Here is a 144,179-nt window from a genome sequence, read left to right on the forward strand (position 1 = left end):
CCTGTCGAAATGAGAAGCAAAGTAATCTGCAAAGTAAGGAATGCTATGAAGGGATAAAGAACTGGAGAACCTTGAGTTATCCATTGACATTACAGATTATGTGCTTGGGAGTTTAAGGATTTCTTGGTGATGCACATTTCCCAGCTATAATTGATTGCCTGGAATACTTTCCTCCATTAGCACCTTTGATATACTGATTGAATCAATATTGATTGACAGCAGTGAAATGAATATTCCCATGTGCCTTAGAGAACAGTATTATCAGTTGTACTTCTTTTTTTTAAGATTTATTTTATTTATTTGAAAGACAGAGTTACAGAGAGAGGTAGAGACAGAGAGAGAGGTCTTCCATCCTCTGGTTCACTCCTCAGATGGCCACAGTAGCTAGAGCTGCGCCGATCCGAAGTCAAGAGCCAGGAGCTTCTTCCGGGTCTCCCAGGTGGGTGCAGGGGCCCAAGCACTTGGGCCATCCTCCACTGCCTTCCCAGGCCATAGTAGAGAGCTGGACCAGAAGAGAAGCAGCTGGGCCTCAAACTGGAGCCCACATGGGATGCTGATGCTTCAGGCCAGGGCGTTAACCCACTGCGCCACAGTGCCAGCCCTGAGTTGTACTTTTTTGAAACAATATTTTTAAAGTCATGAACATTTTACCAAATTCATAATGATTCAGAAACATTTATTTTCTTACACAATAATATGAGATTTTAGTGCACACATACATGATAGAATATGCAAGGAGGTATTTATGACTTCAATGTAAAAAGTTTATAAATCTATATATAATTCTAATGTCTGAGCTTTGAAGTGCACACATGCATTCAAACACATGAAGTCAAATTGTTTATTCCAGTAGTTCCTAAGCTTTGGGATTTCATGCGCTAGTAAAATACAAATAGGAGGAACAGTACAGACCTACCAGTTTTTCATTTGACAAATAAAATAGTTAAACAAATTATCATCATTTCAAAAAAAACATTTTAGCAGTAAATGATGTTAGTCTTTAGAAACAATACAAAGTTGCAGTATTAGAAGAAAAGTCTTTTAACTGAATAGGTTGAGTTTTTAAAATATTTATGACATTGTTCTTAAATATGGAAATTATAGCATGGAGATACTGCTGTATGGGACTGTGTTTGAAGTTATTAGATTATACCCATGCGTCTGGGGTCCCGCTTGGACAGCCATGAAGCCACTGTATTTTATGAGAAATGCTATAATCTAAATTACAAGGCTCCAAATTACATCTGTTCAGCTTTAAATACTTGGATATTAATCACTATGCTACAAGTCTGCCCTTAAATATTCTCATTTTTAGCAAATAGGGATTACCAGAAAAATGACCATGAGCAGATAAGAACAGTAGTCAAAATCAAGTATACTTTGAAATAACTAGATATCTCATTTTGAGGGTAGAAATCACAAAGTCCAGGATAGCAAAAACAAGTGATCGTGTGAACATACCTACAGAAACACTTCAATAACCCAATAGCCACCCCCCAAAATTATCCATGGGGCCAGCACTGTGGTGTAGTGGGTAAAGCCACTGCCTAAAGTGCCAGAATCCCATATGGGCGAAAGTTCGAGTCCCAGATGCTCTACTTCCAATCCAGCTCTCTGCTATGGCATGGGAAAGCAATAGAAGATGGCCAAAGTGTCTTTACCCATGTGGGAGACCCAGAAAAAGCTCCTGGCTCCTGGTTTTGGATCGGCTCAGTTCCAGCTGTTGCAGCCATCTGGGGAGTGAACCAGAGGATGGAAGACCTTTCTCTGCCCCTGCCTCTCTGTAACTCTGCCTTTCAAATAAATACATAAGTCTTGAAAAGCAACAACAACAACAAAATCTTCTCCCCAAAGATACACTCATCTCTATCTGTACCTATATCTATCTCCTCACACATGTATGTGCATTAAGTTCATTTTCCTTTGAGCCCATTCAAGAGTGAGTTACAGACACATACTTAGTGTGCATTTTCTAAGAAAAAAAGAAATGTTTGGGGCCCGTGCTGTGGTGCAGTGGGTTAATGCCCTGGCTTGAAGCGCCGGCATCCCATGTGGGTGCGGTTTGAGGCCCAGCTGCTCCACTTCCGATCCAGCTCTCTGCTATGGTCTGGGAAAGCAGTTGAAGATGGCCCATGTGATTGGACCCCTGCACCCACCTGGGAGACTTGGAAGAAGCTTCTGGCTCCTGGCTTCGGATCAGCGCAGCTCCGGAAGTTGTAGCCAATTGGGGAGTGAACCATCAGATGGGAGACCTCTCTCTCTCTGCCTCTCCTCTGTGTAACTCTGATTTTAAAATAAATAAATCTTTTTTTTTTTTTTTTTCAAAAAAAGAGAAATGTTCTATTTTTAGGTAATAGCCACACTGGCCTTCACAAAATTAGCAAAGTCAACACTTATATTTCTAATAACTAATTGATAGTTTATATTCAAATGTATCCATTTTTTCCAATAATATTCTTTATCACTATTATTTTCCCAGTCTGGTGTCTGCTCCAGAATTATACATTATGTTTAGCTGTAAGAGCTCTTCAATCAGTTGCTCTGCATTTGTTTTTCATGACATGGACAAGAAGCGATACATTGAGGTCATGCATATTTCTCAGCAAATGTTCACAAATGAGTTTTAGCATTCAACAGTGATGCATGAATCAATTGTCATGATGGTTGCAAAATGCTGGTTTTCTAACTCTGTTATTTCTCTGTTTGCTAGTTAACATTTTTCATTTTCCTTATTTATATGTTTGTAGATTCTCATTTTATTCAATGAGTTACCTTCTGCTCCTACCATGTTTTAGTTTGATGCTCAAATGTCCCAGATTTAGCCACTAGGAAGCCTCTTCTGGTTGTTTTCTGTGTCCTATTGTCATGACCTTATCATTTTTTGAAGCATGAATTACTTTTGGAATAGCAAATATTACATAAAGCAATGCCAAGGTAAACATGGAGATTTATATGATTCTGTTTCACCAGTTCTTGTCTCTGTATTTGAAAAGATGCCAGCGAAAATGGTGTGGATGCATGGTATAAAAATATGTAGGCTTAATCCTATAGTCTTTATTTACTATGGTTGGAAATGGAAATTCTTTTCAGCCACTGATAACTCAGAATTAGTTGTGTTGTTTTAGAGTGATGATGTTGTGAAGAGATGAGGTTCGTACATTATAGAATGCAGAAAAGCACTGTGCATTACTGTTTCTTTTCTGGTCAGGGCCATGTTTCCCTTTATGCCTTCACTACTGAGATAGTGCAACCCCGTGAACAAGTGAAGGCAGTTCTTCTCTCAGAAATGTAGATAAAGTTATTTAGACTGCTAATGTTACTGTGTAGATCAGTACAGTAATCTTTCCATGATCTTTTTCAGTTCTGCATTTGGCTTCCTGGTTGTTTCCTCTGAAATTGTTTATCTACCAAAGCCAGTTAGATTAAGCTTCCAACCGAACTAAAAGAAAATATTTGCCATTTGCTCACTTTCACAATCTATTTAACAACTTTGTATAAGCCAGAGAAGAGACAGATGGCATGTTAGAATGAGGCTTGGAGGAAATTTTCATGAAGGGACCATTTATCAAGGTTAGGGGTAAGCTTAGGTCAGCAAGGTTAGGGGAAAGCCACAAGGTTTGGCAAAACAACTCTGGTTCAGAAACAGGCCTAGTGTGGCAAGGAGATGAGTGATTACTAAACCATAGAGAAAGTAGCTCTAGTTTGGAGGAGGCCATCTCACTGGAAGCACAACTTTGGAGGAACACAACCAGGAATAACCAGGTTATTCTCCAGTAGGCCCGTGTGTGTGTGTGTGTGTATCTCCCATTCTCCCCCAATTTGTAGGATAAAAATGCCTCTATTTTGTTATAAAACACTTAATAAAAAGTAACTGGGCAAACAATAAAATAAAAACATAATCTTTATTAGTTTTGCACATTTTTAATGTTGATTAGCATCATTTAGGGTAATAGTAGCATTTTCCAGCATGCAGTTCACAAGTACAGTTTACCTAAGTAATTTTAAGAAAAAAGAAGAGCCTACAGTTCGCTTCTATAAGAAACACAAAATTTCCTAATGTAATTGACTATGTAAGTTCACTGCTCGATTCTTGTGGGAAAAAAAAAAAATGTGAATCCCCCATTATAGTTAGAACAATCTAGAGCAGCATGACTACAAAGAAATAAAAACACAAACTAGAAAACAAGACAAAAATGAAAAATAAACACTATCCTTAATTAATTAGTACAGGCACTACCAGAAATGTAAGTAAAACTTTATACCCTTTTTCAATTGCAAAGCATAATTTGGATGTGAGTTGTGAACCTATTTTGCCCCTTAACATTAAGAAATAATCTAAAATTTGCAAATATAATAAAAAAGCAGAAATGTACAACTACCCAGTCTTGTTTTCATTTCTTGTTTAGCAAATTTCTTTCATGAAAAAGTACTATGGACAGAAAGTAAGAAAAGTGATTGTGATATCAACCTGAAGATAATTTCCTCTTCATATGTATGTACATAATGCTGAAAAATAAAATAAAATGACTTTTTACAGTATTTATATTTGCTTATAAAATTCTAAACACATTTTAACAGGTTAAGTGGTATTTTTTTAAACATGTCTGTACAATCTGGCTATACACCATATGTTATCCAATTAAAATTTAAAAATAACTAAAAAGCTGTTAAAGTGCTGCAAACTATTGCTTAATGACTTAAAGAAATGAAATGTGTTGAACAGTTTCCTTTACTTTACCACTGACATATGGTATCTCATAAATGAGATAGTGAGCAGTGGGAGAAACCAGGTACAGCCGCATGGTAATAGAAACATGCATTGATAGCATCCAGACTATCTATAATGGTACAGAATACATTATATTACCTGTATAAAGCTTGCACTCTACATTTCTTGTGGTACATATTTGATGCACTAAATACTGTGCTTAGGTCATTATTTGTTGGCTCAAACGTGCACCACAGGATAAAATGACTATTTACATAATAAATAGCATTTCATTAACATATACAGTGTCACCCTTGCTGAGAGCTGAAGATTGCTAAACAAAGTGCAGTATTAAGCAGAAATTTATAAAGGGTTCTTTTGGTCATTTCAGTCTTCTGATGGTGGGGTGTAGGGGAATAATATTCATTATTCAGGATTTTTAATACAGTGAACGGAAACATAACACTATGACACCAGACATTTGAATGAAGTTTGCACCTACTAAAATTTAATGGCTGACTCAAAAACGATCTACTTGGTCTAGCGACTGGGTTTGACAAAACAAGATCAGCAAAGCAACTCCAATTCTCTCCCAATCACCCCTCCCAGAAACATGGATGGAATTTAGGAACTATCATTGTTTTCCTTGTGACGTTTTCTCATGCATGATCTCTAAGTGCAGCATGCCCTCATGCAAAACACATCTTTGTGCAGATGGGAGGGCCGTATGTTTGCCATAACCCTTAGGTGACATCCTTGTTAAAGAGGTCCTTTAATCTGTTTCCCAACAGAAATCCCATTTACAAAAATAGTCACATATAATAAACAACATATGGATTAAAAAAAAGATGAATTCACTAACAGATTTCATATAAATGTGACAAATGTGGCAGTTGAAATGCAAACAGTGGATACAGTTACTACATTAAAGTGTTTCATGTTAAACAACCCCTAAATTACAGGTTTGCAACCCCTTTCACTGGTCCCTACAGTCTGAGCAGCCAATTTGTCTCGTCTTCAGCAGTGTCAGCTGGTAGTGAGGACAGTAACCTCCTGTCAAGGTCAAGGTCATCTCCCCTTACTATAGTCACACAGTTTGCTGACAAGGGGTCACTGTCTTATTGTAGGCACTGACCTTAAGTAGATTTGTGTAAAAACAGTCAGTTTGGCATTGACCTCCTAATGGAGTCCTGTTGACAAAAACACATCACCTTCACAGGCTGTAAACAATTTGTCACTCAATGATTTAATTTTATTTCCCTTTGGCTTTTTCGTCTTTACCTTCTTGCTCGTGTTTCTCCACAATTGGCTTTGTCACCCGATCGTAGGAGGGTGGACAAGCTGCTGTGGACATGGTCAGATCAGTTTTCTCTGTGATAGAGTTTTCATTTATTCTGTCAATTATCATGTCTTCTTTCACAAGAAGATTAGCCCCACTTTTGATTTTATTTTTGTTGTATGTAAATGAAGCTTGTTTTACTGTTCGCTTTAAAAGGTGCCGTCTGTAAGCACGCTGAATAATAACAGCAGATACTTCCTCTTGTTTGCGTTTTAAAGTAGTAGTGATTGGTTGATAAGAGACCTTGGAAGGATTAGAAGCCATGAACCGCTCTTCCATCTGTATTCGTAGTGCATCCATCTCTCCACTTTCCCCTAGGACCCTCTTTGTAAAAGCAAATAAGATGTCAAGACAGTGGATTCTGTCACCGCTCACCATTGGCAAATCCATAGCAATGAGCTGCAGTTTGTTTGGTTGTGGCAAATTGAGAGGAGGTTCAAGAGCTGCTGCAAACTGAGATAGTTTTTCAAATTCCATGAACTGGGTTGCATCAGGGTCAAACTTCTCCCACACCTCGTAGAACATCTCAAAGTCATCCTCACTCAGGGGCTCTGCACTTTCCTCCGTAGCAACACTGAAGTTCTCCAGGATGACAGCGATGTACATGTTCACTACCACCAGGAAGGAGATGATGATGTAACTGACGAAAAAGAAAATCCCAACAGATGGGTTCCCACAATCTCCCTTAACTGAGCTTCCGGGGTTAACTTTATTAGGGTCACAGTCAGGTGGTTTACTATTGAGAATTGGTGCTAACAGTCCATCCCACCCAGCAGAGGTGGTAATCTGGAACAGGCAGATCATGCTGTTGCCAAAAGTCTCAAAGTTAAACATGTCATCAATTCCAACTTCCCTCTTAACATAGGCAAAGTTGGACATCCCAAAAATGGCGTAGATGAACATGACCAGGAAGAGCAGGAGGCCGATGTTAAACAATGCAGGAAGGGACATCATCAAAGCAAACAGCAGTGTGCGGATCCCCTTTGCTCCTTTGATCAGACGAAGGATTCGGCCAATCCTGGCGAGGCGGATCACACGGAACAGGGTAGGTGACACAAAATATTTCTCTATTAACTCAGCAAGAAACATGCCTATGAATAAACAGTGAAAATATCAAGCAATGAAAATGTTATCCATTAAATTAATACTTAAATTTCTTTTCTATTAGGTCTCCACAGTAAAACTGTACTAAAATTCAGTTACATAATCTTAAATATGACATATATATGTAATTTATGCAATGCTCATAAATATTATAAACAAATCTTAAATTTAGCATTCAGTACTAAATTCAATAGAGATTATAGTACTTCTTGTCTTTTACTGTGTTGATAAACCATTTTTAACTTACATAAAATCTTGTCAGAACCTATAAAATAAAGTTAAAAATTCCCAAGGCTGGCTGAACAGCAGTGTCTCACAATATAAGTACAAATTTATGTTAATATAATTTTTTTCTGTACTTGCCAAATCCTTTATCCTCCCTTAACTCCTTCCCCATCTAAAAGTATCTATACTTTTTGATGCTATTTTCATCTATGAACTTAATGCTTCCACTTTAGTATTCTTATATAGTCGTATATACATATTTTAGTGCATTTCTGAAATAATCTAAGATAGATGCTGTTTGATCTCCTGTATTCTGACATTAGTATCTCAATCCTCTTTTAAATTCTTTCTCCACTTGCCTTTTAAATAAAGACTAAACTTGGGGCTGGCATTGTGATACAGAAGATTAAACCACCACTTCCAGTTAATAGGCCTGGGAAACAGTGGAAGATGGTCCAAGTACTTAGGCCCATATCATCCGTAAGAGATACCTGGCTGGAGTTCCAGGCTCCTGGCTTCAGCCTGGCCTAGCCATGGGTGTTGATGTCATTTGGGGACTGAACCAGAGATGGAAGATCTTTCTATCTATGTGTCTTTGCTCTCTGTAACTTTGCCTTTCTAAATAAACCTTTATTTTTAAAAAGACTAGATTTAAGAAGAGTTCAAGGAAGCAAATACCTTTGAGTTGAAATGCCTCATTTTGTAAAGAATAAGTCTGTGTGTGTGTGTGTGTGTGTGTTGGGGGGAAATACAACTTTTCTTCCTTAACCACACTGGTTTGTATGTGAATCAAAGACTATGTAATGTATGAGTTGGGTACAATGCCAGTTTCTTCAGATAAGGCAGTAGCATGAATATCTTCCCAATAAAGGTACCCCATATGGGATGATAAAATATTGTCCAAGTCCTATCACCTGGTATAGGAAAGAGTGAATACTTCAAGCCCCCAGATATAGACTTCTTCACTTCACTGGAGCTTTCATTTTATATTTAAAGAGATGAGCTACTACTTGAGAGTCCATCTATATATTACAGACATCAAGGCATATGACTGATGAAATGATGTTCTGTGCCACTTCATTTCTCTTGTGCATCATTACTATAAACTCACTTAGAAGGTAATCTAGTAGATCTCTACATGCCACCTATAAATAATCTACCATTTGCATTTGCTAACATTTAGTCCTTGTCTGCAGTCTTTTTGTTCTGTGCTTTTCCTTGTTTTGTAACTGGGTTCCACTTCTGTTTACATGCTGGTGACTCTGTATCTCTAATGCAGTGACTTTCCTGATCACAGACTGCACTTCTAATTTTCTCCTCAACAGAACCATCTAGATATTGTGTGGGCTGTGAAATCTCAGCATGTTGAGCATTTTATGTTAATGAAACAAGTTTTATGTTAATAGCACAGTTCTGGCTAAAATGAATGGGATTTTACTACAAGGACAAATAGTATATTGAGGGTCTAGAATGTATGTAATAGGATACAGTAGTCCTACTAAATATGAGTTTTGTTTTGTAAGAAAAACAAACACACCTGGATCAAATGCATCAAAATATTCACAGTGGTTATCTCTGAATGCTAGGATCCTTTCATTTAAACTCGATTGTTACAAACTTCACTTTTATTGAGCTGAATTTAAGAGACTATAAGTATTTCTTACCTACAATAGAAAGAATTACAACCACAAAATCAAATATATTCCAGCCAATGGTGAAATAATAATGACGCAGGGAGATAAGCTTCAGCACACACTCTCCAGTGAACAGCACAATGAACACCAGATTGATGCGTGACAAAATGTTAGTCACATTTTCACTCTGGTCATCTGTTTCCACCATCATTGTGACCATGTTAAGACAGATGAGAATCATGATGCTTATGTCAAAAACTTGTCTAGTTACGAAGTCAAAGACCATTCCTTGAAATTTGTTCTGCAAAAAAACAGAAGTACTTTTAGCAACAGAGGAGACTTCCTGTGCATATTAGTAGGTACATAAATACCTTCTGAACTGACTTTCTTGAAGTGTACATAGTAGTCTTTGGCACTTATGTTTGTTATAGATGAATTATAACATACTAATTTAAAAAATTTAGTTATTTAAATTGTTTTTTATCAGTGAGTATTTCAAGAAATTGACCATAGAGGGTTTCTAATAAGAAATACTGCACATTACACTTTTCTCAGAGGTACACAATGCACATAAGAGTTTGAAATTTTCAGATTATGAGAGGTTAAGAAACCTGTTTTATTTTGTTTTACCAGACTTTCTCACGATCTTTTGGACCATGTAATCATTTAAAAATGAGTCTATATTAATGTTCTGTTTATCTCGTTTCAAAGAATTGTTAAAGAGAAATTGAGGTATCTGTCTCACATCTACAACAATATTCATTTGCATCCCACATATAACAATACTGATGTTTTCCCACCAAATAGCCTTGTCTCACTTTGTCAAATACAGAATGCTGATTTTTAACAAGGATAACAACAGTGTGACATTGCTTATGTTTTGATATTAAAAAATTCATGTTGTTTGTCACTTATCTGCCATTCTCCTCCCCAGATTTGCCATTGACAGGCACTGTAGGCCATCAGATGCTTATTTCTGTGGGCCACTGAGGAATTCTAAGGATATTTATCATCTTAGATTTTTCTTGCACATAATAGACTCTTTTCTACTAAGAAACTCTAAGCTAAATCTTAACAGAGGGAAGTATACATTTCTCATTCTTTTAAGAATGCATTCGGCTGGCACAATATGAATATTCACTAGTATTTTATTCTATCATGAACCCCAAGAATTATTTTAAGCTTAAAGAGCATCATCATCAAAATCATTACAGTGTTGAGGAAAGCCTCTCCATTTTACAACAATCTATTAGGTTCACTATGGACATGCAGAATTATTATTTATCATAATGCATTGTGATTACTGGCCATGATTTCAGCATGAATTATTAATTTCTAACTTTGTGGCTATAAGTATGAATAGTTGATCATGGGATTATTTCTTCTCGAAAGCACTCAGTACCTCTAATAAAAAATAAAGTGGGAATAAAGTGTGATTTCACTTAACACTGTTAGTTTCTTTGTCTAATAGAAAACTACATGAACTTTAGGCTTATCTAAAAGTTTATTCTTTCCCCTGACATTACTTGGCTACTATCCTTAAGTTACACAGTCAACTCTGTCTTGTGCACATCACATTGCCTATGTGCCCTTTGGCCTTTTGGTTTGTATTCTACTTGTGCAAATCCAAATCCCTTAAAGACAGGGAACATTTTCTATTTCTTCTTATTCATTGTAGGTTTCTAAAAACATTTTTTTACCATTACCATGAAAGGCAGGAAATAATGATGCTTTAAAAGTGAAATAAATTTTTGCTGCTGAAAATATTAGTTGATTTCTCTTCTGTGAGAAAACCCATTAAAGTTTTTGCTTTTTTCTATCTCCCACTCCCCACCAACACTTGAGTAGTATTTCTTACTCCTGGTCGAGGTATAGGCTTTTGTGGCTTTTTTGATCCTAATTTTTTCATTGCATTGTAGTATTTTTTCTGTTCTTCTGTCATAAAGATGTCTTGACCTCCAAAGTATAGAAAAGAAAAATAAAAACTGATTAAAACTGTGTCCCTTATAGAAGTGAAGTTGACAACTTTGAGATGTGATGACTTTGAAGAGCCTCTGTCTCAACTGAGGAACAGTTTGTTTTTTTTTAAAACTATTTGTTGAACTCTTTACTTAGTGTAGGATTAATCTTATGTGTATAAAGTTAACTGAAAATAGATCTTAGTAAAAAACAACACTGGGAATAGGAGAGGGAGGTGGAAGAAGGGTGGGAGTCGGGGTGGGAGGGAGTGTGGGGTGAGAAGAATCAATGTGTTCCTAAATTTGTATATATGAAATGTATGAAATTTGTATACTTAAATAAAAGGTTTTTAGGTTAAAAAATGCAGTCCCTCTGTATGTTGTTTTTCAATGTTAAACTAGGAAAAGTATAGTTAAAAAAGGAAATGTAAAATTCAACTGATAGCATAGTGGTGCCTGGGATTTTAAATTTGAGAAGTACAAAGTACATTTCTGATACTATAATCTTATATAATTTCATAATTGTTCATATTTTACATTACTATTATTATTGTTATTATGTTGTGAAGAAAAAGCCCAGGATTATGAGAGGTTAAGCATTTTACTCAAGACCATATATATATTCATTGAGTGGTAAAATTTGATTCACTAAGATACTGAATCCTGAGCTCCTTATATTACAATACTACCTTTTCTGAAGTTAGAGGTATTAACTTTTCTTGTTCAAATATGGTAGAGTTAAAGAGCAGCTGTAATACAACATAGATTGGAGTTACTCATAGAAATCCACTTCAACTCTGTGAAGAATTGGAGCAAAGGGATGAAAAGAAAAGTGGACTGGTTAGTAGATGAATTAGAGGATAAGCCAGAGGCCATAGGCATGGCAGGTGTGGGACAGGAAACATATGATGGATTGAAATACAGGCTGATAAGTGAAATGGAGTAGCCTGGTGATGACTATAGAGTACCATTAACAAGAAGAAAAGGGGATAGAGGTAGGAATTTGCTTTAGTGAGATTAAGTAATTATATAATAGAAAAACATACTAAGCAAGTATGATGAAACAATTTCACATAAAGGAAGAAATTTACAAATGGCTAAAAAGCAGCTACAAACATGTTCAAATCAGGTGGTAATAAAATACATAAGAATTAAAATTAAAAGCAGTTTTTATCTATCAAATACTAGGCATTTAAAAACAATGACATGGTACTCATATATACCATACTGATATACACACATGTATGCCATCACTGGCATATATACATATACCATATATACCATATACCTTCACTGGAAGTCTAAATGAATGGACATGATACTTTGGGGGAGTAAAATACTTCACTCTGGAAATTTATGCTGAAGAAATTTTAAAGAATCATTTTTTGTTCCAACAACTTACCTCTAGATTAGAAAAAGATTAAATTACTGACCTTTTTGGGAGTGGCTAAACACATTATAATGAGGTATATTCAAAGACCTTGTAAAAACTTGGAAAATACTTATGTTAAGTAAAAAGAGTTTATAACTATCAATTATTAATTTTAACAAGAATATGCACATAGACAATTTGAACAGAAAAACATAATGTGAACAGTGGTTACACCCAAGCAATGATATTTGTTTAGTTTCCATACTTTCTGTAATGAACATAGAATTGTTACAATAAAAATGGCTTTATATATGATAATACAGGTGGGCATTTTTGGTGTATCAGTTGTCGCAGTTCGGGGATGTCCACATCTTGTCAGAGTGTCAGGTTTAAGTTCTAGTTATGCTCTCAATTCCAGCTTCTTACTTCTGTGCACCCTGAGGGGCAGTAAGTGATAGCTCAAGTACTTGTGCCCTTGCTACCCATGCTGGAGACCTGGATTAAGTTCCAGGACCCTGTTTTCAGCCTGGTTCAGTCCCAGCTGTAGCAGGACTTTGGGAAGCAAGCCAATGAACAGAAGATACTTCTTTATCTGACTGTCTTTCATATAAGATGAATACATAAAAATTTAAAAATAATTATTGTAGATGATGATACATAAAGAGTTGTCCAATTTAAGATTAGAAGTGATAAATGTTTGGGAGAATGTTGTGAGAAGAAACACTAGAAGAAGCTATCATCTGGTGCCTAACTTCTTGTAGATTCTAAGCATTTCAGTTGGAAAATACACATATATTTTAATGGGAAAAAAGGAGTTGTAGTTACAAAATAAGTTTGTTTTGGAAGAGGGGCTTATGCTTGGAATCTTTGTTCATTCATTTCTAATTTTCTTTTTCTAAAGACAGAAAACATGATTTGTTAATTTTGTTAAAAAACAGGGAGAGAAGTTGTGAATCTATCCACAGCAGTGTGGGAAAAAGACATCCTTAGCTATCTATTGCCTGAAAGAAATGGATATTGGATAGCAGAGGGGAAAGGGGCAAAAACAGATTTTAATATAAAATGCTGTTTGGTTTCTGAATTCATATTCCTTTGGTGGAGAAAACACTTCATATAGCAATTTTTCCTATCTTAGTGGGAGAGAAAGTATTAGAAATACTTATCTTCTTTTTCTGCTGGTTGAAATTATCTATGATGACACCAATAAACAGGTTCAGGGTGAAGAAGGACCCAAAGATGATGAAAATAACAAAGTAAAGATACATATACAGACTTTCCTCATACTTAGGCTGGAGTTCCACCTACCAAAGGAGAATATTTTATAAAATATGACAACACATTGTAATGCTAGGAATGTCAATGTTACTTTTCGTGAGAATACCAAGTAATATTCTTAGAAATACTTTAACAGTTTTTAATAAATAAATTACCTGTAATAAAATCTCTGAAATTAGCCTCTAGGGATATTTTCATGTGAAAAATATGGCTATTATGACACTCTAGTATGTGGCTTTTTTGTACAGCTAACATTTTGCTATTTGGACAGTAATGTTCTAAATTGCCAAGTTTTCAAGGTACTGATTTTTGTTCATTTTAAAATTATTAGTAAAAAACATACTTCTAAACATTCATAGAAAAACGATTTTAAAAGATTTATTTTGACACAAGCATTTTTTCATAACTCACATTTTCCATGAGCTACTTGAGGGCCCCTTTTGTGGTACGAATATGTTTAGAAACAATCATTTTTATATGCATGAATTTAAGTAACAAACAAGAATTGACTTATTTATTTAGATGTTCAACATCATACCCTACTTTTTAAACATCATTCGTTTTTTTCAGATTGAGTAGACATAAATGTACAGTTTTTATTTTACATACCCATTTTGTAAACCACAATTGATAATTTATTCCCTAGATTGTGTTCGTAACAAGCAGGCATTGAGCTGTTACTTACAACTTAACAAAGAAATAAGAGAATCAGTATAGATAATTCCCTAATAAATTCATGTCTTTCTAAGAACATAGACTTAAAATTCACCCAAGCATCCACAAAAAAATATGTTAACAGTGAAATAAAACAACTCTGGAGTTTACCAAGAAGGGAATCAACATCAAACTAAAGCCTCTTACAGGAACTCTACTTCAAGAAAGATAAAACCAAACTCTGTGAGACTCAAGATTACAGAAATGGAAGTCTATCTCTGTATTGACAGACTAAGCAGATGGGACTTCAGAATGGAAAGGTGAAAGCTGAGAGAAAATACTAAATTTTACAGATTTTTGAAGAGCAAAGTTGGAAAGACCATAGATTTCATTTCACAACTTGGAGCCTGAAAGAGTATTATTAAATCAAGTAGATATTTGGTGATACACACTTAAAGGAAACTGTTGGTCCACACGTGATAATGGCACTGTTAAAGGCTCCAGAACATTTATGGATACTGAAATTACATAAATGAATGGATTTTAAAGGGAGCATTAAAGAAACGTAAAGCACCAGGACAACATCTGTAACTCCAGGCTATCTTCTGTGGAGGAAATAATTGTTCATTTCAGCTGTTGATGGCAATCATATATTTCTTCACATTGCTCCTGCACATCAAAACTACTACAGATTACATAATGTGTGGTTAAAAAGGACACAAAATAGAAAAATATTACAAAAGAAGTTTTTTAGTGTTGAACATATGAATTTGTGTTACTTTTGTTTGACTTTCAATTTAATTTATGTTTTATCTTAAAAAGGTCTTTCTGATACACAGTGTTATACTTAAATATTTACTTGTCATATTTTCCTGAATACTTTTCATTGACAAAAAATTTCATTTGGATTTTTATGTTTTTTGAGTTAATTTAAGCATCTGCTCAATAGGATATAAATACTCACATTTCTAGAATCAACTGCTGCATACATTATATCCATCCATCCCTTGAAAGTTGCCTGTTGAAAAGGACATGCATATTTTACTTTGGAGTAAAAATAATTCAGACCCAAAGTTTGATATTATTTTTACTAACATATTTTAAAAGGCACATTTTGGAAATATATTTTAAAACAATGTTACATGAATTTTGGATCAAGACACATAATAAACAAAAGGATCATTTGATGTATCCTCCTGCTTGCTAATCAACTCATAAATGTGTCTTAATTTTTTAGCATTAATGGAGTCCGATAACTTAAAATGCTGTGAAGATCAGGTGGAACACTTTTAGAAAGGCTTACAAATGCATTTGTTAATATTTGAAGCAGCCAAGTGACTGCAACATAGATGTGAGAATTACCTGCTGAAATCTCTCTGTGAGGTGATCCAAGTGACAGAACATTTAAGATTTCTCTTTACTGTAACACTCTAAGAATTATACAGGTATGTATACATTCAGAGGTGCAATGATTCTTTTAAGAAACTTGAAACCCAACATTCAGAAACAATTCTATATTCCAATTTTTACTCAGTAAATCTTAAAGAGAATGAGTTAATTTTGTTAAAAGTGGTGAATGGTATTGTAGGTACTTGGCATTTGCAGGTTGAGGAAGAATTCTAAGTCTAATCACTTGTAGTAATTTATTACTTGTCCTAGGACATGAATTTTGAACCTTCTGTATCTGGGAGGATTATTTATTAAAGAGGGATCCTACCACAGCTTTCAGCATTAGTGTCACAACCTGACTTTGTTTCTGTAACACTAACACTTGGGAAGTGGCAGGTGTCATGAGATATGAGAAGAAAGTCAAGTGAACACATGTGTGAAAACAAAGTAATGGGTGCTGGCACTGTGGTGTAGAGAGTAAAGCTGCCTCCTGCGATGCCTGCATCCCATATGGGCACCCAGTCAAGACTCTGCTGCTCTACTTCTGATCCACCTTCCTGCTAAATGTGCCCATGTGGGAGACCAGGAAGAGGCTCCTGGCTCCTGGCTTTGGACTGGCCAAGCCCAGGCCATTGTGGCCATTTGGGGAGAGAATCAGTGGATAGAAGATTCTCTTTCTCTTCCTCTTCCTCTCCCTCTCTCTCTGTAAAGTCTGCCTTTCAAAGATATAAATAAATCTTCTAAAAAAGGTAATGATTCTTAGCTAGACAATGATACAAGCCCACTATACCCACTTGGTATAGGAACAGAAAAAAGTGACTCAAGGAATCATTTCAATTAACTGTTAATTAATGGAAAGGTGGTAATGTATAAAACCAAATATAAAGCAGTATTTTAGAGGTTTTTTTTTTTTGTTAGCAAACTTTATTGAATGACTGTGTAAGACCATCACTCTACATTATTAGAATCTTCTAGGATTTTTAAGAATAGTTTAAAATGTTCATTTTTACTTGGCTCAGTTTTATAGATGAAGTGATATTCTTTCATGGTATTTACAAGTGTGGTTTAGTTAAGGGTTAGGATAAATGAACAAGGGAATATCATTATGTATCTACTACGATATTTAGGGAGAATTTTCTTGTCAGATATATTCAGAAGAGAAATAAGAATTTCAAAAAAAAGTGAAAAAAATTTGTAATGTAATTGTAATATAGATGCCTTTGAAGCGGCTATAAGAGGACTTTGCTTAGACTCTTGGTTGAACATTTGAAAATATACTTTAGTAAGCAAAAACAGCCTTGCAGAGTCTGTAGAACCAAATGGTTCTACAGCTTTGCTTAAGCTGTTTTCAGAAGCCAAAATAGAGCAGTATTTTTATTATCTTTTCAAACAATCTGAACTCTGTTTTCCTTCCCTGCTTAGGTGAGATGCCACTGTAGTTAAAAATGGCATTGAATAAAAATGTTTAATGGGTGACCACCTTTTGTGTTTTTATATATTATGAATATTTTTTTCCCCTGGAGTCCCAGTCTGAGGGACTCAGTAGTAGAAACATAAATGTTTAGGATAAAATAGTCTTAAGTAATGGAGTTGAAAGGTCACTGAAAGACAACTGCTTGTGTTTCATTTCTGTGTCCAGGTGCTCCCAGATGGTATTTCCGTTTCACTACAAGGATCTAGTCTTAAAACAAACAAATATCATTTTCTAATCTTATGTTTAAATGCTATAAATAATCAGCAATTACTTCCTACCACTAGTTACAGCCCAAACAAATGTTTTTAAGTGTGTGTGTTTTGGGGGAATGATTACATCAATGAAACAAGATTTTTAGTTACAATAGAAAATATAATGGCAGTTATTGATTTACTACTCAGCTTGTTCATATGGGAAGAGAAATAGTGAACAAAAGGAAAATGATGGCAAAAAAAAAAATGGTCTTCGGAAAGAACTAAATACCTGGCTACTACTGACTATATCTACACGTGTAATGAAAGTTCCACCCATCTGCGTTCATAAACTTGTAAAACTAAATGGAAATTAGGGGGAAAAAAGAACTAGAAACTTTCTTCTTAGTAACCCAAATAGGAGTATGCCATTATTTTGTTATTATTTCAAACTGTAAACAATTTCAGAGAAAAAGGTATGCACTTACAACTTGCAGCAAAGAGAGATACCCAAATCCTACATTATCAAAGTTTACTTTCACATTTTTCCATCGAGCGGTCTCATTTCTTTCTATTAGTTTTAGGCAATCAGAATGATTATTCACTTCGGTGATTTCAAACATGTCACCAGTTGTGGTGTTAATACAGTGGTAGAATTTGCCAGCAAACAAATTTACGCCCATGATGCTGAAAATTAGCCAGAATATAAGACAAACCAGAAGCACATTCATGATGGATGGAATTGCTCCTAAAAGGGCATTCACAACCACCTAATACACAAATGGAAAAAAAGAAAAGTCAGAATTCTTATTGGTTAAAAAGAAAAGACATTCTCCTACTAATATTAAGTATTTCTGTTTTATTTTTGTATCAAAATTATTAACTCTAAAAAGAAAAGTAAAAAAAAAATCCCAAAAATGAAATCCATTCTTTCTTAAGTAATACACTCAGGGAAACATAAATAGGCAATATGATAAAGAAGTGGGAAAAGAAAATTAAGAAAAATGGGAAGGAAAAGTACTGAAAGTTCGAAGGAATAGCAAAACCAGAGGAACTTGCTGCTAGATGAAGTCAGATAATATATTGTTTCTTAGAAAAAAGTAGGTAATCCTATACAGAAGATTAACTCATTTGAAAAAGGCAATTTATTAAAAAATTAAAACATTGGGGCATGATTTTATTTGACCAACATTTAAAAAATAAATTAAAAATTCATAAGTATAACTAGAAAATATTATTGAATATCTAATATCATTTTGTCCTTAATAATTCATGCATTGCTATGACTAATAATTTTTGCATAAGAAGCAAGACAATTTAGCAGTATGTATTTCATTAGATCATCACATCGTTTATTTCAAGCTCCAGTCATATCAGTTGTTTCATTTACTGAGTTTAATTAAATAAACTTATCTTAAATGAAACATGATAGAAATCAGCTTCTTGGGAAAATAAGAAAAGGAGGGATGCCACATATATTTTCACAATCTGATGTGGTTACATCAAGTTCTGTACTAACTTACAGCTACTTCTTTTTTTCCCTGTGGAAGCATACTTCTTTCACCCCCACATATTTATTTATGGGCTACAAATTAAATCTGAATTTTCATATTTGGCAACACAGTAGGGATGACTATCCTTGCTTTCTCCTGTATAATTCCCATGAAAGCTGCACATTAGAAGCCAGGATGGAAAATAAAACATGACCTAAAATGCATGTTTTAGACATGGTAGATGATGCCTCAGAATTGAATACTAATAGCTAAATTTAATCCTACCCATGCACCTCTATTCTTGTCAATCAGATTCAAAGTAAGCATTAAAGTATTTTCTGTTTGCCTGTGGATGCCACTGTATTTTTAAAACAAAGTTTTTCACTGCTTATCTGAACCAAGAATTGCATGTGCCAATTCCTTACACTTCTGAGCCCTGTTTAAAATCTGTAAAGAGCTCTACATCCTCTGGGAATACAAGAGTGTGATAAGTAGGCCAAAGGAAATAGAAAAACCATTCATGACAAAGGTTGGGGAATGAACATGAAAGAATTCATTCAGGCTGATTTACCCAAGCAGCACCAGGTGATGAGGCCTGCTCAGTTTACCATGCTGATGCGTAGTATCTTATTTGGATGTCTGAGTTAACAAAATTGACTGAATAAAACCCTTAGTTTACACTTCATTTTAAATTTATGCTAAAAATAGATTTCTTTCAGATTTGAAACTCAAAAACTGAAATCAAGTTCTTAGTTATTTCCCTCCTTTTCTGAATATTTGGTCCACCACCCAGATTAAAATGCTCTTCCATTATGGATACACAAAGTACATATTAAATGCATATTTTTAACTTTAACACCCATTTAAAGTAGAAGTAGAACACTGGATTACTTATGCTTGATTCTTAAATTCCTTTATCAGTCTGTAGGTCTCACACATTTTTCTTCAAAATCCTTCTCACCTTAGTTGCTTCTCTTCTATTCTCACGGTTGCCATCCTAGTTTTGCTCCCTGCTACTTCATACCTGCATAATTGTCAGACTCTCCTAACTTTTGCCTTCCTTTAGTCCATCTGAGATAAATTAAATCTTTCCTAAGTTCAGTGTTAAAATTATTTAATAGTGCCCCAGTGGTTATCAAAGATTTTTCCTTACCTTGATATTTATATCACTCCACAATCTACATTTCTAGTTTTAACTTCTCTGGCCATCTGGACTTCAGCTACTCCAAGTCATACTCAGGAATTACCATATGAAATACAATTGCCAGAGAACTGACGCACCATTTGCTTTGAAATTCCTTGACCCTGTCTCTTCTGAAGTACCCTCAAAGACATTAGTTCAAATAGCACTTTCATGGAACCTACCATCACCCTCCCAATTAAGCCTCCTAAATACAGATGAGAATTTTCTGCTTTGAATTAAAGAATCAGAATTATGGTGCTTGATAGAACTGTAGAGATAATTTAGTATTGTGTCCTCATTTGTCAAATGAGAAAAATGAAATTAAAACAAGTTCAGAAAGCAGACTAGAAGTAGCATCTAATGCCCTCTTGTCTACCTCATTAGTTTTCCCTGGAGTTGCTCCCACTTATCTGTACTTTCAAGGCTGTGTACTAGAATATATATTCCTAAAATCCTGATGGATTACATAATTTTTTTTAAATTTAAGATGCTAAAATATATTTGTAGATCTTACAAGGCCTTGAATGTCTTGAGCACAGGAATATGAGATAGTTTTGAGCATAGGAATATAGAAGAAGTTGATTGGATGAAGAATAATGACTTAAAGTTTACTTAGCATTTATTGGAAAAAAAATGGCATAATACTGGGGAATTTGGTTTACCAAGATGCATTAATTTTAAAGATGTCATTAAATTAGATGTTAAGGATAATAGAAAGAACTTTTTTTTTTCCCCAGGAGCCCTGAGCCATTCCTTGATTCAGCAAAGAGGGAGGTGCAATAACTCTGTATCTTGGGATCTGTATTAATTGGTTCCCATGTAGGGCAGGCAGTTGGCAGAGCTGGTTTGAATAAATTGGAAACAGCAGATTGAGGTTTCAGGATGCATACAAGAAGATACATAAGAAAGGAATTATCTTAATGAATTGATACTAGAGATTGTTTTGCTTATGTTTTTCAAAACATCAAATAGAATTTCTCTATTGTAGCACAATCAGTTCTTGTAAAAACTCTTTCTGTCTCTTGATCATTATCTGCACTTTTAAATTAGGTCAATACTAAATGAGGAATTCATTTAATTCAATTAATTATGAAATTACATATTGTTGGGAATTTTCATACATGTAAAAATGTACTCTTGTTTGAATGAATTGTCTTTGGATTTGAAGTCAGTACTATCTGTGTATTTGAATTCTTTCCTAACGAAAATACAGAAAAACTATATGAATAAAAATCAAATGATGCAAAGTTGAAATTATACATGTTTGAATATAGAAAAGAGTAATGGGATTTTTTTTTTTAAAAAAAGATGGCTCAATTTCTGTTAGGTTTAGTGAAGGCAATTATTTTTGAAAGATACATATCAATTATTCAAGTATTCCGCTTTTCCTATCTCTCAAAATAAAAGCTCTCCTTTTTTGTACAATACTACAAGCCTTTAAGAGAAAAGAGCATGTAGATTCTTTTTTTTTTTTTTTTTTTTTTTTTTTTTTTTTTGTACCTTCTCTATGATATCTTATAAGATCCTAGGAATGTAGTTGGGAGTGACATTCTAAAATGTGAGTTCATACATTTAACTTTATCTTAATACTCATGGCAAGATGTTTTTGTTTTATTTCTGGGTGGGTGTTCTAGTCTGCATAATTTAAATAAGTAGAATATTTTATATTAACTCTTTTTCCATTTAAAACACAAATTATGTGTGCTTGACTCTTTCTTAATATATTTTTGCTTTGTTATACTTTGAAAATAATGCCCATGAACTTACACTTAGTAAAAATGAGAATGGTCATACAGTGAATCCCAGTCTTATAAAAATCTACAACATTCTATCCTAGCATCTCTTATACATATCAACAATCAACTGACAGTTTCTAGCTGGCAATTTTCAGGACCTAGGCCAAAGTCCTAAATGGCAAGGGTTGTATGCTTAAAATATGTCATCATTTTAATGAATTAACCTTTCTTCACACAATCATCCTACACCCAGTTCCACCACCCTCATCAATCAAATAATCTCCCCAGGATTGGATAACTCAGTGTACACATAGCTAAATCATATTCAGTGACATTTAACAAAGATTTCAGTCATTGGTGTTAAAATCCACAAAGGATAATGCACAATGTCTTTTTTTTTTTTCTGAAAAGAAATTTAAGACAAATGAAAATAGGGGATTAGATTGTAAATACTATATGGTCCCTACTGTGGTGCAATAGTACCCTTCCCAATCCCTCCCTCATCCCACTACACATAAGTCACAGTGCAAGGATTAAAGGTAGCAAAAGGGGTAATACAGTACCCATAATAAAGGGCTGAGGGGGAGGAACCAGCGCTCCACCCCATCCAAGTTGGAGCAAGATTATCCTATATAAAATAGAAATATATAGTTTGTTATTAGTTAGAAATCTGTTATGACAGAACATTTGGTGTTACTTTTTGTATATGATGCTCTCTGTCTGTTTCCCTATCAAGACTTGAGTTCTTTTGAAAAAGAATGTATTTAAGATTTCCTAGACTAGGAAATTAAAAAAATACAAATTTAAATACAAATTTTATTTTACCCTAGACATTCATGACACCAATTCACTCATTTAAATTTTACAAGTTGAAAAATTTGGACTGGAAATTTGAAATACAATAAATGTTTAAAAGCTGTCAGCCAGAAATGTGCATAAAACATGCAAAACACAAAGTGCAACGTGATGATATTTATTTATACTTCTAACTTCTTATCAAGCACTGAACAACATGCTTTAGTCAATAATGTTGCATAAAAGCACATGCTTTGGAAAAGTAACAAAACAAAATAAAATGAGTGCCTAATTTATGCTTTGACACAGCAATTGCAATTTTATGCTGCTAGGGAAAAAAATTAAATGAGAGTTTCTGAATCTATTCCAATCTTCTCAATCATAATCATCATTATTTTCTCCAACTTAACTATCATTCATGATTATATTTTTATAAGAAAAATTCAAATTTACAAACAAAAAAGATAGCAATAAGTCATATGGTGATTTTGACTCTACAATGCCAAACAGGTGTTGAAAAGAACAGTGATTTTTGCTGTCTCCATATTGTCATTATGATATAAGGATCCCCATTCATAATTAAATGACCAATCTTATCACGTCAGCATTTATAAGGAGTTTATGTTTTTAAAACTTCAAATTTCAAAAACTGAATTCTTCCTATAACATAAAAATCACTATTGATAAATAATTATAGATAAAATTATTTCTGTAAATATCAAAATTAGGCCAATAAATCCAACTTGATTTTGGAAATAAGTGTGTACTATGTGGAAATATCTGAGCATTTGACTCATGGATCTCATAAACTTCCAAAAAGTCACATTCAAAATATTTGAAGCAGCTACAAATGTTTAGCATTGTTCAAATTTCAGTAGACTTTAAAGATGTATTATTTTGATTCAAGCAACAAATTTTCAAACAGAATGTATGAAAATGATGTTTTTCTCTGGAGCTGAAACTGCCCCTCTGAAACAAAGGAAAGTGTGACAAATTAATTGGAAAATAAACTTAATTTTTACATACCCTGGGGAGAATTTCTGATAACATCTTAGTGAAAATGTGAGGATCTCTGTGAGAAATAAAAGATACTATTTTTATTATATTGTGTTGAGTTGTTTCTAATGAGGAAAAAGTTTCCACATAGATTAGGGAAATTGAAGACATGTCTCAAGTTCTTAAAAAGTAACATTTATAATAAATTTTAATTTAGAAGAGAATGCAAGCTACAGATGAACTATAAAAGGAAGTCTGCAATATATATAGAAGTCTGCAATACCAGTACAGCTTAGTTTCTAAAAACCTTAGGCAACAAAAGAATGTTTTCTGTTGGAATCACACAATTTAATAGCTTTGTTTTGATAAGAGAAATTTTGAAATTTTAAAACATAGCACTTTTTCATACATCTTATGTGAATTAATACTTCATGATTTTTTAAAAAGGCATGAAAAGTAAAGTTAAAAATGACAAAATTTCTAATCTGTTATGAATCATGGGGGAATAGTTGAATGTTTCTTTAAAAGTGGCAACATAAAATTTTGTGTGATGATAATGAATGAGATTTAAGCTAAGGTTAATGTTAATAGTAAAAATATCTTTGTTCATTATGAGAGAATGTTTTGTCTTTATTGTTACAAAAAAAGTGTAGATTTATATATGATCTTTCAGTTAGTGCTACTATTTACAAAAATTATGATAAGTAAAGTTATACATTGAAATTATCTTAAACAAGTGTTTTAAAAGTTTAAAATACATTCAATGTTTAATAACTATAGCTAAATATATTTAAATAATGCAAATTTTGGCATTATACAGACAAAAATTTTGACAATTGTACTTGTTTTTTCCTTTACTCTTACTTAGGCATGTGTGTGATTCATATTCTTTTCAATAAAACTCATAGATAGGACTTCACATAGTACAAGTACATGATACAGAATTTACTTTATTCTTAGTAGATCATTACACAGAGTTTTTAAGGAAACTCCCAAGGTGGATTAGGAAATAAAGTCATTTTAATGAGCACAGCAGATAAATGATATATATCATTTCAAGAGAAGCCTAAGTTCTCTTGCATATCACCTAGAAGTAAATATGCAACAGATAAAAAGATAAAGTAGCAATTTTGCAAGAATTTGCCATTCCTTTTGCATGCATGTCCTTTCCTTTTTCTAAGTTCAATTTAATTTAATTTTGACTATATGTACTATTCTGGGTTCTTTCCTTTTCCTTACCCTCATCCCTTCAAATCGTGATAAGGCTCTTAAGGGTCTCAGAGCTCTTAGCGTCCTGAGAGATTTGATGGCACCAAGTTCTGAGTAACCCAAGGCATTTGCAGTTAAACTGACCAATGAAACCTGCACACAGACAGATAATAGCAATAAATGAAATTGTTGTCTCATTCAATATGTACTTTATGATACAAAAATACAAATTTTCCCTGTAATTATTCAGTAGTTGAATGCTTAAGTATTTTGATTCAACCTCTTAAAAATTTAAGCAGATATTTTTGTTTCATCAATTAAAAGATAGTTGAACAAAACATATTAAAGGCCATGCAACTTATAAATTTCTCTAATAATTTTTTAAATAGAAAAGTGATATAAAATTAATAAAATAAAGGAAAAAACAGGTACAAGAAAACATCATTGGTTTTTCCTCCTTTATTTCATTAAGTTGCTGCCGAATTTAGATTGTTGCCTATGCTTAGTTACAAAATCCAAATATAGTATATTTTTCTGTAGAAAAAAACAGAAGAAATGATTTTGAATGTTTTCATCATAAAGAAATGTTAACTGGGAGATAGGCTTACACTTTTTAGTTAGTACATGATGTATACATATGTGAAAAATCGCATAATATCCCACAAGTATATATAATATTTTAAAATCTTAGGTATATAATTCTCCAAGTATTTACAAAAACTTCATATCCAAGCAGGATTGTAATTTCTTTGGTATAAAAATGGCTAGAATTGGACAATTCCACACATATTGGACATTATTTTTGAAAATTTTCTTTTTTAGACTATTATTCAGGAAATAATTAAAATAGAATATTGAAATAAATATTGGCTGGCGCCATGGCTCACTTGGCTAATCCTCCGCCTGTGGCGTCGGCACCCCGGGTTCTAGTCCTGGTTGGGGCGCTGGGTACTGGTCCTGGTTGCTCCTGTTCCAGTCCAGCTCTCTGCTGTGGCCCGGGAGGGCAGCGGAGGATGGCCCAAGTTCTTGGGTCCCTGCACGCGCATGGGAGACCAGGAGCAAGCACCTATCTCCTGGCTTTGGATCAGTGCAGCGCCGGCCGTGGCGGCCATTAGGGGAGTGAACCAACAGAAGGAAGACCTTTCTCTCTGTCTCTCTCTCACTATCTCTCTCTCTCTGTCTCTCTCTCTTACTATCTAACTCTGCCTGGCAAAAAATTTAAAAAATATAAAAAGAAATTGTATAGCTATAAAATTCTCTATAGAATTATCTTTGTAAGATATATCAGAATATTAAAAACCATTTTGTAATAATAATATAATGATCTACTCTACCTTTCAAATAAATAAATAATACTGAAAAAAAAAAAAGAAAGATGACATTTAGTTTTCAAGTTGACACTTCTGGAAGTCAGCCACTTTGCCTTAAGATAAATGGAGCCATAATCATTGGGTGTCCAAATTCTATGAAAGGCTATTTGGTATAATACCAGCTAGCTATGAATCCCACCTATGTTCTAGGAAAACTATTGTGTCTTTTCCTGTATCCTGAACAACTTACTTCCCATAATAAGTTATAATCAACTTAATCTGCCCTTTATTTATATTAAGTAAGTAATTAGTGTTTTATGCATTTAATATTGTAGAAATAGTATCAACAGTTGACAGAGACATGGACTAAGCAACTTATTTAGTGGTATAAAGCCAATAAATAGTGGGATGGGACACAAACTTGAGTCTGTCTGATTCAGAGATTAAGGAACATAAACAACAACCCCCATGAAGTCCCCTATTCCATCTCTTTGCCTGCAAGCTGCTGATGTGTTCTTTTTCTTAAATAGCCTTTTATTCTAGTTAACCATCTTACAGCCCATCCACGCAATGCTATTTTAAAATAGTACTAAATTGGCCAGCACCGTGCTCACTTGGCTAATCCTCCGCCTGCGGCACCAGCACCCTGGGTTCTAATCCCAGTTGGGGTGCTGGGTACCAGTCCCAGTTGCTCCTCTTCCAGTCCAGCTCTCTGCTGTGGCCCGGGAGGGCAGTTGTGGATGGCCCAAGTGCTTGGGTCCCTGCACCTGCATGGGAGACTGGAAGCACCCAGCTCCTGGCTTCAGATTGGTGCAGCCGGCCACAGCAGCCATTAGGGGAGTGAACCAACAGAAGATCTTTCTCTCTGTCTCTCTCTCACTATCTATAACTCTCTCTCTGTCTCTCTCTCTCACTGTCTAACTCTGCCTAGCAAAAATAAATAAATAAATAAATAAAATAAAATAGTACTAAATTAAACCATGTCTTCCAAAGATTTCATTGTCATTTCATGGATGAGTTTATTGGTTAAGTAGCAGATCTTGTTACCAAAAGAGTAGCCAGATATTCACTATTGTAGAATTAGAATATAATTAAGACAAACTATCTTGACAAAAGATAAAGAGATCAAGGATACCTACATCAACAATTAAGAAATCCAGCCAACACCAGGCATTGGTGAAGTATGTTTGATAGCCATATGCCACCCATTTTAGAAGCATTTCCAGAATGAAAATGTAAGTGAAAACTTTATCAGCATATTCTAACATAGTCTTAATTGTCTTTCGCTGATCAATATATATATCTTCAAACGCCTATAAAGCAAAAAAAAATTTCACATTCCAGTTAACTTTCCACTGATATTATAAGACAGAGAAAAAGGTCAATTCCAATTCTAATTATTTAGTTTTATTTGTTTAGGACACATTTTTTAATATTTTATATTTGTTTCCTCCGCTCCCCAAATCTATTGCTTGATTGTCCCTAAAGTCATAGAATGAATTCATAAAAATACCATTTTAATACACATTTCATGTATTTCATATATATAAATTCAAGTACAAAATTCTTGATGTCATATTCGTTTAGGACATTGTTCATGATGTTATATTTGAATGCACTCACCCTAACTCAAAGTTATATATTATTTTTGTTTCATTTTGGTTTCTTTCTTCTGCTTTTTTTCTTTTTACATAGAAAGGAGGTTGAAGAAATAAATAAAAAAGAAACCTTATGCTATTATAAAGCAGAAACATGATTGATCAGCACATAGCCCAATTTTACTAAATAATTGACTTTATTTCCTTCCTTTTTCTTTCTTCTTTTGACTAATAAGTTATATTTTTCTGTGGAAATACAGTATGACAATGAGGACATTATTTTTTCAGGTAAATCCTAATATGTCCTCTTCTAATATGAACTTCTGTTAATACTATATATATTTCAATGGTGAAATATTATTTCTTCTCTAACAAGAGCATGTGAAGATTTATAGTATCACAGAAATCTGCAGGAAACTACAAGCCTATATTAGAACTAAGAACTGAAGTTGAAGAAACTTTAAGTAATCATAAGATATATTATCTCCATCCCTCTATGAATCTCTGTATCTATCTTATAGCTTAAGTACTCCCTTTGTGTCGTTGCTATTTAATATGTTGTATTTTTATAAATGATTTTTTATATAAATATAAATTGATTCTGATGAAATGAACACCTTCTTATAAAGGGAAACCAGTCTTTAAATGAATCACTTAGGCATGCTGCCCAATATTTATTGTTACCAACATTAATTTTTTTCCTGAGTAGCACAGGAATAGTAAACATAATTGCAAAGAGACAGAGGAGTGATCCCAAAGGACTTATTGACGATCCATAAACAGATAAACATAATAATGCCATTTGGAAACAAATTTCATCAGAATTCAGATACTATATATTCCCATAGGACTTCCATTAGCTACATTGTAGTTCCCGGGATTATTTTCTTATAAAGCTATAAGTAATTGAATATTTGTATTTTTTGTTTATGAATAAGGTACAGGGCCAAAATTTCTGGACTACTTGGTAATTAACAAAAATAGTAATGTATTATAAATTCATATTTGGATAGTGAAAGTGAGTCCAGAAGCACATAGTTATACAGTCTACAGTCTAGAAAATGTAAAGTGGAATAATTAAGCAGGTGTTGGGTATCAATACAATGAAGCAGAACAAATTAATAAGTCAAACATATTACAAGATTCTAAAATTTAATATTATAGAACTTTGCTTAATATTCACTCACCAGAGCACCACTACTAAGGAGAATCATGAACACAATGAAGGTCTCAAACCAGTTATGTTCAACTATTCGGAAACATGTTCTTCTCAGGTTCCACCACTGTTTTCCTCTCCCTTCTTCCACACTTATTTGACAACACTTGAATCTTTGTACACAGCCTGAAAGTATAATATAAAAAGGAGTAGATAAAATAATTCTTCTGCCCTCATGGCATCCCTTGGCATGTCCCTGTTTCACCTCTTTTTGACTATGGTCATCTCCAGCATGCTAGAAAAACTCCAAGCCTGGACTACTCACAGCACATTCATTAGCTGTGTCATTATGAAAATTACTCTACCTCTTTAAATGGTTCCCTAGCTAATATTTGCCTTTTCTGCCTCACAGTATTATTGCCCCTCAAGAGTTAATTAATTACAAATAAAGTAGCTTTGCCTTGTACAGGATTATCCTATCACACTCTGTTGAACTTGCTCTATAAAGGATTTCAAAATGGAAATGAATAATAATAAACAAAAAGCTGTCCTTTTAAAGAGGACTTATAATAAAAACATCCCTAATGTCCAACAATGCTCTGTTTGTTACCATTTAGGTATCAATGGTGTTCTTATAGTGTTCTTAAAGGGTTTATATCATTTTTGAAATTTAGTCTTCTCAATTGTGGTTTATCACAGTTTTGTCATTGACTTTCTCACACTGCTTTCACTTACTCTAACATCAGAATTAAGTGAACAGATATCTCTGCGGCCTTTAACAGCACCATGGAGGATAGCTAAATAAATAAATAAATAGTATAAAATACAAATTTGCCCCCAAGAACTTGACATTATAATTCTCAAGAGTGCGGCGCCGGCACACCGGGTTCTAGTCCCGGTTGGGGCGCCGGATTCTATCCCAGTTGCCCCTCTTCCAGGCCAGCTCTCTGCTATTTCCCGGGAAGGCAGTGGAGGATGGCCCAAGTCCTTGCGCCCTGCACCCGCATGGGAGACCAGGAGAAGCACCTGGATCCTGGCTTCGGATCAGCACAATGCGCCAGCCTCAGTGGCCATTGGAGGGTGAACCAACGGCAAAAAGGAAGACCTTTCTCTCTGTCTCTCTCTCTCACTATCCACTCTGCCTGTCAAAAATAAAAAATAATAATAATAATTCTCAAGAGAAGATGTATTAAAAAAAGAATCCTTTCCCAAGGCAAAAAGGAAAGGTGTCTTGGAAGAAAAATGAGAACAAGTAAGAAATGGAAGCAATGGAAAAAGGAAGGGAGGTAGGAAGGAAGGGACAGATGGAAGGAGGAAGAAAAGAAAAAAACAGAAGGATCTAAGGAAAAAAGAATAAAAAAATTTTTTTCATTTCCAGTATTTTATTTGTGAACTGTAATATGAGAATTGACTGCAAATTTTCTCCCCAAACTGTACTCTATATGTTGTGTGTGTGCATGGGTGCAAATTGTTGAAGTCTATGCTTAGCATGGAGCTGGTCTTCTGTATATAAAGTCAAACTAAAAATGAACCATAATGAAGAAGGAGATGGGCCAGGGAGAGGCACGTGGGATGGGAGCGGGGTGGGGGGAGTAGTGGGAAAGAACCGCTATATTCCTAAAGTTTTATCTATGAAAAAATGCATTAATTAAATAAAAACTAAAAAAAAATTATAAAATAAGAATAACAGAGAGGGAAAAGGAAGATAGTAAAGAAAACTGTAAAAGTATAAAAGTGAAACAATTTTATAAGATAACATGAGATTCATTACCACCTGAATTAAATGGATATATTTCTTACAATTGTCCAGGGGAATAAAAATTTTTTCCATCATGATCAGAGGACAAAGCAGTTTTTAGTCATTTGTATATTTATATTGGGAACAGAGGAAGACTAAAGATGTTTTAGGACTTTTAGGAAAAGAATGCCAAATAGGAAATCTGCAAATATATATTTATCTATCTTCAAAACTCAAAACCCAAGGAAGTCAGAACATGGAAATATTAGTTATGGAATAAAACAAATCTCTTATATCTATTGGCTATATTACATCAGGCTTAACTAAGTATCATTTAGGTACTCAATATCAAAGGCAGTGCTTTTTTCCCATTTCTTCCAACTAGCCTTGGAAAATTATGTTTTCATTTTAAAACATGGTTTAGTACTTGCAATGCCTTTAGTTTCAGTAGTCACAAAGTTACCTTTTAGCGTAAATTCCAAGTATGAGAATTCAGATTATTGTTTACAATTCCAACATATTGCTAAATTCTTTAAAAATGTTTCTTTGAAAAATACTAAGTGTTTCACATTTTGATTATGTTAAAATATCTTTCTGCATGTTCATGATTCTTTCCATGTAATGGGCAAAGATGCAAGCACAACACAAGATTTTGAATTCTTTTTGTCAGTGTTGTAATTTAAATGTATTAATTAATAAGTTTTATTCCATTCTATGTGATACATTTTGAGTGGCCAACAGTTGAAAAGACTGTGCTCTAGAAAAGAAGGAGTAGTACAAGTGTCATTTTTTTTACCTTCGGTAAAACAAGCTTCAGGTTCTAGGGTTTCTTCTGGTTCTACCACAGGCTGTTCTTCTGCAGGTGCGCCGATGTCCACAGTGCTGCCTTCCGACGAGCTACTGCTTTCATTAAGTTTCTGAACATGACACGGACATGACAAATAAATTCCTTTCATGTTGGTAACAGGTGGCGTATCAAAAGTTCCTTATTGTACATTTATCTTGCATTCCTCTTGAGGAAAGTTATATTTTAAGTTTCAAAAAGGAGAGATTCAATGAGAGGAAAAATAAAGTTGTTGCCTGTGTTAACTCTTTCATCATAAAAGTATGAAAGCAGACTACTAGGTCATTAGCCACTTGTCCTGATCTAACCTGTGTACTAGGAATCAGAGAAGGTGGAGGACTAGTAAGGGGTAAGAGAGGAAAAAGAGAGGAGTGAGGAAGGGAGTGGTAGAGGAACAGAATACCTGCCTTAGAAGGATAAACTTTCATTAGGATCTTCTTCATGTTAATGTTTGACTTCAGATAATTCTTTAAGTCTTATTCATGAGCAAATACTACCTATTTCTTTCTGTCATTTTAGAGGTTTAAAATATTTTCATGATTAAGGTGATCACAATTCAGAGTTAGGGTATTCAGAACTATTTATTATAAATGTGTTACTATTTGTCTATTCCATGCACTCTTTGTACAGAAGTTGTTATATGAAGTTACTTCAAAAAGTTCATGGAAAACCAAATTCAAAGTTTAGTTTATATTGATGCAATAATTTTTTGAAATCCATTCATAATTTTTCATAATTCACATTTCTATGAACCTTGAAGACTTTTCATATAATAGGCAAAAATGTATATAAATAAAACAATTTAATAAATATTAAGCAATTTCAATTTCTGGAAAATATTCTAAAGCCTGAGGTGCTATAAAATAACATCAGTAAATTCTGTGTGGGAGGGGCTGCCATTGTGACACAGTGTATAAAGCCACCATCTGGAATGCTAGCATCCCATATGGGTGCCCCTGCTGCTCCACTACCTATTTAGCTCCCTGCTAGTGGCGTGGGAAAAAGCAGCAGAGGATGGCCCTTGCCACTCATGTGGGAGATTTGAATGCAGCTCTTGGCTACTGGCTTCAGCCTGACCCAGACCTGGCCTCATCTGAGGGATGAGCCAGCTGATGAAAAAATCTCTGTGTCTTTCTCTCTCTCTAACTCTGATTTTCAAATAAATAAGTAAATAAATCTTTTCAGAAAGATGTGTGGGAAAATTCAGTTTCCCTGACAAGTAATGATTATGCTAATATGCTATGTGAAATTTAGGAATGAAGGAAATCCTGTTAAACATCATCAACATAATCCCTTGTATTTTCACAATAGAATAGGACACACATTTCTCCTTTCATAGTTTTCTGAAGAAAAATATGGGAGAAGTAACAAAAATCCTAACTTACCACCTAATGTAGGAACAAATTATGAATATTCTTCCTAAAGACCAGAAAACTAGCTTTTAAATTTTGATGAGCATAACTCATTCAGTAATTTATTCAACACCAAAAATTTATTGAACACCAAAAATTGTTAGGTGCTAGGCATTCACTGATGACTAAAACATCTGTATTCTTTTTTGAGCTTTCAACTCTAATATAGTGTTTTCTAAACTTTAGTTTTATGCAGAACATCTAATAGACATTCAAAAATCCATTCAATCCATTAGCATATGATTTGAAATAATAGAAATGAAACATTATAATGAAATTATCAATAAGAATTTACATATACACAGGTGCTATAGTTTGAAGATGATGTAGCTCCGCCAACATAGGGAGAGGTTTAAACTCCAAAGTCTTGTGTTAATGGTATACAAATATAATTATGGTGTCTGAAGTTAGAGGATTTGGGAAGTGATTAGATTACATTGCCAGGGAGGAGCCCCATGATTGGATCATGGTGATTTGTAAGGGGCATGTCCTTGTCTTTCTGCTTCCTGGGTCACCATGTGATACTTCCTTTTTATCTGTTCTGCAATCCATAGACATCAGACCAGAGAAGCCACCTGATCTTGGATCGTAAACCTGAAAACCACAGGCTGAAATAGACATTCTTCCTTGCTAAGTAGCTCTGAGAGGAGCTACTTGCTATTTCGAGGTCAAACTGATTAATACAATGGGAGAGCATTGATATTTTGGGGAAATTTAAACCAGACTGTTTATATTTGCTCAGACAGAAAGCTTATATATCTGGGTCTACAATGAGTTGATTTCTTCCCTTCTCATTTAATTTCATTTAGACAGAAAAACTTAACTCCGAATTACAGTTCATTAGGGTGTATAATAATATGGTATGTCTGTCATTGCTGCGAACGTTCAGGTAGAAGATGATCTCTGAGACTGCAAAAAGATTTCTCACTGAGGACTAATTTTAACCTTCCAACAAATCTTAACATGGCCTGAATGCCACATTCAAAAGCTAGAAATTTAGCTGTTAAATATTGGATAGAATAGCAAATATATTTTTAATCAACTTTTTGGTTGCATTTTGTTCTGAATAGCCTTATATTCTGTTCTGACATTTTTACTGAATTTGTTTCTTCCTCTGATGAAAAGAATCATCAAATGCAGCACTTCACTCATAAACTTCAATTAAACCATTCATAGTATAATATGATCTTCCGAAGAAATCCTTATGTCTTTTCCTCAACATTAGATTCATCATTTGGCATTGAAGTGATAGGCCTACACCCTCTGAGCTTTGCCACTTCAACAAGGGACTTAACATCATAAAAATGTCCTTTATTGACATTTTCCAAGGTCACTAAAAATTTATTACGCAATTTTTGAGAACATGTAGCCAACATTTCATTATCATCCCTGTTCTTTACTGTAGAAATCTCTTGAATGATGCCTTTTCTTAATATAATAGTCAATGAAAGGGATTAGAGCAGTTTAGCAACTTTCACTAATACTGAGAAGCAGAGAGGATATTGTTTCCTGTGCATTAACTCGTGTGTGGAAAGGTATTCAGATAAAGTTAATTTTAATTGTAAATATAGTTTGCTGTGCACATAACTGTTACCTACTGGTTCTGATCACACATATTCTTTCTAGCCTATATCAAGACATGCAAAATAAAAGAGTGTTCAAATAGAAGTTTCCCCTTAAACAATATGGGGTTTCAATTATAAACAAAATGAAAAGCTAATGAGAAGTTCATCTTCATTTAAGTGCTACATGTAAGTGCAATCTTGCCTGGTGTTGTATCAGAGATATTTTTCTCATTATCTTTTTAGATTTGTTTCTTTATTTGAAAGGCAGAGTTATAGAGAGACAGGGAGATGGGGAGGGAGAGAGAAAAAGGGAGAAACAGAGAGAGGTCTTCCATCCACTGGTTCACTCCCCAAATAGGTGCAATGGCTGGCACTGGGCCATTCCGAAGCCAAGAGCCAGGAGCTTCTTCTGGATCTCCCAAGTGGCTGCAGGGGCCCAAGCACTTGGGCAGTCCTCTGTGGCTTTTCCAGGCACTGTTAGCATGGAGCTGGATTTGGAAGTGAAGCAGCCAGAACTGCAGTGGTGCTCAGGTGGGATGACAGCGTGGCAGGCTGCAGCTTAACCCATTATGCCACAAAGTCAGCCCCTCGTTATTTCATTTTATTGTAACGCTTTGAGTCTATGTGGTTGGTGTTATTTTTCTCAATTTACAGATGACAAAGCTAAGACTCAGAAAGGTTAGGTAAGTTTCTTAAGTTTTATAGCTAGTAAGTGAGAAAGCCAAGATTTGAGATAATTATTTTTGAGCCAAAAGCCCATGCTTTGTCTCCTATGCAATCAATGATCTCATGCACTTAAAAGCCTTTCATCAATTCAAAAATGAAAATAATCCATAGGAAAAAATATCAGGATGAGCTTAACATATATGAGCTTCTACAATTCAATTTTGGAGATAGACTAAAGAAAAAAGTGACCACTTGCACCACAGAAGAAAATAATATTTTAGAATATGACTACTCAGTATTTTCATAAAAATTATTTCATCAGGTGCAACAAGCTAACAGTTGCCAGCTGTAGACATGAGATATGCTTAATTTTTGCTTACAGTAATTTGCCATTATTGTATATTTGCTATAAAGCAAATATCTAATACTAAGTTGAGGACAAGCAGTAATAAAACCCTTTGATAGGTATTATTTTAACTCATAGGTATTGTTTAACTTGTTATTTTAACTCATATGATATTATTTTAACACATAGGGAAATTTTTAAAAATATTACTTGAAAAGTTTTCAAGTTTTTAGATAAACATAGTTTTATTTTTGGATAAATATAGTTTTTGTTTAGCACAGATCTTTACACATAGTGTCAAAATATAAATATGGGTTCCATATCAAACTTTGTTTCCATTATTACATATGCTTATCAATCACTTAGATTTCAGTTCTTAAATTAGGGACTATGAGCTCTGAGGTTAAAGATGTGAACCTAGAGTAATATAAAACTAATTTTATTTCCTTTCTAATCTCTAAATAACCATCCCTGATTGTCTTGCTTGGATGGTGGTAAAATAAATTGTTACTGGTTAGACTTTCTCCATGTGAAAGGGCTGCTGACAATATATTTCCAACTTCACTCTTAAGAACATTCCTTAAAATAAGTTTTTCTGCTTTTAACCCAACCTTGTAATATATTAGCAGTTACCAATATTCTAAGTATACTTTCCCTTTAATATACACAGTTGGGAGTCAATCTATATTTTAGAAATTTTAAGGTGTAAGTAGATGCCTCTTATTAGTATTCCAGTGGAAGACCTGTTCTTGGAAAATTCCCAGATATAGATAACTGACCCTACAGAAATGTACAAATTAATGTGCAGACATTTCTTAAGCAATATAAGTAATTTTTTGCCATCTATTTGAAATAACTATAGGAATGTAACAATCAAAGTCAACATGCTTTTAATTAAAGTAATGTTTAATTAAAGCAATTAAAGTAATGCTTTTTCTATCCTAAAATTACTCTCAACTATGTTTCTGGTTGTTCACAATATCAGTTCTTTCACAGTAAGAGTCAGTGTCTTGTTTACTATTACTTGTTTCAAATATTCACTGTAGTCAAAAGTCAAATTTGCTTAATCCTACCTCTGAAATATCTCTCATCCACATCTTCCAAATGCCTTTAAACTTGTTATTCTCATCATGTCTTATCTGGAGAACTACAAATAAAAATGGCTACATTCATTCAACTCTGACCTTAATGGACCACAAGTTTAGCATATAGTAGGTACCCAATAAGTGTTTGGTGAATGAATGGATGTACTCTGCTTCAGCTGACACAGCTAGATCAAGTTAGCATTCCAAACAAATCTTTGGAATCTGTCCTTGATGGGTGCTATGCTTTAGTCAAAGTGAACTTAATGTTCTCCAACTTTGGATCATGAAAGTTATTTCTTCCCATAGTTGATGGAAGAACAATGATCGCTTTTTCATCTAAACCATCTTCAACACTTTATCTTCACAACTCTTTGAGCACACACTGTCTTTTTAAAATTATAACCTATCTTCATTCTTATTGACATCAAATTAATGATGCTTGGCCAAGAAAGCTATTTTTTTTTGAAGGATGTTTTAAGAAAAGATAGCTCTGTCTATTAGCTTGCTGCCAAGTCTTTATCTAAAACGCAGTGACTTATTCCAATGTTGTTTCAAAATTGCTCAGATAATTGACTACTCTCTAGTGTACCTGCAAATTGCTGCTTCTTCCAGAGGAACTGTATTCTTATCAAGAATAGCAGACTTATTTTTGAATCAATTTATGCCATTTTAAATAATGTAACTAAAAAATTCAATCTTGCATAACTTGAAAAATCAGTTGGAAAAGAAAGGTTTTATATCTATAAAAATAATTGAAATTTAATAAACTTCATAAAAGGAAATCCCTCAAACTGATATATACATATATTAAAACATAAAACTCTTTGTGAAAAATTATTTTAAAAGGAGTACAAATATAAATTTCTAGAAAGGTGTTATATTCAAGTTGCTTTGTAAGATTCTTTATGATCTTAGTCTTCTTTGATTAAATGTAAACAGGAATCATACACAATGAATTCCAAGTGTGGCTCAGGCTGAAGAGTTGATGCAGGAGTGCAAACAGTGAACACATGCTAGAAATCAGTATGCAAACTGCTGATTTTATCTGCATGCATGTAGAATATATGCATGAATTATCATTTGGTAAGGTAACTCATCTGTGGAATAAGTGGCATTGTTAATCAGACAGCTCAGTCACATCTATCCCTGTGTCATCATTTCTCAGCTGATTATTCTAAGAGGTTCTAAATGAGGCTATGGCTTCCAATGTATCCTTTCTTCAGTCCACCTGCCACCAGAAGCTGGTGTGACCGTTTGAAACAAGTGACCTTGATACTTATACGCTCTCTGTCATCAACATTTTTTAAAGTTAGTCACCTGTGGGTCACCAACAACCTCATCTTTGCAGCCCTTCCCTGGCCCAGGCAACACTAATGGGAAGAAAATTATAAATTGTGAAAAAAAAAATCGAGGCCTTGGTCAGTCTTACTTTCTGTTTGCCTTTGCCCAAATAACTCTTTGGGTCACAGTTTCTTCTTTTAAAGTGAAGGGATCATCTCTAAAAATTCTAGCTTTAATATTGGGGACTTCCTATTATTTTGTAATTTGAAATGATATGTTTGGAAGGTCTTAAAGCCAAGAGAGATGTGATATTAGGCAATGCAGGGAGCAGGGCTGGACTAAGGTAGAAAAAATATGACAGAGCTCAGAGTAGGTATGGCTGCCAGGCCTGCACAGGCTGAGTGACAGACTCTGGGCCTGTGCCTAGGAAAATCTCTTGATCCTCTCCAGCACAAAAAGAGAGGCAGAAGTAAGAGCTTAGAGAAACTGGCCACATTTAGCTGGGCTTTTAATTTAATTTCTCTATTTGCTCTGTGTGCAATATTCAATCTCTTGACATATATTATTGGCAGAGTTCAGTTCATTTCTTGGCAGTTTTTTTTTTTTTTTTTAATTTGACAGGCAGAGTTTAGACAGTGAGAGGGAGAGACAGAGAGAAAGGTCTTCCTTCCATTGGTTCACTCCCCAAATGGCCACTAAGGATGGCACCACGCCAATCTGAAGCCAGGAGCCAGGTGCTTCCTCCTGATCTCCCATGTGGGTGCAGGGGCCCAAGCATCCGGGCCATCCTCCACTGCCCTCCCGGGCCACAGCAGAGAGCTGGACTGGAAGAGGAGGAACCGGGACAGAACCTGGCGCCCATATGGGATGCCGGCGCCACAGGCAGAGGATTAACCAAGTGAGCCATGGCACCAGCCCCTCTTGGAAGTTTTAAGACTGTACCCTCCACTTTCCTGCTAGCCTAACGTCCAAGAACCACTCTCAGAATTAAAGGCCGCAGTTTCTTCCCATATGTCTGCCATGTGCTGTTTAGAACATGGGTGCTTGCTTTCCCCTGAGCCAGCCAAAGAGTATTTCTCTGACTTCCTCTTCTGTGGCCAGTGGGAGAAAACACTGACTGCGTGCTTCAGGTGTTCAGCTGTTTTGGCCAGGTGCACCCAGCATCATCTTCCTTTTGGTGAAAACATAACATGATCACAGGCCGATAGTCCTTCATAGTCACAGGTGTCAGCCACAGCTATGGAATAGAGGTCATCTTAGAGTTTTGCCTGCCATGCCATCATCTCTAAATTTTATTGATTGTGTTTTCTTAATAATCATATGCTATTTATTGATATCATCTGCTACATTGCTAATCCATTAATTCTCTCAATATTTGTATTCACACTATCTAGTTCTTTTTCTGATTTCTCAAATAAAAAAAAGTCTGTTACATTCTTTCATTTGTTCTTTTCATTTTTAGTAATACTAAGAAATTCAAAGACTGTTCTTATTTCCCAGATTTTGAAATAAAATGTTCTTATTTTCAAAATGGTCATTTATATGTGTTATTTGTTCCTCAACTCAAAATTCAATTAGGAGGACGTTTCTTAATTTTCATGTGGTTAGAATTATTCTACCAATTTATTATTAATTTCAAGTTTCACACCATTGTGATCAGATAACCCTATGTGATGTTACTATTTTGAATTTACTGGAGCTTATTTTCAGATCCAGTATTAGTTTATATAAATATTCCATTGGCACTTGAAAATAAGAATTCCTTGCAAGTATAATTTTTGAAATATATACAACTGTGATACATATTATTTGTATTATTGAAATGCTCAAATTCTTCATTTAATTGTTTCTTTATGCTTTAGAAGACTTAAAAATTGTATGAAACCCTCATAATCAATGTATTTTCATCAATATATTCTTACATTTCTCATTGTTAAAATCAAAGATGAAGTGGCTCAGTCCATTATTTGATTGGGATAATAATACTATTACACAAAAAGGGAAAGAAAGGCTCTTTGGATATGTGTGAAGAGCCCATCTGCATTAGCACATGAAACAGCAATTTATATAAAAACTGAATAACAGCAAAACCAAAATATTCTCAACAAGCATTTTAGTTATTTCAGAATAAATTTGTCCACGGCCAGCATTGTGGCACAGCAGGTTGATCCTGTATGGAAGTCCAAAATTGAGTCCCAGCTGTTTCACTTCCAATCCATCTCCCTGCTAATGCACCTGGGAAGGCAGCAGAAGATGGCCCAAGTATTTGGGCCTCTGAGACCCATGTGAGAGTCCTGGATGACGTTCCTGAGTCCCAGCTTCGGCCTGGCCGAACCCCAGTGGCTGTGGCTATTTGGGAAGTGAACCAGTGGATGGAGGAGCTGTCTGTCTCTCCCTCTGGCCAATTGTTTGCTTTTTGTTCTTACATTGAAATTCAATTCTATTTTGAAACTCCTTATTCAGATAGTAAAGCAATTGATTCTCAAAGTTTTTGAGTTTAAAGTAATATTTTTAGTCTATTTACTATTTATTAAATTGTTAATGAACCTTTAATTTTGTAATTTCCAAATGGTTTGTTTCATTGGAAAATACATGTATTTTCACACATCACTCTCAATAGCTAAACTGTAAACTTACACAGTGATTTGTGTTGTTCATATATTTTAGGCAGGATTACTTAATGTGTGAGCTCAGAGAATGCATAAACCACAGTGTATCTGAGGCATCCATTTTACCTTGTACACCAGAGCATTCAATAACCACTTAATAACTACAATCCTGATTGAAAGAGTGCTTTTCCTCCTCAGTGGATTTATGCAATATTTCTTGCTTTTCAAAAATGTTCTCTACTATAGCAAATGACTTTGACCTTGAGGGTGAAGCAAAACAAAGCAAAGCAAACAAAAAACTCCACATTATTTCTTTCACTGTAAATGATTAAATGCTTTTTTCCTGTTCACTGACTTAATCTTATAGTGTTTATGCTCTTTTTTTCTACTTGGTTTGTTACAGGGAGCTTATTGATAGAAGTTAATAGAACTTCAAATTAAAATGTTACAAAAATAACTGAAAATAAAGATTAAAAGTGTAAAAGTGTACAGAGTGTATGTTCATTTGATACATACATGGGTGTGTCTGTGTACATGTAAAAATAAATAATAATACCCCAAGCACTTTTTTTTTTTTTTGACAGGCAGAGTGGACAGTGAGAGAGAGAGACAGAGCGAACGGTCTTCCTCTTCTGTTCACTCCTCAATGGCCGCTGCGGCTGGGGCACTGCGCTGATCCGAAGGCAGGAGCCAGGTGCTTCTCCTGGTCTCCCATGTGGGTGCAGGGCCCAAGCACTTGGGCCATGCTCCACTGCACTCCCGGGCCACAGCAGAGAGCTGGACAGGAAGAGGAGCAACCGGGACAGATTCTGGCGCCCCGACTGGGACTAGAACCCGGGGTGCCGGCGCCGCAGGCAGAGGATTAGCCTATTGATCCACGGCACTGGCAAGCACTTATTTTTAAAGCTGGCATGTATAATTTTGAAGCTGGGCAATTTACTATTGATACATATATTCATGTATATTACATATATATATGTCAACCTTACATAAGTGAGATGCTCTACAACTTCAAAAATAGTACTAATATTTCACTGTGTACATAGTGTACTGGTAAATATTTCTAGTGATACTACATACATTAAAATTAGAATTATCTCTATTAAAGACTCTCAATAAAGCAACAACAATGTTAAAGGAAAAGATACTGTACTAAGATTTAGCATTCCTAGAGTAGCTAGAAGAATCAAATATGAACTCATCAGTTCCCACATCACGTCACCCCTGTGCCTTAGATTCTTTCTTTGTCAATCTGTATATTAGAAGTACATACTTCAGTATTATCTTTATGTTTACTAAATATTTAATTGTTCCTATTAATTGAAAATATAGTATTCATCCAACACTTGCCCAGAATAGGGCAAAAATGGAGGAATGTAATTAATGTAGTCTGACCTCTGCTTTATAGTATGTCAAACATGAACATGTGTATTGGTGATTAACTGTAAAGGAACAAGAGAAATAATATCTCATCACATATTGGATCAGCAGAAAATTATTACAATGCAAAAAAGTTAGAAAGAAAACAAAAATTCAGGAAAGTTGCATTTTTAATTCCCAAGCTGGAAATCTAATTAGCAAATTAAAGGACATGGTGATATTGTAGGAGAACTGTGTTCCTAGGAAAATATATCTAAAGAAATCAATTTTTAAAATATTTAGATTATGCTACTCCTAAAGGGCAGGCATCTTATGGTTTTTGAGACTGGCTATGCTAAGTAGGAAGTAAAAGTGCTTTTTTCTGGACTTCTTTTGAATTATCTACAAAGATGCTCCTCTACTTACAATGGGGTGATCTCCCAATAAACCTATCATAAGATGAAAATAAAGGGCATTTAATTCATCCAATCTAGCAAACATCATAGCTTAGCAACACAATGCACTGTAGAGTCACTAGTTTCCCCTTTTGGTCACATGGCTTACTGAGAGCTGCAGTTCAGCATTATATATGAATATTTTAATGCATATCATTAACTCAGAAAATGATTAATATTCCAAATTCCTGCTGCTGTTTCTACTGAGTATGTACTCCTTTTGTACCAACATAAATTTGAAAAATGGTTGAACCTCAGTAAGTCAGAAAAACTACTAGTTTTAGTATTTCTAAGTAAGTTGCTAAGTCTTAGCTCTACCTCTTAATAGTTATGTGATCTTAAGCCTGCAGAACTAGTTATCTTATTTAAAAAGTTGGAATACACTCATTTTCAGATTATTAGGAACAAATTTTTTCCTTCATTGGATCATTTTTCTATCCATCTGACAAATAACCTTTCTAAGGATGAGAAAACTCACATATTAATATGTCATTCTTCAAGTTATCAATCATGTCCATGGAGTTAAATATTTGGTTTCTCTGTGAAATAGAATTTTATGTGATGGCAAAAAAATCTAGATGAGAAATACATAACCACAAATACAGGAAATATATATGTCTATGTATTTGTACTCATATATATGAATATAAACATATTCAAGATCATACCTACTCCACATCTGTAGAATCTTACCTCCTTGCTTTCTTCCAGATCTGATTCACTACTGAAGTCCTCTGTATTTAAGTTCTCAAAGTCAGACTCCCCTACAGCAATAGGTACAGTCACAGTAAGACTAGGATTGTTTATGAATGACATGTAATCACTTTCATCAATAATGTATTTTTCAACACTGCTGCCGGTTCCTATGCCACTTGTGGTTCCATTTACATCTTTAAGATAGTCAAGATCTTTCCCAATTTCTGCTGTATGGTTGGACATACAACTGTCTTTTTTATTGTTTAGATCATCAAGTGGTTTAATCTCATCCAAAATCTTTTGTTTCCTGACGAAGGACTGTTGGATAAATTCATATATTTTTCTTTTAACATAAGCTATCCCCTTGTGCATTCTGTCAACAGCAATTTGAAGGTTGTTCATTTCATTGTCATCATCAGTGGCTGCAAGGTTGTCTGCACTAAATGAGCTCAGAAGCAAGGCTAGAAAGAGGTTCAGGACCTTGAAAATAATAAAATTTAATTACAATTTCATCTAAAATAGAGAAGAGAAGGTTATGATCACTTATCACTATAAGTCCTAAAACTACATGAGAAAGAAACACCACAGCATAGCACCTAGAAGATGGGTGACCTGAATTTGTGATCTGACTCAACAGCTACTCACTAAACACCCTTAGGCAAAGACATGATTTGTACTGGTATCAAGTTTTCCACTTGTAAAATAAAGAATTTGAATAACCAACCTTAGAATAGTATGAGTAATGCAAAACAGACTTATACATATATACATGAACATATATACCATACAATAATTATACATTTAGAAATAATGTTATAATTATACAGTTAAATATGTTTTGTAGTTTCTTTTAAAGTTGACATTATATGGATGTTAATTGAAATATCACCATTATGATTCACAATGAGGATTAAGGGCTTAACATAGGCATACTTAACCTGTCATATATTTCATACCCCCATGTTGACTAATTAGGAGAAATACAGTATTTCCATGAAACTGGCATATTAATTGTGTTCCTTTTAGAATAAATTATACATTTGCAATATTATAAACAGTAGCACTAAGTTGAAGACAGAGAAGGATTACTCCACTAGGCTAATCTCAGGCATGATTAGCTATCCTGTGTTTTAACTTAGAGCCACTAGACAATTGACCAACCCAGGTTGGCTAGTCTCATATCACATAAGTGACCAGATGCTATATCCTAACAAAGGAGAATGAAATGGCATAATTATTATGAACACTTGCAGTCATCACTTTTAGTCTCATAGTGTCAAGTAATGTCAACCAGTCTTCCCTGTTTCACACCCTCTTATTTTTCAACACTGTTGCTAGTTCCTATACCATCTGTGGCTCCATTTACCTTAAGATAGTTAATATTTTTCCTGACTGCTGTTGTATGTTTGGATGTTAAATATATTATTTTTAAAAAAGACTTCTTCCTCCATTAACTCCAAATTCATAAAATGTTCCCAGTGTATCCTCCTAGACCTATCTTCAATATGATATCTCATTGAAATTCATATAACAAATGTGATAAAATGAATGACACAGAGGAGTTGAGATACTGCTATATGATTTTGTTTTCAATTGAAAAATATAAGCATGTCCCAAACAAGGGACTTTTAAAAATAATATTCATGAGGTGGATTTGGACAAAATGGTCACCCATTCTGTTATGCTCTTTACATATTTCTGAAATACATATCTTAAGTGCATACATACCACAAGGTTTCCAATCACCATGACCATCATGAAGACAGTAAGGCACATGGCTTGACCAGCAACCTCCATACAGTCCCACATGGTCTCTATCCACTCTCCACACAGGACACGGAACACGATCAGGAAGGAGTGGAAGAAATCATTCATGTGCCAGCGGGGGAGTTTGCAGTCACTGGCAATTTTGCATACACAATCTTTGTAGCTTTTACCAAAGAGCTGCATGCCAACCACAGCAAAAATGAAGACTATTATGGCCAACACCAGGGTTAGATTTCCCAGAGCTCCCACTGAATTGCCGATGATCTTTATTAGCATATTTAATGTTGGCCAAGATTTTGCCAACTTGAAAACTCGGAGCTGGAAAACAAAATAATTAATATATATTATGGTCATTAATTGTATTAAGATTTGCCAAGACGTGATGACCAAAACTGAATTTCTTGGGCCAGTGCTGTGGCATAAGATGGTAAGCCTCTGCCTGCAGTGTCTGCATCCCATAGGGGCACCAGTTCAGGTCCTGGCCACTCTACTTGTAATCCAGCTCTCTGCTTAGAGGTTGGAAAAGCAGTGGAAGTGCTTGGGCCCCCATGTGGGAGGCCTGGAAGAAGCTCCTGGCTTCTAGCTTCGGATGGGCCTAGCTCTGCCATTGTGACCATTTGGGGAGTGAAGTAGCAGATGGAAGACCTTTCTCTCTGTCTCTCCCTCTCTCTATCTGTAACTCTGCCTCTCAAATAAGTAAGTAGATCTTTAAAAAAAATTGAATTTCTTACAATAACTTCCCTGATCTCACCCTCTCAAGTTCATGACTATTTTTGGATCCTCTAGGAAGAATTTATATTTTTTTCCATATGTAATCATGTAGATACTTTTCTTTGGTAGTAAGTTTTAAATGATTATTTAGGATTTAGTTATTCTTTATTTATTTTATAAATGGAATCTAAGATGTTTTAAGGTAATATTAGATGTCAATCTGAATGATCTATGTTGTAAGACATTAATTTGTTAATAGCATGCAAAGTAACATATTGAGCCCTGACATGTATTTATTAACATTTTTTTGGGACAGTGAGGATGTACCTACATTAAAATATTGGAATATTTTCTTTGACTCTATAGAACTTTCCTTGATTTCCTTGATATAAATTAATGTGCATGTTTTGTAATTCAATAAGCTTTCTTTCCCTTAATATCCGAAGATTTACATTTTCCAGAAGCAGAATTAGAAAAAGTTTTTGCATATACATCTTGTTTCTGACTGTCATATCATGTTATTTATATTTTCAAGTTACTATTAAATGATGGTATATTTTATTGAAATAATTTCTTATATTAATCTGGAAATATTAACTGCAATAGTCCATAGAAACAATAATTAGAATGGTAACTGAATAATATAAAATTCATATGACAACACTCTTTGGAATAAAGGTTAATTGGGAATTTTGTTTCCGTTGTATAAACATATTTAGATAATACAATGTTACCAAAAAAGTAAAGTGCAAATGACAGTACTATGTAAGAACCTGGATTGTTGGAAAGGTTTTGTTTTGTTTTTTACCAGTCGGAATGAACGGAGCACTGATAATCCTTCCACATTTGCGAGGCCAAGTTCTACCAGACTAAGGGTCACAATAAAACCATCAAAGATATTCCAGCCTTCTTGGAAATAATAATAAGGATCCATGGCAATAATTTTCAGAAACATTTCTGCTGTGAAGATCCCAGTGAAAACCTAAGATCAAAACAAAATTACTCTAATTTCATCAATGATAAAGTATAAATATATTACTCTTTGAACAAAAGGTTTTTTGCTGCTTTTCCAACAATGATTATATTAACAACTTAAATTTGTAAGTTATTGTTGATATTATTTCATTTTATCCTCAGAGAAACTTTAATATGTTGATTTGTTAAAATTATTACTTTGTAGATGAGAAAATCAAGGTCTTCAGATGAGTAAAATGCTCTACCCAGTATCATCCAACTAGAATTCCAAAACGGGGATTTGTACACATATATACTTTCTATTACACATGTATTCTTTCTATTATATACCATTACCTTTTCCTTCAGACTTCATACAACACACGAACTGGCAAGATTTTGTCCATGGTTAGTTTTTTCTTTCTTTAAGCCTATTCCTATTTCCTTCAAATCATTTAGTTGTTACGCGTGCTTATGTATTGCAACTTGTGCATTGGTATCAGCATGGATTTGATACACAGACTAGATGGATAAAACAATACATTTATATAACAAATATATACTTTTTAGATAATAGAAGCAGAAAAGCTAGAAATGTTTTTGAATTGTTATTTCATGCAAAGAACCTGACTATGGAGGATAAAAAGATCCACAGCTTTGGCTCAGGTATTGAGGTTCTTGCAATCCCCATGGAAGATCCAGGTTGAGTTCCCAGCTTCTAGTTTTGGTCTGGTCCAGTACTGGCTATTCCAAACATTTGCAGAGTGAGCCAGCAGATGGAAGGGTATGAGTGCTATCTCTCCCTTCCTCTCTCTCACTAACAATCAAATAAACTTAACAAATAACAAATAATTTTTTAAAGCCCATGCTTTTATTTTAATCTTCTGTAGCAAGGGTACCTGTGATGAAACCATTTCAAAATATGTGTCCTAAGCTGAACTACTTCTGCATTTTGAAAAACTTGTAAATATCACTATTGACTTTCCAAGTAGTACAGTAGGCATATGCCTACTGTTTTTCCCAAGTGTTTACATGAACAATAAGAGCTGTTATTTTTGGCAGGAGGTATGGTATAGCTTGTTAGACATAATTCACATTTTGGGGGGTTAAGAGGTAGGAAGAACGATTGAAATAATGCCGTACCCTAAACAACGAAAACAGTCTCACAAACAGAAAACTTGAAGGCTAAACACATTTACCTTCTAATATGCTTACCAAGTTTCCTACTGCAAGCACATTATTGAAATGTTCTGTCATTGGATAGTGTTCCATGGCCATGAAAAGAGTGTTTAAGACAATGCAGATGGTGATGGCCAGGTCAACAAATGGGTCCATCACGACCAGGTTGACAATGTGTTTCACTTTTAACCAGTACGGAGAACAGTCCCATATTAAGAATATATTGGAAAATTTATACCAACATGGTGGGCATTTCTGTCTGGATTCTTCAAGCTCTAGATTTAAAAATATAAAAGTAACCACCAAAAGACAAATTTTATAAATACATTTTAAAAATTTATTTTTGATCTACTAGACTTATTTTTAGTAATCAACACATTTCCATTTGTTACTAAGTGAAGCTGATTTGCATTTGATAAAACAAACCAGCAAAGAACACCGCAGAGGCAACCATTTGGCCTAGCCATTAAGCCACCTGTTAAGATTTCTGCTTCCTGTGTCTTAGTGCCTTAGTTCTAATCCTGGCTCCACTCTACTCTCAGCTTTCTGGTAATGTGAACTATGAGAGGCAGAAGGTAATGACTCAAGTAGTTGGGTCCCTACCAGCCATGTGAGAGATCAGGATTGAGTTCCCAGGTCCTGGCTTCTGATTAGTCCTGCCCAAGCTGCTTCAGATAATTAGGGAATGAAGTAATGGGTAGCTCTGCCTCTCTGTCTTCTTCTCTCTCTGTCTCACGAATAAAATAAATTTTAAATAATCAAAGAATTTACTATAAACTCCCAAAGATATTTCATTAGCCATCTACATAGAGCAGCAGTAGCAAAGAATAGCTTTTTCTCTTATGCATTGATACCACGGCTCAGCACTTGTTAAGTGAGTGTCCTCTTAAATGAAGTCTCAGTGAGAATGTGGTTTGAGATAATGCAGATACTGTCAGTAAGTCTGTGTTAGTGACTGGCTATGTTGTCAAACTAAGGTCATAAGAGTTAGGGAAGGAACTGAGGGGAGCTAAGAATCATCTTAAGAATATTTAGGATGAGATAGATAGAACTTATGCTGCTGAAGTTCTAAGCTAAACAGAACCTTATGACTAATACGATTAGAAGCCTCTAATAGAAATGCTTTGTTACACATTTTCAAAGAGTTTTGAAGTAGAATATTCTTTAGAGACCCATGTCATTTAGTTCAAATAAATTTTCTAAAGCTGCTGGAATATGTGAATATAAGTAATCACTTTAATAACATCTATTACTTAGTCACTAGAATGCATTGTTTGCAAGTCATAAACAGAGATGTTTGTCTAAAATGAAATAATGTAGGCTTAGTAAAATAACTGGAATGGAAATAGAATTTGTTACAAACCTTCCACTGTATTTGTTAGGATGCTGGCTATGCTCATTGCTCTTTGCCTTTGGGAAGGATCTTCCAGAAAGTCCATGGAAACGTGGAAAGAACTTGACCTTCTCTTTCTCATTTCAGTTTCAGTGGTCGTTCCCTGTAAAGAAATTGCTAATGCATTAATGATTAACTTGAGCAATATGATAAGCAAAGAACCAAATGGTAGCACAGTGAGTTTCATGAAACACATGCACCATGCACTGTCATACTTAATTGGGGATGGCAGATATTGCTGACTTATTGTATCATTAACCTGGAATGTTCAAACTGTTAACCATTTAGTCTTCAGAAAAATGGTTTACTTTAACTCTCTGACTTCATAATTTTATGAAATATTTTTGATATAGCTAGCAAGTCTCTCAGCAAGTACATGTAATAGTAATCCTTATTTCTGAGTGAAAAATATAAATCTGATAACTTAATTAGTCACGAAAGTGATCAAGGCTTTTGCTTTTTGAGAAGGTAGCCATTTATTTTTCAAGAATTACTAATGATTGAACACACTTAGCTGCCATCTCATTTTCTGGATGCCAAATGTGAACAGACTTGACAACACAACTCATACGTTAAAGATAAAACATGCATGTTGCATGGACAACAGTTTCATCCAGGGTATCAAAGCAATAAGTCATCTAATTGTGACTTAATCATGCCTCATCATGCTGATATATTTCCAAGTGAGTGAACAATCTAAAAAGAGGCAGCATCTGTTTAGAAATTCCTCATCTGGGTATACAAACATAAACATACCTTTGTATACAGACAATTATTTTATCTGTGTGTATTCATAATTTTCTTATGTCTCTTCATTTAGATTAGTTTTAAGACCTATATCAGCATTGTTTTTAGTAAGACACAAATGAGTACTAGAAATTTTAAGCTAACAATGAAACTATCTATTTAAGCACAGTGTTTTCAAAAATCTAAACTAAAGCAGAGATATATTGAATAATCTGTTGGAAAGATTTATTATACACCCTTTACACTTAAACATAAAGATCATTTATTTAATTCTATACAAAGTGTTAGAGTATGTCCTGCTGTCTAAATTCCACGTGGGTATATAGCAAATCCTCCAACTGGAGTCAGGAATTATTGTGCCTAATCTTTAGCATATTCAATACGTAAATGCATTCAGGTTTGTGCAGGAGAGTGTGGAGGTTTTAAGTATTAGTTGGTTAGTCGCTTAAAGGTGTTACAAGATGCAGGTGCATTCACAGCTTGACCAACCAGGAATCATTCTCAAGAGTTCCATTCTGTAGAAACACTGGCTGGTGCAGCAAAAATGGGCCAGCCATGCCTAAACTATTTAAAACATCCTTACATTGTCATCAGTAGCTGGCTTATCTATTATCACCTCTGGCAGAAGCTGTCCAACAGGCGATGTAGGAACTGAAGGTCCACCAACCAAGGAAACCACACCATTGCAATCCACACTGCTGTGCATCTTCCCATTCGCTGGAAACACCGCCAACATCCGGGATGACCTACTGGTCTGACTGAGGTTACTGTTGCGGCGCTCTCCGTGACGTCGGGGTACAAACAAGGAGTCTCTCCGGCTTTCGTTATCCTCAAAGGTGCTGTGCTCATCATCAGCAAAGTCGTTCTCAGAACCCACATCCTTTGCTCGTCCTCTGAAGCTGAATAGGCTTGTTCTGCTATTTCTCCTTGGAGAAAATAGGGAGCCACGGATGCTCAACAATGACTAAGAGTTTGAGAAAAACAAAAAGTAAAACCACATTAACATGGCTCTTTTCAGTGTACTTCAGCTTTGCAATATTAAGTGAAAGAAAATTCAGCAGTCATAAAAGATTGTGGTTCATTCTTTTTGATAAACATTCTCATTCTATGTGCACTCAGATTAAGTTTGTTTTGTAAAAGATTTATAGCTCTTAAGATTAAGAAATGAAAAGACAGATTGCACACTAATGATACTGCAAAACAAAATAAACCCTGACTCACCCTTAATCAAGTTCAAAAGAACCCTGGTATACTGCTATGGACAACATAAACCTTCTTTGAACACTGGTGATAGACCTAAACAAGGCCACACTGTTTTCAATGCTCTTTCCTTTCAAGGAATTCACAAATTACTCTAGTTCATTATTCTCAAATCACTTCAATTATCATTCATTTCATACCTATAAGGCACAATGTTTCTGTTTTTTTTTTTAAGAGCACAATGCTTATTAAACTTCAGGCTTCTGAAATTCAGAGTGATGTGCTTTTCAACATGGTGTATCATAACTAATATTTTCAAAAGCAGGCATGATGGTTTTTAAAGAAATCAGGGGAGATAAGCAAGGTAAAACCATAACAAGAGGACCTTATTGATCAGCTAGGTCCAGAGCCAATTTTTGTTAAAAGATCTGAGCATCAGAAAGATTAAATATCATTGGTTGTAAACAAGTACCATCAGGAAGTCTCAGAACAAAAATCCTGGTTTCTTTACTTTCATCTCAAGCCCATTTCAATTATTTTAAGATGTAGACTCACAAAAATATACATAAAATGTTCTTGTAACTATGTGGTGAGAGGATAGGTTTAACTATGATAAAAATGGTAGTCAGTGCAGTTGATGAAAATTCATGGGTCCTTCCTAGTTTTCATCCATGCATCAGTAAACTCAGCCATACCTGGTGTGGGGAAGAGTACCTCTTTTCATAGGTCAATCGGTTCCCTTCAATGGAAAAGCGAAAGCCTTTCCTTCTGATGCTGTCTTCAGATTCAGATTTATGGAATTCGTCTTCATCTTTCTCTTCCCCACCAGACTGCTCCTTCTGTTTTCTTTTCTTCCTGCGATTTCTTCTTTCCTTTGCACTCTTGGAACTCAACTTGGAGGCTTCAGAGGAGCTATCCGAGAGTCTGCCTGCTGCACTGGGCTCTCTGGAATGCTCTGAGGCCGTGGTAGCTGCTGCCTGCTACATTGAGAAAAAGTAGCTTCAGCTTGGCAGTAGTGAAATCTTTATCTTTCACTTAAAAAATGCAAGCATTTGCATGGCATTTAGAAAATACATTTAGCTGACAGGAGCTGGTAGGAGATGCTCATACGGAAGATGCTCTGCAAAAGTAAGGGGGGGGGGGGTTTCTTTCCTAACAGAGGCTTTCAGAAATAATGTTGTTTTCCCCATAGTAACATTTATTATGTCTGTGTCATGCTTCACAGACCACAGATTAAAAAGTATCCACTGGGCATTGACAAGAACATAAATTCTTATTACTTTCTTAGATTTGATTTTCTCTAAAAATTGGTATTTAATTACATTGCCTTTTTTTCTCTAAAAAAGAAACTGGAGCATAGATGAGAAGCTGACAAGTTACTTGAGGTCACAGCCAGAGGTAAGGAAGTGAGATGAAAATCTGAAGTCCTCAAATTTGTCGATGGTTCACAATCCCTTCCTCATCTTTCCATGATATTCTCTCTATCCAGTAGAACAGGGCACCAATAGTTTCCTGCTAAGCAAGGCAAGCTGCCCAATTCTCCAAAAACTGCCTCTACCATCTTCAAATATGCACTGGTTCTTACTGGCCATGTGGGCAAGGAATAAAACAATGCTTTTTGATTACAGCTTGTACAGGTACTAAGTTGGCATGTTTTAGTGATTATCATTGCTCCCCACGTATCCAAATTTCCAAAGCAACTTCATTTGTTTGTTTGTTTTTAGTAAAGACAATGAGTTTGTATGCTAAAAAGGAAGAGTTATGAAAAATAGGAGTAGTAGGAGGGCTTTTTACAATTTTTTGTGCTTTGAGCAGCGACGTTTCACTATAAGAACAAGAAATCCCTCTTGGACATCCTGATCTGCATAAGATTCACGATATTCATATACATATTGGATACCACTATATCAGAAAACATTATATTATTTGATTACTTCCTTATAATGGCAGCTAAGCAATCACAATAAAGGCCAACATATTTTTGGTTAAAGGAAGAATGAGACTATAAGAACCCAATGACCATTTTTGTGTATAATAAACAATGCATCTTTTAAACAGTAAAAATCACTTCCTTAGGATCTTATTCTTTTTTTTTCCTGATCAAGCTACAAGTTTATTTTTTTAACTTTTATTTAATGAATATAAATTTCCAAAGTACAGCTTATGGATTACAATGGCTTCCCCCCCATAACTTCCCTCCCACCCACAACCCTCCCCTTTCCCGCTCCCTCTCCCCTTATTCTGATGCCAGTATACTCAGAGGTTTTTCACCTGAGAAGACCCCAAAATCATGTTTTATCTTTAATTCTGATAATCTTAATAAGATTAAAATACCAGGAAAGTTTTTATTTTGTGGTTACTATTATAAAGATAATAATTCAATAGTATCCTTAAATGAAACTAAACAAAATAAAAATACAGAAATCCTTAATACTTTTCCATATCACTAGCTTTCTTAGGTTTTGTTACATACTTATGTCTCTCTAGTATTTTAGTAACAATCAAAACAATAGTTTGGCAGTGTGAAACAGGGCATCCTTGATTTGATGAATTTACCTGAGCTGCCTCTTGTTGCTTTTTTAACTGTTCAAGCATCTGCTGAAACTCAGCTTCTTTCTGCTCAGCCTCTTCCAGTGTTGCCTGATTCTGTTCCTCGTAAGCCATGGCCACCACAGCCAGGATCAGATTTATTAGGTAGAATGAGCCCAAGAAAATGACCAGCACAAAAAATATCATGTATGTTTTTCCAGCAGCACGTAATGTCTAGAAAAATGAATATCAGAATTGCTTTTCAGTATTATTTCACTAACTGGTGGCTTAAACTCTCAATTTAGCCTAGTGTTTTGTAGAACTCTGATAGAAATAATAATGTTGATAACAACCTTCCCTGCTTCTTTCATAGACTGTTTCTTTAATTCAGCCTCTTCCTTTGCCCCAACTGAAACATTCACGCTCTGATTTCTTAAAGGGAATTCTTGGATTCACTAAGAATGAAACAGAGTCAATAAATACCACAAAGACCTCAATCAAAGAGGTGACGTTCGGTGACCCTGTTGGCAGAACTCAGAGTTATCTTTCTACATCTGCATCTGCTTCCTTATTTTTACCACCACCCACCTGAGAAAGCATACTTGAAGGGTGATACTGAGGGGAGATTGTTCTTTCATTTAGACAGTCTGTGTCTGAGAAGGGTAGTAAAGTGGATTTGCCTCAGGGATCAAATGGAAAGAATGTCATCACTCTACTTAATATGGGTTATGATCAATAGCATAGGGGAGCTCACATATCTGGATTTCAACTTCTGTTCTTTTCATTATGTTGTGCTGAGATTTGGATTTCACAGCTCACTTGGTAATGCTTGTAGACTTCTACTTAAATGCTGTATGTGTCACCTCAGAATCTTACCAGCTGGTAAAGATTTTCCCAAAAGTCCTGAGTCATCAGTCGAAACAAGGATAAAAAAGCCCAGCTGAAGGTATCAAAACTTGTGTAACCATAATTGGGGTTTCTACCAGCTTTTACACACACGTAGCCTTCTGGACATTGGCTGTAAATGAGGAAAAGAGAAGATTACAAGACATTCAATTGTCTTTCTCTTCCGATAGTATCCTATACTTATCACATTATCTAGCCAGGAAAGTTTGCTGTTTCAAAAGATGAAAGTAACATAAATAGTAACTAACACATTTTTTGACAATTGATATAATTATTTTATTGGCCATGTGGTGTCATCATTGAAATGTGGCACAGAATTTCTAATAAAATTTCAAAATACTGTTTTATGTTGACATTTAGCATTTCAAAGTATCTCCATTTATTTTTTTTTCTGCTATGGAGTCTCCAGAATTAAGTCATTCCCCCATATACTTGCCTAAAAGAAAGAGTAGCATATTTAAAATCATTTTGTCTCATTGTATAAAACATCAATGCTTACCTAATACTTAAAATGTACATTTAAAATATTCATGAAAGTACATAGTAGAAGATAATACATATTTTATTAAATTTTGAAGACCTCTCATAATCTCATACTTACAAATTACCTTTATTACAGAAAATTAATATGAATAATTAGTTGACTATCATCTATCAGTTTCTACAAAGAGAGAAAAGATACAGATACAGCACATTTAAAAAATTGTGGAAAATAAAGATAACTGTATTTGCGGCTGGCATTGTGATATAGTAGGTAAAGCCACCACCTATGACTCTGGCGTCCTATATGGGCAACAATTCATGGCCCAGTTGCTCCAATTCCAATCCAGCTCCCTGCTAATGGCCTAGGAAAGACCATCCATGTAGAAGATCAGGAGAAGCTCCTGGATCCTGGTTTCAGCCTGACCCAGTGCTGGCTATTAGAATCATCTGGGGAGTGAACCAGTGGATGGAAGATCTTTCTCTGTCTCTCCCATTCTCTCTGTATTTCTGACTTTCAAAATAAATAAACAAACCTTAAAAATAAAGATAAAGGTATTTGATACAAAGATTTTGGAATTCATGCATTTTCTTCATAATACACATTTCTCTGAACTTTTTAAAAACTCCTAATTAAGTGTCTATATACACACAAATATACAAACACATACAAATTGTTGGCTTACCCTGCGTCAGAGCTATTTCCACATAGTAATGCATCCAAAACACCCTCCAGGAAATAATGATACCCTATTTAAAAAGAGAAAGCCATAAAATAACATCGTGCACTGTTAAGAGTTCTGAAATGAGAACATTCTGAATGTCAGGTCCTACTTATAGATTCATTGAGCAATTTTAGATCTTTTATTTAATTCATATAATTCTTTTACTTAATTCATTCAATATACAAGTGTTTCTTCCTTCTCCCAATACTATTTATTATATTAAGGGGATTAGAAATAGTGCAAATTATTTACTCACTACCAAGGTAAAATAAGTGATGGTTACAGTACTAAGCTAACATTTTAAAAAGAAATCAGTATTTTCCCACCAACCTGATGAATTAAAAAATTTCATTCAGCTCTCTCTCTCTTCCTCTCCATTTCCTGACCTCTGTCTCTGTCTCTCTCTCCCTTACACTCTCCTTCTCCCTCTTTTCCTTCTTTGCTCCTTCCCTCCAGTCTGTTAAGTTCCCCCCAATAAACTCTTTCCCTTACTCTGGTGTTTGGTGTGTTTTGTGGTGGCCTTACATTGGTGCTGTGACTCGGATCCAGGCTCTCCCAGTGACTTTGCTCTCCCTTTGGGGCTCTCTGAGCTGCTCTGGTGTCCTGGATTTCTGCCAGTCACAAAACACACTCTTGGAACACCTTCCACAGCACTGACAAACACTCCGTGATCTCTATCCACACACTGGCCTCCCAAATTCTGAGTGTCTGTTTAAGTGTTTACAGGAGGTGATAAAGGAACAAACCAAGGCATTCAGCAACCAGGCAGTCAACCAAATACTGCTACAGGGATATACTCAGCTCCCCACCCATGAGATAGCTGCTTGAGACAACGCCCCATGCCAGCGAAGAGTACCTCATGGCCCCATGTTAGCAGGAAGTAGCTCTAAAGACAGATGATTGTCCCTTTACCCCTCCTGGACTTTTGGGACTAATCCTGCTTTTACAATTCCTGCTTTATAAAAAACATAAGGGGGGAATGTTAGTAAAATGGTGCAGTCTTATCTATGGTGCAATCTACACCCTGACACCATCCAAGGGTCTAGCCTCCCCACCCCCCATTGCAGGAAGCCAGGTGGCTATATGGTCCAACCACCAGTGTCAGCCCCACCCCCATCCTAATGGGGTTCCCTGCTCCTACTTTCCTGTCTGTCCCCCAGGGCAAAGTTTTAAAGGGACCTGTTCCTGAACACATGGCTCTCGCACTTGCTCTCTCTCTCTCTCTCTCTCTCTCCTTTTTCTCTCCATCTCCTGACCTCTGTCTCTATCTCTCTCCCTTATGCTCTACTTCTTCTTCTTTTCCTTCTTTGCCCATTCCCTCCAGTATGTCGAGTTTCCCCCAATAAACTCTTTCCCTTAAAAAAATTCATTCAGTAAAAATAGGTGATAAGAAGAGATTTCTTTGCTTTCTCAAAATAGTCACATATTTCAAAATGAAAGGTTTGTATATTTTCTGGTCTGCTACATTTGAACTCTACAAAATTTCTAAAATTTTTATATATATTATATAAACATAAATATATATTATATAAATATATGTTTTATATATACATATATATTGTAAATATAATATATATGTATATATAAATTCATAATTTATACTCTATACACTTTGAGAATATAATATAATCAGTTTACAGTGAGACACATAAATCATATCAACTATGAAAATAAAAAAGATTTTAAAATCTTAAATACCAAAGCTGAAATAATTACTAATTGGTAAACACTATACTATCTCAAAGGTTTCTGTTTCTGAGAAACTCCTAGACTTATTTTTTAAATTCGTTTATTTATTTGAGGGGAAGAGAGACAGGGGTAGACAAATAGAGATATTCCATTCACTGATTCGCTCCTGACACTGTTGGATCAAGCTGAATCCAGGAAATCAGAACACAACCTAGGTCCCACACATGATTGGTAGAGCCCCAAGTTCTTGAGCCAGGGTGTGCAATACAGGAAACTGGAATCAAGAGCAGAGCTGGGACTAACGGGTGTCCTAACCACTGCACCAAACCACTATGTAAACTCCTGCCTCTCCGTGGTTTCTTCAAATGTCCTGTGGCACTGTCAATTTTCTTTGCATTTTTCCTTCATATTTCCTCTTTCCTTTCTACTGAGGATTGGCATAAGTAAGAATTCACCCTTCACTATGTGCAAATACATACATTGTCATCACACTTATTTACTTATATTGTAATTATTTGCTTATAAATATTATTCCTCCTTGAAAGTCAGAAGCATCAATTACTCCTATTTTACTAGTGTTTGAAACCTGGTAGCCTTTCAATAAAGTGCATTGAATGACCAAGCAAATGGATGACAAAACAAACAAATAAAACTAATGAGATTAACTAATATGCTGAAATAGGTAAGGAAAAATATTTCTTGGGTGTTACATGTTTATTCCTTGCATTGTTTTGTAAAAACCACACGGAACCACTTAAGGGCACGTATCATTTTATTTCCAAATATGCTGATTTCCTTGAAATAGAAAAATTGACATGGTTTCTTAATTTGCAGTTAAAAAGTAAAAGGACTATAATTTCTTTTTGATAGTTCATAATTATAAATGAAGATTTGTCCATTAAATTCAATAATGTAAGACTCTTGACCTGAAGAAAACACAAATTTCCAGTCATAAAAATTTTTAAAATTTTAGTGAATTTAATTTTCTGTCACTTTCAAAGACCAATCATTTTGCTTATATTTACATTTGGTTGAAAATAACCTTTTTCAACAAGTGGAATATTATTAGGGGAAATGATAGAAAATATTGTTGAAAATAACCTTAAGTATTCTGAATATTTTTTATTTTGGGTGTAAGAAAAATGAAGTCAAATAAATTTACAATGGAGTGCTTAAAGCCTAGGGACATCATCATAGCCAGCATTGTGACTGTAAATACAAAGAAACCCCAGATTTCAGGAGTTGGTGACAGCAGTGGGCTTATGGTATCCTATGCAGTGAGTAGGGGATATCCGTGCATTGCTCTGACACTTGCTATTCTTAATCAAAGGCACTTTCTTTATTTAGAGATTTACAACTGCTGCAAACTATTTGTTAGCGTATCTCTAAATATTATGGAAGAGTGAATCTGTACTAATATGAGGTAAATTCCTGATCTATAACTATAGAAAGACATTGATAGTTCCTTAATTTTTTATCATGCTTTCATTACTTTAGTTATCAAAATATCAGTAATTTTCTATGATTAACCTTACTTGTCCTACACAGTCACTGAAGTTTTTTCATTTCTTTTTCAAAGTATTGCTCATCACTTTAAAATAACAAAGACATAGCACATAGACATTCAAGCACATCGAGAGCCTAAGTTTTTTGTGTTCATTATTTTTCCTTTAAAAGGATATTTTTTCCCATGAATCTTGTTCTAATTCTTCCTGCTTTTGAAATATTGCTACTAGAAGATATTAATATTAAAGAAAACAGGAAACACATTATTTGTATTGATACTTTAAAGAGAGGATATTAAGATAATGATTTTTCCACCATTTTAGACTCTTTAAATGTTTGACTATTTTTGTAAACTCTTGAATTTAAGATAAACTGATTCCCATAACCTTTCTGATTTATCTGAGCATTTCTACTACTCTATCCTAAATCTTAATTGACTGTAAATTTTGACCTTTGATGTCATACTACTTTCCAAATATAAGAAATAATATATATCTTTAGATCGCACTTGATTTCCATAAAATAACATAATAATCTAAACCAGAACATCCTGAAGCCATGTGTTATCATTGCTGTTTTCCTCAATAGCCTGTACAGTTTCTAGTACTTTGTAAAAGTACTTTAGAACATAAAGGAAATTTCACATATTTCATCTACTTTGATAACCATAATTATTACAGGAAGAATGTACAGCAACAAAAGAGCTTAGAAAAATTCTTATTGGATGAATTCACCTGCCTACCAAGTGATGCAATAGAAAGTGGTAATCAGGGATCAAAATAATTATCACTAAAATAATTAAATGTGTATGTAAACCAACAATGATGTAAATAACAAAATTCTTTAAAAATAGTCACATATAAATGATCTGTATTTAAATTCTAGGGGAAAGAAACACCAAGTAAGATGTAATTTTAAGTATTTTTAAATGGTTTGATTAGGTCATTTTCCAAGAGATCACAATCTGCTAGATGATTATTTTTAGTTTTCTGATTCCTAGATAGACAGCAGGTCAACAATGAAATGAATAGACATGTATAACAATTCTTACTTGTATCTTGAATGTATGATTTCCAGTCAAACTCAAAGACAGTTTCATTGACAATTGTGCCATTGTTATCCATAGTAATATTCTTCTGTATACTATGTTCCTCCAGGGAAGCATTGGTGGGAGGCCACTGTATACATTTATTCCTCAGGTTGCCCATGAACAGCTGCAGCCCTATTAGAGCAAACACGCTCAGACAGAACACAGTCAGGATCATGACATCTGAGAGCTTCTTCACCGACTGGATCAGGGCTCCCACGATGGTCTTCAGGCCTGAAAGAAAGAAATCTATTACTATGAAGAGCTCTGCACAATTTTCTTAAAAACATAGATTCCACTGTTAAGCCCCAAAATTTTTGCAATGCTAGTGCAAAAGCAACCCTTCACAGAAGGCTAGGGCTTACAGAGATGATGATCCAAACAATGAGACAAAAATCCAAGTATCCCATTTTGTGCGCAGAAAATAATGAGAAATTCAGGGTGTACACAGAGCTTATATTAGAAAAAGTGGTTTGACTTTCCACTTAAAAAAAGATTTATTTATTTGTTAATCAGAGCTACAGAGAGTGAGGGAGAGACAGAGAGGGAGAAACAGAAAGAGAGAGAGCAAGAGCTTTCAACAGCTGGTCCATCCCCAAGATGGCTGTAACGGCCAGGACTGAGTTAGGCCAAAGCAAGGAGCCAGAAGCTTCTTTTTGGTCTCCTGTGTGGATGCGGGGGCCAAAAACTCGGGCCATCTTCTTCTGCTTTTTCCAGGCCATTAGCATGAAACTAGATTGGAAATAGAGCAGCTAGGACAAGAACTAGCACCCATTTGGGATGCCAGCATCGCAGGTAGGATATTTACCCACAGCACCACAATGCTAGCTCCTGTATTTCCACTTTTTGTAATGGAAACTTGCTCTACATTTTCATTAGGGTCAGTTGTTAGTTTTATAACAAATTACCTTAATAAATATTTTTAAGTCTTGCTTTACAATTAGGACAATTTGACTATAAAACCAGAGGTGGTTTAGAGTATAATTATAGTTTAAGATAAATCCTTCATGCACTCTTATGAAGTCATGCTGTTTTTGTTATCTTGTTCCCTTGTATTTTGTCAGCAAATGACTTACAAGATTTGCATTGTGTATACATAATCATCAAGGCTACAACAAATAAGAGAACATAGATTGGTAGATTCAAAAGACAACAAAATCTTGGTAAAAGTGACATGATAAAAAAAATGACAACGCTAAGAACAAATCACACAGAATGCTTTTTACAGAGTCTCCTGAAAGAAACTGTTAAACTCCAAGTTTTGTTGAGACAAAAATAATTTTCTGTGAAACACTTGTTTTAATGAATCTCAATTTTCTTAATACTGAACGTCAAAACAAAGAAAGTGACTCCAAAAAAAACATGTTGAGACAGCCTAGGTATTTATCTGAGCTCTCACCTGGAATGACTGAAATTGTTTTCAGTGCTCGGAGAACTCTGAATGTTCTCAACGCAGAGACATTGCCCAGGTCCACAAACTCTGTCACGTATCTGTAATGGGGGTTCACATACAAACACAGTAACAGAAAACAGAAAAAGAGCTGTTGAGACAAGGACCTTGTGCTTTCCACAAATCACGTCTTACCTGGAACTATAGAAATAGTTTCCAAAGTTCTCAAGACTCTGTAAATGCGAACAGTTGAAAAACTGCCTAAATTTACAAATTCTGTTACATCCCTAGAGAATTAAATCACAATTATTCACATAATCAGAAATTATGCTGTTTGCTTGTGTATTTTGCAAAGCCTTCTTCAATTATTTTAAGTGATTAATATTGTAAATAGCAAACAAGTAATTAGATGCCATCAAGCTGGCTTAATTCACTAATTTAAGACCATTAACTAAATGTAAACTTCATAAAGTATACATCCCTGCTGCCATTTTTGAAAGCAATGTAATCAAAGTATTTACAAATAGTAAATCCAAAGTATTTACTTTTTTTTTTTTAAGTAAAAAGAAAATAGACCTTGGTTATAGTTTTATTTAGAGTTTCAGTAGGAAAAAAAATGAAATCTCTCAACAGAAATGTAAGTATGAAAAGGCAAACTGCCCTATTGCCTTTATGCACAAGATAAGATTTTGCTCCCCCTACTTTTAAATGAAAGGTAAAATAAGGATATTACTTTATGGAGGCCCATTCCTGCCTTTGCCATCCCTGCTATTTTTATCTCAAGAAACAGAAGTCCCAATATGTACTCTTTGAGCCGTGGCCAGAGTGCATGATGAAGGATGAGCTCATCTTATCACATATGAAATGAAGACCAAACTGGCAGTGTCTGGAGACCTACATGTAACAGTGTCCCTCTCCTCCTCCTTTCTACCACAATAAACCTGCAAAAGGCTAGGAAAGTTTGCTCCTAAAGGGAGGATGAGGGCTAGTGGTGCTGGTCCACCTTCCTGCACACTCTACTTTGCACCTACTCTTGAATGGCATTCCATTATTTTCCTGGGTCTCTTCCTTGGTAATTTTAACACTACAAAAAGAATGGGAATGCAGAACTTGTTCATGTTACTGAGCATATATGGATATGAGATAAAGCAAGAGGTTTATGTTCAGGATAAGAAAGAGATGCAGAAAATGAAAAAGCAAAAGAACATATAAAACATAATTTGTCAAATATATTCTCTTCTTGTTATTTTATTTGTCAGAGTGTTTTGATATTAGCAGTTGTATATTTTCAATTATTTTATCATATCAATAAAAGAGTCTGTAGAGTGTGTAGTATGGGTAAGCTCAGTGAAATTTGTGAGGCCTGTGGAATTATTTGTGGCTATAATTAAAAAAAAACACTTTTAGAGATTTATTATAAATATATTTGTGCTGTTATACTGGACTGTGGGAATGTTGGAAGTACAAAATACATGAAATTTCCTGGCAGATATTTACATTATGTGAAAAGTGTAGTCTCAACATTACAAGCCTTCATGACACATGGAAATGCCATTTAGGCCACCATTGTACTAAACCAAAATCCATACCTTACATGGACAAATCACACAGAAATATTCTACAGTTAAAGCAACTCTGTTCTTTAAAAACATAAACACATATAGCAAACCAAACTATATTCTCTTTTGAAGTTTCAAAAGGAGATACTTACGCAAATGTGATGACAGTAAAATCAAGCCAGTTCCATGGATCCCGAAGGAAAGTAAAATCTTCTAAACAGAAACCCCTTGCAATAATTTTTATAAGTGATTCAAAAGTGTATATTCCTGTGAAGGTGTACCTGAAACAAGCATCCAGAAATAATTGATAAGGCTATAGTTTTCCTTCGTAGCCTATCAACTTCTTATCCTTAAGTCAGAGGGCCAGAAGAATACTAGAAAAAGAACTTGGGCAGGCTGATTTTATTCTTCTAGAAACAAAATATAGCCCTAAATTTAAATTCACCCTGACACATGAAGAATTGGCTTTAAAGTCCTGTAAGAGCAGTGTGAGCTGCTCATGCCACTTAAATCTGTACAGTGACTGTCTGAAATGTCTTGCACTTGACAAAAAAGAATGGAGCATCTTGAGAATTACCCAGCAAGTTCACAGGATTCAGTAGTTAGTCAGTAACAACATTGAAGAAATATAAAATAATTTTCTTTTAGAAGGCAAAGAAGAAAATCTAAATTTCAAAGATGCTTTAAGAAGAAGACAATGACAAATTGCAAGTGTTGTTCTCTCTTTGTGTAAGCTGGGTGAACTCACTTGGAAAAAAGATTGGATTAAAATCAAAGTGGTTATCTTCAAGTTATAAGAGGAGAAAATTTAATTTGGAATGATATCTTGTGATAATTCAGAAACTTAGATGTTTCCAAAGTTCAGATATTCTGTTCACAAGTTAAGGTTTAGAAAGTGGCAAAAAAATCACAGAAACTGGAGTATTAGAAGACCTTTGGGACCTCAAATATTAACTGCAGTATGTTAGTGAATTTTTGAATAAATTTTAGTTTTTTTTTTCCTGAAACTTGTTTATTTCCTTATTGAATGCAACCTAGAAATATCTGAGAAGGCAAGAGGCTCTTGGGGATACCTCTGCAGTTGTTAAAACAGTCAGCAGCACAGATTAATAGAAATTACATTATGAGCACTGTGACCAGGTATAGCTGTGATTAACAGAGTAGCCCCAGCTCTAGTTAGCACAGATTGGACCTCTCTGCCTGCACAGGTATCCCAGAACAGAGACCATCAATGCAGTTAGTAATGCTTCTGCTTTTGGAAAGTGCTACCCAAACTCTTCAGTTAACCTTTAGTGTACTGAATCTTCAAGTTTTACAATCTCAAAATTTTAGATTTTATTTCAGCCAATTTTTTATGGTCATATTTGAAGCTGATATAGCTGATATAGACCTGACATGAAGTGGATATGCCTAGGAGAAATGAAAATTTTGTGAGATCAATTTTGCCTTCTCATGAAATGTGTAACTTTCCTTTTTCAACTTAGTAAATTCATCTGTAATTTAACTGGAGCCAAGGTTTATCATATTGGCTCTGTTGTGCAATTGCTTTAACCATATTTACTATAGTTGCTGTAGATCCTAAAGGAAAAGTGATGAAGGTGCAAGTATGATGTATGACCACTATGTCCAGGTAAAAGAGAGAGATTAGATCTGACACCAGCAGGCTTTAGAACAATGAATATCATCATTGGGTCTAGAAATTGCTTTAATAAAAATGGTTTTCAGTTTTATTTTGAGGATAAGACAGATTTTCAAAATCTCAATGTATATTTATATATACATTCCTATTTGCATATAATATTTAAACTATAAACTGAACTTACTCTACATTCTTTGTCCAGTCAGGAGGGTTACTCATAGTCATAAACACACAGTTCGTCAAAATGGTGCACATAATTAGCATGCTGAATAATGTAGACTATTGTTAAGGAACATACAAAATAACCAAACCCAAGTCTTTTATTAAATAAAGCTAAGAATGAGAAACCTGAGCTTCTATTCAGTAAGAACTTGGTGACAAATACATTGTGTACAAGTCATCTAATTTCTATATTTTATTTTCTACACCTGTAAAATAACATCACCTTCACAGAGAATTTGTTTAGATTAAATTAGATGGTGTATGATAAAGCATTATATAAGTGTAAGGTGTTGTTTTCCAGTTATTATTAAATCAGTATATTTACCTCCCAGTGAATTTTAATGGGAAGACAGTGTTTGTGAGTCACATTGAATGTACACTTTTTGTAGAGAAAGTAGTGACTTAAACTAATTAAGGTGACTGCAATAGTGAGGTATTGAGCAAGGGCACATATGTGCAATATTGCAATGTCTTGAACACATGTTATCTAATATAAAAAATGTAGTTCAAATGTGGTGTGAAGTGTTGGGTTTCTCTATTCTCACAGATATTACACAAGTGCACAGTGCAAGCCTCACTGGATAAGATGAAAGGTGAATATTCGTGGAAGTTAATACTGTGAACATAATTAAAATTTGACATAGCAAAGTGACATAGGGCATGTCTTTCAGGCTCTCTGTATCACTGAACCTCCCTGTGTCTCTACCCACTTTTATATAATGTGGCAAATAATGTACAAATTTTGAAGTGCAGATCAAATGAGTTAATACACATGAACTATTTGGAACTGTACCTGCATATTAGTCAGTATGCTCTGTGTCAGCTGAAACAAATGAACAAGTCATAAATAATTATGGAGCCAAAAAGGACCTTAAAAAACAACTGAACTTATCACTATATTTTAGAAATCAGAGATATAAGCTCTCAACTCCAGAGAGGTTAGATATCTTGGCCCAAGACACAATATTTTCTGCTTCCATATCAAATATTCTTTCCCTGCAGTTTATTGCCAAAACAAAAACCTTCTTTATGTGAAAAAGAAAATTTCCATCATATGACCACATGATGGCACTAAGAATACAAACTAGGATAGGAAAAGTTGCAGAAATTTAAAATCCCTGCCTATACAATTTGTAAAAATTTATCTGAGAGAGAGAAAATGAGAGAAAGTTCCTATACATTGGCTCATTCTCCTCATGGCTATGATAGTCAGGGCTGGGCCAAGGCCTAAGTGGGAGCTGGGAATTCAATCCAGGTTTCCCACATGGGAGGCAAGAACCCAACCATTTAAGCCACCACTGCTGCTTCCCATGACCCTACTAGTAGGAGCCAGAGACAGGTACTGAACTGAGATTCTCAAATAGGTTGCAGGCATCCAGATCTATAGGCCAAATGCCTACCCTAAACATATGTACAATTTGTATGTTTCTAATTTTTAAATTTTAATATTGACATATTTATATTACTAAGGATCTCTTGCTATTTATTTTTTAAAAAGACCTTTTAAATTTTAGACTCTTATTTTTTTTTAAAAAAAGGATGAGCTTATGAAAATTATAAAGTATAATAGTATTTCTTTCTTTACATGATTCTTCTAATCAGCGGAAGAACTTAGGTGCAAATGCCCTGTTAGCACCGATGAGAATCAAAAGCCAAATAGTCCTTAAGGTCACTTGGAAATACAGTTTCAGTTTCTTTTGTTAACTTCCAGACTCTTTACTAAGTAATCAGTTTTGCATGACATAGTCATAACTCAAAGACTTAAATTTGAAATTCAGCCAATGTTTTCACAAAAATTAACAGAAAATGTCAGAATTAAGTAAGTACTAACCAGTTTTCTGATATTCACTCGTGGAAAATATGCTTGGTGATTTAAAGTACACTAAAGTATTTTACATCATAGCTCTGGCTAAATTGTCATCTGGAAATAGATTTTTCTGTAAGTATATCTTTATTCACCACAAATTCTATATAATTATAAACCTCATACACAAATGGTAAAGATAAGTAAGGCTACTTTCTAGTAGATTTACAGGATTGAGTACGTACACTAAAGATAATAGCTACATATGGACACACACACACACGTCACGTTAAACACTTTAAAAATTTCAGTGACATCTATGTGATTAATCAACTTTAAGAATCAGCCTTATCTGACAGAATATGGAAAATGAGAGTGACAAAAGCTATAGAATATGGAATTTCCCAGATAAATATTTTCTACAAAGTACTTTTATATTATGTACAAATAGTTGATATTAACCACTTGAAAAAGGATATGAATGTACCAAAATCTTAATAGCTATTTTCCTAAGAGGATTGAAGGGAGTTAAAATGTACAGGGCGGAGGTGGCACTGAACCGGAAGATGGCCTTCCCTTTATTCAATACTATAAAAGTCTGTAAGACAGGAACACAACATAGAAGTATAAAAGTATAAGCTAGGTAATCTCTAGTATCTACTTCCTGTTATATGTCATAATGAATTACCCCAGTGTCGTGCGAGAAGCCAGCACAATCACCAGTTCTGATGTGTAACATGAAGAAAACTGTCACTGGATCTCATCTTCACTAGGGAGGACATCCAGTGAAAGCACTTACCTTTTACCTGGTACTTACCTGCAATTTTACTGAACATAAGACAATTAGCACAGAGAATTCATTTTCTGAATATTTTAAATGTTTGAGCTAAATGGAAGTCTTAAATAGCTGCACAATTCATTTCATTCTAAAAATCTTAGGGTGCTACATTCCTTTCAAACATCTGGAAAATTAATCCTGTGGAATGTAAAGTCATTCAATAGAACTGATACTATTTTTTGAATATTCCTTTATCATCTATGCTCATAAAAATATTATCACTCTAGTTGTAATAGAAAATAAAAACAGTCACCATCAAACCCCTTCCTACGTTAGATGGGTGTAATCCAATAATTGATTTCTGGAGGCCAGGTTCACAGAAGAGTATCTTTTGACCAGGAGTGCTAAATTCTGTATTGGGATTTCAGAGTTAGCTGATGCATTGAATTCTAATCCCAGTTGACTGCCTGGCACACAGGAAAAGCTCAAAGGCCCTGGACAATCCAGGATCCATGAATATAAATGAAATTCCATTCCAAAAATTTGACTTATTTGAAAGCAATTGTCACTGTTCAGACAAAAATATAAGAAACAAAGTACAATAGTGTATGAAGACTCGTCACACAGTGTTTTTAAAGGCGTTTACTTATAATTAAGACAGATTCTGCAGTGGGAGAAAGCCTTTTTCTCTGTAAATATATTTAGGGAAGAGAATTTTAAGTTTTTTTAAGCTTAAATTTACATATTCTTCAAAAGCTCTGCTTCTTTGTGGCTCTAGGTGCATTTCTGCATAGCAGGAATATATAACCATATAGGAAGCTGTATGTTTATTTTCTATTAAAAGTCTGATAATTCTTTATTCTTTACATTTAATCATTTGGTCATTAGTAGATTTCTCATTTTTTTTTACTCGCCTACCTTCAAAATTTACTAAATTCAAGTAATAGCCCCAATGTATTTGCTGAGTTGCTGCTTGGAATTAGCATCTCCTATCTGGTGTGGGTAGAAGTATTCTAAATAGACTTTGAAGGGATGGTTACTCTACCAGTGCTGTTCTGAAAGTGATTCCTGGGTTGAGATGAGTTAGGCACAGATATTGAGAAATGTATTTTGAACTATATAAAACAATTTGACAAACTGATTTTTGTGCCATTTGAATCTAAAAATGAAATAATGATGAGTTGTGGTTTTGGGGTCTATTTTTCATTTCAATTATCTAGAATTTATTTGTAATGCATTTTAGAGAAGAATGGAGGCCTCCATTTTTACCATCAGAGTTTGAGAAGCACTCGTCTAAGGGGAACCTCTGACTACATTCCCTCTACCATCTTTGAAGCAGCATGAATCTAGCATACAATAAGAAAGCTGTTCCACAAAGTTCATTTGTGTGTGTGTGTGTGTGTGTTGGGGAAGAGGAACATACACCTGTGCTTACTAGAGGAACAATTATACAATGTTGTCTCTGGTGACAACACTCAGCCCTCTTTTTCTATGATTCATTCAGTTCCTCTGTCCTTAAGTGACACTGTGAGATAATCATAAAATGTGAACAGCCTTATGCAATGCAAATGCTTTTGCCTTTGGAAATACCAGCATCCAAGGACACAGAAAGGCCCAAAGTGAGTCAACTCAGGACTGAATATGGTCCACCTTTCAAATCTATGGCATGTGCTCATTTCACCAAAAATATGCAAAATAAAACATAATAAAAATTGAGAGAGAGGAGTACTAGGAAAATTACAACATGTTGTATTTTGTAATAGTTCTAGTGATACAAAGAACTAAACCATGCGCTTGAAGGTGAGGGTGGTCATGACGCAACTGATTGTGACTCAGTGGACAGGGGAAATAAGCAGACTGTTGTTGAGAACATGAGACCACACACTTAGAAGAGACAACCTGTGACTCTGGCTCCTGGACACTCTCTAGCCCAAATCATGAACAGTGGAAATAACAAGGAAGAGAGAAAAGATACCAGGGTGGGAGGGAGCAAAAGCAAAAGACAAAGCTAGAGATGCCAAAATATAGGGTGAGGCAGTGATGGCATATTCTGCCTTGAGAACTAACAGAAAGAAACAAACTCAACTGGGAAACTGAACAGAGAAGGGCCCACAAAGGGAGGACAGAGGGATGAACTGGGCAGAGTGTTTAATGAAAGCACCGCACCTCTAATGCTGATATATGATTCCAAATCTAAAGAGTCCTTTGACACTGAGGAATTAACACTTTTTATTTTTTGACAGGCAGAGTTAGACAGACAGAGAGAGAGAGACAGACAGACAGACAGAAATTGTCGCTATGGCCAGCGCGCTGCGCAGATCCGAAGCCAGGAGCCAGGTGCTTCCTCCTGGTCTCGCATGTGGGTACAGGGGCCCAAGCACTTGGGCCATCCTCCACTGTACTCCCGGGCCACAGCAGGGAGATGGACTGGAAGAGGAGCAACTGGGACAGAATCCGGTGCTCCGACCGGAACTAGAACCTGGGGTGCTGGTGCCACAGGTGGAGGATTAGCCTAGTGAGCCGTGGCACCGGCCCAGGAATTAACACTTTGACATATAAGGAAGCTTTGCTGATTCTAGGATGTCTTCTTAGAATATAAAATTAAAGGAATATGTAGATTATTTTATACCTTAATGTTTATAAGATTTATGTGTACATTATGTATATGCCTGCAATTTGCATTTATAAATGGATTAGTAAAGGTTCACTGTACAACAATCTTGTGCTGCTTCAGTTTGCTACAAGGCATACAGGGGACCATGGTGTCCTCGACAGACCTATCCAGGAAACTAGCAATCAGGTGGACATTGAAGGACCATTTTTATAGGATTTCTTCTGTGAGGATATTTCTTATTTCACATTGGAATATATATGTTAATGTGCTGACCTCACATATGAGACTTTAAAGTGCTTATTGGGTTTATGGGTCTCTCCAAAAAGCAAAAGAATCCAGACTTATGTAATAATGCGATATATAGAATTTTCAACATACTATCATTTTTATGTCAGCAAGTAGGTTCTATATGGAACTTCATATTTATTATATGCAATGGATCTGATGTGTGCTTCCTTATCTGTCAGTATCTAACCTCCATAAATTTGCTTACATTGCAAAGAGGCCCATCACTCAGTTAATCAGTGTTAAGAACTAAGAAAAGGGGATTGGCATTTGTGGTGTAGTAGTTAAAGTCACCACTTGCAATGTAGGTAATGCTGGCATCTCATGTGGACATTGGTTTAAGTCCTGGCTGCATCACTTCTGATCCAGCTCCCTGCTAATGTACCTTGGAAAGCAGCATAAGATGGCTCAATTCCCTGAGCTCCTGCTCACATGGGAGACTTGAAAGTGGCTCCTGGCTCCTGGCTTTGAACTGGGCCAGCTCCAGCTGTTGCAGCCATTTGGGGAGTAACCAGAGGATGCAAGGTTCTCTCTCTCTCTCTCCCCTCCTCTCTCTCCTTTCTCTCACTTTCTCTTCCTCTCCTTTTCTCTCCAAACTCTGTGTTTCAAATAAATAAATAAGCCTTAAAGTTTGAAAAAAAGAAAGGATACTTGACTCACATACGTATTTCTTCAAATAGTGTTATATATGGTACTGAAGGGAGAGAAGAGTCAGAAGGGAACACTATTTCATTTCAGAGACAGTTAAGTAACTCTAAGGATTTCGAACATAAGCAGAGAGAATAGAGCACTTCAAAAAGTCATGGAAAATAACTAAAGATAAGTTTGCGGGGCTAGCGCTATGGTGCAGTGGATCAAGAGGCCATCTGCAGTGCCGGCATCCCTTATGGACACAGATTCAAGATCTGATTGCTCCATTTCCAATCCAGCTCAGCAAAAGATGGCCCACGTCCTTGGGCCCCTGCTCCTATGTGGGAGACCTGGAAGAAGCTCTTGGCTCCTGGCTTCAGACTGGCGCAGCTCTGGCTGTTGTAGCCATAGGGGGAGTGAACCAGAAGATGGAAGATTTCTCTCTCTCCTTCTCTTTCTCTGTAACTCTTTCAAATAAATAAAATAAATCTTAAAAAATAGGATAAGCTTGTTTTGCAAAAAATATTTTGAATTCCGTGTATATGAAGGGTCTTCAACAAGTTCCTGAAAAATACATATTATGAAAAATTTTGCATGGATTTCAAAAAGTTTATGCCAAAATAAGCTTATCTTTTAACTACATTTTCTGAAAACCATTTGAAATATTTTTGTATTTGTCTTCCCCATTTTACACATAAGGAAAGTTTTCAGACACTAGACCAGATGTTATTGTACTGCAAACTGTGTAAATAAATCTCATATAGCTTTAAGCAAATCAAGATTCATGAACTGCTCACTTCATTTTTGATTTATAAAACAGGATACTAGGTGGCTTATTTTAGTGAAGTATCTTAAGATGCATTAAATTTAAGTATTTTAATAAAATTGCATTTATACAACTCCTCAAAATAATTTCTATTGCATTCAGTAGCTTCATTACAAAACCAACAGTTCAAACCCAGAGGTGAAGGAGAAAAGACAGATGGCAGCATATAGCTGGAAATGGGCTTTTCTGAACAGCCCAAGGCTGATATGAACATTGACGTGACTGGTCCCAGATGCTGGCACCAACAGTTTGTTCTTCAGTAGATTTCAGTCATATCTATGACTATTCTTAAAATTTGTCCCTTCAATCTGTCCCTAATGTGTTGTCCAATGTGAAGTAATGCTATAACTAGTACTGAAACAGTATTTTACACTTTGTGTTTCTGTGTGGGTGCAAACTGATGAAATCTTTACTTAATATATACTAAATCGATCTTCTGTATATAAAGATAATTGAAAATGAAAAAAAATTTGTCCCTTCACTTATTTGTTAAAGGGCTAAAATTAATGCTTGAATTACAGTCCTATAGAATGTTAAAAAAATCACTCAATCATTTTAATATATGAGTAATTATTTTCTGCCTCAGAACATGGCCATTGTTACTGAATTAGAAACTTGATTGTATATATGAAAAATCATTTCAAAGATATATTTGCAGAAGTGTAAAATTCTCCCAATAGAGGTTGTCCTTGCTTGTCAGTAAATTCTTCATATGTAGTTACCAAAGTCAAGTAACATTTATTGAGCACCTTTATGAGTTGGTATTACAGATGAGCATTGTAGACACTTGGAAAGTAGCATGGAGCTGGTTTTACTTTCAGTTGATTTCAACTCAAAATGCATGTATTAAATGTTTAGCAAAATATTTGCAAAGCCTTGTACTACAGTCAAAACAAAGATATGCTAGTCATATCCAAGGAATTCTAGAACTAAGGAATCTTCAACTATCTACAATTCATTCTTCTAGGAGAAAAACAAGAAAAATCAGTGGAAGGTTTATGGGGGCCAGCACTTCCAATAAAAATACAGGGTGAACTACAAGTCTGAGCCACAGTAATGATTTTAACATTTCTAAAAAAATACTTGCATTAACCACATTCACAAGAGAAAAAGGAAGTAGGTGAAATAAATTTTAAAAATGTTTTCTTTAACCTTATGTATCTACCACTATGTATATTACCACTTATGTATATTACCACTAGAAAGTAAAGACAACTGTAAGAATTATTGAGATATTCTACATCATTTTTTTCTCACTATCCCAAATCTTCCAAATATGGCCTCAGCCCGTTAGGCACCAGTAGACAACTTGGTTAATGACTGCAGACATAGAGTAACACCACTTATTGTTCAGTTAGGTAATACCTTCTTTAGCAACCCTTGGTTGGTAAAAATAATTTCCTATTTTAAAGAAAATTATTCCACAGAGAAGCTGGTAAACACCACTGGCAATCAGCAATTTAATGATCTGGTGAGCAGCATTAGGATAATTTAAGTGCAGTTTATCTTGTGCAGGGGTATAGGCACTACAGTCAGATGTTTGGTTCATTAACTGACTCTGCTGCCTTAAAGCAGTGAGATTCTGGACAAATTACTAACTCCTCAGTGACTCAGTTACCTCCTCTGAAAAGTGGAATAAATGAGCATAACTAATAGTGCTGCTGTGATTCCAAATCAGTGGGTCATATTCTGATGCCTTGCACTGTGTGCTTTACATAACACAGATGATTCTGTATTAGCAGAGCTATCAATCTGGCTTTGTTGTTTTTAATTCATAATTTTGAAAAATCACTAGTGATTGTCCAAATTATCAATGTTGTGATATACATGAGTTAAAATCCTTCCCCTTGATCTAACCACATAGTCATTAAAGAAACAATGATGTTATAGTAGGTTGGTAGAAACTGCTACTAGGAAAATTTATTTTTTACTATTTAGTAATATTTTCTTTTGGTTTATAGAAATTATTTGTTCATAATTTATTTCCAGGATGAACATTGAATTGAACAATCTATGGCTTAATTTTCTTTGGTAAATATAGCCACTACCTTATACTTTAATTCAAACTAGAGGACATATTCTTAAAAGTACTTAGCTTTAATATAAGCTAACTTTGTATTTTATCTAAATGTTATCAGAAAATTGCCAATTAACAGGACTGATTCCAAATGTATTGTACTTTCCTTGTCTTAAAGTAAATCTAGTAAAAGACAAGAAGTGATAAAGAAAATTGAGCTGTGATGATGAATAATATAAAAACTTTTGAATGTGTCCCTGGCTGAATAATTTATCCTTTAGCCACAAAGTTTAAAACAGGTAATTTTGAACTTATACATCAGCAATGTTTCAAAATTTTCTTCGGAAGTTAATTTTTTGGAATATTTTCTCATAGGGAAAAAATCTATATGTTACATGTAAATCTCCAGACCCAAAAGTCTATCTAACTCTTAAGTACAATTCTGAATTAATGGCACTATGGAACTTGACCACTTGTATAAGCTGTTACTCTGAAAATGGCAATAGGCTCTCAGTTGGCTCAGCTTCTGTCCAAAAGTGAAATCAAATATCTCCCAGGTCTAAGATGCTATCTTAGGAAGAGGTTCTAGCCAGTAGAAGCAGAATGGGGACCAGATGGCAAGAGGAGAGATGTTTCAGAGTTTGGAGTATGAAGAACTAACTGCTTAGAAGACCATGAGATTCTTGTTAGTACGCATTTTGGAGGACACTTTTCATTCTGAATCAATTCCATGGCATCTAATCCTATGTTTTTGCCTGAAGATGCTCTACATGATTTCATCTACATCTCTTATTTGTTTTAACCTGTGGATGTAGGCCAAAACTTCTTTCCTTTTCCAACTCACTGAGAGATGAAAAATTTTTCTAGGAGGTTCTCTGCCTGACTCTGAAGTGAGCATGTAATATTAACTTTTTTTTCTCTCATAGTCTAATTTAATTTTTCCTTTTAGTATGGTTAAAACAGTAAAAATTAAGGATGATCAGTCTAAAGAACAACCCATGACAGTGACGTACCTGTACCCCACCAAGTGTTAACATATAGCCTTCACTTAAATACAGATGTGTACTTATTTTTTTATTTGACAGGTAGAGTTACAGACAGTGAGATAGAGAGACAGAGAAAAAGGTCTTCCTTCCGTTGGTTCACTCCCCAAATGGCCGCCATGGCCGGCGCTGCATTGATCCAAAGCCAGGAGCCAGGTGCTTCTTCCTGGTCTCCCATGCGGATGTAGGGGCCCAAGCACTTGGGCCATTCTCCACTACCCTCCCAGGCCACAGCAGAGAGCTAGACTGGAAGAGGAGCAACGGGGACTAGAACCTGGTGCCCATATAGGATGCTGGTGCCACAGGTGGAGGATTAACCAAGTGAACCATGGAGCCGGCCCTCAGATGTGCACTTCAAAAAATGGATTATGGACTAGAAGCCCACAGAGATTAGGTGGTCATCATACCTGCCAATTCTTGACCTATATGTCAGTAATGACAGATCTGATGTTTCAAGAGAAATCCTAAATATGTGTTATTGTGTATGGATTTGTGACAAAGAGAGATAGACATAGATATCTTGACTTATAAGTATTGGGAAGTAATTCAAAATTTTAAACAGTATTGTGTAACTCCAAAAAAAAATATGTGGACTTGAGGCCTCATACAAAAGGGAAGAATTTCACCTATAGAATAGACTGTAAAATTGCAATTGCTTGTCTCCATGCTTTTCAGTTGTGTCGAATAGGGGTTGGGATCAGTGGAGGACATGGCCTCACTGAATGTGCCTAGCTACATTCTCATTAGATAATGCTATAGATGTCCCTACCTGTATCTAAAAGAAAGGAAATCTATAATCATAATTCAAATGGTAAAATATGGAGGTGAACTATACATCAGCTCTGTAATATCAGTATGTTCCATGGATCTGCTTACTTGTGTGTGCTTAGCTGATTTTTCTTTGTCTGGAAAGAACAAATTTGAGTCTCAGCTTGATTACAAACTTGCTGTATGGAAACTATGAGGAAATTATTACACTTTAATTTTTCCAGTCCAAGAGAAAAGATGATAATAATAACAACTTCAGGGTTGGTTTGAGTTTGAAATGAAAAAAAAAGCAACTATGCCTTTAGTGAATTATAAAGTCTTTCATAAATATAAGGGTTATAATGTTTTAAATGCATGCCTATGTGTCTAGTTCTTAAATATACACACATAAGAATATCTCTGTTTGTCAAAGCAGTGTCAATTTTCAAATTTAAATTTTCAGATTCAATATCTTCCCCTCAAACATTATATCACAGAAAATGATGCCCTCAGTTTTCTACAATCTGACACCTAAACATCACACCTTCAAAATAGATTCTGATTTTAGCCGCTACTCTTTAGGCCCAGCCTCCACAAAGACTTCCAGATTATTTTTCTTTGATTTATTAGTTCACTGTGTTCTCCATAGAGAAACTAGTATAATTTTTAGTAATGTAAAGTGGACCATGTCACTTCTGTACCAACAAACTTAAGAATTCATTTTTGCTCTAAAAATAGACTTCACACTCTCTAAGATCTACTAAGAGGTGGCCCTCATAAGCCTCAGGCTCATTGTCTCAACATCATCTTACTCTCCTTTTAGTTACTACAATCTAGCTCTCTTTGTCTCCTTATATACTATTCCTTTTCCCTGGGAGACTCTTCTCTCCTCTTTTTTAGCCTTCAGATCTAAATTTAAACACCATTTCCTAACAGTTTCCTGAATCAATTCTCTTTTTTAAAAAGTGCTTATCATTGTAACAGAAGCTGGTGGGAAATAAAATTTTCTAATTATTTTAGAAGCAGATTAATATAATTGAATCTCCAAGTTCTTAGTTTTTCACAGGCAGAGGAAGCCTCAGTGGTGAGGTGAAAAGTCAGGCTTTGGGAAATACTACCAATATAGAAGATGAGGATAATAGCTTGCAAAGTGGCATGAGTCAAGGGACAGGAAGAGCAACAAAATTATTCAGGTTCTGTCATTGACTTCTCTTCCCACTGGTGTAAAAATTGGTCTGATTGCAAACCCAATGTAGCATGGCAATGGGACACAGAACTTTACAGATTTGGTTTTAAATCTGGTCCCCATTACTTAGTAGCTTTGTGATCTTAGGCAAATTACTTACCTTCTGCTGCATTATTTTAAAATAAAAATAAGATCTTTCTTGGAAAGAACTGAGGATTAAATAACAATCATAAATATCCCAACATACAGTAGAAAGAATGCAGAGCTATTGCTTTTGCCTTCCTAGCACGCTATCTTCTTTACTAGTCCCCATTCTCTTCCTTCTGGAGAACATCCATGCTCCATTGTCTGCCCACGTGGCTTGGGTGAAGCTAACCCAGCTCCTGGCAATATGGGTCAGTTTGTGACACTGACCTAACCCATGAGACCATCACATTCCCATGGCCACAGTGATTGGCTCAGTGGAGACCATGGAACCTAATTAGTGACACTTCCAGGACTTCTGCTAGAGTTTTTAAAGAAAACTTCAGCTCTTATTCTTGGGATTATCAGCTTAGTTGGTAATTGGATGTTGGCTTAGTGCTCTCAGTAGCTGTCTCTGCCACCCTGCAAATGAGGTCAGCGTAGGAGAAAGTAGAACAAAAATGGAGGACTGTCCTGACAATGTCATTTTAATACTATACCAGATCTTTTTTTATTATTTTTTATTTGACAGGCAGAGTTAGACAGTAAGAGAGAGAGACAGAGAGAAAGGTCTTCCTTCCGTTGGTTCACTCCCCAAATGGCCGCCATGGCCGGCGCTGCGCCAAACCGAAGCCAGGAGCCAGGTGCTTCTTCCTGGTCTCCCATGCAGGTGCAGGGCCCAAGCACTTGGGCCATTCTCCACTACCCTCCCAGGCCACAGCAGAGAGCTAGACTGGAAGAGGAGCAACGGGGACTAGAACCTGGTGCCCATATAGGATGCTGGTGCCACAGGTGGAGGATTAACCAAGTGAGCCATGGTGCCAGACCCACCAGATCTTTTTTAAATACTGAAACCAAATAAACTCCATTGAGTTCCTTTTTTTAAAAAAAAAATTATTGTTGTTAGATTTTGGTCGCCTTCAACCAAAGGGTCTCTTACTATTATAGCCACTATTTCATAAATGCTAACCTTCATCTTATGTGGCAACACATACTCTTGAGACTTTTTCTGAAACAGACTGGGAGATGAAAAAGAAAGGAGAATAAGAAAGAAATAGTGAGTGAGAGGAGAAAGATTAAGAAGCCAACTACAATGCCTAGGATGTAAGGGAGAGTCTAGGTGACTGGAACTGACGATATTCAAAGAACAGTTGTTAATTAGAGACTTTCCATATGAAAATCCATGGAATCATAAACTTTTAACTATCATATACTTATCTGATTTTATAAGTCATTTTACAAAAACAATCTAATCCAAATAGAACACAAGACAAGCAGCTCCATGCCTAATCTAACAATGAACAACTTCAATGGCAATGACAGACCAGGCATGGATTCCAGGCCCCTCAGGCAGTGCTCATGTAAAAAGGGAGCTGATAGAATTTTAAATTTTCAAATGGTATGTGAGATAATAAAACAAGGAGTACATTTTAAAAATGATTGCATGTCTGTCTTCCATAATTAACAAACTTATCTATTTTCACTAGATTGCCAAAATACCTCATTCTATTTCCAGTAAATTGTCACATTGTCAGAAGGCTATTTCCTCCCATGGTACTAATGAGTCATCTGTAATTTCAAGAACAAGAAGAGAGAGAAGTTTTCTGTAATAAGGAGTGGGTGGAGAATTTCAATGTACAGCCAAATTGTGTAAAATCAACCCAAGCTATGAAAGCAAACTGAAAAAAATCCCTTAGAAAAAAGGTGTTCTCACAAACTAAAGTGAGTCTTGCTATGCAATTAAAAATAATAAGCAAACAAAAAGAATTTGTTCTGAAAACCTCAGGATTAGAGTTAACATGGTATGGGAAATTGTATAACTGTCTATGGTGGCTTTTTTTTTAAAACCATGACTGTTACCTTGGTCTTGTGAAGACTTAACAAATATGAGGGTGAAAGTTCCTAATGCTTCCATACATTAGTTACTACTACAATATCACTGCTTTTGGTCTAAACTACCTTACCAGTTTTAGCAGAATCTTTGACCATTATATAACTTGAACATCTTAAACTGGGACAAAGAGGATAAAAATATGTGGGCATATGCCATCGGAACATACACCATCGGCAGTGACATTTCCATAAGCTCACTGACATTGCCTTTGTAAAAGATCACAGACTGCTTCCGTACAGTGTTGTCATCTCTATCCACACAAATTCCTTGCATGTATACCACTGCACCTCAGACTGAAACAGAAAGAATGGATTCTGCAGCCGCTTCTGTGTGCTAACGTTTGAATGTTTACACCCTCCAAAACTCAGGTTGAGATTCAGCTGCCATTGTAAAAGTATTAAGACGTGGGATGAATGCTTTTATAAAAAGATGTGTATGCTACCCCTTGCCCCTTTGCTCTCTCTCTGCTCTCTCTCTTGGTCTGATCTCTCTCGCCCTTCTGCCTTCCATCATGTGATGATGCAGCAAGAAGTCCCATGCCAGAGACCAGCTGCTTTAACTTGGGCTTCCCAGCCTCAAGAAAAGTGAAACAATAAATTTTTGTTCTTTGCAGATCACCCAGTTGTTATTAAAAAAAAAAAGTTAAGAACTGTGTTACAGTAGCACAAATGGACTGTCAGCTTTGTTAATTCTATACAATATTTAAAAAAATGAGAAGCTTTGTGTATTAATACAAACAGCCCATTAACTATTATATTGAAGTTCAAACTTAGGGAATCATTGGCCTGATTGATATTTGCATATTCCAACTCACCCTGGCAACCAAATCCACATCGTCAACATGAGTGGAAAATCTCATCCTAAGAAACATTTTTCCAGCTGATATTTGCACCATTAAACCCATTAGTTGCACCAAGAATACTGGATGTGTGTTTTGCATTGTTTTAATGAAAACCACCCCAACAATCTCAGATATCCAAGTTATTAAGATGAAACTGGTAATCAAATCTTGAAAGAATTATTCATATATTTAAAAGGTTGAGATTTTGCTAAATATCTCAACTAACTGAGCACTTAAAAGGAAACCTGTTGAAGTGAAATGGACACCATGAGAAACAATGACATGATCAGTGCTTGTCCTATCAAGGAACGACTTAATACTTTGTTTCTTTTAGTACTTTTTTATTCTACTTAATATCATTGGTTGAACTCTTTAATTAACACACAATTATTCTTAGGTATTTAAATTTAGCAGAAAAGTGATCCCCATTAAATATAAGAGTGGAAATAAGAGAGGGGAGAGATATATAGTTCGGCACATGCTCAATTGGACTTATCCCTAATGGTAGAGTTAGAAATGTGCCGGGGGATTCCAAATCAATATATCAGGGTGGTATGTACCAATGCCATCTCACTAGTCAAAGTGATCAGTTTCAGTTCATAATTGATCATAATGATAGGATTAAGAGTCAAAGGGATCACATAAACAAGACTAGTGTCTGCTAATACTAACTGATAGAATTAAAAAGGAGAAAATGATGCAACATGGGAAGCAGGATACACAGCAGACTCATAGAATGACGAATTCCCTAAACAACACTCTGGCCTCAGAATCAGCCCTTTAGGCATTTGGATCTGGCTAAAAAGCCCATGAGAGTATTTCAGGCATGGAAAGCCAAGGCACTGTGGAAAAAAAAAAAATGACGTAAATGAAAGATCTCTGTGAGTGAGATCCCAGAAGAAAGTATGGGCCATCAAAGAAGGAGGTACCTTTCTCTGAAGGGAGGAGAGAACTTCCAGCTTGACTATGGCCTTGTCTAAATAAGATTGGAGTTGGCAAACTCAAGAGGCTTCCCTAGCCTTGGCAGCTCATGACTAGAGCCTAGGGTGATTACTGACATCATAAATAAGAGTGTCAATTGTTAAATCAACAACAGGAGTCACTTACTCTCCATGTAGGATCTCTGTCCTTAATGTGTTGTACTATGAATTAACAGTATAACTAGTACTCAAACAGTACTTTATGTTTCTGTGTGAGTGCAAACTGTTGAAATCTTTACTTAGTATATACTAAATTGATCTTCTTCTGTGTATAAAGATAATTGAAAATGAATCTTGATGCGAATGGGATGGGAGAGGGAGTGGGAGATGGGATGGTTGCAGGTGGAAGGGCAGTTATGGGGAGAAAAAGCCGCTATAATCCAAAAGTTGTACTTTGGAAATTTATATTTATTAAATTAAAAAAATAATCAAATTTACTCAGAATTTAAGACTATGCCTCAATAATGAATCCAATTAGGAAAGAAAATTTACGACTACAAATAATATATAGGCAACTTATAGAAACCTTTAAAATACAAAAATGCAAAAGAAGGAAATTTCATTTAGTGAAATCATGTGTTCTTAATACACCATGTTAGTTTTTTATGATTTCAGTTTCACAAAAATTGCTTTTGCTGCTGAATGACTTTCATTTAAAGGTTTGTTTGATGTCAGCTCTGTAGGCAAGCCAAGGATATTCCTACCTTGGGGAAAAATCTTTTCTGATAACAATATTTCTCTTATCAGGTTGTTCTACTTGCACATTGAGATTTGTTCCAAAATTCCAAAATGTTTTCTCTTCCACCCACAATGTGCTTTTGTAGATAAGGATAGAAGATGTTAAATACAAATTCAAATGTGAGTCTAACAATATTCATAAGCATGATCTTATCCCAGGAGTCTGATAAGATTATCAGAGTTAGTCTTTCATCTAGTTTTAAGACATTTAAGTATTTTTAAAAGGTTTGCATAATTTTATTTTGCACTTGCTTTTATATCCTTTGTTTCATATATAATTCATGATAAACAATCATATATTTTTATTTGGGAACATTGACTCAAAACAGTGATGTTTATCAGTCTGAAGGTCTTTAATTTAAAAGATTAGAATATCTGGTTGTCACATAAAGAATCACTATACTAGTCAACATGCAAAAGCTTGAACTTTCTCAATAGCAAACTATTTGCTTTACAAATAAGGATGCAGCACAGAAGCTGGGATGCTAGATTTCATCCCTGTTGGATTAACAGGTAGATAGTGATGTCCGGCCAGAGAAGTGTGGGCTGGGTAGGCCTGCTGAGGATGGAGCCCACTTACCTGTAGCAAGAGCAGTGTCTTAATAAACTGGATACATTCAATTGCTATGAATAAAGTAACAGATTATATGACACAGATGAATTTCTGTGGAAACACAACAGAGGTCTTCTTTCTTAATTTTAAATAAGTTAAAATGGTTAAATAACTGGATTGTCTGCATTTTAACTTTCCTTATCCAGATAAAACTCTCATCATAGTTGATTGACTTTGAGCTTTGTCTTTTCAAATCTCAAATTAATTTCTAAAGAACTGATTTAGTGATAAAATGTAACTATTCTCAAAATTTAAGTGGGGGTTATGAGATGGATAATCTTTCTTAACTACTTACAATTTGACAGTACAGTGACAAAAAGGCAAAGGTAAATAAAATAAAATGAAATTTATGAAAAAATATTTTTGTTTCTTCTTTTGCTGTAAAATAAATTATTTTTTTTAAAAGGAAAGTGTTAGACTGATTGTATTCTGAAAAGTTAAAACAAAACTGGACATAGAGATTATGATCCTTTCATAGGGTTTTGACCTCATAAACTCTAGCAGTCAATCAGAAGTTATTTACAAAATTGTCTTCCATCCACACAGTAAAACTAAAACTTTTGGGTGCATTTGGCAAGGTCCAACTTCACATAGAACTGGGTCAGCAACAGAATCCCTAACGTTTTTGAGGTTTTCTAAGGCCTTTGTTCTACTAAAAAATTATAAGTATCCGCTTGGTTACAATCTTTGTGTCCTATCTGTCTACAGAGTTCACAAATGTATTACATCAGGTGAAAATGATAATAAAATGTTGCAAATTCATTGAAATTACAAATTTAATATAAAATCAATACAAAAAAGATTTTATCTTTTTCTTTTCTTCTTGGTCTGGTGAAACCATAATTACAATGAAAAATTGGGTGCTTAATACAAGGTATTTATATCAAACATGAGACATAAAATGCATGCATGCATTCAAATATTTTGATAGGTTCTTTAGAATATTATATTTTGTTAATTCTTACCAATAGCAATATATTTCTATGAAATGATTGAATAATTTATAAAAGTATATTTTATGTAGAAGTGCTTTTTACCTGAGAAAAATTGGAAATTATTAATTTATTATCTATAACATTATGAAGAATTAGAATATTTTTCAGTTTTTTTGTAGCCCCAAATTTGTTTCATGAGAAATTAATACTAATATTTTCTGAAGTCTTTATAATTCAGGATAATTTCAAGAGCAGAAGCACATACAATTATATAGAAATTTAATCTCTGAGAGAATTTAACTCAATAAATTAGCCATCTATAACATATTTTATTTAGGTATCTGTCAGGTGCATTTAGGATGCTTTATATGTTATAAATGATTTATTTCTCATTTTTCATGAGACAACATACATTTTCCATTTCTTAAACAGACAGATACTAACAACATTGTGGTAATGCAACATGTGTTGATAGTGCAACAGTTCCAGGTATGCAGTAGGCACTTAGCAGCAAAACAAGACTGATTAAAAAAAACACTCACTTTTTTATTGATATAGTAGGGGTCCAGGTCCTCCAGGGGCTCCGACACCATCTCTGGAGGAATGTCTCCATAAATAAATGGAAGGTTTTTTCCAGCTTCCAAGTCACTATTTGGCTTTGGGCCATTTTCATCATCATCTTTCTTGTCTGGTTTGGGATTCTTAGCCTTTTCTTCAGCAATGCGCCTTTCAATAGCTGCAAGAGACTCTCTGGTGAAGAAGTTGAAGCTGTCAGGTCCTGGTGGTACAAGCACTGTTTGCTCCATCTTGTCATCCTGCACATCTTAATTACCATCTACTCTGCATATGAAAGTCCTAAGTGAAGAAAAGAATACAGATACTTAAAGGAGAAGACTAGGAGAAGACGTTAATATCAATACATTCTTTTCATGGAATATGAACCAGAGGCTGTTAGTTTTAGTTTACTGAATTTGAAGTGAAATTTATAAATAAGAATTCTTAACAACATATTTTTCTCTGTCGAGTGTTGTAGAGCAGCCAATGTTTATTAATTCTTGTGCTTGACTGATATAAGAGATGTGGTATAAGATAAGAGAATGAAAATACATTGGGCCAATTACCAGTCACTGATAGAGTGTTCACTCTGTGACCCATGCAGAAGATGGAGACTGTGCTCAGAGAGACAGGACAAACTCAGTCAACAAGGATGGAACAGAAAGGAGTTTTCTCTGAGAGGACAGATCCGACTCTGTAGGCCAGACTAGTGACTCCGAGAGGTCCTGATGAGAATAGCTTGCCACACCAAGCCATAATTATCAATCAGATAGTCACCACAGTCCAAATTGGACCTTAATCTATCCTAAGATTTGAGATTATGGGAATTTGCTCACTTCATAGGCAGCGCCAGAGCTGGCTTATTGAATACATAAAGAAAATAGTCAATTCACTATTAGACAAATTTGCATGCATAAGAAGGATACAAAAACTAGTTTGGGAAAAAAAAGTATTAGACTGAGGAAAAGGTAGGGGAAAGACCTGTGGGTGCAAAAGACAGATAGATTCTTCTGCTTCAAGAAAATCTATCAGAATGAAGACAGGACCTATAAACTCATAAGAATTGACTGTTTTCCCCCCACTAAAGCAATAATGCAGTTCTTGCTAATTCTAGTCTCATAGCACTAAACAAATTATGAGGATTTGAGGCAAAATTCTCAATTCTATATAGCAGAATAAAATGTGATCTGGTGCCAGAGGCCAAATCCCAAATTCTTTGTCTTAAGGAATATTTAACATAAGCTCAAAGTTCCACAGATATTACTAAGCAAAAATATACATACATATATACATGTAAGTGGATTTTCAGTAAAAAGTTCAGTGGTTGTCAGGGATTAGGGAGAGGATATATATATATATATATTTATATATATAATAACTAAAGGAATTTTTAAGGTGGTAAATTACTTTGAATGATACTATACAGTGCACGTGTACCATTAAACATTTGTCCAAGTCCATAGACTGTATACTACCAAGAATGAAACCAAAAGTAAAACAGCCAACAAGAGTAGCTATAAAAAAAAGCTAGAAAAACAAATTAGTTGTAAGTACCAACTGTAGAAATAAGCAATGAAGAAGATAGAATCATTTTACACTGACAAATATGAAATGCAAACATTTCAACTATATATATAAATGAGTCCAGACACAGAAATTACACTCTTATGTGAGCAATGGAGCCCATATTCTAAGGACATCATACTGAGATTAGGGAAAATGTTTCTTCAACTCTAAGTATATCTTACATTAATAAACTACCTAAATAAACCTCATATTAATTATTATATTAATATCATATATCAATGTACACATTTATATTAATTATTAATTTTAAGAATAAAATCATTTTATAAATTATAACCTATTTCATAAGGCTACTTATGAAATATTTTAAAACTTCCAAGTCTTGTTAAGTAATAATACTTTTTCAGTAACATTATGGAAATAAGTTCTAAAATACATTTGGAATCTTGACTCTTCTGAAAAAATACAGAGACAAATTATGAGCCTTCTATAATTTACAGAAGAAAGGGAACATTATCTCTTCACCTTAAAATTATGAAATATATACATGGGGGAATAACCTCAGAGAAACTGTGCTTTTGGCTTAAGCTTTCTCTTTTCATGGAAACCATAATTTAAGTATATCTTTGAGACACAGGAGCCCACGTTCCTTTCTAAAGATATAAGGACAGCAAAACTTTCTTGTTGGAAAAAGTTGTCAAAGAGACAGATATAGTTTCCTCTTTTTTTTTTTTAAGGAAACTTTTATTTAACAAATACAAATTTCATTAGTACATTTTGAGGAATATAGTGGTTCTTCCCCCCAATACTTGCCCTCCCATTCCCAATCCCATCCCACCAACTACTCCCTCTCCCACCCCATTCTTCATTAAAATTCATGTTTAATTAACTTTATATACATAAGGCTAACTCTATACTAAAATTCAAGAATTTGTACCTACACACACACACACACAGTATAAAGAACTGTTTGAGAACACGTTTTACAATTAATTCTCAAAGTACAACTCGTTAATGACAGAGGTCCTGCATGTGGAGTTAGTGCACAGTGACTCCTGTTGTTAATTTAACAACACTCATGTATGACATCAGTGATCACCCAAGGCTCTTGCCATGACCTGCCAAGGCTATGGAAGCCTTTTGAGTCCACAATCTCTGTCAGTGTTTAGAAAGGGCCATAAGCAAAGTGGAAGTACTCTCCTCCCTTCAGAGAAAAGTAGATCCTTCTTTGATGATCCCTTCTTTCCTCTAGGGTCTCACTCACAGAAATCCTTCATATGTAGGATTTTTTTTTTTTTTTTTTTGCCAGAGTGTCTTGGCTTTTCATGCCTGAAATTCCCTAATGGCTTTTCAACAAGACCAGAATGCCTTAAGGGCTGATTCTGAGGTCAGAGTACTGTTTAGGGCATTCGTCATTCTATGAGTCTGCTGTGTAAACTGCTTCCCATGTTGGAACATTCTCACCTTTTTAATTCTATCGTTATTATCAGACACCTAATCTTATTTATATAATATCATTGACAAGCCTATCTATATGATCAATTAAACCCTTAATATAATCACTTTAACACATATAAGATGGCATTATTGCCACCCAGCTTAATGGAATTTGGAGTCCCATGGGAAGTTTTTAGCTTTACCCTTAGAAGTCAGTCAGTGGGAATATATGTAGAAATATACAATTCCTAAATCTCGTATTCCCACTCTTATTTTTTACTGGGATCTATCTTCAATTGAATTTATACACATATGATTAATTCTATGTTAAGTAAAGAGTTCAACCAATGGTATTAAGTAGGAATAAAGTAAAAATGAAAATACATAATAAAAACCTGTTCCTTATCAGTGAAGACACGGGCTGTTCAACTCATTGCTTCTCATGGTATCAATTTCATTTCTACTGGTTTCCTTTTAGGTGCTCTGTTAGGTATTACAAATTAGGGAGAACATATGGTATTTGTCATTTTGGGACTGGCTTATTTCACCAAATATGTTTTACGGATTCATCCATTTTGTTGCAAATGACCAGATTTCATTTTGTTTACCCCTGTGTAGTATTCCATAGAGTATGTATCCCATAATTTCTTTATCCAATCTTCAGTTGATGGGCATTTAGGTTGATTCCATGTCTTAGCTATTGTGAATTGAGTTCAAATAAACATGGGGGTGCAGATAACTCTTTTATTTGCTGATTTCATTTCCTTTGGGTAAATTCTGAGGAGTGGATTACCTACCAGCTTGGTTGTATGGTAGGACTATATTCAGATTTCTGAGGTATCTCCAAACTGTCTTCCATAGTGATTTTACCAGTTTACATGCTTACCAATAGTAGATTAAGGTAACTTTTTCCCCACAACCTTGCCAACATTTGTTGTTTGTTGATTTCTGTATGAAAACCATTCTAACTGGGGTGAGGTGAAACCTCATTGTGATTTTGACTTGCATTTCTCTAATGGCTAGTGATCCTGAACATTTTTTCATGTGTCTGTTGGTCATTTGGTTTTTGAAAAATGTCTGTTTAAGTCCTTGGCCCATCTCTTAAGAGAGGGTTATTTGTTGTGTTGTTGTGGAGATTCTTGATCTCTTTATATATTCTGGTTATTAATCCTTTACTAGTTGTATGACTTGCAAATAATTTCTCCCAATCTGTGACATATTTTCAAAATGAACATGGATATGCAATTAGACAAAATAAAAAGGTAAATAAGTACTATAGCTACAAAGAAATAAATAATGGGGATTGTATATTAAAAGACAACGAATTTGAAAGAATAGTAATAATATTAAAAGTTGAGAATAAGTTGACAATAAAACAAAATGAAAAATATTCTTTGGAAGTTGCAGAAAATTAAAAGTACAAGCAAACCAGTTAAGAAATTCTTAGGAGAAAAGGGAAAAAATCCCAAAGACAGTGAAATGGAAGAAGAGACTATGAAGATGGCAAAAAGGGCAGGAAAACGCAGAAGTAGAATTGGTGAATGAAAAAAAAATAGCAAAGTAATAGCTATAGTATAAACAATATTAATTAATGTAGACAAAGGAAGGATAATTATTTTGGAATGTACTAAAATAAATAGAAGACATTATATATTTAACTGACAGGAAAAAAAAAGCTGCAGTCTGCAGCACTGGCATCCAAAAGGGGCAATGGTTTGAGTCCCAGCTGCTCCATTCTCATTCCACTCTCTGCTTAATTTGCCTGGGAAAGCAGCAAAAGATGGCCCAAGTGCTCAGGCCTCTGCACTTACGAGGCAGACAAGGAGGAAGCTCCTGGCTTTGAACCAGCCCATCTTCATCCTATGCGGCCATTTGGGGAGTAAACCAGCAGATAGAAGATTTCTGTCTCTCCTTTCTCTAACTCTGCCTTTAAAATAAATAATTAAATATTTAAAAAAAAGAATTACAGTTTAGAAATATACATTCTCAGGGGGCTTTATAACATCAGAGTTAATACCAATAATATTCTCTGTTATTTCTAAAACTTCCTTCCTTCATTATTGTTTTATAATAAATGTTCTCTATTGAATGGAGTTTTTACTTCTGAACATTATATAGCTCTCTTTCCTGTAGAATATCACATATAAAAGGGTACTTCTGGCCAGTGCCACGGCTCACTAGGCTAATCCTCCGCCTGTGGTGCCGGCACCCCGGGTACTAGTCCCGGTTGGGGTGCCAGTTCTGTCCCGGTTGCTCCTCTTCCAGTCCAGCTCTCTGCTGTGGCCTGGGAATGCAATGGAGGATGGCCCAAGTGCTTGGGCCCTGCACCCACGTGGGAGACCAGGAAGAAGCACCTGGCTCCTGGCTTTGGATTAGTGCAGCGCGCCGACTGTAGTGGCCATTTGGGGGCTGAACCAATGGAAGGAAAACCTTTCTCTCTGTCTTTCTCTCTCACTGTCCACTCTGCCTGTCAAAAAAAGGGGGGGGGTACTTCTGAAAGCTTATGTAAAAAAGGAATTAAATAATTAGTTTATTTGTGAAAACAATTGAATTCATGCATAATTTTTTCAAAATATTTACTCTATGAACCTTTGAAAACTTTCTCATGATACATTTTTTATTTATTTATTTATTTATTTTATTTTATTTTTTGACAGGCAGAGTGGACAGTGAGAGAGAGAGACAGAGAGAAAGGTCTTCCTTTGCCGTTGGTTCACTCTCCAATGGCCGCCGCAGCCGGCGCACTGCGGCCAGCGCACCGCGCTGATCCGATGGCAGGAGCCAGGTGCCTATCCTGGTCTCCCATGGGGTGCAGGGCCCAAGCACTTGAGCCATCCTCCACTGCACTCCCTGGCCACAGCAGAGAGCTGGACTGGAAGAGGGGCAGCCGGGACAGAATCCGGTGCCCCGACCAGGACTAGAACCCAGTGTGCCGGCGCCGCAGATACATTTTGTTTTGAGAATGTCTTTAAATTCCATGTTTTTCTAAAGACTAAAAGTAGGGGCCGATGCCGTGGCTCACTTGGTTAATCCTCCACCTGTGGCGCCAGTATCCCATGTGGGCACTGAGTTCTAGTCCAGGTTGCTCCTCTTCCAGTCCAGCTCTCTGCTGTGGCCCAGGAAGGCAGTGGAGGATGGCCCAAGTGCTTGGTTCCCTGCACCCGCATGGGAGACCAGGAGGAAGCACCTGTCTCCTGGCTTTGGATAGGCGTAGCTCTGACTGTAGCGGCCATTTGGGGGGTGAACCAACGAAAGGGAGACCTTTTTCTCTGTCTCTCTCTTTATAATGTCAAATAAATTAAAAAAAAAAAAAGACTAAAGGTAATTCTCCTTTACCACACTCCTCCGCACCCCCTAATGCCATGAGATAATTCTGTCATTTTCTTGTTCCAGTTTCTACTATCATTATAATATGTTTAAACAATTACTATCATGTTATGACTTATCTGACCCTAGAAGTAATTTATAGGGAAACATTTATCAAGCAACTGATGAATGAACTACATATGCTGTCCTATGTTTTTTTCAGTTTGCAGTTCAATTTTTCTTTATAGAAAGGTATTTTTCTTTATATAACCTTTAATATAATTTTGATTTTGAAGTAGAACATTTCATTTGGTTTGCAAAGCATACTTTCAAATGGAGAAACTTAGTTTGCCACCACCTCTGAACTTAAGAAAGGTTACATAAGTTACTTTAAGTTACTTTACAGTTACTTTAAGTTACTTTAAGGTTACATAAGTTACTTTACCATCAATTGATCCAGTAGGAAAAAAATCTACTTTGTTCAAATTGACTATATTTCTTTTACTTTGTTGCATACATTGTCTGTATTTACTTTAGCTGATGATGCAAAGTTTACACACACACAGTTTGAAAAGCACTATAAGTGGAACTGAACTAAAACACTCCCTGTAGGCATATTTAGACTCAAGAAATATATAATATTTCAATTTTTAGTTAATAAAAGTGTGCAATTATTATTTATCTTCTTACAAAAGTATCAAACAAAATGCTTGGGAAAACAAAATATAACCTAACTTTCCAAGGCTATCAGTGGGAATTAACTTTCATTTATTTTAAAGATTTATTTATTCATTTGAAAGTCAGATTTCAGAGAGAGAGAAGGAGAGGCAGAGAGAGAGAGAGGTCTTCCATCCACTGGTTCACTCCCCAATTGGCCGCAACGGCCAGAGCTGTGCCAATCCGAAGCCAAGAGCCAGTAACTTCCTCTGGGTCTTCTCATGAGTGTGCAAGAGCCCAAAGACTTGGGCCATCTTCCACTGCTTTCCCAGGCCATAGCAGAGAGCTGGATCAGAAGTGGAGCAGCCAGGATTTGAACCAGTAACCATATGGGATGCCAGCACTGCAGGTAGTGACTTTATCTGCTATGCCACAGCATCGGCCCCAGGAATTAACTTTCAATATAATTTCTGTCTGGCATATTTTGGATAGTATTTGACCAATTCAAAAAAAAATAGACTCATTTAATTCAGTGTCCATAATTTGTTTGATTGTACAGATGATTTAGTAGCCCAAAGTCTTAAAGAAAATTTCTTACTCAAACATAGTTCTAACAGACACCTGTTTTTAATCTTGCTTTTCTTTGCCTTAATATGGTAAACTTTATTATTATTATTTTTTTGACAGGCGGAGTGGACAGTGAGAGAGACAAAGGTCTTCCTTTACCGTTGGTTCACCCTCCAATGGCTGTTGCGGCTGGCTCGCTGCGGCCAGTGCACTGTGCCGATCTGAAGCCAGGAGCCAGGTGCTTCCTCTTGGTCTCCCATGCCGGTGCAGAGCCCAAGTACTTGGGCCATCCTCCACTGCACTCCCGGGCCACAGCAGAGAGCTGGACTGGAAGAGGGGCAACTGGGACAGAATCCGGCGCCCCTACCGGGACTAGAACCCGGTGTGTCGGCGCTGCAGGTGGAGGATTAGCCTATTGAGCCACGGCGCCAGCCAATATGGTAAACTTTATTTAGCAAAGTTATCCATTAGGTATCATCTTTGAGCAATTATTATTTTCAGACTGTATTCCTATCTACACTATGAATTGTTTTTCAGAACTCTGGCAAAAATTTCTGGCAACCCAGCCATTGGACAGTATAAGGCATAATCTGTACTTAATATCTTCCAGAATCAAGAAACTTTGTGTCTCAGACTTGGACTAGGAGCCTTGGCCATTAGAAAATTCATTCTGTGGTTGAATGCTTTGTTGAACTATATGTGTATATGTTTTCTGCTTAGAGCTTTTCCTTTATAATTTCAAAGAAATCATGAGATGTTTATTTGCTCAAGAATATTTGTAGAGTAGTAGATGGAAGCTGCTTAAAGTCAACGTGCTATCCTTTTGCTTGATAAAATTTTAAATATTCCTCCTTACCCCATTGTCATTTTGACCATGTGACTTGCTTTGGTCAGTGGAAGTTGAGATGATGCACAATCTCAGATTAAACAGAGGCTTGCAATGCAATTTTTTTAAACAGCCCCCCCCCTTTTTTTTCCTGTGCAACAAAGACATGCCTTAAATAGGGGCTGCTTCCGCAGCCTGGATTCTGGAATAAGATCCAGAGAACAGAGCTGCCATATGCCACTAATTCCTACTCCAGCATTTGTACACGTCTGGGATGTCATTTAACTCAGCAAAACTAATGTGTCAGCATAAGCCATTAATCATGACCAGACTGCCAAAATGTTCAAATATAGCTCTTCCATACAGTTTTGAACCCAGATTCATATGTGTTCTAGCTGACTAGTCTTTGTTTGTGGGTCAAGAACATAAGTGTCACTAGAATGGTTTTTGCAGAGAAAAAAGTAGGAGCATCCATAGCTCATATTGACATTCAAGATCTCTTCTAGAAGATAAAAATCAGATAATATAAGGCAATCCCTTTGAATAATTAATTTAAATCATGAATGTAGTAAAGACCTTAATTATAAACAAACTGAATAAGTTGGACTTTTTTTCTTGTGAGAAAATAAATGGCCGGCGCTGTGACTCAATAGGCTAATCCTCCGCCTGCGGCACTGGCACACCGGGTTCTGGTCCCAGTCGGGGCGTTGGTTCTGTCCCAATTGCTCCTCTTCCAGGCCAGCTCTCTGCTGTGGCCTGGGAGTGCAGTGGAGGATGGCCCAGGTCCTTGGGCCCTACACCCGCATGAGAGACCAGGAGGAAGCACCTGGCTCCTGGCTCTGGATCGGCGCGGTGTGCTGGCCACAGTGGCCATTGGGGGGGGGGGGGGTGTGAACCAACGGTAAAGGAAGACCTTTCTCTCTGTCTCTCTCTCTCTCTCACTGTCCACTCTGCCTGTCCAAAAAAAAAAAAAAAAAAAAAAAAAAAAAAAAAAAAAAAAAAAGAAAGAAAAAGAAAAGAAAAGAAGTGATATGAAAGTGATATCATTTTGGTTTATGAGTGGTCTGGCCCCACATGCTTGGAAGTCACAGAGAGTGAAATGTAATCACTATTAATTTTGTTTCTGGTTGCTGATTTTAAGGTAACAAATGTGAGGTGGGTTTTTCAGCCTATTTAATTTGGAAGGAGGGGTGCCGGTGCCATGGAGCAGTAGGTTAATCCTCCGCATGCATCAGTTCTAGTCCTGGCTGCTCCTCTTCCAATCCAGCTCTCTGCTATGGCCTGGGAAAGCAGTACAAGAAAGCCCAAGGACTTGGGCCCCTGCACCTGCATGGGAGACTGGGAGAAAGCACCTGGCTTCTGGCTTTGGATTGGCGTAGCTCCAGCCATTGTGGCCATTTGGGGAGTGTTCCATCAGAAGGAAGACCTTTCTCTCTGTCTCTCCCTCTCACTGTATGTGACTCTACCTCTCATATAAATAAATAAAATTTAAAAAAATTGGAAGGAGGAAGGAATTGCCATAAATCCAGATTGAATATGGCAGGTTTTAAATAAAGGGGATTAACTGAAGAGGAGAAAACTTGTGGCCAGTCTTGGTCAATCTTTCCTTTCTCATTGCTCAACTTTCCTCTTCTACCTCTCCCTATCCCTGATTTTGTTATTTCCTTCCTCACTTCTGCTGCTACCCTCTTCCCCTGTCCACCCTCCCAATTCTATAAAAATGTCAGGAATCCTTTGGATTTTATTTGAAAACCTCTGCCTAGAAGTTACTTCATTCACACTCCGCAAACATACAGAGAGAATGAATGGTTTCATTCTTGATGCTCTCTCAGGCAACGAAGGTCACTTTTACTCCTGGTGACGTTGAGAGTGGGGGTTATGCAATTGTCAGCAGCAGCCAGGGGAACAAGAGTCAGTGTTCAGCCTTTTATTGCTATGAGAGAACAATGAGAGAAAAACATCCCTAGCTTACAGAAAAAGAAGTCAGCAGAATCATTTTAACACAAATGCTGAGGGTGAAGTTTTCACATTCTCTCTTTGCAAATATCTGCCTGGATGACCATTTCCGTGAAATAATGAATACATTCAATCAGTATGAAAATCACATGGGAACTTATGGCATGGTTAGACTCTCTTCCTGAGAGAGATATTGTGCATTCCTTTACTGAACATTTGTGTTCCTAAGAACTCATACTTCTTTTATTTTGGAGTGACATTCACCTTTCACTCCCTTGAGTGCTGCCTGAACATCTCAGATGGTGAAGTTGTTTAAGAGAAATCATAGAGTTGTAGCAGCCAGAGACAATTTAGAGAATGTGACACAGGAATTGTCCTGGAGCATAGAGTTCTGCTTTGGAGAGAAAAACCTACTTTGAACTTTCTTTTCCTGAAATTTGTGTGAAACCACATCATTGCAAATCAGTCAACAAGGGCATAGTTAACTGGGTAGGGATGGCATAAGATCCTGGAGCATCTGTGCAGAAATGGGAGAGAACTACAGGTGAAGGTCAAGACTGACTAGGAGGATGGGAGAGAGAATACCTACAGAATGAGATCTACTGTTTGAAACTTAGACTTTTCTGAACAACCTGAAGACAAGGGGAACTTCTCAGAGATATGAAAAACTAAAACCAGACACATAGCTGTGATTATTCAAGTGTTAAGATTTGGCATCTATAAAATGTGGACAATGAATAGGTCTAGGCACAGAAACGATAGTTATGTGTATTTTTTAAAAATTTTTTGACAGGCAGAGAGGATAGTGAGAGAGAGACAGAAAGAAAGGTCTTCCTTTGCCGTTGGTTCACCCTCCAATGGCCGCCGCGGCTGGCGCGCTGCGGCCGGCGTACCACGCTGATCCGATGGCAGGAGCCAGGTGCTTCTCCTGGTCTCCCATGGGGTGCAGGGCCCAAGCACTTGGGCCATCCTCCACTGCACTCCCTGGCCACAGCAGAGAGCTGCCTGGAAGAGGGGCAACCGGGACTAGAACCCGGTGTGCCGGTGCCGCAAGGTGGAGGATTAACCTAGCGAGCTGCGGCGCCGGCAGTTATGTGTATTTTGATAAACATGTCAGACAACAGAGTAACTATCACTCTTTTCAAAGAAGAATCATTTTGGTACAGAGTGAGCTGAAAGAACTTAAAAAAAAATGTCTTGGGTGGCTGATATAGTGGTGTAGCCGGTGGAGCCACTGCCTGGGACATCAGTATCCCATATGGCCGCTGATTCAAGTCTTGGCTGCTCCACTTCCAGTCCAGCTACCTGTTGATGTGCATGGGAAGGCAGCAGAAGATGGCCCAAGTGCTTGGTTCTGTTATTTCCTTCCTCTTACTCTGCCCCCATCTCACTTTTGCTGCTTTCTTCCTGCCCCATCCACCCTTCCAATTCTGTAAAAATGTCGGGAGTCCTTCAGATTTTATTTGAAAACCTCTGCCTAGGAGTTACTTCATTCATATGGGGAGCCCAGAAAATGCTCCTGACTCCAGACTTCGGTCTGGCCCCAGCCCCAGCCATTGCAGTCATTTGGGGAGTAAACCAGTGGAGGGAAGATCTCTCTCTGTCTCTCCCTCTCTTTCTATAATTCTTTCAAGTAAATAAAATAAATCTTTTAAAAAAAGAGTCTTGAAAGATGAAAGGCAAAGATAATTTCTTGATTCAAAAACTCACTACATTAAATTTTCTGCACGTTACTTACTATTTATTACATAAAATATACTTAATCATTTAAAATTATGCTTAAATTAGCTCTCCATTTGTACTTGAAGTCAGTCATTCTCTATTACTTTTGTGATATTCTGGTCTGGGTTAAAATGACCCTCCAGGGACTTTTAACTATAGTTTTATCCTGATGAGTGTCCACAAACATGATTAACATAGATTTGTATAGAGAAGACACTACCAGATGTCCACCACATCTGTCACAGTGGAGGTGACATTGAGCCAGGTCTGTTCCTGACTGGGTATGTGACACATGGTATATGTAAACAATTTTGTTCATTCCTCAAATATTTGTTAAAGATATTCCATGTAAAATGCACTGGGCATGGTTATGAAGGCTACAAAGCAAGCAATGAGAAAAGAATATTATTGGGATTCCTGGAAAGTAAGCAAATTCCTTTCATAAGCTACTTTATGAACTAGACTTTGGACTTAAAACTACTTAGACCTTTCTTGTAGTTAAGTATTTCTGATTTTAATGGATACATTTTTGTAGTTCTAGAGTGGAGGGAAATAGAGATTGAACATTGAAGCAGTACCCTGAAAATGGAACACCTCCCTTAACCTCTAAATCAGTGTGTATATGTATTTGTGTTTTTGGTTTTTTTTTTTTTCTGTGTGTGTGTGTTTGAGTGTGTGAGGGTAGTGAGTAACAACGCTGCCTTGACTTACTACTACTAAATCATTTAAAAATAACTAGACAGCCCATATGTGACTTGTATTTACTGTCTCAGACACTGTTTTTTTCTGTAAACTAGATGCACATTTTATTTCTTATCTCATTTATAGATATTTTTGGTTCATCAAACTACATGTTGATAAACATGATAGCAAAAGATAAAGGTCAATGCATCTCATGCATTCTTTCAGCCTAACTATTTTGGTCATGCTAATGCCTTTTCTCAAGAATCAGTGATGAAGAGCTGGAAAAAAAAACAACTAAAACAAAATTCCTAAGGAGAAAAAATTGAATATTTTTGGATTTATTTCTATTTTTGCATCTCAGTATATTTTCTAACATTTCTAAAGTGATGAGAACATTTCCTTTTGTTATTCTCAATAGCAGGTGGCAGCTAAAGTTGTTCACTTGTATGCTTCATTGAAATCTTGTATCATTTAAATATTGCTATAACTTCCAACTAAATTATTTTTGCTTATGCTTAAATTCCTGAATATATCTTACCTGCTACCCACCCTCACCCCCAAGGAAAGTCCAAAAGTCATTGGGCTAGGGCACTACTGCCACCCACCTGGGAGACCCAGACAGAGTTCATTTCTGACTGCAGCCTGGCCCAGACCAGACTGTTGCAGCTGTGTGGGAAGTGAACCAATAGTTAAAAAAATCTATTTGTCTGTCCTGTCACTTTGTCTTTCAAATGAATACAAAATAAATCTTACAAAAAAATGAATCTGAATAGGGTTGCCAGAAAAAAAAAACTGACATTAAATTAGATTTTAATTTCATATAAAATATTTTTATAGTATAGGTATACGAAATATAATATTTGAGACACACTTATACTAAACATTATTCATCATTTATCTGAAGTTCAAATTTAATTGCAAATGTTGTATTTTTATTTACTGAATCTGGCAACCTTAAATCTGAAGAAACTCATATCTGCTAAAAAATTGTTCTGTTCACTAAAATTCAGTTAGTCTCAGTTCAGTTAGTATTCTCTTTTAAATGACAAACATAGAAAGTATGTGTGTTGTCCATGCATCAAGGTGAATTAATTTAAAGAGATAGCTTTCCTTTCAATGTCTAACATATTTCTCAGAATCAAACTGAATCTGTCAGCTTGAGGTTCTAGGAATTCTTCTTTTGGTGAGAAAAAGTAGACTGTGGGTTTCCCGAGAACTGTTAATTTCAGTGGAAGGGTACTTGAAGAAAAACTAATTTTAGTGGGGCTTTTCTGACAGAAATATCAAAGTGCAAAGGAAAGACTATATAAAAAGATTGGAGGAGTGGAAAGTAATGAGTAGATATAGGTCAGACAGTAGATATGTATGAAGAACAAGTCTAGAGAAAGAAATCTCAAGTAGAAAGTTCTGAAAACTTCACTCTTGTTGTGGTTGGTTTCTGTGTCTGCATGTGCTAATTAGCCATGTTTCTTTCATTATTTAGAGTATTGAGGTGAGATTGTCCTCAGAGACATGGGTAGTGCATTTTTCCACATTAGTGGCTTTTCTGCTTTGTTGATTTTCTCATTCCAGTCAACTACTTGACTCAGTAGTTCCTATACATGCAAACCCATAAAGAAAAGAAACAAGAGATCATTCTGAACACTAAGGATGAAACTACTATGCCTGAACAGCTATAACATCAAGGAGAAATGTGCTTTTAAACACTGTATGAATCAAAATCCTAGAAACTTTTGAGAGATAAAGCAATTTTATTTTCCCTTCAATGTTAGAAGTGAGGCAATATATTCTCAGTAAAAGTGAAAGATTGAAGAAGAACAAGCAAACTCCTTACCAACAGCCAAGCCATAGCATTTTCCTTAGACATCACAGTCCACAACCTGTATTGTCTTTATCACACACTGGATGTGTGACAGATTCTTTCAAAGAAGTGTAACTAAAACGGGTAGGCATTTGGCACAGTAATAGATTCACCACTTGGAAAGCCTACATCCTCTATCAGAGTGCCTGAGTTCAAGTACCAGCTCTGCTTCTGATTTCAGTTTCTGTCCACTGCATATCCTGGGTGGTAGGTGGTGATGGCTCAAGTAATTGGGTCACTGCCACTCAGAGTGAATTTCAGTCTCCTGGCTTCAGCCAGGCTCAGCCTCAGCACCAGCTTTTGACATTTGGGGAGTGAACCAGTGGATGGAAGATCTCTCTCTCCCTCTCTCTGTGTCTCTGTCACTCTGCCATTAAAAAAAAAGAAAAGAAAAAGCATTTTTACATGTAACTCTTATGGTACCCATACACCATAATTGCAAATTCCCTTTACCTCCCATAGAACCTGGAAGAGTGACATGTACTTAAGAGGTTCTAAAAAATTTTAAAATAATAAATGATTGCTGTACTTGAAGTAAATCTCTAAAAATGTATTCTAGATTCCAAAACCCAATATTTTTATTATTTATTGGTTTATTCACATTGTTATTTGTTACTCTAATAAAATGACTTCAAACCACAATTACATTCTATGTCAAGTACTAGCATTTTTATTGCACCACAATCTGTGTGAAACAGATGTCAGGACATAATGAAATAATCTGCATTATCTTTTTATTTTTGTCCCCTCTGGAATAATGATTTTTATAGGAAAGAGAACTACAGAGATGATTGACTAATGGGAAAAGTTATACAACTCACAGCTTTTGCACAATGTGCCAGTATAGTGTGGAGATGCTGCAGGGAGACAGGAAATAAAACAATTCCCCTCTGGAGCAGCAATGCTCACTCTCAGCTGAGAGGAAAAGTTTTTTTTTTTTTCTTTTTTTCTTTTTTGAGAAATCACCTATTTATTTTAATCTAACATTAATCCTGTTAAGCACTTGATGCAAGGAAAGATATTTAGCTCAGGAAATCATCTAATGTAAAGTAGAGATAGAGCAATTTTAAAGAATTTTCTCTCTCTAACAAGCAATGCAGAGTCCCCACAAGAGGGACTTTGATGCTACTGAGTTGCAAAAGACAATAATGATACATTTACTGTGTGCTTTATTCAGTTTAACTTAGAAACAGGGTTTTAAAAACATCAGGGATCAAATAGCACTGGGATGCAGAGAAGGATCCAAATGTCACCTGCATTTGCAGGCATTAGTCAGCACTTTTCACAAACTGACATATTTTGCTGGCTACGTAGGAAAGTCAGGTCCCTTTGCAGCTGCTCAGTTGTGGGTTTGTTCGTTCTCCCAAAGAGGAATTTGGAGAGGACAACTTCAGCACTGGAGGGAAAGGCAAATAATGCAAATATCCAACAAATAAACATAACAACTAAATTTTTCATGCCCCAAATTTCTTATGAACTCCTCTGGAATGGTGTATCAGAGAACTGAAATATGTGCCATACTGTGCTCAGTGAAGTTTTTGAATGAATGAATGAATGAATGAGTAATTGAATTAATTTATAATCAGTGACTTACCCTGGGTCATTTGCTTGGTGCACAGGCTATCAAGGCAATGCCACTGTCTTTCTCTCCCATCTCATTCTAACATGCATGTTATTAGCAAATTAAGAAGGCAAACCTGTGATCATAATATAATTCAGAGCTTCATTCAAATAACAAATTTCCCTTTTCTGTAAAATCTCAAAATGCAACATTAAATTATAGTTAAGTAAAGATGTTTTTGTGGAGAACCAAAATAATAGGGCATAGTACCTTAGTTTATCTAATAAAGACTGACCTTTGAGGATATAAACCATTGCCTTCATAAAAGTCACCTGGGGAACTTTGTGAAAGTACATAATTAAACATCTCAAGCTTTGGTTTCAGAGATTTGAAGCCAGGCACAGAAGTTTTAATTAAACAACCTGTTCAGATGACTATGATGTAAGACTTGTGCTTGATCAGAGGGCAAAATTTAAGAAACACTGGTCTGGATGTGTGGATTAGGAAAAGCATCCTTTACAAATCAGATGCAAGCTTTTGACATCTAGGGTACTGAATAAATCCACACAATTATTAACTTTTGTATTACGGAAGGATCCATAATTCCATTAATTCAAATGAAAAAAGAGGTCATTTATGACCTTGTGATTTCTTTCCTCAATCATGAAAATTTCAGGATGTGATTACCAAATTTAGGATGGGAATATGTGGAGCCAAAATTTAGTCCTAGTCCTTAATGAAACTGTATATAAGGGTCTGGTGCTGTGGTGTAGCCACCACCTGCTGTGCTAGCATCCCATTTGGGAGTCCCAGCTGCTCTACTTTTGGTCTAGTTCCCTGCTAATATGCCTGGAAAAGCAACAGAGCATGGCAAAAATACTTGGGCCCCTGTACCGATGTAGGAGACCTGGAAGACACTCCTGGCTCCTGGCTTCAAACTGGCCTGGCTCTGGCAATTGTGACTATTTGGAGAGTGACCTGCAGATGGAAGCACTCTCTCCCTCTGTTTCTCCCTCTCTCTCTGTGACTCTGCCTTTCAAGTAATCAGCAAATCTTTTTAAAAATTTTGCATATTATATATAAGAACTTCAATTCCATCATTTATGAATTAACATAATTATGTACCTCCTCAGCCTTCACCTCCTTTTAAAATTGAAAAGTTAACATAGACAATGGTGTTTGCACCATTTAAGTCTTCCATTCCTCTCCCATGGCCATAGTGTGGTAGATTATATGATGACACTGATCACAGAATACTTCATGAACTTAACTGAGACAGTAGGGTCCTCTCACTGAGGAATGTTTAAGATGGGTGACAGTGAGTGAGTCAGAATATTGTGGAAACATGATTTTTGAGTGATCTGGAGATGAGGTCGGGGAAGTAATGCCTGGCCATAAGCAAGTAGAGGACACAAAACAGATGAGCAAAATAGAGGTAAGCAGATAACAATGCAGCCACTAGAAAAGGGAATTGACTACCTTCCTTTGGTTCCTGACTTCCCTGTTCTACTTCAGTCTCTATGATTTTAGACGTGTTTTTACCTATGGAATTTCCAACTGCCTTCCTGCAATAACTTACTTTACTTTTACTAACTTTAACGTGCTTTTTTTCCTGGAAAACATGTGTTCTCTAACAAAAACGCAATGTCGAAACAGAGCACCTGTGTTGGATTCCTGGCTTTGGCTCCTGATTCCTGTTTCCTGCCAATGCAGATCCTGAGAATCATCATGACTCAGAGGCTGGTTCCCTGCCTCCCATATGAGAGACCTGGATTGAATTCTTGGCTCATGGCTTAGCCTCAGTCTGACTCCAGGGGTTATTGTGGTCATTAGGGGAGTAAACCAGTAAATGTGAGCTCTTTCTTTCTCTTTATCTCTCTTTTTTCCCCATCTCTCTCTCTCTCTCTGTGTGTGTGTGTGTGAGAGAGAGAGAGAGAGAGAGCGAGCGAGCAAGAGAGAGTGCTTCTCAACTAAATGTTTAAAAAACCGTTTGTTTGGAGTAGGCATTTGGCCTGGTGGTTAAGATGCCAGTTGAAACTGCTGTATCCCATGTTGGAATACCTGGGATACCTACAGCAGATCCTGAAAGGTAATGGAATGGCCCAAGTTACTCCATTTGTGAGACCTGGAAGGGGTTCTCAGCTCCACAGCCAGTCCTGGGGCCTCTGTGGGAATTTGAGGAATGTGGCAGCCTAAGGTACAGCTTGCTTGCTCTCGCTCTCTCTCTCTCTCTCTCTCTCACTCTCTTGTTCTTGCTCTTGCTCTCACTCTTGCTGTCTCTCTTCCCTCTTCCCTTGCCACTCAAATAAATAAGTTTTAAAACCACTTTGTACATATTACATTTTAGATTTTTAAGATTTAATTATTTATTTGAAAGGCAAAATGACAAAGTGAGAGAGACACAAAGAGATCAAAGCCAGAAGCCAGAAACTCCACTTCATCCTGATCAGGTTGCAGGGGCCCAAGTACCTGGACCATCTTCTGCTACCTTCTGAGGCACATTAGCAGGGAGCTGGATTGGAAATGGAGTAGGCAGAACTCAAACTGGCATTTCAGTATGGGATGCCAGCACAACATTGGCTCCAGGTTTTTAGATTTTTATTGTGATTGCCAATGAGAAAGTGAAGGTTCAATAAAATTAAGTATCATAGAAAACTGAGTGATTGGGTCTAATCAGATAGACTGGAGGGAATCTGAAATGTTTCACAGTTCAGTGCTTCTGTTTTATTCCCAGAATTTCAGGCAGCAGGGTTGATGTTTTATTAGAAATATTTATGATTCTAACATGTTTTATCACTGGGAAATTGTACTGCATCACTTTCTTATGAAGTGTGCAACAGAATCCTTACAAGTCAAACCTTTCTTGAAAAAGCACCTATAACACAATTTCAAGCATTTATACAAACATCTAGTTGGGATATTAGAACATATGGTGTAAAAGAAAAAAATGATTAGGATAAAATAGTTATTATTGTTATACCTTAAACATTAAAAAGAAATTGGAATGACCACTCAAGGAAGATTGGTTTTGTGGACAGCTACATCCTGCTAGATCTCTCAGTACCCGCAAACTGAATCAGTTAATAAGCCAAGTGCTTAAAATTGTCCCTTTAAAATGATGGATTTAGACCCTGGAGTACAGCTGCCTGATGGAACAAGTTTTGGTATAGTTGACAGTTAAGTTGTGCACAGAATATTAAACTGAGTCAAATTTATTTCCCACATAAAGTCAGCTTTATACATTTTTATATAATCTTTTGGCAGAAAAAAGGAATAACATTCTGAATGTTGTACTTCAAAATCCAAAAAATCTTAGTATAAAAATATCTAGTATTTTAGATACTTTAAAGGAGAACCAAGTGCAGAAATAAGCTGGGTGTGATTAAAAAGCCCAGAAAATTCTATCCAGTTGACACATTGCTAGCAATTTCACCCTCTAATAATTCAGTTCCTGGGCCTAACATAACATGGAATTTTACAAAAAAATGATCTTTAATACTAGCTGGTGAATCAATAAAGCACCAAAGCAACTATGAAATCACAACAGTATTATTAATACATGTTAGAAAGTACAGGATTATCAGAGATTTGCTGTGTGTTCTCCTATTAACTCTCGTGTAGAAAAGAATCGATCTATGTAACCCACTGTGTCCCTCCACCGATCCCCCTTAGCTATAAAGAAGCCAGACCCAGAACCAAACAAAGCACTACTATACCTCAGCACTCGGGCTGATGTGTGGCGCAGTGGGTTAAGCCACAGCTTGTGACACTTGCACCCCATATCGGACTGCTTGTTTGAGTCTCAGCTATCCCATTTCCAATCTAGATTCCTGATAATGCACCTGGGGAGGCAGTGGAAGGTGGTCCAAGTACTTAGGCCCCTTCCATCCTTGTGGGAGACCTGGATCCAGTTCCTGGCTCCTAACTTAAGCCTGGCCCACACCTGGCTGTTAAAGCACTTAGGGAGTGAACCACAGAATGGAAGCTCTCTCTCCTCTCTCTTAATTTCTCTTTGTTACTTTCAAATATGTAGATAAATATTTGGCAACATCTACTTCACCACTCCTTTTAGCTTGTTTGATCTTTATTATTCTCTTCTATATTATATTTGATTTTGTAATTCAGATCAAGTCAATTTTTTGGAAGAATAAAATAAAGAATGAAGCTTTCTGTTGTTACAGTTTATGCCCTTTTAAATGATTTATCTTTCCATAGAGATAAAAATTCAAATTCATGCACTCCTTTTTACAGATTTGCACAAACTTGAAGATAGCTATCCTGTCTCCCTTTGGTTTTCTCTTTTCCAAGCTAGAAAGAAAAGCTCAGTCACTTAACCTCATATGATAAGATTATATAATTGTTTTTACTGTTCTTACACTCACTTCCAATTTCTGGCTCAACTTCACTAATCTACTAAGGGTAAAAATTCTAATTGAATAATGGTAGGGTATTGATGGCTGAGTTTTGTATACATTTACTTTAGCATGTACCCAGCTACTAGAGCCATCCCCTTCTTTTACCCGGGATCTGTATTGTCAGAAAGCTGGAATTGGGAGCTGAAGATATGTATTGAACCCTGTTACTCATCCAGGAGTTTATATCACTCAGTTTAGTGATATAATACTTGTATTGCTTTAGCCTGTTTTTTTGTTTTGTTTTGTTTTGTTGTTTTTTTGACAGGCAGAGTTAGACAGTGAGAGAGAGAGAGAGAGAGACAGAGAGAAAGGTCTTCCTTTTTCCGTTGGTTCACCCCCCCGCAAGTGGCGACTATGGCTGGCGCGTTGTGGCCGGCACGCTGTGCCAATCTAAAGCCAGAAGCAGGTGCTTCCTCCTGGTCTCCCATGCGGGTGCAGGGCCCAAGGACCTGGGCCATCCTCCGCTGTACCCCCGGGCCACAGCAGAGAGCTGAACTGGAAGAGGAACAACTGGGACAGACTCCGGTGCCCCAACCTGGACTAGAACCCAGGGTGCCGGCGTCGCAGGCGGAGGATTAGCCTAGTGAGCCACGGCGCCAGCCAAGCCTGTGTTTTTGTACAAAGCAGTCTGATTTACTAAAAAAGGAGGAGGGGAATTGAAATGATAAAATTGATCTTTGCATGTAAAAACATGATTCTCCAGTCTTCCCACTATTAATCAGAAACAGGTATTCATAGATTTCCTGTTAAATATAAGGTCCTATTGATTTCACCAAACTCATGACTAATTAGTTTCTCAATTTTGTTATTTGTATAACTTACTACTGATTCAAAATGTACTACAAATTAGCCTTTTTTTTTATTCAAGAGGAACACACACACACACACACACACCATGGAGAAGGAAGAGGGAGGAGAGAAAGAGAGGGAGATAGAGAAATACTATTCACCACCCAAATACTCCCAGTGTCTGGAACTGGCTTGGGTCAAAGCTGGGAGCTGGGAATTCAATTCTGATTTCCCATGCATGGCAGGAACCTAATCACTTGAAACATCCATCACCTGCTACCTGTAACAACCTGCATTGGCAGGAAGCTGGAAGTGGGACCTGGAATCTGGTGTCAACCCAGATACTATGATATTGAATGTTGGCATTCTAGCTAACATCTTAAATGCTGGTCCAAACGTCCTCCTAATTGGTCATGCCTTGCTCTTGTCTCCCTTGCCTATCTAGGCCATTTTCTATATATTCCAAAGTTATTGTGTTTTCTAGTTCTACATTTTTCAGAGCTACTAACATCATTGACTACATACCACTTAAACATTTATCTTCAGCTTCAACATCTAGATCAATGAAAAGTTGTTACATGATAATAGTTTTTAGATTGATCTCAATAGGTTATACTTAATGTATTTCTCAGAAATATCATGGAATCATTGTGAACTATCTTGAACCATTTGAACACTTCCCTAACATTTGTAGAAAATTAGTCTCAGACTTAATCTAAAATTTTCAAAAATCCATAATGTCCACATCAGATCTGGATTTATAGTGAATACATGCCTTACAAACCTTCACACAATCATCACTTTTAAATTATATATACAGTTCCATCTAATAGGTAATGACTTTTTAGAAGACGAATTGACATCTACTGTATATTATTACTAGCAGTCAACACTGAAAATTCAACTTCTTTCAGATGGTGGTACTTTGTAACTGATACAAGATTTGAGAATCAATGAGGAAAGATCATGTCTTTTCTAAGAACACATCACGTTCAATTATGTAAAAGCATCCCTGAAGCACAGATAAGTGATATCTATTGTTTTGCCTTGATCAACAAAACTTTTTCCTGTGTAAATAATAAATTAAAAGAAGAAACTTAAATTGGTCTGACATAATTTCTATTCACAGTATTATAGTGGCTTTATAAAATTATATTTATATTTTTAAGTTTATTTTTACTTATTTAAAATTCAGAGCAACAGAGGTGGGGGAGAGTTTTTTCATCTCCTGCTTTATTTCTTAAATACCTGCAACAGCTGGCACTGAATCTGTCCCAAGTCAGGATCCAGAAACTCTACATGGATTCACCATGTAGATGGCAAGGACTCAAATATTTAGTTCTTTATCTGCTGCCTCTCAGTTCCATTAGCAGGAAGCTGAATCAGAAGTGGAGGTGAGACTTAATCTCAGGCACTTCAATATGAAATGGGTCCATCCCTAACCTGCTGTGCCACAACAATGGCCCCTTCACAGAGATTTTTATTCTATATAGTTTTAGATGACTATTAATTTCAATATATAAATGAATTTTTGCTTTTGTAGAAATTTACAGACATTAAGGAAGATGGCTAAAATTATTTTTCAGTGGCTTAAAACAACAAGAATTTTATTAACTCACAGTTTTCTGGGCCACTAGTTCGGGCTAGATCCAACTGTGTGGTTCCTTTCTTATCTCCCTTAGCTCATTCAAGTGGCATCACTCAGCTGGTGAGTTGGCTTGGGGCCATTGGGTCTGTACACTTTATTTGTAAGTATTTGTATATGTTACACATGGTCTAATTCTCCATTAGACAATCTTGGGTTTCTTCACATGGAGGTCTAAGGGCAGGAGGAAGGACAATCTCATTGTGAAAACACTTGTCAAGTTCTTGCATATTTGTTACTGTCCTGTTGGTAAAAGTATGGCAACTAGACAAGTCAGAGCCAATGTGAGGGGAACCACGCTGGGGTATGGATAGACTGAGTGTGAACCATTGGGGACCATTGATGTGATAATCACTTTTCTTAAATACAGACCACTAAATTGCTTTTCCTATCATTTACCACTAGAATTAACAACATTCTGTGTATTGCCCATTACTGATGGAAATCTGAAAATGCTTCCATAATTTTCTACCTTATTTAACAGCTTATGAATGTACAGGGATTAAACTTAAATTCTGTTCTCTTCTTACTTAGGGATATCTACTTCTGGGAATCTGTATCCCTATCTCATCCTTTAGTCCCATTTTATTTGCTCCTCCTAATTGGCATTTGAGAATGCAATAAAAGGTATCTCCAGAGATCTGACTTAAATGGGAATCTATTAAACATTTCTAGATGTGCTAATATTTAGGCTTTAATTTGAAACAAGGGATATGAAAAGTTATTTGGTATGTTCAAAAACCATTGTACATAATTCTTGATTTGAGGTTGTGTTCAAGCAGACTACACAATTAGAAAGCTTATTTGTAGATAAATGGATTTCATTACAGAAATATTTGTGCATGATGTGTATCTTTTAGCTTAAGATTTTTTCTTAATTTAATTTACAACAGATCACTAGAAATATGTATATATGGATTTAAGTAGGTAGATATGTACACGTGTCTGGGTGTGTGCAGGGCTAATATTATATTAAGAAATCATATATTTTGAATTAGCAATGTAAATATGGGCTTTTACAAATTTTGAAAAATGTTTTATTTGCACAAAAGGAACACATTTCATGTATTTCATATATACAGTTATAAAGCATACTACTTCCCACCCTACTTTTGTTCCCTCTCTCCCACCCTCTCTTATCTTTCCTCTTTCTTATTTTCCTTTAAATTATTTGCATTGACACACTTTCAACTTACTTTGTCATCATAAGCTTAACCTTCCATTAAATAAAGAATTGAATAACTAGTAACTAGAGGAACTATTGTTCCTAAAAAATATAGACAAGGGCTATAAAAATAATCAGGCGGCACCGCGGCTCACTAGACTAATCCTCCACCTATGGCGCCAGCACCCTGGGTTCTAGTCCTGGTTTGGGTGCCGGATTCTGTCCTGGTTGCTCCTCTTCCAATCCAGCTCTCTCCTGTGGCCTGGGAAGGCAGTGGAGGACAGCCCAAGTGCTTGGGTCCCCACACCCGCATGGGAGATCAGGAAGCACCTGGCTCCTGGCTTCAGATGGGCGCAGCGCACCGGCAGTAGTGGCCATTTGGGGAGTGAACCAACGGAAGGAAAACCTTTCTGTCTCTCTCTCTCACTGTCTAACTCTGCCTGTCAAAAAAAAAATCAAATCTCAAAATGTCAAGTTTACTCATGTGCATTTTTTTTTGTATTCTGTATATTAGTTACCATAGGGAAACATATGATATTTGTAATTTGGTGACAGGTTTATTTCACCAAGTATAACGATCTCCAATTACATCAATTTTATAGTGAAAGACAGGATTTCATACTTTTTTATGGCTGAGTAATATTCTATCATGTAAATATACTACAATTATTTTATCCAGTCAACAGTTGATGGATATCTGGGTTGATTTTTTTTATCTTAGCTATTGTGGATTGAGCTGTTATAAACATAGGGTACAGATAACTCTTAAGGCTCTCATTTATGAAAGTTCCATGAAAGATTCTATTTTATTTTTCACATTTATGACTACAAAAGCCAGTAAGTTAATTTGTATGCTTGAATGCTAAAACTACTTGCCAACCAAACATTTTTCCAGTTTGTACGTTCTAGGGCAATGAAATTAAAAAAAAAATTATATTGGTACAATCCAAGGTTGGGGAATGTCTGACCTGTTTGTTGTATAAGCCATGTGCCATTATTTGTTCTGGCCCTGGCAAGGCAACTACAGGCAGGACTCAAAACTCAATAATTCTATAGCAGGCTAATGTTTAAGCTGATAATTTTGCATGGCTCACAAATGATGTTTAAATATCTAAATGATCCTTAGTAGAAAAAAGTTTCCTACCCCAAAATAATAACAAAAAAGTAATATGTTGAAGTCCATAATGAGAACCACCACAAGACTAAACAGCAATCTGGCTGGCCAATTGTTAACTGGTCAAATTTGTTCAAAGGTAAGAAGCTTTGCTACCTATGCTGTGGTGTAGCAGGTAAAGCCGCTGCCTGCAGTGCTGGCATCCCATATGAGTGCTGGTTCAAGTCCCGGCTGCTCCACTTCTGATACAGCTCTCTGCTATAGCTTGGGAAAGCAGTGGAAGATGGCCCAAGTCCTTGGGCTCCTGCACCCACGTGTGAGATCCAAAAGAAGGTCCTGGCTCCTTGCTTTGGATCAGCCCAGCTCTGGCCATTGCAGCCATTTGAGGAGTGAACCAGCAGATGGAGGACCTCTCTCTCTCTCAGCTTCTGCCTCTCTGTAACTCTGCCTTTCAAATAATAAATAAATGAATCTTTTAAACAAAGGAATTTAAAACAGTGACATAACTAAGAAGTATTTGAGTTTTTAACAATATAACAAATGATGAAATGACCTTACTGTGTTTATCTGAATCAATGAATTTTTAAAAAAGTATCACAGTGAGACTAAAGAGTTGCTCAATTTAAGATTGAATAGTGGTCATGTATTTGGTAATTTTAAAAAATATATTTATTTATTTATTGGAATACCAGATTGATCAAGGCAGAGAATATCCTTCAACCACTGATCACTCACCTAAGTAGCCATAAAGGTCAGGGCTGGTCCAGGATGAAGCCAGATGCCTGGAGCTCCATTTGTGTTTCTCACATGAGTGGCAGGGACCCAAGAACATGAACAATCCCTACTGCTTTCCCAGGCACATTAGGAGGGAGCAGGATTGGAACCAGAGGTGCTGGGACTCAAACTGGTTCTCTGATATGGGATGCCAGCTTATCAGGCAACAGCTTATCTCACTGTACCACAATGCCATACCTTGTATTTGGCAATTTAAAGATGAAGTTTGAAGAGTGACTTATAGCTATCTCTAGGGAAAATGTGTTAACCATCTTATCATTTAAAATAAAAGATGTACATTTAGCGGTTAGAAGCCATAAAATCAGAGATTTTGTTTGCAATGTATATGAAGAATTAATTAGATAATGTATTAATTACAAATACATTTCATATCATTGTTATTTAGATGTAACAGATATAGAAAAAATTCAACAAATCGGGGCTGGTGTGGTGGCATAGTGAGTAAAGCTGCTGCCAGCGGCACCAGCATCCCATATGGACACTGGTTTGGGTCCCAGCTGCTTCACTCCCAATCCAGATTCCTGTTAATGGCCAGGAAAAAGCAGCAAAAGATGGTCCAAGTGCTTGGGCCCCTGTGACCCACAAGAAAGATCCAGAAGAAGCTCCTGGCTTTGGCCTGGCCCACCCCTTGTCATTGTGACCATCTGGGGAGTGAACCAGCAGATGGAAGATGCCTTTTTATCTCTCTCTGTATCCCACTCTCTTTGTAACTCTTTCAAATAAATAAATAAATCTTAAAAAAAGAAAAAGATTAACAAATTTTCAGTAATATTTGAACTGTCTACCTCATGCATAAAGCAAGATTTTTGTACCTTAGGGTGTATTTCCATTCTGTTTAAGAATAAACAGTTAATGGAATCAGGTGTTCAGTCAGGCAGTTAAGATGCCCACATCCCACAATGGAGTGTCTGAATGTGATCCCCTGCTCCAGGTCCATACTCTTGTCAGTGCAGACCCTGGGAGGCAGCACTGATGACTTAAGTAATTGAGCTCCTCTCACTCACTTGGGAGATCCACATTGTAATTCCAGCTTCTGGCTTTGGCCTGAGTCATGCAGGCATTTTGGGAGTATACCAAAGGATGAACTTTTATATAACTTCTTAAAATTTTTTAAAAAATTAAACAACTATTGATCTGTTTACCAGGATCCAAGAGTTTGGGTTTGGGGATATATTTGGAGCAGCGCAGTCCACCTGGAAAGACACACTTGAATAACCACAGATTCTAATATTGTATAAGCACAATGACTAGTTATCTTTGAGAGACAGAAGAAACTCAGAAGATGACATGATCAATTCTTTCAGAACAGGACAGAGAGCAGAAATGTTGCCTCCTAAGTCAGGGAGAGTTTAGATGGGTTTTATAATATGAATGAAAATTCACCAGAAAGACAAAGGAAAAAATTTAAGGACATTGGAAGTATGTGAAACTAGTATTTTTTAGTTACTTAGGAAAAACTACCAAATGCTAACAGTATTTAAGAATACCTACTCAGTGCCAAGCATTGTATTATCTACTTGACCAACACAACCTCAGACTTTATCAATACAATTTGTTTATACAAATAATTATCAGTATTCTGTAAATGAGAAAACAGAAGTCAGAAAAAAAAGAATGCTAACCAACATGATACTGTGGACAGCTAGAGTTGAGATATGAGCACCGATTTGTCCAACACCAGCCCTAGGTTCTTTCCATTCTATCGCATTTACTGGAACTATATTTCTGCTCATGGCGTAGGGCCTGACACTATGCTTATAAATATCTTCTGAAGGAAAGAATGAGTGAGTGACTTGAAATAAATCTCAACTTAGTCTGTTAATATGATCAGTGTATTTATTGGTAGAGAAAAGAATTATAAACAGATGGGGACAGATTTGCCAATACTTTCTGAGGAAAGTGATGAAGCTACACACTATCAGTAATGTGTAATATATTGTAGTGAATGTATATATAATCAAAATGAATTTTTCCTTCTTTAAATTCAACTGTTAATCTTTACAGAAAGCAAAATAAGTCATCCCCATCTTCTAGAAGAAAAATCATGAAATAGAAAATAAGAAAGAGATAATGATGATTCCTGTCCAATATGAAGCATAACACTATAGGCAGGAAGACAGAGTCCACTGAATTACTAACATGATTACCCTTAATCGCAGTGAATATAGAAAGCTAAACTTATAAGGATAATTGTTTTGGCTTAAAAAGTAAGTGTGCAATGAAAAATAGAGACAGTGACTGACAGAGTCTTTACTATGACTAAAAGGACAAGATACTACTGTTGGTAGAGGGAGAAGCAAAATCTAATAAAGATAGCTTATTAGATGGTACAGAAAATGAGCTAAGGATCAAGATCCATGAGAAGACTGGTTTTGAAGACATAGAAATTGAGACGTTTATACAAAAGAAGAACAAATGATTCAGAAGGCAGATCCTTTTTTTTTTTTTTTTTGACAGGCAGATCCTTACTGGCAGATAACATCATTTCCCCTCTCTTAAGCTCTCTCTTCATCTGCAATGTGTAGATTTAACACAATATTTAATATTTCATCCTCTCAGAATAATCCAGAATAATCTTTCTTCTACTGAACTCAAGAGATCTTCAGCTGATATTTCTTGGCCAGTAGGCTTTATACAAAGTTTCTCATCTTCAAAATGAATTAACCACTTTGTTTTATCCCAGTGCTGCTTGTAGGAAATAGCAGTGCTTGAAAGAAAGGAAACAATTAACAACATGGTCGTGAGAAAGTACTCCCTCAGGGAGTAAGAATGACAAAAAATAATTTGTTTGTGGGAGAGCAATTCTGAAATGAAATGAGATAATTTCACATCTTGTTTCTGGTGTCTCAAATAACCTCAATGAAGTCCTAAGGGCAATAGTTTATATCTTATGTCTTATATTTTAGGATTTTTGCTATAGAAGAAAGAGTGTACAGTTTTATTAATTTAATGTTTTATAGCAATTTTTCTAGGATACCTTGCCCTTATCCAATGGGATTTCTTCAAAACATGATCAATATTTTTACTTTAAAAAGATTCTAGAGTCAATAAAGTCGGAAGCTGGCTGTGGGTTTTTTTTTTTTTTTTTTTAATTCTCGAGCTAAAATTTCTAAGGGTAATTTTAAAATCTATTATACAACGTGTGGGGCACTGTGGTGCAGTGGTTTAAGCCACTGCCAGTGATGCCAGCATCCCATATAGACACTGGTTTGAGTCCCAGCTGCTCCACTTCTTATCCAGTTCACTGCTAATCCACCTGAAAAAACAGTGGAGATGGCTCAAGTATGTGGGCCCCTGCTACCCACATGAGAGGCTTGGATGGAGTTCCAGGATCCTTGCTTGGGCCTGGCCCAGCCCCAGCCATCTTTGTCTCTCTGCAACACTGCCTTTCAAATAAATAAATACATACTTTTTTTTTTAATTAAACCTTTTTATCCAGGGTTTCTTCCTTTGGCCAAAGATCTTAAGGTTAAAAATAAGGACACAAATTTAATTAGCAGGGTTATCAACAGCCCTGAATGTGAATCAAGACTGATGACATAGAAGTGAAAAACTCATAATTGGCCAACAAATTTATTAACTGTGGACTTCATATGTCTTAAAACTTCCACATGTATAGCTACATTTTGTTGGACCCTATCACATTATTTATTACATAAAACACTTTATCATATGAAAACAGTTTAAATCTATTTCATTTGGCTCACCTTAGCCCAAAACAATGAATCCCTATGAAATCTATTTTATGAATAATTCAATAGTGAGCAAAACACTTGAAACACAGATGTGATTAGGCACACTTAAACCAATGAATTCCCAATTTTTATTTCGAAATGGAAATGCTAGACTATTTTTAATTCTCATGAGCAAACTGCCATATTCCAAGAAGTCAATTGAGAAGATGATTTAAGTTACACCCAGTCAATTCTTTTCCATGAATAATAACAGGAAATTAAGCATTTGCCACTACAAAATAAAAAAAAATGAAAATCAATAATATTAACTGAACAAAAGAACTTGTAGCCACCAATATTGGTCTGGAATAAAATCAGGATATAGAAACCACATACTAAGTTCCTTGAGAGCATTAATCACCTTTTTATTCTTTACTATACAATACAAATTGCTTTATCCATAATAGAAATAGAAAAGTTGATACTTTGATAAAATATTCTAAAAGTATTTGGATTTACAGATGCCATGTTAGAAGAGGTTGAGGTATAAAATATAATAGTTCAAAATTCAATAGCTATAACAAAAATCAAAAGCTAAAATCTAGAACATTTTACAGTACTGGATATCATATGGTGAAACTGATGTGATTTATAGGAAAATATCAATTTTACAATGATGAAATACTTTTAATTATATCTGGACATGTGATATATAATGTATCATTGTGTTTATTCTAATTGATTTTTAATAAACATTAAAATAACACAAATTGGAAAACAATTTTTGTATCAATTCATCTATGATTAACAACTACTACCCTGGTCAATTAATTTTGCCACAATTTGGTGCTGAAAAAGGAGATATTATATATAAAGTGAAGAATTTGGGCCCATATATAATAACATACACGATGTCTAAATTAATCATAGACTTAAATGTAAGAGCTCAAATTATTAATTTTTTTCTTTTTTAACAGGCAGAGTGGATAGTAAGAGAGAGAGAGAGACAGAAAGAAAGGTCTTCCTTTTTTGCCATTGGTTCACCCTCCAATGGCCGCTGCGGCCGGTGCAGCTTACTGATCCGAAGCCAGCAGCCAGGTGCTTCTCCTGGCTCCCATGTGGGTGCAGGGCTCAAGGACTTGGGCCATCCTCCACTGCCTTCCCGGGCCATAGCAGAGAGCTGGCCTGGAAGAGGGGCAACCGGGACAGAATCCGGCACCTCAACCGGGACTAGAACCCCGTGTGCCGGCGCCACAAGGCGGGGGGTTAGCCTGTTAAGCCATGGCACCGGCAGAATTATTAATTTTTTAAAACTGAATAAAATGAATTTAGATTATATACAGGTTTCTTAGCACAGTGATCCAAGAAAAAAATTGATCAATTATACTTCATCAAAATAATTTGAACTTTAAAAGGTAATATCAAGAAAGTGACGAAAACTCATATAAAAGGAGAAAATATTTGCAAATCATGTATCTGCTGAGGGATTATGTCCAGCACATATATTTAAAAGAACTCTTACAAGTCAATGATAAGAAGACAAAGAACACAAATTTAAAAGTAGGAAGGGATTTGGATAGACATTTACAAAAAAGATATGTTAAAGTTCAGTGTCATATCCAAAGATGCTCTTCTAGCATTAGTCATGAGGAAAATGTAAATCAAAACCCAGTTGAGATGCCACATTACACACTAGAATCACTACAATTTAAAAAAGTGAGACAATGCCAAATGTTGGTGAGCATATAGAGAAATTGGAACTCTCACAAATTGCTGGTAGGAATGCAAAATGGTGTAGGAACTGTAGAAAACACTTTGGCAGGTTTTCACAATGTTACACATAGATTTATTGTATGTTTCAGCAATTTTACTCCTAGATGTCTAACCAAGGTAAATAACAGCACATCACATGAAGAACTATACAAGAATGATCACAGTGGCATTATTGATAACCGTAAAAAAAAAAAAAATAAAAAAACAGGAAGCCTTCCTCATGTCCATTAACTGAGTACAAGTATAAATATAATGTGTTATATCAAACAACTAGATACTATTAGGAAATTAAAAGGAATGAAGTAGTGATATGCGTGGCAAAATGGATGAACCTCAAAAATGTTAAGCAAAGAAGTAAATGTAAAAGATGACATATTATATGACTCTATTCATATGAAATGTCTACAGAAGGCAAACATTGTCTAACAGAAAGTGGTAGTTACCTAGGGAATGGAGAGTGACTAAAAATGGGAATTAGGTTTCTTTTCAGCTCAATGGACATTTTCTAAGATGAGATTATAATCTCAGTTGTATGAGAGTAAATATATTAAAAATATTGAGCTATACAAGGACCTATTATCACAATGATGATCACATAATGAATGACAACAATTTGATTCCTTTTGTTTTTAGTTTATGAACCAAAGTAACTTGTTTGGTTTATAAAATATTTGAAGAAGTGAAGAATTTTACAGAAATGATGGCAATAACTAGAACGTTTGATTGACAAAGATGTTTCGTTTTGTAGTTTTGCTTTCACCTAAAGTCAAAAATGATTTTTTCTTAGAATGTCTGTTAATTACTTTTGTTGTAATGTTGAGCATTACATAGGGGAAAAAAAATCTTTGTTCCACAATTTAAGTTGGAATTTTGAATCATATCCTAACCAACAGGCACGTTACTAAATTGTCATTAAGAGACTAGTACATATAAGTAAGAAGACTGATTTCCTTAAAATCAATAATACTGAGGCTAGATATCGTACACAGAGTCTAAAAGAGGTAATGAATTACACACCTTTTCGTTTTTTATATATTTGTGATGTCATTATATAATAATACAATACATATGGTTTTCATTCTGATTCCTGACACAGAGCTCTGAAACCCTTGTGACAATGATAGTGGTGATAGGAGCATCATTTTGTTTTAATAATTGGACTTATTCCCAGTTCCTGACACAGCAGCCTCTGATTCTTGGAATTTCCTGAGAATTGAGATTCTTTTGTATTCATATAAGAGGATTAGTGGCTAGGGGAACCCCAGACAGCTTCAGGGTCAGGGGTAGTCACCAGAAAGCTCAGAGGATCGATTTCAATCCCACCTGTTAATTTCAGGGAAGAGGAATGGCTAGAGATTGCATTAGCTACCAATGGTCAATGATTTGGAATGGCCATAAAAACCCTGAACTGCAGGGTTTAAAGAAACCCTTCTACCTTGCCTGGATTTCTTCCATTTGACTGTCCCTGAGGTATAAGATTGTTTCTTTATTAAAAAATAAAAAAAAACTGGAAATAATAAGTAAGTTATTTTCTTGAATTATGTGAGCTATTCTAGCAAATTACTGAACTCAAGGAGGTAGTGGTCACCCCTTATTTGTAGTTCATCAATGAGAAATACTGGAGATCCAAAATTTGCAGCTCATGTCTGAAGTAGAAGCAGTCTTATGAGACCAAGTTACTAGTTTATAGGACTTCATGATAATTCCAATTATACAATATCAGAATTGAATTGAATTGAACTGAACTGAACTGAATTGAATTGAAGAACACTCAACAAGTGTCAGAGAATTAATGGGGGCGGGGGGAGAAAAGCCCAATATATTCAGTGTCAAACCTTATATTGTAAAAAGAAGCAGTATCTGGCTTATATTTATTTAAAATCTAAATACGTGAGTACACATTTTGGCACCTTATACATAGTAAGGATTCAATACATATTTATTGAATGAGTGACTACTAAGTGAAAGAAAGAATGAGCAAATTATTTCTTGCCTTGACCAGCTTCCTGACTGTTCTGCTCCAAGGATCAGGAACTATGAGAGTTACTACAATAGCTACAATAACATATTGGTTGAACATTTCCTCCCAGTTTTTACTACAATGAGAATCCAGTATATGGCCAATCATAAAAATAATATGGAATAATAGGCTTATTATAATTTTAAATTATTTTAGATTGTACTATGTTGCATTAAATATATATGCAAATTAGCCAACTGTTTTATTGGTTAGAAAGTTCTTGACTTTAAATGGCTTAAAGTGGAGTCAGAGCTGTGGCACAGCAAATTCAGCCACTGCATGCAATGCCAGTTTCCCATGTAGGTGACAATTTAAGTCCCAGCTGCTCTACTTCCAATCCAGCTACCTGGTAACACACCTAGGAAAGCAACAGAAAATGGCCCAATTGCTTGGGCCCCTGAACCTCTGTGGGAGACCCAGTTTAGCTCCTGGTTCCTGGCTTCAGCCCCGCTCATCTCTGGCCGTTGTGGCCATTTGGGGAGTGAGCCAGCAGTGGGAGGCTTTCTTTCTCTGCTTTTCCAGTTCCCTCTTTCTTTCTGTAACTCTACCTTTCAAATACATAAATAAATCTTTTTTTTAACTTTTATTTAATGAATACAAATTTCCAATGTACAGCTTATGGATTACAATGGCTTCCTCCTCCCATAACTTCCCTCCCATCCACAACCCTCCCCTCTCCCACTCCCTCTTCCCTTCCATTCACATCAAGATTCATTTTCAATTCTCTTTATATACAGAAGATCAATTTAGTATATATTAAGTAAAGATTTCAACAGTTTGCACCCACATAGAAACACAAAGTGAAACATACTGTTTGAGTACTAGTTAGAGCATTAAATCACAATGTACAGCACATTAAGGACAGAGATCCCACACGAGGAGCAAGTGCACAGTGACTCCTGTTGTTGACCCAACAAATAGACACTCTAGTTTATGGTGCCAGTAACCACCCTAGGCTGTTGTCATGAGTTGCCAAGGCTATGGAAGCCTTCCAAGTTTGCCGACTCTGATCATATTTAGACAAGGTCATAAAAGACAGGGTGAGGATAGTAACCAATGATCCTAAGAGTGGCGTTAACCAGGTCTGAACTGTTATACAGCATTAAGTGGGGAAGAAGACCATCAGTACACACAGGTTGGGAGTAGAGCCATTGGTGGTAGAGTAGAATGATATAAAATTTCCATGACTATAGAAAATTTTAATATTTACTTAAATACATTTAAAAATCTTATGGAATATTTTGAAATTATTAAGACTTCAAACTATATATATTGGCCGGCGCCATGGCTCAAAAGGCGCCGTGGCTTAACAGGCTAATCCTCTGCCTAGCTGCGCCGGCACACCAGGTTCTAGTCCCGGTCAGGGCACCGGATTCTGTCCCGGTTGCCCCTCTTCCAGGTCAGCTCTCTGCTATGGCCCGGGAAGGCAGTGGAGGATGGCCCAAGTGCTTGGGCCCTGCACCCCATGGGAGACCAGGAGAAGCACCTGGCTCCTGCCTTTTGATCAGCGTGGTGTGCCTGCCGCGGCGGCCATTGGAGGGTGAACCAACGGCAAAAGGAAGACCTTTCTCTTTGTCTCTCTCTCACTGTCCACTCTGCCTGTCAAAAAAAACAAACAAACAAACAAACAAACAAACAAAAAACAAAAAAACAAACTATATATATATATTTACAGGAAGAGTTAGACAGTGAGATAGAGACATTTGAACCATTGGTTCACCCCCCCAAATGGCCACTACCGCCAGTGCACTGCGCCGATCTGAAGCCAGGAGCCAGGTGCTTCCTCCTGGTCTCCCATGCGGGTTCAGGGCCCAAGCACTTGGGCCATCCTCCACTGCCTTCTTGAGCCACAGCAGGGAGCTGGACTGGAAGAGGAGCAACCGGGACAGAACTGGCACCCCAACCAGGACTAGAACCTGGAGTGCCAGCACCACAGGCAGAGGATTAGCCTAGTGAGCTGCAGCACTGGCTAAAACTATATTTTTGAATGTCAAGAAAAATTGTTTAAGATATGACATACAAAATGAAATTGAAAACACCATAGGAATTTCATTATTCAAACAAAATGATTTAGCATAAAATATTAAATGTTAAAAATAATAACTTATTTTTAATCTATTCATTTTTAATTTGAGAGGTAGAGTGAGAGGGAGTGTAGAGAGAAAGAGGGAGAAAAGGGGAGAGAGAGATCTCCTATCTCTCATATGCTGTTTTACCCCCTAGATAGTCAACAGCCAGAACTAGACCAGGCTGAAGGCAAGAAACTGGAACTCCATCTAGTTCTCACACATGGGTTGCAGGGGTCCAAGTACCTACTACCTCCCAAGATGCAAGTTAACAGGAAATTGAACTGGAAGTAGAGTAGTTGGAATTTGAATAAGTCACTCCCATATGGGACAGGGTCATCCCAAGAAGCAGCTTAACTCACTGTGCCATATGGCCAATCCTTGTAACAATTTGTTACTGTGTGAAAAATCCTATAACATTGTGAGATTATAAATATGATTTTTTATTTATACTTTTCTAAGTAGTCTAATTTTTCTATAATTATATTTATAGCTCTAGAAAGATAATATTTGGATAATTTTTAAAACATAATACAGTGAGTAAGAGATAAGAAGCCAGAAGCCAGCCATCCTGAAGAAGGGCTATTTTACCTGGCAACACAATTTAACACTTTTCAACAATAAAAGTTTGAGGTACATTCTTGAAATTCACTGCTGGCAATGTGGAAGTTCTAATTGGGGACAGGGGATTGTGGCAATTTAGGAAAAGAATAATAGAAAATTCTTACATTGGTCCATTCAAGGCAAGATGAAAGTCCAAACATTTGTATTTCATAGACTTCAGATATATTTTGTAACAATTTTTTATTCAATTTACTTGAACATACTGAACTAAACTGATGACATGAGCAGGTCATAACACAAAATTTATTAACTTGTATATTGTGACAAACATTTTTTCTATGCAGCATAACTTGAAGGACTCAGCTACTTATATTACAATAATCTCAATGAATATGTCAATACTGCAAAACACATAAAAATACTTTCATCATCTGTTAATATACCATTAATGACATCAGAAGAATGATGAAGCTCTTAAGCTCCTAGTGGCAATATATATTTGCCAATTTTCTATTAAAAGGTCAAATTTTGTCATTTGCAACAAATATTGCCCATTAATTTTCTGAAGTTATAGTTCCTCTTCTTTCATTTTTAGGAAGTTGTTTGTTCATCACCTAAGTCTGTTTTGTCACAATTGTACTTTCTTTCAAGTAAGAATAATGTTCTATGGAAATGCAGGGAGTTCAGCTGGCACTCCAAGAAACTGTACCAATACATTTTTTTACATAATTATCATTGTATTTTACTGTGTGGCAGATGCCTTTCATCCATACTTTCTATTTCTGCTGCAAAATATTAAAAAATATGTATACTTGAGGGTATAGATGAAATCAATTTAATTTTTCCTGTTTCATCAAAGATATTTCTTTAGTGTAACTGAACTTCAACTTTATTTATTTCTTATTTTTTTACTCATCTATTTTTTCTGAAAGTGAAATATAGCCTACTGGTATAGTTTAGTGTCACTGTTTTGTATGTGTTAAAGTTAGGAGTTTCAATTGTTTTTATATCATATGCACAAAAAGCAGCACAATGAAAAAGGTAATTTTTATATTATTATGCAAATAATTTTGACCTGATGGACTCCCTAAATATTTTCAAGAGTAGACATGAGATTTTGTGGACCACACTTTGAAAACTATTAAAATCACAATAATTTTTCTAGTTTCTGGATTACATTTTGTATGCATCAAAGACTATGAGTGTTCTAAAAAGATCACAATGTAAATATGTTTAGATAACTCATTGAGTGGAGGAAAAGTTAGAAATGAAGATTATGCAAAAAAAGAGGGTAAAACAAAATGCCAAGAGAGGAAAGAATATGAGAATAAGGGAGAATAAGATAGGAATTGCCCATAGGGAATTGGCTTTCTACTCTCTTTTTCCAGAGTTCTGTGAAGAAGACAATGTCCTACTTTCTTTTGCTTTGCTTACTGATTTCTATTTAGATTCTTCCTACCTATGTTTAAACTTGCTTTTTGAAACTTCCTCAAAAGGCACTGTTTCATTCATTCATACATGTTGATTACCCTTGAAATGCCTTAAATATGGATGTACAATCTTTCAGACTCTTCAAATCACCTGAAACCTGAAATGTCAGGGTCCAGAAAGCATAGAAATTATGACATTCTAGATCTGGAAACAGCCTATTGTTCTGTTTTTATACCAACACACTGAGATACACAGCTCAAAACACCACTAGACTTTTTAATGGCATATCACATTCCAGGATAATATCCAAACTGCTGCCTAGTAGCATTTGTCCAGTCTCAAAGCAACTCTTTCCAGGATTTTCAAATCCACTGAATTTCTCAGCTTGAAATATTTATGTGACAGAATTCTCTTAATTTCTCTCTTTTGTGAATATATAATTGAAAACTCTGAGCTCTTTCATTTCTTTATTCAATTTTCTTTAATTTTTAAATTATTCATACTTCTTTAAAATAATCTAGATATTTTTATCTATGTTATATCATTCATAATCTATTCCTACTCACACAAAATTCCTCCTTTTAACATAACTAACTTCACATTGCCAAATGCAACATATCCTAGTAACTACCTGCCACCCTGCCACCTCTGACTCAATCATATACACTGCTCATTTATTCTTGTCAACCTTTGATAATCTTATAACTTGATTTTGCCAATTTGTTTAACTTGATTTTAGGCAGTTTGAAACTTTATAAAGACAATGTGTCAATATTTGCAAGTGATTTTTATCTGTTTATTTTATAGTAATCTTAATCTCACAAATGTCAATATTTATGAAAACAATCCATTGCAAAATACAGGCACTCCATAAACACAAAATAAGTATTCTCAACTGTTGCTGAATTCTGAAGAGAGCAGTTAGGGTACCATACAACACAACTTTCATAATAACTGAAAATTCAAACCCAATTTTGGCTAAGATTCCCTCCCAAAGCTTTTTTGTTTTTATAAATTATCAAAATGTTGTACATTTATTATTGAAGGTTTTAGCCCTAATATTTTTCATATTCCAGGGGGGAAAATATTTAAGCATTCAACTGTTTCCTCAATAACTGTACACTGAGTTTACTATTATGGTTAGTGAAAATGAATATGATGACTATGTTTTTAGAAAAATAGATATACTCAGTTTAATTTTTTTTCAAAGTTTATGCTATTTATTTTATAGGAAGAGAGGGAGAGAGAGTTCATATCTACTGGTTCACTCCCCACTGCCCATAACAGCTAGGACCAGGCCAAAGCCAGGAGAGGTCCCACCTGCAAGGACCCAAGAAGTGGGAGTCAATACCTGCTGCCTCCCTGGGTGCACATGAGCAAGAAACTAGAATCAGAAGCAGAATCAGGACTGAAACCCAGATTTTGCAATACTAGATGGAGATGCCCCAAGTTGCTTCTTAAGCACTGCACCAAATTTCCACATCTACTCTAACTTTTAAAGAAACATATGTTTATTTTAGAGATTATTTTTATACATACACACCAAAAAAAAAGAAAATCCAAAGCATTTGAAAAAGTAAAATAGAATACTAATATTGGTAATTTTGTTGTATAGAATTCTGTTACCTTATCATCTTTCCTATTTTGTGCTCCCATTGAGTTTTGTGTAATGAGAATTTATTAGTTTTGTTATAAGAAAAAATAGGGAGAAATATTCTATTTTTTAAAAACAAAATTTGTGAAGAAGAAAAAGAAATCCCTTTCAAACTAAATAATTAAGTTCTCTTCTTTTTTTGTAGATAAATCATGTTTTTGTTTTCAGAATTAGGAACATAGTAGATATACATGTTTATATGGTCCTTTTTAATTCCTATCATATTCTAAGCAATTTTTGTAAAATTAAATATTATTTGAAATGGTACTTTAATGACACTACACTTTCTCATTGTTTGCATAGATCATGATATTTTTTCAAAAAATTGAGTTTATTTCAGGAGTAGACAAAGAGAAAGGGAGACAGAGTCAAATTATCTCCGAATACCCACAACAGTCTATGGCTAGAACCAAAATTCAAGAGCAGGAATTATTTAATCCATGTCTTCCACGTGAGTTTCAGGAACCCAATTACTTGAACCATTATCTTTGCATCCCAGGGCCTGCACTAGCAGGAAGCAGGAACCAGGAACTGGAGGAAGCAAACTCAGGTATTCTACTGTGAGATGCCCCTGTCTTAACCACTAGACTGAAAGATTGTCCCAGACCATGACTCATTTAACCATTCTCCAAAGATTTTTACATGTAGATTATTTTTAGTTTGCAATTTTCTTTGAGTGGAGTAACTTTTCCTTTTATGCAAAACAATACATAAAAGGATCAGTTTTGTAGCTCAAACTTGACTAAGCAGATGTTCAGGCCCTGGAATTTCAGTGTTAGCCATGAATGTCAAAAAAAAAAAAAAAAAAAAAAAAAAGCAACCTGATAACTTTCAACCTGATTTCTCCTAGCAGATAACAGCACCTTACAGAAACCACATAAAAGTATTTCAGCTCCCTGCTGTCACAGATTTCTTTGCTCCTATCATTTGCAGGCTAGATTTCAGTTACCCCAAAACTCTGTGAACCATATCTTTCCAAGTCATTACTTTTATACTTAAACTAACTTGGTTCAGTTTCACTTATTTATTTAATCACTTTGAGATTCTTTTGCACATAAATTCTCCATGATTCCCAGTTTTTATGGCCCTTTTGTTACTTTTTGTCACTGAAACAAATAAGCATGTTAATTCTTATCATACAGCATGGGTGTCCACATTACATTATGGGCACAGCATTGGAACCAAAGTTACCATGGCTTTGCTTCTGTCCACTTTGTTATTCATCATGCTTCTTTAAAGAAAGACCTAATTAATTCATTTATCAGAATATTAACCCATATGCAGACAACTTCTTATTATTCAATGGGAAGAGGATATGAATACCCCAAATCGATTTCTAGAACAAGTTGATCAAAAATTAAAATGATAGCTTTTTGTTTATCATTTTAATCTTAAGTGCAGCCAAAGACAATTATAAAGTTCTGTTGTGTCTTCCTCAAAATTGGTATGTTGAAGGCTTAACCCTCTGTTCCTTGGAATTTTGCTGTGTTTGGAGATAAGGCCTTCAAAGAGGTAATTAATTTAAAGGAAGCCTTTATCATGGGTTCCCATATAGTCTGATTGATGTCCTTATGAGAGTAAGAAATTTGGACTCAAAAGGAGATCTCAGGGATACATTGACACAAGGACACAGTGATGAGAACACCAGTAGGCCTTGGTGAAGGGCTTCAGAAGAAAGCACACTAACCCACACTGAACTCACAGACTCAGTCTACAGCACAATGAGAAAGGAACTTCTGCTGTGAAAGCCTCACAGCCCAAGGCAGCTACAACGACCACCAGCTATATTTGAATGGCACCCCTCAACCTCAGGTTCAATAGTTCACTAGTGGTATTTGTGAAACACAAGCATGTATGTTTGTACAAATTCAAAAGAGCATGTGCAATGTAGCAGAGATTTTCTTAGAAATAACTAGTAGTCTTTCTACAGAACTACTAGCTCAGGGCTGGCATTGTGGCATAGCAGGTTAGGCCATGGCCTATGATGCCAGTGTCCCATATGGGTGCCTGTTTGAGCCTCAGCTGCTGTTGGTGTACCTGGGAAAGCAGCAGAGGATACTCCAAGTCCCTTGGCTCTTGTACCCATGTCAGAGACCCAGAAGAAGCTCCTCGCTCCTGGCTTCAGCCTGGCCCATCCCCGGCCATTGTGACCATTTGGGGAGTGAACCAGTGGATAGAAAATTCATATCCTTCCTCTCTCTCTCTCTTTCTCTCTCTCTCCTCTCTCTCTCTCTCTCTCTCTCTCTCTCTCTCCCCCCACCCTTTCTTTTTTCTATCTTTCAAGTAAATAAAAATAAATCTTTAAAAACTATTAGCTCATAACCAAAATGCAGTCATTATCTCCTTTATTTCCAGTGGAGTCGCAAATTAATATATTCTCAATAATAGTGAGAAAACTGGCCTAAGCTAGGACTAAAAGAGTGTTTAACATTTATGGGTATATGGGAAAGTTCTCTCACACTTTATATTTATTTGGGTTCTTAAGAAGGAAGAATCTCACTAATGTTTTCTTAAAAATTGTATTGCTAAGAAATAGGTAATACCAAAATAAATATAAGGAATAATGGATGCCAAAATCATAGACACATGGTTAACAAAATTACTAAGAAAATTCAATGCGGGAAGAATAGTTTTTTTCAACAAATGATGCTGGAACAACTACATATCAATAAGTAAGAGAATGAAGCTGGCCTTTGCCTCAAATTATATACAAAAACATTACTTCAAGTGGATGACAGACTTAAATGTGAGAACCAAAGCTGTAATGACTGAAGGGAAAGAAACAGGAATACATTTTTCATGACCTCAGGTTAGTTAGTGACTTCCTATATTTGACAATAAAAGCAAAGTGACAAAAGAAGAAGCTGACAGTTGTAGACAGTTTATCAAAATTAAAGCCCAAGTTGTAAATAGAGCACCAAAGGAGAAACAGGATGAGAGGGAAGAACTTTTCACCATCACAAGGCTCATGCTAAGTTAAAAGGAAAGCATATGCATGCTTCTTGAGAACTACAATGTCTAAAGGGAAGGGGGGTGGAGCAAGTAGAAAATACAAGGAGGTAAGCCACTAGAATGTGAGTTTTGAAGGAATAAAGCTGTAACAATAAAGTTTTACCAAAAATATTTTAACCAAATTTTTTGAGGTCATATTCATAGTCACTCATTTGCAAATAATGGTGTGTTCAAACACCTCTCAGTAGCTCCTGGGTCCTGGCCATTATAGGAGTAAAACCCTTCTTTCTATCCTAAAGTTCTCTTCCTGCCTGGACCTCTCCCATTTGGTTATTTCAATGGGAACATGCTGAAATGCAAGAAAGACTGCCTGGGTGACTTGGGGTTACATTTTACTGATAGTTTTTTAAGTCAGTCTAACCAATAATCTCATTCAAACAGATCTTTTTTTTCCCTAAATAGTGTCTTTTCAACAGTTTTTGAGATAATTTCACAATGTTCTAGGATCTATAGTATTTCTCGGAGAAATTTACAAATTGCTAATTATTTTCTGTGAGAATATAAGTGGTATAAGTTTTTTCTTATAAACCTAGTATCTTCTTGACACTAAATGTAAGATTTAAATTTTCTCAACATACCACCTAGGCTTGTTGCTTTTCATAAAAAGCAAAGGCAATTAGAACTCAAGCCCAACCACTGAGATTCCATATTCTTGGGTAGCCACCTGTTAGGGCCCAGCTCCTTCCGTTTCCTGGACTCACAGATCTCTCAGCAGGCAGGCACCCTTCCTCGGGTTAAGTACTGTATGCCTTGCAGACTTTGTGCCTTCTCTCTTCCCTCCACCTCAAAGGCTCTTCCCTACTCCTAAGAATAATTGGTCCCTCATCTCATTTAGATTTTCACTTTGAAAACATTTTCTCCTTAAAATTATTTTTGTAAAATCATCTTCTCTCTGAATGCTCCTCTCATCCTCACTGTCTTCTTCTTATGGTGGGCTATTTTTCTTCAATGAGTATTTACTGGTATTACTTAACTCATGGATTTATGCATTCTACCTGCCATCGTCACTATACCCAAAGTACCATGTAGGCAAGTTTTTTGTTTTATTCATCATATATATGGCATCTAGTATAGGGACTCTTCAATAGTAAAGGAAGACACCATTTTTTTTTTCAATGAGCAAACTCAGCCTATTTGCAGAATTATTCTAAACAAAATCATGTTTGAAATTTTGACATGCAAGAAAGCAATGAATTGCAGCCATCGTGTCTGCTGCAAAACTATCTGGGCTGACCTGTAGCTCTTCCATCGCACAGATGGAAAGGAATGGTCAAGATCACAGAGGTCTTGGGCCTCCCCACTCTTCTCACTGTATAACATCAGGCAAGTTAACTTTATCTCAAGGTGCCTTGGTTTCCTCATTCTGTAAAATTAACAATGGTATCAACATCCTAGGAATAAATGGCAGAGAGTAAGTGCTGTGTGTTTTTGTTAAACAAAACAGGACATGTGCATCTAGGTTTAAAGACAATAGACAAAAGAAAAAAGTTGGAAAAGCAAAGTTCAGGGCAGTTTGGGGAAATTTTGTGTAATTTTGTTTCTGACTACAGTTGAACCAAGAAGAAATGTCTTCCCTATCACTACCTGAAACAGCTTAATCTAAACTGAGATGCAAACCATGCTGAATTGACTAATGGGAATTTTAAAGAGAATTGATTATTTCACTGAGCACAGCCTCATAGACACTGACGGTGACCATTATGGGACCTCCCAATATTGATTCATTTTCTCTCTCTCCCCTTTTCCTTACCCCCTCCCCTCAACTCTCTCTCTCACCCTCCCCCTTCCAAGCTGGGAGAGATGGTGCTTTTGGCAAGTATAAGGAAGAGGTGTTGAGTTCAAAGTCTCCAGCTATCCAGGAAGAAGGCAACCCTTGCACTGGTCTGCAGGCTACATTTTGGGGGATGTTCTCATGTGTCAAGTTCATATCAACATAACCCCCAGAGAACTGCCCTGTCTGTGGATTCCTAGAGGTAAGACCAAACAAGCCCCAATCTTCTCTTCTTTGTCAACACTGGAGAGCACAATGTACATTTTCCCTCTCTGAATCTCTGGGTTCCCTGACAGTGCTCTCTAATCAATCAAGGAGTGTTTCTTACTGGACTCCTGCATGAGATTCTGGAGTTCCTATCTCCTGCATTGGAGAGGATAGAGTACTTTGGGTCTCCAGTCTATGTGTTTGCCTCGGGTCCCTCTGGTTGGTAAAGTAGACTCCTGGTTGAGATCTCCAGTGCCTTCTTGGATACTATATAATTAATTAGGTCTCCAATTGTACTTCTCACCCTCTTCCCCATAGATTGAGAAGCTCTCTCTGCCATCTCTTAAAGGGAAATTGCCAAAATAAATGAGTCTCCAGATAGCAAATTTCCCAGCAAGAGGAAAGCCCTGTAAATGGACACTATTATTATTGGCAGAAAATTCGATGTGTTATTTTTACCAGGATGTGCACTCAGGATATATTGGCCTCCTAAATAGATATTCGAGAAAAACAGATAAACAACTGTGAAGGAGAGAGAAGAAAAGCCACACAGATGAGTTGCCCCAAGTTTAATGAAAACTAATTCCATTTCTAGGTTCATGTGATATAACCAGCCACTTGGGCTCTGTTCTAGTGGTTTATAATGTTACCTCACCCTCTCCACGAAATTGTTTTCCCGTAAATCTCTGTGGCCATCCATTCCTGTCTACACATTATGTTCCCAAAATAGACACCATCTAAAAATCTCTTCAAGGAGCTCTGTGAAGGGAGGCCTGGGCTGCAGCACTCCTCCTAGAAGAGAGATGCAGCGTTTAAGAGCCATTACGATAGCAACCACCACAAAGCAGAGCTTCCAAGGAGTTTTTCACCACAGTTATTCTGCTTCTGAAATGCACAGCTGAGGGAAAGAAAAGTGTCAGCCACCCAGCGGACGTGCAGGAGCTCCAAGTTGCATCACCCTGGCGTGCCACATCTTGCAGCAAATGAGAAAGGTAAGCTACCCCCTGCTTTGGTCTGGAGGAAAGAAAGCAGGAACCACCAGTCTCAGCATGGAATTTTCCTATTTCTGTTTGGCATAATCCTCTTGGGATGATTTGAAGTGATGTTTGGAGAAATATGTTCTGTTACTACACTAGCACACCAGAAATACCATGCAAACCTGCAAATCCATGGGAAAAAAAAGTGTGACAGCAACAGCATTTGGCAATGTTCAAGTTTGCTGCTGCACTCCAGAAATATTTAGGCACACGCACATATGGACAGAAACATACCCTGCCTTGACTTCATTATTTCATCGGACATGAGAAAAAACACCTGCCCAGCACTTATTTGGAATGATCTGTTAAGCAGAGTGAATGATCACCAGTATGTAACTGAAGAGAACAAAATGAAATATGAGAAGTAAATGTGATGGGGGTAGGGTCTTAAAACACACACCTCAAACAGGTAGGATGGAGGGAATCCATGCTAACAAAGGCATTTGGAAAAGCCTCCTCTCCATTCACAAATATTTTTTGAGTGGTTTAGAAAAGAAATAAGGTTCCTACCGGGAAGCAAACAGCATCTGCAGTATCACTGCTGACTGTGACCTTTGTCTAGTTAAAAGTAAACCAATATTTTCCTATCTGACATTGCATGGAAAAAGGGACTCTTCACCACTTCCCTTAAGTTCCTTTTTTTAGTGTGGTTCAATAGGAGTTAGGGAGAAAAAAAAAATCATTGTCCTACCCTCTTCCAATGCAGGAGGCATTTCTTCCCTAATGCTCAGTCTCTGCCCAAGGATGCTGAACACCCCTGCAGTGCTAGGCTCCAGCAGTAGTCCGGATGCCTTCTTCCTTCCTGTGGAGTTAAAACTGAGATCTAATTTTTGCTCCATCCTTGGGAACAATATGACCTCTATTCATAAGCAGCTAGTCTAGTTGCAAAGCCCCATTGAAGCAGGGGGCTTCAAAAGTAGACCTTAAATAGGAAGCAAGCGAGCAAAAGCAAGAACTGGCCAGATTCCAAGATATTTCAGGCCAAAGAATCCCATCTCATATCAAAATGCTGAACTGCAAAACAAACCTGATTTCAGTTCGTGGAAGGTTAAGAGATGAGGGGGGAGGGAGGGGGAGGAGAAAAGAGGGAGGAGGGGGATAGTTGATTGGAATTCACTTACAAAAATGGACTTCCTGCTCTGCTCAAACTATATTTCCACAGACCCCCTTTCCAAAGAAATAACAGGAATGAATGAGCCTAAAATCGCAATGAAACAATTAGATGGCTTACCTGATTAAAGGAAAATTACCCATCTGCAGTGAGGAACAGCATCTCCCAAAGACCAGATGATAACGTGCCTCTGGTGCAAATACTCCGATTCCTTCTTGCAAAAGGTGACCAAGTATTTACAAGGGCTGCAGTCTTACTGGGGCAGAACACACACACACACAAACACACACGCACGCACACATACACACATGCACCAGAGACCTCTGCAGTATCCTCTCGGCTTCATCCTCGCCTCACTGTATGGTACCTAATACAAATCAGCAAATAGCTTGTTTGAAAAAAAAAAAAAAAAAAGAAAAGTGGGGACAGCACCTTACATTCCACCGCCATCTAGTGGCCAAGAGTTAAATTCTTTCACTGTCTGGGTTTGTCTTTCTCAACCTCTTCTCTCTCAGCCTCCTCTTTCCTTCTTCCCTTTAGTTCTCTCACTGTGGCTTTATCTTGTCTCTCCTTCATTCCCAGTTTGCTCTGTCCTGTCATGCACCCCAATGCTTGAAGATGAAAAAGCTTAAAATTAACTATAGCTATTTTCAAATATGTCAACAACTTCATTGTTATTTTTGCTTGGAAACATTATTTCATTAGGAAACATGGTTACTTTACAGATTTTAGAGTTCATGCAAAAAAGTTTGTCTTATCATTCCATCAGCAGAAAAGTTAGGTGTCCTTAATTACAGATCTATGGTTTAACTCTGGGGAGCTACTTAAAGTTTTTTTTCTCATTTTTAATATTGTATTTTAATAGTAGGTTCTGTAAATAGCAAGTTTGTATTATAGTGAGCAGCCATGGTGTGAGAAGATGTGGGTTTCCCTTCAACACTAATGAACATATGCTTTGGAGCAAGTCCAATGTAATCATCTATGGAAAGTTACATGTCTCTCATTTTCATCTGTAATTAGAAGTGAAGCAAAAATTTCTTCCTATTCATATTTGTTGTGGTCTGACTCTCTTTTTTACATGAATCCAATTAAGTTTTACTGATAGGTGGAATTATGAAAGCCATGTATATCAAGTTTTTTTTTTGAAGCAATAGTGAGTTACTCTAGGAAATTAGAGTAGGCACTTTCTATGTTATATACCACTTTAAAACTGAATCAGTCTAAACTTTTGGGCATGCACAAATTCAAAATTAACTGTATGTGATTTCATAAATATTATTTTATGAAACATTTGCAGTAAATATTTCATGTTGGCTGTTATCTCTTTGCTATCCAGCATACTTGTTATTGATGGCAATCATTGCATGTGCTTTATCATTTATTAAATGACACTACCTTCAATATTTAATTTTTCTATTTTTAATTTTTCTATATTTAATATTTCCATGCCATAAGAGATACTTATCATTGTCCCATTGTACAACTGAAAATACTGAGACTTTCTGAGACTTGTTGAGATTTAGTCAAGGCCACATAGCTTGCAAAGCAATGCAACTAAGGCTCTTGGTTCCAAATTCCATGGCTATTTGCTACATACCTAAAAGTCTATCTTCCTCTCCTTATTCTGGAATGATAGGAATGTAATTTTTATTTCAATGTTCGCAAAACATTTGCTACTTCTTAATTACGAACTTATGAGGTCATCTCATGGGTGCATCTTCTTATCTATAAAAGAAATGACACGACATAACTTCCTGTTCCAGCTCAAAACCCCCATATTTTTACAATGAGCACAACCACATTGATTTGCCATTATTCAGTGTCTGGGAGATAATGTTGCTCAGCCTCTGGTGGAATCAGGGAGATGTTGAAGGAAGCTGCATAGACAGATGATCAACATTTTTAAATAATTACCAGAATATTAGAGATGAAAAATGAGTGTGAGATATGTGAACCAACAGGCACTATTTCTTTTAATCATAAGACTAACATATTCAATATGAATACTACTTAGGGTTTAGGTAGACACTACTTAGGGTTTAGGTAGACAGAAATACAAAGCAAGAATATCCTGTCACAGATTGTAATGCCTTATAATTGTATATTAAAGGGTGAATTTTCAAAGTTTTATTTATTTATTTGGAAGGCTTGGCAGGGGATGTGTGTCTTCCATCTGATGGCTCACCCAGCTATACCACTATGCCCAACCCTGGGGAGAAGTCCATTTGTGGAATGTCCCCTCTCAGTCCTCCCAACAGCTCTCTTTTTCAGATTCCCAGGAACGAACCTGCTATCCTGGCTACAGAGGACTAGAGTAGGGGCAGCTGTCAGCTCAGCTGACCGAGAAAAGATGATCGCCACAAGTGATTCTGGAGCCAAGGGGCCAGCCTTCTCTCACCATGTGCTGTCAAGACCACGTAAGCTTGGAACAAGGAGTCAGAAATCAGACAAGGAGGAAGAAGAAATAATGAAGGAGAACCAGAAAACTCCCTAGGACACCAGTGATTTTCCTGTTTCCAGCCCTATTCTTTCTCAAGATCAGAAACTTTCTTGATTTGAGGTCCACAATAGACCCAGATAAATTCCACCTTTTGTTTAGGCTGGACTGTTTTTGTTACTTTAAGGAATCCTGACCAGGTCACACTCACTGCAAGAAAGTTCCAAGTATTGCATCAAGTACTCTCTATATTCTGGGCATCTGCACCTTCAGTTATTCCTTCTTTCAAGCATTTGCTATAGATATGCCAGGCACATAGGTAACATCAGCAAACAAACCATCCCTTGTGATATTTACACTGCCATATGAGACAAGTAGAGGGGCAAATTGTTTTCAATGCTCAAACACCTTCCTTCTACCTCCATGTCTTTGTGTACAACCTGCACCTGTCAATAGACCTTTCACTCATCTATACATTGCAAAGCCCACCAATGTTTTAAATGCCTAGATCAAAATTTAATTATTCTCCATTATCTTACTTTATCAGTGGGCAGAATCTGTTTTATTTTGTCAATTATGGAACCACTTCATGGTTTCTTTTATGGAATATGGTTGCTTGTTAGGCTGAAGGCATTGATTATGAGAATCAATGGCTGTTCCTGTTCAGATTGGAAAAAGACCAACCAGCATCTCAATCTTAACTAAATGGTTCAAGCTTCTGTATACAATTTCACTCACTGGAACTGACACAATTTAATAACATTGGTAAATCTAAATATTCCTTATTTAAACCCTGACAGAAAAGTAAAATATGAGAGCTTTCATGAAATTGGAGTATTATATACACTTAAATCACATATTAATTCACATTTTGGGAAACAGATAAATGAAAATAAGATTTGATTTGTTGCCACTTTGTACTATTATTGCAACTGCCCCATTTGACTTTGTGCTGAGAGTTTATGTGCACATTTTATTCATCTTCCAGATCATAAACTCTCTGTGGAAATAGCTCTGCATTCTATTTATCTTTGGATGGTAGTTTAATTTATTGAGATATAATTTTGTCTCTTTCTCACTGATCTGTTTCCAACTTCAAAGAATGAGGAGGGAATTCATTCTCATCATGCCCTTAAAAGGAGCCATTCCAGGAGGTCTTCTGTAATTTTGTCCCAGACGGTGGAAAGAGTTTATTGGCCATTTACTCTGTGATAATGCATCCTTCATCTGTGAATGCAGAAACTTCTGGACCTAGCTAAGGGGCTTGGCTTATACCTTATCTATGAACATGAAAAAGAGGATGGAAGCAGAAGATATTCTTTATCCATCATGTGACACTGTCTCTGTCACGAGGACTTGATTATTGCTTTGTTCTAGCTCTGTCGGTTGCTAGCAGTTCACTACCCACATGGAGAAGGGAATATTGTAGTGAGACATCATCTTTGTCTTGAGACCTTGGGTATTATAGAATGAGCAATGTTGCTTAGGTGGAAAAAGCTGTGCCAGATCTTTTGTCTGCCTGTTTTCAGACACACAAGAGAGTCTCTTGTTAAGATTAGAATCTTGAACATGTTTCAGAGAAGAGTTATCTCAACATCCAAGGGCTGAAGAATTAACGTGACTAATATCTGAATATTATTTAAAATTTTATATATAAAATAAATATTTGTTACTATAAACATTCCCAATGTCCATCTCTTAGCGCTTTGAACCTTTAATTCAGATGCTTTATAAAAGGAATGCATTAATCGCCTTCAGGCCTGGCAAGAAGTGACTCAGTCTTGATCATTGGACAATACTACTGATTGGATTCCACAGTAACAGCAATTAACTGCATCCTGACCCTGCTTTTGTAGATGTGAATTTCCCAGTAATTGTTCTGGAAATGCAGAATTCTGCTCAGATTTACCACCAATGTCTTCTTCCCACCGAAGGCTTTAGCACCCACTCTCAGAATTAAAACTATTTCCTAGCAGTAAAGAAGAAACACACATCTTCACTTGAAGTTTGATTTGTCCTTTTGAAAGTGAGCAGTGAACGTGGAATTTACCTGAGATTATATAAGTGCATTTTAAAGACTTATTTTATTTATTTGAAAGTCAGAGTTACAGAGAGAGAGGGAGAGACAGAGAGTCTTCCATCTACTGGTTCACTCCCCAAATGGCAGTAACAGTCAGGGCTGGGCCAGGCCTAATCCAGGAGCCAGGAGCTTCTTCCAGATCTCCTACATGGATTCAGGAGCCCAGGCACTTGGGACATCCTCCAATGTTTCCCAGGTGAACTAGCAGGGAGTTGTATAGAAAGTAAAGCAGCCAGTTCTTTAACCAGTGCCCATATGGGATGCCAGCATCTTGAATCAGTGCCCATTGGGATGCCAGCATCTTGGGTGGCGGTCTTACTCACCATGTGACAATATCAACCCCTGTAAATACATTTTTAAAAAGCAATTGAGAATTCTCTTTTAAAACTAGAGTCAACTTTCTTTTCAGCCAGTTTAATGTTAAAATTTCTTGGTTAAAAAAAACTAGCCTAGCCGGCGCCGTGGCTCAACAGGCTAATCCTCCGCCTTGCGGCGCCGGCACACCGGGTTCTAGTCCCGGTCAGGGCACCGATCCTGTCCCGGTTGCCCCTCTTCCAGGCCAGCTCTCTGCTGTGGCCAGGGAGTGCAGTGGAGGATGGCCCAAGTCCTTGGGCCCTGCACCCCATGGGAGACCAGGAGAAGCACCTGGCTCCTGCCATCGGAACAGCGCGGTGCGCCGGCCGCAGCACGCTACCGCGGCGGCCATTGGAGGGTGAACCAACGGCAAAAGGAAGACCTTTCTCTCTGTCTGTCTCTCACTGTCCACTCTGCCTGTCAAAAAAAAAAAAAAAAAAAAAAAAAAAAAAAAAAAAAAAAAAAACAACTAGCCTACTCATCAGATAAATCTTATAGATACTAAAGTGGACATTTAAAATTGTAGTATGCCTATGTAGTCCACAAATGAGAACATAATCAGCTAAATTTTTAAACATGATATAGAAATACCTGAGAGATTTCTTCTCCAATTGGAAATTACTGAGCAGAAGTTGTTAAAAGCTGGTGATTTTCAACTCCTTGATTACCATTTACATTCTCTTATAGTTAATCTAAATAATTGAATCTATTGAAGCTGTTTTTCTTACTGATTTGCTTCTAAAATACTTTTCATGTGTCTACAGAATTCATGTGCTTGTTGGCACTCACACAACTATTTAAAACTTTATAAAATCTTACATAAAATCATTAAATTTATACCCAATTTTCTCTCTCTCTGGTAATGGAGCAGAAAGAACAGTAAAGACCTTTCTTATGGTACTGCAATGTAAGTTGAAATAAGAGAAAGGAAGGAGGTTGTGGGATCATGACAGAGATGATCAGATCCCCCAGGCCTTACTCCAGTGACTTACTTCTGTTTCATCCAAGGCATAGAAACTCAGAATTGAATTCTGACTCTACAGATGATAATTTTCAGGAAGGCAGTTACTCCTAATTGGCAGACTCACTGAGATTTCCTTTTAATGGCAGGCAGTCATTGGTATTGGAGAAGAAAATAGAATTCCTAAAGCAGAGAACAAGGTTTTATGAAGTAAGAATACTATATGAATTTGATTTTTCAAAGCAGAGTTGAATATATACATGGAAAGCTTATGAAGAGATCAGCATTACAATATAGGTTCAAAATAAGTATTAAATTTCAAGTGGGGCTGGCATCCTGGTGCAACTGGTTAAGCTTCCACCATGTGGAATCATGTGTAAGCACAAGTTTTAATCTCATCTGTTCTGCTTCCCATCCAGCTTCTTGCTAATGCACCAAGGAAAGAAGACAATGGTAGCCCAAGTCCTTGGGTCCCTGCCTCTTACATGGGAGTCCTGAATGGGATTCTAAGCTCCTGGCTCTGGCTTGGCTCAGCCTGGACTGTCATGGCCATTTGGGGAGTGAACCAGTGGATAGGAGATCTCTCTCCATAACATTGCCTTTCAAATAAGTAAATCTTTTTAAAATTACAAAGTTACTTTTATCACTTTTAATGTTATCATTTCCGTTATATTCCCATACATACAACATTAAATAAATCAAGTTAGTGTTGTATATTTATTTTCAACTTGAAGTTGTTTTTGAGGACCTAGTTGTTTTTTGTCAGCTAATATGTAAGAGTACATTACTAGCAGTTGCTTAAGATGATACCAAATTGTCATTTTTCATGATAACAAAGTCAGCCTTTTCTTAAACAAGTAACATACCATCAAATCTTCACTATTTTGCTTTTTTCATTTCCTCTGCTTGTATCATCTTTTCATTCACCATATCCCCATCCACCCTCTATTTATGTATCTCCATACTGCCTGACTCCACTATATAATCTCTTTGACAGTAAGGAGTACCTCTTATTTTTTGTTCCAAAAACATCCCAGTATCTGTGGCTAAACTAGTTTCTGAAAGTGAATTGCTCGTATTTGCTGAGTACTGATGAATCAAAATTCCAAAACAGAATTCCAATAAAACCCACAAATAGGAATAATAATTTTGTAAACCTCATAACAAAAGAACATCAATTGAAAAAATAATTACCACTGCTTTATGGAGATGATTTTAGCAGCCATTGAGGATTTGTGGAGCTGAAAAGTTCTGAGAGATCATCCAGAAAGGAGTTCTTATTTTGGATATGAGTGGACTGATGCCAAGCTAGGTAATGTAACCTGTCCAAGGTCACATGGAGAGTTTTCCACTATGAATGTCCATTCAATTTTTCCCACAATTTAACTATGAAAGAAACTATTATTAAATAGGTGCATCAGCAGATAAGAAGCAAAACGAAAGTGAGTGGATTATTTCTAGTTATGCAATAATTGATTTTCACTCATATTTTGACAGAGATGAATATGATAGTAGGTTTGATGGCAGTTACAGTTTAAGAAGATGATGGGCTAACCAATATTGGTTTTATCAAAGAATAAAGAAAGTGATCATCCTGCAGTGTAGCTATACATTTTTAAAAATATTAACCACAAAATGTCTAAACTCGAGGATGGCACTGTGACAGCGGGTAAAGCTGCCTCCTGCAGTGCTGGCATCCCATATGGGCACCTGTTCGAGTCCCGGCTGCTCCACTTCTGATCCAGCTCTCTGCTACGGCCTGGGAAAGCAGTGGAAGATGGCGCAAGTCCTTGGGTCCCTGCACCACTGTGAGAGACACAGAAGAAGCTCCTGGTTCCTGGCTTTGGATTGGCATAGCTCTGGCTGTTGTGGCCAGTTGGGAAGTGAGCCAGTAGATGGAAGACCTCTCTATTTCTCTGCCTCTCCTTCTCTCTCTGTATAACTCTGACTTGAAAATAAATAAATAAATCTTCTTTTAAAAATGCCCAAACTTGGCCGGCGCCGTGGCTCAACAGGCTAATCCTCCGCCTTGCGGTGCCGGCACACCGGGTTCTAGTCCCGGTTGGGGCACCGATCCTGTCCCGGTTGCCCCTCTTCCAGGCCAGCTCTCTGCTGTGGCTAGGGAGTGCAGTGGAGGATGGCCCAAGTCCTTGGGTCCTGCACCCCATGGGAGACCAGGAGAAGCACCTGGCTCCTGCCATCGGAACAGCGCGGTGCGCCGGCCGCAGCGCGCTACCGCGGCGGCCATTGGAGGGTGAACCAACGGCAAAAGGAAGACCTTTCTCTCTGTCTCTCTCTCTCACTGTCCACTCTGCCTGTCAAAAAAAAAAAAAAAATGCCCAAACTCAACGATTAAGTACCTGTTAAGCCAGAGTGCAACATTCACAACTTTTATGAAGACCAAAAGAGAACCTTGAGAAATAGGAAGCAAGTGATCTTGAAGTTCTATAATTTCTTTGAAAAGTCAAAATATAGTCTAAAATATATATGTTTATTTAAGCTACTAAACAATATTCAAAGGGCAGTTATCTTTCATAGAGAAACAAAATTGAATGTTTTGCTTGTAGCTGTACCTCTCCCTTAAATATATGAAGCCTCATAAGCCTTTGGTTCAAGCATTTAATCAAGTATTTGCTTCATAAAGCACTGGGTCAAGGCATATCACAATATTTAAAGCATTGTTTCTAGACCACTTGCCACAGGAAAATAGAAAAGAAATATAAATGTAAATAAAATGCATGAACAATCATAATAAAGAACTAGTTACTATTTCTGGGTTCTAGTCTGTGCCTATGTTTGTTCTTTCCTAAGTTCTTAAGTCAATTAAACATAATGCATGAGTTTTTATCTGATCTGTTTCATTCAGTGACTTATTCCCTTTGCAGAGACAAAAGCTATCACTAAGAAAAATAAATATAATTGATTGTTTCTTGGAACCCAAATAGAAACTTTCCATTTTAACATCACTTGCTTAGATATTGAAGAAGTTTAATTAGATTATTTTATGAAGAGGGCTTTCTTTATTCTAAAGGAAATAGATGATATTTCAGAAGATAATCCTTTATTTACAGACTAAAACTGAACTTTGCCATAACTTAGCATAAGCAAATATATAGTCCCTTTCCCCCTAAAGGACTCTTGCCAACATCTCTTTCCTTTACTGTTCACAGGCAGAAAGCCATTGACTTTACCAAGTGCATAGCCAAGTCTTCCATGATGAAGGCCTATATCATTAGAATTAGGTGCTATCACATTTCTCAGAAAAATTAACACCTTTCTCTCACATTCTTAAACAGTTCTGGTCTTCAGAAGTCAATTCACAGACTCATAGCAATCACACATGATTACGTCTCTTTTCTCTTTTCTTGGGGAAAGCAAAAGTTCTGCCCAAGGCCAAATAACGCAGATGTCACTAGGCCCTATTTCAGGGAATCAACCCCTTTAGAAGATTTTGGCAAGGGAGGGGGAAAACAGTACACAGAGGGTCAGATAATAATTACAGTTAGCCTTAGCTTCTTGGAATACCTTGGAAACATAAGCATTCATAAATTGAGTTCACAGACTGCTAACTATAGGATTCCCTCCTCTGCCAGGATTAAAAAGAGGAACCCCAAGATGTTGTACTCACACCTGGGGTCATTCCAGCACAGGTATGGAGGTGATGTGCTAGGCAGTTACATCAGTGCTCATGTGTATTCTCCCATACCTATTCAGCTGCAGTTGCATACAAGGCAAACATATTCTTTTGTTTATTATGGGATGTTGAAATGACAGAACAACTGTGTCTCAATATTTTCCATGACATGTGATACATTAGGAAGCTCAGAAATGGGCATACTTGCTCCCATTATCCATTTATTCTTCTTGAAAGTCTCTTTTACATTCAGTTTGCTATCTTGACATCAAAGGAACCTGTATTTCTCCTCTCTGTGGGAAACAGCAGGTTGTAAAACAGGTAAAGACTCCTTCTGGATGTGCACTCCTTTCATTGGCATACTGGATTTGACAATTCCCATTTCTATTCCTCTTACTCTTTCTGCAAGTCTAAGCAAACATAGAATGTGCATCTTTCCATGACTTCAGCAATAATGAAACTCAGCTATTATTTGCTATTCTTCTCATGGTAGTTGTTTCTAAGATTTTATCACACACACACATACACACACACTCACACACACAGTTGGTTAATGTTCCATTGCCTCTTTTCCATTTCCTCTTCCTTCTGCTGTACAAGACAGCAGTACTCTCATTATACCTAGAGTTATCCTTCCATGAAGCACTGATGACTTTAAAATCATACTTTGGATTCCATCATTTGGAGGTGTCTGGCAGGAAATAGCTGTTACCTGAAAGGGGGTTAAATGAAAGTAATTTAGGGACCAGTGCTGTGGCTTAGTGGGTAAAGCCACCACCTGTGGTGCCGGCATCCCATTTGAGCGCCAGTTCAGGTCCTTGCTGTTCCACTTTCGGTCCAGCTCTCTGCCATGGCCTGGCAAAGCAATAGAAAATGGCCCAAGCCCTTGGGCTCCTGCACCTGCATGGAAGACCCAGAGGAAGCTCCTGGCTCCAGGTTTCTGCACGGCTCCAGCCATTTTAGCCAATTGGGAAGTGAACCAGCAGATGGAGGATCTCTCTCTAAGTATCTGCCTCTCCTTCTCCCTCTGTGTAACTCTGGCTTTCAAATAAAATAAATAAATCTTTAAAAAATGAAAGTAATTTAATGACAAAGTTATCTACCATGTGGATTAACATAATTGATGAAGCACCCAACAACTAGCAAGAAATGTCATCCCAGGGAAAAGAATGGGATAGTGACACCAGCTCCTACTGAAAGTTGGAGTTTTGAAGGAGGTTTATCTAGAAAAGAATGGCTACTTCTTTAGAAGCTGAGATGTGATGCAGAGGAGGGGATACTCTCCTATTTCCTTTTTATGCCTATCTTGGGCTGAATTCAAGGAAGTCATTGGACAAAGTCTTCCAGATTATACAATCCATGGAAATTGAGTCTGATGGGTAAGTCTTCTCCCAGTCTGTCCCTTGTCCCACTTCTAACTCACATTTCAGCACTCCTAACACTTTCTTCAGTTGGCCTATATTCCTTGAGTCTATACTACTGCCCCTATTTCAGGGTTCCAGCTCTTGCAGGACTCTGGGAGTGTTGCTCTTTCCAGGTACCCATTTAGTTTTCCCTACTGCTGCAAGTTCCTGGGTGTCTCATCATCTTAATTCAGCTCCCTTCAGTTTTCTCTTTGTGTAGTCTTTTCATTTATAATATCATAATTAAAATATTTATTCCTTTGTAAACACAAGGACTTGAAGTCTACCAGATTTGAAGGGCTATGGTAACTGGGGAAAAAACCAATGTGTACTATCTTATCTTTAAAATGTTTCTTTCTCTTTGCTTAAAAAACAACACACACTGATGATGCCATTATCTTGTACACAGAAAATCCCAAAGTAAAGATGCAGTAGTGTTTCTATATAAAGTAAAAATCTGTAGTGTTTCTATATAACAATAGCAAATTATTGAAAAAAGAATCAAGAAAGTAATCACATTTATAGTAGCTAAGAAGAAAACATATGGGAGTAAATTTAAAAAGGTGAAAGATATTATAATGAAGACTCAAAAAGACTGAAGAAAAAAATGGAAGAGAACACCAATAAATAGAAATTACAGCCCATGTTCATAAATTAGAAGTTATTGTTATAGCACACAAGTGGCCCTGAAACCATCTCTAGAGTCAATGCAAACCTTATCAGAATAAGCCATGACATTATAGAACTAGAAAAAACATCTAAAATTCATATAGAACCATAATAATTCCTAAATAACCAAAGCAATCTTGAGGCAAAAGAACAAAGCAATAAGCATCACACTAACTGACTTCAAAATATAAAATACAAAAATATAAAATAGTAATCAAAATAACATAGTATTGGCATTAAAAACAGATGCATTGACCACTGGATCAAAATAGAAAGGCCTAGAAGTAACTTATGAATCTATAGCCAAGTAACATTTGAACAAAGTGCTGAGAACACACATTGAGGAGACAGTCTCTACAATAAATGATACTGGGGAAGTTGAATATCCACATGCAGAAGAATAAAACTAGACCTTTGTCTCTTTTCATATACAAAAACCAACTCAAAATGCATCAAAGACCTAGAAAAAACCATAGCAGAAATGCTGTAAGACATTATGATGGGCAAAGATTTTTGGCCAAGATCTCAAAAATATATGCAACAGAAGTAAAAATATACAAATGGGATTATATAAAATTAAAAGGTTATACACAGTAAAAGAAAAACACAGCAAAAAGACATTTCACAGAATGGGAGAAAATATTTGCAAACTATACACCTGTCAAGGGATTAGTAATAAGAATATGTAAGGAACTCAAACAATTCAATAAGAAACATTGTCAATCTGTTCTAAAAATATGCAATATATCTAAATAGACATTTGCTAAAAGAAGATATAGATGTACAATTGGCTAACATGTATTTGGAGAAATGTTCAACATCAGCATTAATCAGAGAAATACAAATCAAAACTACAATGAGATTACCTCACTCCAATTAGATTAGCTATTATCAAAATGACAAAACCTGCTTGTGAGGAGGTGGAGAAAGGGGCACCCTTATATACTCTTGGTAGGAAAGTCAATTTTTATGGCCATTTTAGTAAACAGTATGGATGTACCTCAAAAATTTTAAAAAATTATCATATGATCCAGCTATCTCACTATTGTTTATATTTTCAAAGAAAATTATATCAGTATGTCAGATACACATTTTCACTCCCATATTTATTATAGCATTATTCACAATAGCCAAGAAATTAAAACAACCTAAAGCTATCCATTCACGAATGGATAAAGAAAATGTGTTCTATATACATAATAAAATATTATGTATTATAAAAAACATGAAATATTGTACTTTGCAATAGCATGTATGGAACTGGAGGTCATTATGATAATTGAAATAATCCAGGCACAGAAAGATAAGAATCACACAATCTCACTAATTCGTGGAATCTAAAATAGTTAAAGTTGCGAGTTGAATAGTGGTTACCAGAATCTGGGAAGAGTAGGAAGGATGGAGGAATGGAGAAATATTTGTCAACAGGTACCAGCTTACAGTTAGAGAAAAGAAATAACTGCAGATGTTCTATTGCATAACAGGGGGACTATAGATGACAATAATGTACTGCATACTTCACAAAAGCTAAAAGATGGAATTTTGAATATTTTCACCACAGAGACATTATAGGCTTGAGGACATGGGTATGCTTTGTCCATTTGGTATTATACAGTATATACAGATATCAAAACATATAGTGCCTCATAAATACTTACAGTTATATGTGTCAACTTAAAAGTTAACAAACAGATATTTAAGATAGCTTACAGAGGTCAGCAATATCTTATGATAAATGATTTCAATATATTAGCCTTAACACTATGCCTACACAGGAATAAATATACCAATATTCAAGCATTGGGGCTGGCACTGTGGCATAGCAGGTAAAGCTGCCACCTGCAGCGCCGGCATTCCATATGGGTGCTTGTTAGAGTCCCAGCTGCCCCTCTTCTGATCCAGGTCTCTGCTACAGCCTGAGAAAGCAGTGGAAGATGGCCCAAGTGCTTGAACCCCCACAGCCATGTGGGAGACCTGGAAGAAGCTCTTGCTTGGGGAGCTTTGGATTGGCTCATCTCTGGCTGTTGCAGGCATTTGGGGAGTGAACCAACGGGTGGAAGACCTTTCTCTCTGTTTCTCCCTCTTTCTGTCTATAACTCTACCTCTCGAATAAATAAATATATCTTTAAATAGAAAAAAAATCAAGCATTAGTATTTTCAAATCAATTCTAATAATGATTTAAGAGGAAGGATAATTATTCCTTATATTTATTGAATTTATATGCTGGAACATTTAAATCTTGTAGTAATTTCATGAAATAGATATTAAGATTTATAGATGAGAAAACTGAGACATAGAATAATTAAGTATCTTGGCCAAGACCACATAGAAAGGAGGTGATTAACTGTAGTTTTTATACCAGCAATCTATTTGAAGTATTTCTAATATAAGGCAAATCAGCTTGTTTCATATAAAATTCTCTGCAATTTCACATTATTCAAATCATGGTGGCAAATCTCCAGGATCCATGTTCAAACAAAGGAAAGATGACATAGCTGTTCTTCCCTCGAATGGTTTATTTCACATTATATACATGCAGTATGAAATGGGGGAGACATTTCAATGTGTGGCTGGCCCAAGACAATTTTGAAATTTATGGTAGATCCAGAGCCTTTATTCTTGTCAGACACATTGTGGGATGGCTGGGGCAGAGTGGGAGGGTGACAGTTGACAGTGGTTTCTTTAGCCTCCCACAGCATGTAAAGGAGGGTAATTATGTTTGAAAATACTTTCACCAAGTCAATAATAGAATATACATGTGAGGAGTAGAGATAATTTGCTTTGATCTAGTGTGCTATAGTCTCTAGAAGTCTAAATTTGTTAAAAAATGAAAAACTAAATAACATACTTATTGATCATTATTATTTGACTAGGTTGATTCAGCAAAGCTTCATGTTGCACACATCATACTCAAAGAGGTGATTTCTCTCAGTTCATTTCTAGAAACAAATGCTTTTTTGCCCTGATTGATACTTGTGAAGGGATAAGCCACAAAAATACCATGACACTTTCTAAATATTAAAGCTTTGCTGGCTCCTCAAAGTGTGGCACTAGACTAGCACATTGCCATTTCGCAGCAGTGTGTT

The 144,179-nt window shown here is 36.1% G+C and overlaps 1 protein-coding gene across 8 annotated transcripts; it reads right to left on the reverse strand.

The window, feature by feature from the left end:
- Positions 1-5,648: 5,648 nt before the first annotated feature.
- Positions 5,649-83,458, reverse strand: LOC133766490 (sodium channel protein type 1 subunit alpha). 8 transcript variants are annotated; one of them, XM_062200195.1, is made up of 26 exons: positions 83,195-83,458; positions 66,822-66,940; positions 64,501-64,590; positions 62,830-62,958; positions 61,128-61,219; positions 59,693-59,962; positions 55,408-55,471; positions 54,212-54,353; positions 53,363-53,569; positions 51,502-51,783; positions 50,274-50,570; positions 48,830-48,962; positions 47,503-47,741; positions 46,142-46,315; positions 44,584-44,940; positions 42,853-43,335; positions 31,334-31,454; positions 28,831-28,985; positions 27,185-27,358; positions 24,766-24,888; positions 17,812-18,093; positions 15,234-15,287; positions 13,504-13,641; positions 10,869-10,973; positions 9,041-9,311; positions 5,649-7,138 (listed from the first exon to the last, which is right to left on the reverse strand). In XM_062200195.1, exons 1-26 carry the CDS (start codon positions 83,456-83,458, stop codon positions 5,961-5,963), a joined length of 5,943 nt encoding a protein of 1,980 aa, XP_062056179.1. In that variant the 3' UTR covers positions 5,649-5,960. The 8 variants fall into 8 exon arrangements, with proteins under 8 accessions (XP_062056179.1, XP_062056163.1, XP_062056194.1 ...); XM_062200179.1 differs by having other exon boundaries at positions 50,223-50,570; XM_062200210.1 differs by having other exon boundaries at positions 48,830-48,976; positions 50,366-50,570; positions 51,502-51,786.
- Positions 83,459-144,179: the final 60,721 nt, after the last annotated feature.

This window comes from Lepus europaeus, chromosome 1 (genome assembly GCF_033115175.1).
Source record: "Lepus europaeus isolate LE1 chromosome 1, mLepTim1.pri, whole genome shotgun sequence".
Taxonomy (NCBI): Eukaryota; Metazoa; Chordata; class Mammalia; order Lagomorpha; family Leporidae; genus Lepus; species Lepus europaeus.

Excerpts from the sequence above, each read along its gene's own strand:
- LOC133766490 (XM_062200169.1), bottom strand. The coding sequence starts at position 83,458 with ATGGAGCAAACAGTGCTTGTACCACCAGGACCTGACAGCTTCAACTTC. Across the intron at positions 50,571-51,501 it reads GGTACTCTTCCCCACACCAG|TCATTGTTGAGCATCCGTGG; the intron begins GTATGGCTGAGT and ends TCAAACTCTTAG. Across the intron at positions 18,094-24,765 it reads CACGATTTGAAGGGATGAGG|GTGGTTGTGAATGCCCTTTT; the intron begins GTAAGGAAAAGG and ends TTTGTGTATTAG.